This window comes from Dermochelys coriacea, chromosome 11 (assembly GCF_009764565.3).
Source record: "Dermochelys coriacea isolate rDerCor1 chromosome 11, rDerCor1.pri.v4, whole genome shotgun sequence".
Classification (NCBI taxonomy): Eukaryota; Metazoa; Chordata; order Testudines; family Dermochelyidae; genus Dermochelys; species Dermochelys coriacea.
In genome coordinates this window covers 7909548-8053726 of record NC_050078.2, presented here as the reverse complement: position 1 = coordinate 8053726, position 144179 = coordinate 7909548, and the positions used below count along the sequence as shown (strand labels likewise).

The window sequence follows — 144179 nt, the reverse complement described above, 5'->3', positions numbered from 1 at the left end:
GTTTCCATTGGTGTCCTGGTATTCTCCCCCCACACCCATATGGGCTTGTCTACATCAGCAATTGACCAGACCAGAGATCATTGAACAGCTCCCAATGGGGACACACTATTCTGAAATAAAAAATCTCTTTATTCCAGAAGAATCGGTGCATTTACAAAGTAGCAGACACACCCTAATTTGGATGGAAGCAGGATCAGCCATGATGTGGCGTACAACAGCCAAATTAAGGACAATGCATTGCAACATTTACCCTTTTAAAAATGTCATTTAGGTTTTATAGCCTTTAATAGTACTTCACAGTATATTAATAGAAGTGGTATAGCATGTTTAGCCAAGAGTAATGAAACCATAGCAATAGGAGGCCCCCAGGACATCAGCCTGGTATGAAGTCTTTTCTGAGAAACAGAGTAAGGTGATGAAGTTGTACTGACAGATAGTGGGTTTGTGGTGTAGTTTAGGTAAGTGAAATCCTGCTTTGATCGTGCTAACACAAAGGCAAATAGAGATAAGTCATACATCAAGTGTCAAATTTTGACATGAGTGGGCCTCAAGCATACCTTTAAAAATGCACATGCCTTCACAGTCCCTGCAAAGTGCACGAGTCCATAAAGAATGGATGTTTAAGTGCTTATTTGCATATGCACCTACCTGATGTGAATGTGTCTGCGTGTCTTATTTCAGTGCAGCGGATGTGCATACAGTTTAGAGGCATTATTTTGATGCTTATTGTTCAAAGCATGAACCTAAGCATACCATCAGGGTAGTGTTTACTTCTTTCTGCTATGCCAGGGATCTAAACATATGTGGGGGTGGGGGAGTAAGGGGTGTATTATCTAGCTTGGGAACTTTATATGGCCCCCTATTATTGGGGTATCTGAGTACCTCAGAATCTTTAATGCATTTATGTTCACAACACCATTGTGAGGCAGGGCAGTGCTATTTATCCCCATTATACAGATGGGGAACTGAGGCACAGAGAGACTAATCAGATCCTCAAAGGTATTTAGGCTCCTAACTTCCATTGAAATCAAGGCAAATCCATTGCCTGAGGTCAGTCACACAGGAAACCTGTGACAACAGGGATTTGAATCCAGGTCTCCTAAGTACCACACGTGCACCTGAAGTGCTGCATCTGTCTTCCTCTGTGCAGGGTGGGAGGGAGAATTGGACTAGTTACACTGCTACTTTTCTTTTTTTTTTGCTGTGCTGCTACTTGGTTACCAGAAGGCAAAATGAACCCTTGATTGTAGATATGTAGAGAACATAAGCTTTTATCAGCATACTACCAGATGGTGAATGAATGAGCAACTTACACGTTATTTCAAAAGAGTTCCAATGAAGTCTTGATAGCATTCTACTGCCACCTAGAATTCTTGTAGAAGGCCCCCTGTATTTAGCTAGTTACTTATATGGCTCCCATTACCCGAGCTCCTTTAGAGAAAGGCTAGCGGAAAAATGTTTGAGAGCATTTAGGGAATCTTTTAATGGTATTGTTTTTTCATGTCCCTTTGCCTGGTACCTTACTTACCCTGGGCTAACTCCTACCCTCTGTTACATTAGTTAACTCACCACTGAGATCAACGGAGGTGCTCTGGATTTATGACAGGATACCAGAGATCAGAATTTGGCCAGTAGGCTGCCCTTTGTGGGAGAGAAAAGTAACTAATATTTTTAGAAACTGCTAAAAATTGGGTAAAATAGCTTTTCTGTATATGATACGGCAGGACAAGAGGCAACGGTTTCAAACTACAGCATAGCAGATTTAGATTAAATTGCAGGAAAAACTGCCTAAGTGTAACAACAGTAGGACAATGGAACGGACTGCCTAGGGCGAGTATGGAAACTCCTTCACTGGAGGTTTTCAAAAAGAGACTGAATAGCCATCTGTCTTGGATGGTTTAGATACAACAAATCCTGAACCCTGGCAGGAGGTTAGACAAGCTGACTCTTGTGGTCCCTTCTAACCTGCTGATTCTATGACAATATTGTGGCTCTAAAGGCCTAGTATCTCAGGATCTTTTAAAGCCATAAACAACTGATGTGCATCCCTTCAGAAAGCTGGGAATCCCGGGGGTATAGTCCCTATTTCTAACCCATAGGAGTTGCAAGATATTGGAGCTGAACTCAGGGCAGGTCTACACTACTGCTTATGTTGATACAACTTACAGCAGTGTGAAAAAGCCACCCCCTTGAGTGACACAATTTACACCGACCTAAGCACCGATGTGGACAGCCCTGTGTCGACAGGAGCCGCTCGCCTGCCAACATTGCTACTGCCTCTCATGGAGGTGGAGTAATTATACCGATGGGGAAACTAGCCCTTCTAGTTTAGAGTAGCTCTCAGCCACTGTTGGAGAAATGACTTGGAATCCTTCAGAGTCAAGGTAGGTGAAGTAAAATCTTTTATTGGACCAACTTCTGTTGGGGAAAGAGACAGTTAACAGAGCTCTTCTTCAGTTCTGCGACAGGTACTCAGAGTGCCACAGCTACATACAAAGTGGAGCAGATTGCTTAGCCTAAGTACTTAACACAGATTGTAAGAGTCCATTCAAGGTGAAGTGGCCAGTTAGTCACAGGCCAAAAAAAAATGGGGGTTAGTAGGTTACGATTGTTGTAATAAGTCAAATAAATTTGTTAGTCTCTAAGGTGCCACAAGTCCTCCTTTTCTTTTTGCGGATACAGACTCACATTGCTGCTACTCTGAAACCTGTCATAAATCCAGTATCTCTTCAGTCCATGATTTTTAGTTTCTGGGAGAGTAATGAATGTAAACTCCCGGGCTCATTTTTTTTGAAGTTATTGTGCAGGTTTCCTGTGAGAACAAGGACTAAGTATTCCTCAGGGCATTCTGTGCCAAAAAATTAAAAATTCTGCGCACAATATTTTAAAATTTTGCAAGTTTTATTTGTCAATAAATAAATGCAGAGGCTTCAGCATGGCAGTGGGGAGCCCATGCCACTGGGAGATCACCCTCAGCCTCTCCACTCCCCATCCCCAAGACACGGACTCAGTGATGAGTCTGGGCCCGACCCTGACACAGCATAAGGTCTGGGCCTGCCCCAGAAACACCCCGGGGTCCTGCCCCTCTGTGCCAGGGGCACCAGGTGTGGGGCAGGCAAGCTCAGCAAGGCAGGATCCAAGTGTGGAGGAGCTCAGTGTGGGGAGATCGAGGTGTGGGATCAGAGGATTCTATGTGGCACAATCTGGGTGCAGGTAGCTCAGTGGGGGGTCTTGGGGTGGGGGGATCTGGATGCACAGAGGCTCATGGGGTGGCGGTTCCAGGTGCAGGGGCAATGGGACTCTGCAGAGGCTTCCAGGTGAAAGTAGTTGGGGCTCAGCATGGGACTTTGGGTGCTGGGGGAGTGGGGCTTGGTGGGGTGGGGGTCTGGGTGCAGCTTGTTGAGGGTCCAGATGTGGGGGCTCAGGGTGGTGCAGAGGGGTGGGGCTCATCAGGGTGGGGGTTTGAGTGCCAGGAGCTCAGTGGAGGGTGGTCTGGGTGCAGGGGTGGGGGTCCGGAGGCAGGGGATCTGAGTGCAGGCAGGCTCCAGATGCAGGGGTTGAGGTTCAATGGGGTGGGGTTCAGGTAGGGAGGGCTAGGGGGGTTGTGGATGTACCAGATGAGGCTTGGCAGGGGTGTCTGTGTCTGGGAGGTCCAGATGCATGTGGATTGGGCGGATGGGGGAGCAGCTCCCTGTACAGTGACCCCTCCCCCAGCAGCTGAGGAGTGATGGGGACAGGAAGCAGGGGAGCATGCTGAGTTTCCTGCAGCTGGGGGAGGTTTCTGGGGGTGGGTCAGACACAGCCCCAGCCTTCCTTGCAGGGGAAGAGGAAGTCCCATCCTCTCCTGCTTCCAGCCCCGCGGGTACTAGCAGCTGATCCCGGCTCAAGGTAGGAGCCACTGGCTGGGGTGTCCCCAGCCCTGAGATGACTCACCTCTCCGTTGGCTGCTCTGGGTGCCTGAAACGATGTACCTGCACAGCTAGGGAGTAGTGCGTGACTACTCTTGAAGCTTTCCTGTCAGAAAGTCATTTTTCTCTGGGGGAAGCAAAGAAATCTATGGGGGACATGATCTCTGTGCATGTGTAGTGGCGTAGAATTCCCCCAGGAGTAAATAAGAGGTCAGATATGGAGCGATTGCTTTGTGAAAAGTTTCATAGTAGCAGCCGTGTTAGTCTGTATTCGCAAAAAGAAAAGGAGTACTTGTGGCACCTTAGAGACTAACAAATTTATTAGAGCATAAGCTTTCGTGAGCGACTAACAAATTTATTAGAGCATAAGCTTTCGTGAGCTACAGCTCACGAAAGCTTATGCTCTAATAAATTTGTTAGTCTCTAAGGTGCCACAAGTACTCCTTTTCTCTTTGTGAAAAGTGTTCACCCACAGATGATGTGGTGGTTTTGGATTTTATCATTTTTCCGTGTGAGTGCAGTCGAAAGGATACTGAGTGCCTCCTTTCACCCACATAGTTGCTATGGGGGCATTTCGTGCACTGGATGGGTACACTACATGTTATGATAGGCACGTGTAGGACTCCTGGATCTTGAAAGGTGTGTGGAGGTGGGTATTGATCATCATAGCAGTGGAGATATGACTGCAAGTTTTGCATCTGTTGTTCTGACAGGGTCTGGTGCCACTCTGAGTTGGTGTGTCCTGGTCTGGGTGGAGCTTGCTTCCTATGATGAGTTTTGGGGGACTCTCTGAAGAGCAAGAAACAGGATTTGGGAGAGATTTCTTTCAGTATGTGGGTTGTAATTGTTTAATGATGCCCCATAGCATTTGTTTGGCCAGCAATATAGGACATGCTGACATTCAATGGGTTAAAGTGACTGAGGCCGGCCCACTCTGCATTAATGAAGGGAAGCAATTTAGCAAGTAAGAGCAGGGGTGAGATTTGCTGTGAGCATTAGAGTCCATTCAGTATAATCCTGCCCTGGAAATTAAAGCAGGAAATAAATAAAAATATTGGAATGTGAAAGCAAGGAAAAGACAAAAGCTGTAGCAACCAGGACGTGCTAAGAAGCCGGCCATGTGGATACTTGTTGTTAAGCAGCTTACGCTGAGCCTTAATTAATAGCAACATTATTCTACTGAACAAGAGCCGAGCAGCCCTGAGGGATGTTCACACCTGCCTGCAGGGATGGGTTTTGCTTCTCCAGTCTCGCCCCTGCAACAGCCATTTCTGTGTTCACGTGAAAACTGTAGGTGTCCTTTTAGTCTAGGTTAGCAATACAGTGTGCTCCTATCTATTAGGTAGCATCCAAACTGTACTGGGTGCTTTAAAAAGCAGGGGTTGATTCCCCACACCGTTGCACTGCCTACAGTAATTCACACCTCTGCAAAGTGGGTGTGAGTGGAATGGCAGTTGCTTTAATTGTGCTACCAGGATGGAATGGGAGTGTTTTACTGCACAATGAGAAGACAGTGGAGACTCAGGGACAGAGTCCCTGCTCTAAAGAGATTGCATTCTGCTCTTTTAATTACAAACAGGATCAATTTGAACAATAGCCACTCCCCAAAGCCTTGGGCTCTGTGTGTGCATTACTCCACAGATGCAATCTCTTGTAGAGATTATGAAAATGCAATCCAGGAAAGGAGACAGTCCTCGTGGGATTATCAACGGGTGCCATAGGAATGGGTGTGTGTTGAAGAGTGAGACAAGGGTAAGTAAGATTAAATGACAATGCCATTATCTTAATGGGATTGAAGGGCAAAACCAGGCCATGGGATTTCAGTCTTAGCTGAAAGAAAAGGAGTACTTGTGGCACCTTAGAGACTAACAAATTTATTAGAGCATAAGCTTTCGTGAGCTACAGCTCACTTCGTGCTCTTCTCCTGAAAGCAAGATTGTGTCCCTCTGTCTCCATAATATTTTCCTCCCCTGCTCAGGAAATTTTGTTCTAGGCTAATACACTGCTCATTAAAGGGATCTTTAAAAAAACCTTGGCAAGGCTTGTGACAAAGGCCCAGATCTTCAGAGATATTTAGGTTCCTGTCTGCCTTTTAAATCAGTGGAAGTCAGGAGCCTGAATACCTTTGAGGCTCTGAGCCAGGATTTTCATTCACCTGTGCAGAGTGGTTTTACATGTCTTCAATTTTGCTTTTCTCTCTCTAGTTTTAGCAAATATCTGTTTTTTTGCCTAGAAAAACACACTGAGTTTCAAGCATTGAATTTCAGTGCCACCTATGTATGGAACAGGCTGGGCTCTGTCTATGTTTATACTGCCTGAGTGCCGGTCATGTGACCTGGACATAGAGGGCTGAGCAGCTGGACCGAGAGTTCACAAGCGGGTAGCAGGCAACACAATGCACAAGACGCTTGGGATCAGCAAATGGCTGTCTCCCCCTGCATGAGGCAAGCCAATCTTCACTCACAAGTCTGAGCCTAACGAGGCACAACTGCACAGGAGTGACTCCTAGAGGCAACCCCAGCTGGGGCTCTGCAACCTCCTGCTGGGATTTGGCTAAAAACCCCATTCTGCTTGTGGCTCAGAAGAGCTCAGCTGGAGGCCTCTGCTCAGATACAAGAAAGAGGTGGGAGCACCTGCAGGGGGTAGTGCAGAGGAAGGCAAGAACTATTCACAATGCACTGGAAACTGTGCAGTGTTGTATCAAAGGACCTCACAGTCTTTCCTGACATATGGTGTTCAGTTTGCATCCTGAACCATACAGTTTGGACTCCTTTATCTTAAGAATTACTATAAACTATTAATAGTTCACACTTCCATCTCAAGATCTCATACTGAATGCCTTAGTAGTCCCATTTTACAGATGGAGAAACTGAGGCACAGCTATGTAACAACTCACCTGAGTTCACATAGGGAGGTGGCGGTAAATTCAGATAGAGAATAAAGGTCTCCCAACTCCCAGTCCCCTTCTTTAACCACTAAACTATGCTGCCTCCTTGTAGGCAATCATCAGGTGAAGAAAATACATGTAATAGCTCTGCTTTCAGCTGTACATCAGTTCTCAGTGGCTTGTGCTAAAGAAAGCCTTCTCTGCTTTGTATCTTTCATTAGAGCTGCTCCACCTGTAAAATGGAGCAATGACCCAGGGCATTTAGGTGAGAAAGTGGGACTATACATTAGGGATGAGCTCAACCAAACCTTGCACCTGGAGTCCCCATCTCTGCTTTAGCTTGTTCATTTTCTTCTATTTGAGTTCCTCTTTTACCTATGAGTGAGCCACACTTCACTTTACTGTTGCAGGCAATAAAAGAGAGATTCAACTTGCAGTGGGTTTTGGAAGTAGTTCAAACCCACCATCTGTCAGCTCCCAGCCAGTCACAGAGCTGCTCTGAAATCTCACATACACCACATAACCACGCAGCACCATGGTTGCAAATGCAGGGAGTGGAGGTAGAATACAAAATGTGGAAAGAGGGTGTGCAAGGTTTGAGAGCAAAGCTACCCTCCCTCCGCCCAGAGATGTAAGGCAGGGCCGCAGCTGGTGCAAACACTCTTGCTGAAGTGAGAAACCACAGCCCCCATGCACACAGTGAGATAGTTCGCTCTCCACACCATCACTCGAAAGTAGTAAGATTTAGTTTAGTTGATTGTTCCCTTAGAACAGAGGGAGCATGCTGTAGATACCATGGGATGCAGGGATACCAGCCTGAGGCTGTAATAACCCAGCATGCTGTGGGAAAGGGTATTAGTGATGCAAAAGATGCATTGTTCCCTTGGAGTCCATACTGACTCAATGCCCCAGCATGGTAACTGGGGATAGGTATTGTGCTATAGGAGGATTGACATTTTTTTGGTAAGACTTGAACTAGAATTGGACCCATCCCCCTACCAAACCACCATTTCCCATGGTCATTTCCTTAAGTTTTTAAATGAATTCATTTCTGCCATACACCTGTGATTCTTGTGTTCACTTTCTGTGAGCACTGATATGACCATATTTCACTGGCCTGAATGTTCACAGCCAGCACATTGCCAAGGTGAGCACTTGTGTATTTTCAGTAACCACGTTTTCGATTTGCATACATGAGTATTTGTATTGGAAGTGCTGGTACACTCACCCAACCGGAAACCAAAAAAAATACCACATGACTTCTCACCAGTCAGAACCAACCAACACAGCTCAAACATCAGATACCCTTAAAAACTCTCAGTAATAAATGCATGGAGTAAAGAAACACTTTTGAAATAGTTTTATGCAAGGCGAGGCCAAATCTGGCAGATACATTTGTAATACATTTTTTCAGTAAGCTTTACCCAGTACAAACATCCTGATCCCTGGTGCTCATTAAAGATCTCATGAGCTTTAATCAAGATGGGAGTGATTTTTACCCATGTGTTTTGGCCAAATGCCAACTTCAGTTATTACATTTTATCTACTTACATTTCTCACTGCTGTCTTGGCTGCAGTATTCTCTGCTTCCTGCCCTGTATTCAGCACAGAGCATTATATTTGCCACTTTATACTGCATATTTACACTTCATACTGTATATAGCCTTTATACAAAAGGCTAGACTGCGCCTGCTTCTGCGGGGTTGCTCAAATCTCACATCCAGCCTACCAGAATTATGCTAAGACATCCAATCTGCAAAAAAGAAAAGGAGTACTTGTGGCACCTTAGAGACTAACAAATTTATTTGCGCATAAGCTTTCGTGAGCTCAGTTGCATCCGATGAAGTGAGTTGTAGCTTACGAAAGCTTATGCTCAAATAAATTTGTTAGTCTCTAAGGCGCCACAAGTACTCCTTTTCTTTTTTGCGAATACAGACTAACACAGCTGCTACTCTGAAACCAACCTGCAAAGGTCTCCTGTAGCAATTCAAAGAGGGGAGAATCTTAAGAGAATTATGACCCTTTTGTTGACCATCTCAATGGATAAGCTGAGGATAATATCAGGCAAAGACATTAGGCACACATTTTTTCAAACCTGGGAACTTGAATTAGGCTTCTACCTTGATATTCATCAACCTAAGTAAAGGTTGTGATAGATATGGCAATTTCCGGCAATATCTTTGGGAGATCTTATTGATGAAGTTTAAATAGCTTTGGAATCCATTGTATTATAAAGGCAAAATTTATGTATTATTGTGGGATTGTATGAAACTTTTCTTCGGGGGGAGCTGTGGCCAATGTAAACGCTGGGAAGGGTCTGAGCTTCAAAGGACTACTTTAAACAATGTGCCAGACAAGAAGGCACTCTCTGGATGAACATAGTTGTGGGTTTCCTAGGAAATACCTCCTCCACACACAAGATTTTGAAACCAGGCCCTGAGGAGAGAACTACTGTCTGGCTGATTACCTCTCTGTGGTCTCTGCAGATCAAAGACCCAGGCTGTATAAAGTAGTGACTCTCAGATTCCTTTCATAATGACAGGTTTCAGAGTAGCAGCCGTGTTAGTCTGTATCCGTAAAAAGAAAAGGAGTACTTGTGGCACCTTAGAGACTAACAAATTTATTAGAGCATAAGCTTTCATGAGCTACAGCTCACTTCATTGGATGCATACAGTGGAAAATATAGTGGGGAGATTTTATATACATGGAGAACATGAAACAATGGGTGTTACCTTAATTTAGGCTTGAATAAAGACTGGGAGTGGATGTGTCATTACACAAAATAAAACTATTCCCCCTTGTTTATTTCCCCTCCTTCTGTTCTTGTCAACTGCTGGAAATGGCCCACCTTGATTATCACTACAAAAGGTCCCTCCCCCCCCCACTCTGCTCTGCTAGTAATAGCTCACCTTTCCTGATCACTCTTATTACAGTCTGTATGGTAACACCCATTGTTTCATGTTCTCTGTGTATATAAAATCTCCCCGCTATATTTTCCACTGTATGCATCTTTTCTCAGATTCCTGAGTGTTCTTGTTCCAAATCCAAAAGATTTCATGAACTTGTAACCACAGAAAAACTCCTAATGGGGGTTTGAAGGACTTATCGCCTGCCTGAGCCCTTGTTTGAACTGAGGGTGATCTCTGGTAATCCTTTTAGCAGGCATGTAGGTTCTTTTATTGTTTTTAATATGTTTTGTCTATAATGCTTTCACCTTAAGAATAAATATGGTTGCTTAGAAGGAGCCATGTGATAACTTAGAGCTATTGGCAATTACACTGTTTATAGCCTCTGGGGAGAAAGCAAAGCAGGCCTGACTTGTTGGGGACCTCGGGGTAGGCAAGGGAAAGCCTGGGAAAACCCAGTCAGGATGGAGACAGATGCAGGTCTCCGGCCAAGAGTGGTGATGGCTGGGAGTCGGAACCCTAAAAGCAGGTGCTGTTGCAGGACCATAGAGAAGGATACCTGTGCTGTTGTCCTGAACTGTGACATGTGTCCTGTTTTCAAAGGTGCTGTGCACATACAGATCCCAGTGCTTCATGTCAGACAATGACTAGGCAGCGCGTGGAGAGCCTCTGGTCAAAGGATTCCATTTTGTTTCTAAAGACTTGTTTGTAGTGAAGCTTCAATACTGTAGAGATGTGCAGGGAAAGTGAAGACAAAAAATATTCTGAATAGATCAAACAGAAGCCTATTCATGTTTAATTGGGTTATTTGTAGTGTGTTTTGGAACCAGATTCATTTACTTAGGGGCATGATCCTTCCACTGAAGTCAAAGGCAGCAGGATGCCCCGCCCACAAAGGGTTACCCTTTGATCATGCTCACTTCATTTACTGCAGAAGAAACCACTAACACATGCTCAGTGTCTGTTTCCGCACAGCAAGCAATCTATCTGAACCATGATGGCACAGAACCATTTAGGCGGTTATGGATCTTAACCCACTTCTGCTGCCATAAAACTCTTCAAGCTGTGTCTGTCTGTTCGCAACAGGAGTCTATTTTAAGTGTCCAGGCACTTTATGGTAGAGAAAAATTGGGCTTTTGTAAATTTTAATTAGAGTAATGCATTCTTTTAAGAAGAAGCAGGGAAAAAAAAAAGAGTGGGCAACCATTTTTGCTCCTAAGATTGGCAGACTGGCAGCCTCTGAAAGAGGAGAGGTCTTTGTTTAGTTCCATCATGGCACAGTACAGACAGCTGACACGTCAGTTTCTTCCACACTCCCAGGCTAATAATATCCACCTTAATCTAAAAGAATTGCTGCACCCAATCTAACAGGGAAAGTCAGAACAGAGACTCATCAGAAAGCAGGGTCCTTAAGTCAAGGTAACCAACAGACCAGACAGCGTGCCAACCAGCTGGCATACCAGAGAACATAACACCTTGGAAATCTAATGGAGCTTGCATATACTACACATCCCTTCCTCCATCTCAGGTAAAATAATGATGGAAGAGATCTCTGATATCATCTCCCTCCTGCAGAAATGCAGCCTGTGACACTGCTTCCCATATTTTTCATCGTAATATAAGGATATGATTGTATCATAATCATAATGTATTTTACGCAAGACAGGTCATGTGCAGTGTCATTGGAAAGGTTATGATTTACGGAATATGATTATCCTATCTGTATGCATGTATCATTTTTGTATCTAAAGTTAGGAATATTGACTATACGTCTGTACTACAAAAGTGTTTGCATCTGGAGAATGCCCAGCAGACAGAATGCAATCAGTCTAGCTATCTGGGAACAAGTCAATGGACCATTAGGGAAAACAATAGGTCTTTGAAGATGCAAATCTCCCACCTTCCGAGAAGCTTTCCTGGGATGCTACGAACAGCCTCTGACTCATGACTGCTTTGACACTGCAGGATAATGTGATCAAGTCACCTGGTACTGGATTCCATAATAGAATACCAGTATTTTTCTGGTGGGGGGGAGACCATACTGGAAAACAAAGGATTCCTGCCATATGTAAAACCTATTTAAGGCAAGGGAGTCACATAATCAGGGTAATTCTTCACTGAATCCACGCCCAGGATGACTGCTGTGAACGTCTAAGAAACAAAGACAAAGGGGGGTGGGAGAAGGACTGAGCCCATGCTGGAAAAGCTGTCTGGCCTGTGAAAGAAATACCTGGAGTTTTAAGCTGCAAGCAAGAGCAGCTTGCCTTCAAGAATCTTTGCAATCTGCCTAAAATAACATTTAGGGTGAGAAATTACTACTCGTAACCAGTTTCTTAAGCTTGTATTGCGTTTTCGTTTTATTGCTGGGTAATCTGCTTTGATCTGTTTGTTAACCCTTATAATCATTTAAAATCTATCTTTTGTAGTTAATAAACTTTTTTTCTTTTCGAAAACCAGTTTGTGGAATTCATAACTGGGGGGCCAAAAAGCTGTGCATATCTTCCTCCACTTAGAAGGAGGAGGCGAATTTCAATAAGCTTACGCTGTATAGTTCTCTGTGCAGCACAAGACGATACAACACAACACTCCAGAGGAGATGTGCACTTGAGTGCTGGGCAATTCCCTAACTGAAGCCTTCCCATGCAGAGCTGGTTTCAGTGTCTGTGTCTTTCTGTAGCTGCGTGTGTCCCTACCTGTGTTTGTGCTGGAGGAAGCTTGGGAGGGCCTGGCTCAGCAGGACAAGGCAAGGGAGCCCAGGCTGGTGGAACAGGCAGGTTCAGTGGTACTCCAGTGCATCCGGTGACACCCTAGAGGGGGGTAACCTGTCACAGTGGGACAGCACTGAGGATGCCTTTTCTGCAGCCTGTTCTTTAGCGTGAGTTAAGTATCTGCTTCTGAAGTTCAACTATAATTCAACCCTGGCTTCTTTTCACCCTGCCCTGTCCCATCCCTCTAGTGTGGGATGCCAGGAATAGTGACTGTGTGTGGCTGGACAGGAAGAAGGTGGTAAAGTTGCCATACCAACTTCCACCTTTTCATGTTCTCTGTATGGATATATATCTTCTTACTATATGTTCCATTCTATATCTCTGATGAAGTGGGCTGTAGCCCATGAAAGCTTATGCTCAAATAAATTTGTTAGTCTCTAAGGTGCCAGAAGTACTCCTGTTCTTTTAGCACATAGGGCTTGATCATCAGAGGTGCAGAGAACCAGCAATTCTCATTGACTTCAGCTGTGTGGGCTCAACGCTTCCAAACACCAGGCCTGTGTTCTAGCTATCCCGTTGAGGAGAGAATACCTGGAGTCTCTCTTCTTTTACACTGAAATCTGACCACTCGAAAGCCATGCCACTGTACCGATGGATGCAGGTCCCAGGTGTCCTGTACAGAATTGGAAGTTACATCTCACTGCCCCAGGAGCATAGAGAGTCAGAATGACCACAAGCAGCACAAGGATGGACTAGGGAGACAAGGGGCAGAAGAGGATAAGCATGTATTGTTTTACACACCTCTGTTAATGCCTTTAAAATCATCTATGTTAAATCTGAGAGTTTGGAATGAGGGTGTAGAAGGGTGCCTGGAGGGGAGATTCTTGAGAGAAAATGAAGCTATATGGTGGATGGAGTCAGAGAGGGTATTCTAGGAATAGGGGGTGCCTCAGCAGAGATATTAATACCTTAAATTGCATTTAAATACATTGGGCCAAACCCTCAGCTACTATAAACCAGTCACTTCACTGAAGATAAAACTTACCATAGGCACCATAGGCAGTGCCGCCACACAGCTGATAGGGGATGATGCCCCTGCCAAACAGCTGTTTGGTGGCTAGGAGAGGGGTTTGGGGGAGAGTGAAGGGCGGGGGCCTCGGGGAAGGGGCAGAGTGGGAGGAGATAGAGTGAGGACAGGGCCTTGGGGCAGAGTAGGGGCAGAGTGAAGGTGGGGCATTGGGGAAAGGGGCAGAGTGGGGCCGGGGCTGTGGGGCCGAGCACCTCCAGGAAAAGGGAAAGTCGGCACTTGTGAAACTTACAGGTTTTTTTTCTTTATTCTTAAAAGGAAGGCAGTGTTGTCTAGTGGATCGCGCACTGGCCTACGACTCAGGAAATGTGGATTCTCTGCCCAGCTTAGCCAGTGAGCAGAGAACTGGGTGACCTTGGGCAGACACTTTACTCTGCCTATGCCTCAGTTTCCCCAGCGGTAAAATGGGGATAAGGACACTTGCTGCCTTCGTAGAGCACTTTGTGATCTATGGATGAAAAGTACTGTATAAGAGCGAGGCAATGAGCAGTTTCCAGTGTTGCTTCCTACGGCAGCTTTGAATGTCTCTGCTGTTGTTGCCTCCTTTCTCAGCCCCTGGGTCTTTAAGCCTATTCCAAGCATATCTGACCTATCGCTTGACCTCTGAAAAAATTCTTTGTACTTTCAGACAATATCTTACATTCCTTCACAGTCTCTGGCTCCCTTAAAAAACTATCATTCTTTAATTAACTCACAAACAACATGACTGAAGAATCCAGATAACATCTCTGGATGTTTACAGGAACAACAGTTTCCCCCAGTAGCTTATTATTCGTAACCTGCAGAGCCCCAGCACCTCTGTGCAAAGCGTGAGGTGTCCAGAAAGAGGGATGCATATGTGGCTCAGAGCTGAAGTCAGCATGGTCAGGAGAGAGAGAGAGCCTCCCGCCTCCGCCCCAGACCAGACCTGCACAGCCTGTGGGCCAAGCATCAGTTGGCATCACTGGGGCCTGTGCCAACATGCTTTGCTCACAGCTTCTCTCAGCCACATTCAGATTGTAAGTTAAACAAGCAAACAAAGCGAGCCAGGCTCATTTCAGGAAGTAAGCAGGGCGGCTGCCCAGAGCTTCGTTAGACTTTGGCTTAGGTCTGCTCTTAAAGCTGCCTTGCCTTAGTTTCTTCTTAAGTAGGAAGGGGAAGAGGTGGCCCCTTTTAGTCACCCTCTCCAGCCAGCCTCTGCCACTCATGAGCCCAAGCGTGTACAGTATTCTCCCTTCTCAGTGGTAGCTCCAAGTATGTGTGTGTGGACAATTCCTCTTCTCTGTTTCTGTTTCAGGATGTTAACCCATTCTCTGCCTATCATGCTGCTGGGTTATAGTGCACACCTCTACAAGATCCCAGGGCTCCCCACTGTGGGAGCTAGAGAGGGACCTCATGAGTGACCCCAATGCCGTCACCAACATCTGTGAGTTTTGGGGTCACTCTTGTTTGATATCTAGGTCTTACGCCTTGCTGATGATGGCATCTGCCCACCACCAGAGCATCTGAGCATACTGGCGTCTCCCAACACTCCTGTGAGCCAGAGAGCTCCCTTTTACAGCTAGGGAAACTGAGGCACAGGGTGGTAAAGGGACTTCTCTAAGATCAAACCAAAAGCCCATCCCAGAGATTTTAATGGCTGGCTCTAGTTCTGTGCTTGTTTTAAGCATAAATCTTTCTCTCTCTAGAGAGATTTTTTTAAATCCCTCCTCCCACCAGTAACTTGCCCCTATTTCTTCCCTCCAAGACACTGCAGATGGATTTCTAAACCTTAGCCCATCATTCGCAACAGCTGTAAATTTGGGACGATGTACAGTATCAGCTGTGCAGGCCCCATTGATAAAGCTAGAGTTATAGCTTAACTCAGATCTGCAGATAGGCTTCAGTGTGATGAATGCCTTAGTGGCTGGAGCCCATATATAAGAATTACCTGCTGTTGTAGAGGCCTCCATACTTTTTGGCCCTTATCTCCCTTCTGAAAGCAGAGACCACTTAATCACAACGTTATATACACTGAGAGTAAAACCCTCTGATTTACCTATATCCCTGTTCTCAGCTTGATCAGCTTTTGTGATAGGACTAACCCTATGAATTATCTACAGGATATGTAGAATTGCAACTACGTATTAAAAACGGTTCTTCGGTGACTCTTGGTAAATTTTCTCTGCAACTGTTTTAAAGGATCCTAGAGATCTGTTGGGTCATCTAGGCTCAGATTTTTAAAGGTATTTAGCTTCCACCACTATCCTTGGAAGACTAATTCACAGTCTAATAGACCCTGGGTAACCTCAAAAGCACCTCAGTGACTTAGGATCCTAAGTCTCATTTTCAAAAGGGATTTAGGGCCATATTTTAAAAGATGCAGATAGGCACTTAGTGGGATTTTCAGAAGAGCCTAGGTACCTAACTCCCTTTGATTTCAAAAGGACTTGGCTACCTAGATACCTTTTAAAAATCTGGCCCTTGGTGTGGCTTTTGGGCCTTAGACTCATAAGTAACTTAGATGCCTTAACATTTTTTGCCCCTAATCATTAGGGATTTTTTCAGTGCTTGGTTGTATACACTAACTACAACAACATCATTAGGATTACCTAACTTTTGTGAACTCCAGTGAGAGATTCCTTTATTTTTTACATGGCGAAAACCACATAAATGCAATGGTAAGGTTGCACAGTTAAGAACTTGAAAGTCTGGAAATGTGAAAGTTAAGGCTGAACATAAGTCTGCCCCTTCCAGGGTTGTCAACCAGCAAGAAAAGAAATTAACACACATGAATTGTCCCACAGGTGAGCTAAAGCTCTCTTCATTCAAAGGGCTTCTGTTAAGCTGTGGGCCTAACTAAGCTCACAGCATAATTTGGAGAAATAGACCCTGGATCAGCATCAGGCACTCCCTTCTTTCAGGGAGGGGCTGTCAGGCAGCGGTCATCCAAGGCATTTTTGCCTTCAGGCAGCCCTCGCTCTAGGAGCCAAGGACTCTCCTCTTTGGTCTACCACCCACTGTGCTATGTTTTCCTCTTTCACCTCCTCCCTTCAGGTCTGATATCTCTCACAGGTGTGGCTGGGCAGGGGTCACTGAGCCCACAACAGCTCATTAACTGGTGTTGCCTGGTGTGGATTTGTACAACCCATCACACAAACTCACATTGAAGACAACAGAAGGAAGCTAGATGCAATGGGCCTGATTTCCTACTGTCTGGCCCATTGTGTAGTTATATACACCTGTGTGGGGAGAGAGAGGGTATAAGGCCCAGATCCTGGAAGATAAGAGCCTAAATAATGTTATTTGAGGAACTAGGCCTAAAATACTACCAGGTCAAAACACCAGCATTTTACACTTGCTTTTCACAGGTGTAATGGAGTGACAAGGGGCAAAGTGGAAGATCTTACTGTGGTCTTGCAGGCTGTGCCTTTAAGGACTGAGCTTCCCAGACTGAGAATATGGGCAGGATACTGTGAAGCTCTAGTTATGATCAGCCAGTTGGAACCAGACACAGAATAAAGCAGTTCTCTAGCAAGCACTTTAAATACTGTGTGATCAGTGAACTTGCTTCTATTTCGACCTTGATCCTTCCAATTAGCTCTCATAGGCAGACCCTGTACCCACACAGAACAGTGTGGCTTTGAGTGGCTGCAGGGATCTGCTAGTAAGGAGCTAGTTGTGGAATCAGGACCTAAATCTTTACTGAGGCCAGCTCCCTTTGACGATGCTATCTGAGTGTTTTACAACATTACAAAGAGGCAACAGATCATCTTGACCTAGATTCTTAGCAGCTTTGTTAAGGCAAAGCAGGATTTTTTTAAGCAAAGCAAAAGCACTGGTCTCAAATGAGGACTGTGCCCAGGCCAAGTTTCAGTTGCCAGCTGTTCTTACTGTATCTCCGCTCAAAAAAAGTGTGGAAAGAATTTTTTTAAGTTGGAAAATTAGTTTCTTCTCCATCATCTGTAGCTCAAAAAGCAACTGATGGAATTATAAAGAAGATCCACTTTAAAAGCTATAATCTCCCAACACTATACAGGAGTGTCACCCAAGTCTTTCCATTATAGCTCCCGGTTTTCACATGCCCGTAATTTAAAAACAAAAATTCAGCCCCCAAAGATAAATGTCTTGGAAAGGGGGCGGGTGAAGGGAGTGCATGTGTCTGTGTGTCAGAGAGAGAGAGAGAGAGAGAGAGGAAAAAAACAAGGGGTTCCAAAGCAAAGTCTTTTGTAGCCTTTTAGGGGGGGCTTAAAAACATGTATGGCCCTACTTAATCACATGATATTTGTTTCATTGGAAGAGCCTACATGCTAAAGCTGATAAGATTTGGTGGAGGTGTACAGCTGCCCTGGCTTAGAGGCAGGTGTGCATGTTTAATGGGGATAGGGTGGGGGTCTATAGGAGATGCAAAGCAGATAAATACTAAATATATAGAACCTGATTCTCTGTTACTTGGTCTTTGTGCCTGGAGCAGGGACAGAAGTGGTAAGACTTAAGGTGGCTTTGTGAGCTCTGTATTCTGGGGCTGTGCAGGGGCCTGTCTGGTCACCAATGTAAGTTAGAGCAGCCTCTGGGCTGCTCTAACTTATGCTTTGCTTCCCATGTCCTCTTATGCGCCCTGGGAAGCAGAGAACAGCTGTAGAACCCTGCACTCCAGCTATTTCCCTGACACATCTCAATCCCTCCCCTATACCAGATACCAGGATCAGGGCCAGGATAGTGTCCTTATGCCATTTCTACACCAGGTGGGGCCTCTCTCCAGGGGGCATTCTGAAGGGGATTGTTTTCACCCACTTTTTTTTATGCTGCCTTGAAAGAACCTTATTGTCCTTTCAGCTCCACTGAGTGAAAGAGAAAGCAGTGATGCTATCATAGGAAGGGGATGAAACCGGTCATATAATTTAATGCTTTGGATAGTATAGCCAGTAACATAGGTTGTTCAGGGCTTTTAGAATGATGAACTTCTGATTTAAAGACAATAGGTGCAGCTTGCCTTCTGGGTGGGCTGCTCTCCCCCGCTGATCTACGGGTGAATTCCTGCTTCAAGCTTCACAAGCGTCTCCTCAACTAATTGAGTTAATGGGCCTACCATATGTAACCAGGACTTGAAACACACGATAACAACCAGCTGCCAAGTCAAATTTTCTAATGAAAATTGATCCAGTCATACAAAATTTCATGCATAAATCCTCATTGTGAACATGACTTACCCACCACGTCACCAGTAGTTCTGTGCCTATCTTCTGCATGTAACGTTCATTAATATGCAGCTACTATGTAATTAGCATGACAACCCCCTGGTCATTTTAGCCTTGTTAGAAACGGATTTTGAAAAACCAAACATCATCATCATCATCACAGTTTTTAAATTATGCAATGAGGATGATCAGGAATTCTAACCAGCCAGACACCAAATGGAAACTTTATAGTCAAATTAATAGCAAATGACATGCCTTATTAATGGTGGTTGTAGAAATGCTGAAGATGGGTTTTGAAATGTGGCATTGTTCAGATGGCACCCATCATTCTTCCATGGTTTCAAAAGCACCTGCTGAAGAGAAAGGTCCAGCGAAGGAGGAATTAAAGTGAAAATAAATGTACATAGCGAGTGGTCAATATTCTTTTGGTTAATCTAATAGTGCAAAACAATAGAACTAACAAGAGCTTTGAATATTGCTGATTGCCCCCTGCATTCAAATGGTGGCATAATTTTCCACAGGCTTGTCTACATGGTGGTTGCACCAGTTTCGCTTAAGGTGATTTTAAATCAATTCAGTTAAGCTGGCGCAAAAGGCTGTGTGTGGATACACTTGATTTCAGTTTAAACCAGGCTTATAACAGTTTAGTTCAACCTGATTAGGAAGAGGTTTAAGTTAAACCAAAATAAGGCTCTCTCAAATCAAAATAAGAGTAGCAGCCTGACTTGGAGCAGAGACCTGCAGCAACTTGGCTGGGGAGCTGGGCTTTCTTGTCAATTTCACGGCGCCACTGGAAATTGACAAGACACCCAATCTAAGGAATTCAGTGTCTACACAGACACTGCGTTACCCTTACTACACCGACATAAGCCTTATACCTCTTGTGGAGGTGAACTTATTATGTCAGTGTAGTAAGGCACTCACATAGGAGGGACAAGGCTGTAGTGAGTACACTAACATAATTAAGTCAATGTAAGCTGTTTTACCTCGACCTAACTGTGTAGTGTACACCAGGCCTAAATTTCAGTTTAATTTTGCATCTTTCTTCTATTTTTTGCCATGTATCCTCAGATAGCCATTTATTGTGATGTTTCTTCCTGAATCCCAGCACCTCTTCACAAGTTTTAGTGAAAGAATTTAGATGTATACATCAGGAATAATGAAGATGTCAGAACAGACCACACACTAGTGGGTAGCTTAATAGAGAATAAAAATAAGCACAAAGAAGAGATATGAACAACCGAGATATCCAGGTCATAACATCACCAAGTTAAAGCAGAGGGCAACATAACAAGAGTTTAGAATCACAGAGTCATAGGACTGAAAGGGACTTCGAGAGGTCATCTAGTCCAGTCCCCTGCACTCATGGTAGGACTAAGTATTATCTAGACCATTCCTGACAGGTGTTTGTCTAACCTGCTCTTCAAAATCCCCAATGATGGAGATTCCACAACCTCTCTAGGCAATTTATTCCAGTGCTTAAACACCCTGACAGTTAGGAAGTTTTTCCTAATGTCCAATCTAAATCTCCCTTGCTGCAATTTGAGCCAATTGCCTCTTGTCCTATCCTCAGAGGTTAAGAAGAACAATTTTTTCCCTCCTCCTTGTAACAACCTTTCATGTACTTGAAAACTGTTAACATGTCCCCTTTCAGTCTTCTCTTTTCTAGACTAAATAAACCCTTTTTTCCCCCAAATATTCCCTTATAGGTCATGTTTTCTAGACCTTTAATCATTTTTGTTGCTCTTCTCTGGACCTTCTCCAATTTGTCCACATCTTTCCTGAAATGTGATGCTCAAAACTGGACACAATACTCCACCTGAGACCTAACCAGTGCAGAGTAGAGCAGAAAAATTCTTCTCATGTCTTGCTTATAATTCTCCTGCTAATACATCCCAGAATGATGTTTGCTTTTTTTGCATCAGTGTTACACTGTTGACTCATATTTATCTTGTGATCCACTCTGTCCCCCAGATTCCTTTCTGCAGTACTCCTTCCTAGGCAGTCATTTCCCATTTTGCATGTGTGCAACTGGTTGTTCCTTCCTAAATAGAGGACTTTGCATTTGTCCTTATTGAATTTCATGCTATTTACTTCAGACCAACAGATATCAAGTGCTTGAAAATGAAGATGATGGAACAGTAGAAGGCAAATGGAAATGGGTAAAGGAGAACAGCAATCTAGCAATTAATAAATGCCTCATGAGAAACGCTACATTTTAGTTACGGGTATTTTTAGTGAAAGTCATAGGCAGGTCATGGGCAGTAAACAAAAATTCATGGTCTGTGACCTGTCCATGACTTGTACTATATATCCCTGACTATCTCTTGGTGTGAGGGACAACCTGGGGGGTGGGGGCACTGCAAGTGCTCTGTGGGGGGGAGGGCAGCCTAGGAGGGGTGGGAAGCAGCACATGGCCTGGGACCCGTCCTGGTGCTGGGAGGGTGGGGGTTGCTGGGGTTGGCAGTCTCCCTACCCAGCTCTGCACCTCCCTGGAAGCAGTGACATTCCTCAGCTCCTACGCGGAGGTGCGGCCATGCAGCTCTGTGTGCTGCCTCTTCCCCGAGTGCAGGCTCTGCAGCTCCCATTGACTGGGAACTGCGGCCAAAGGGAGTTGTGGGCGCGGTGCCTGCAGGTGAAGGCAGTATGCAGAGCTTCCTGGCCGTGCCTCTCCCTAGGAGCCAAAGAATTTCACCACTTCCAGGGAGCCCCCCTGCGGTAAGCGCTGCTCAGAGGCCTCACCCCCTTCTGTGCCCCAACCCCCTGCCCTAAGCCTTCCACCCAAACTCCTGCTGCTGCTTGGGGAGATGGGGTGGTGGCTCGAGACTGCCCCAGCAGCAGATGGTGCGGCTGGCCCAGGGGCCATCCAAGCTGCTCAGGTGGCCCCCGGGTCAGCCACACTGGCTGCTGCAGAAGTCATGGAGGTCATGGAAAGTCACGGAATCTGTGACCTCCGTGACAAACTCTCAGCCTTACTCATGAGTGCCCTAAAAGGATAATTGTTTTCCATACCACTGACATAGGATTTTCTATCATGTCAGAAATGAGCTTCTCATTCCAATGAAAAATGGCCTCTTGCATAAGGCAGTTGCCTGCCAGTCGCAGTGGGGTTTCCAATTAGATTGAATTGCCTAATTCTAACACTCCCCGCACTGCTGTTTCAGGCCTTCAGCTGAAAGATGGGAAAAAATTGCTTCAGTGTTAAACTTTACATTGTGTACTCGCCACCCAGTGTGTGAACTCCCTTCAATCGCCAATTTTGCTGACCCCTTCTAAAACCCGTATGTACGATAATACCAGATCCAAAGCCTGCTGAAGTCAATGGAAACTTTCCATTTGACCCCAATCAGCTTTGTATAAGGCCCTCAATAGAGTATAACTTTATTTTCCAGAATGTTTTTCATGCAAACACTGTTCCAAAATACTTTAATGTCAAATAATGTTTAAAATGAGATTTGCAGATGATTTCAGATGTTTAAAAGGGAGCTGCAGAGTGGATGAGGTAGAAAAACAAAGGCAGGTGAAGGCTTTCATTTCAACTGTGATGGAGCAACTGGGAATGGCTGAGTGGAGTATATGAGTAGGGGAGAGGGTCGGGAAAGCAGTTACCTATGCGTTCAAAAGAAAAACAATCTTTCCTAGTGACAGGATGTCATGTGCAGTGTAATTCTTGTACCTGTAAGCTCAGATTGTATATGTACAAGATAGTGTGGAATATGTTAGCCTACAGCATTCCTGCACCTGCTGGCAAAGGTTGCTCACCCGAGGTACCTGAGTCCTCTGCAAATAAAAAGATCACCATTAAGAAGAATGAATGCATCTCTGTTTGGTCTTTCATGGGAAAAATGCAACCACAGTTATCAATGACCCACCAGTATAACTCACTACAGCAGGACATTATTGTTGTAATTTATTATTTCTATAGTGTTAGCACTGGGGCACCCCAGTCAAGGGCCAGGATCCCATTATGCTAGTGGCTGTGCAAACACACAACAAAAAGATGGCCCTTGAAGCACATAGTTTAGTAAGATTCAAAAGCGTAGACAAATAGGAATAGCATTTTCATTCAAAATAGGTAAATTCACATTTACGAATTTGATTAATTCACATGTATAAGGGCATACATTTATCACCAGCTGAAGCCAGGAATAAATACTCACTTATGTTTGTTATTGTGCATCAGCTAGATCAGTGGTGGGCAACCTGCGGCCAGCCCATCAGGGTAATCGGATTGCAGGCCGTGAGACATTTTGCTGACATTGACCATCCGCAGGCACCACCCCCTGCAGCTCCCAGTGGCTGCAGTTCTCTGTTCCCTGCCACTGGGAGCTGTGGGGAGCGGTAGCCATCAGGTCCCTGCGGCCCCTTTGCCTGCAGGCACCGCTTCCCACAGCTCCCATTGGCTGGGAATGGCAAACTGCGGCCACTGGGAGCTGCGGGGGGCGGTGCCTGAGGACGGTCAATGTCAGCAAAATGTCTTGCAGCCCGCACGTGGCCCACCACTGAGCTAGATGCTTTAGAAGGGTATTATGCCTTACTCTAAATTGCCAAATACAGGTCATTGTTGGATGAGAGGATCATAGTTATGGTGTACTTTTGGGTTCTTCCTAATATTACGTGTCCTTTTCAGTGAATATATGAGCTCGTCCAAAAAAGTCATCAGTACTATTATTGCCTGGAAAAGTGGGTTACTGATTAAATGAAAATTTTTGTGGAAAGTGTTTTCTTTCGTCAGAAGTTTTTGATTTTTTTGGGTCAGAAAACCCAGCCCTCCCAAACTGAATATTTTCTGCCAAAACTCAAAGTTTATCTTGTTGGGTTTTTTTTTTTTTGGCAGTTTTTGAGCAAAAGTATTGAGTTTGTGTGTTTTGGCTTTTTGATTAAAAGTTAACTTTTTCCTCAGGGAAAAATGTTTCTTTTCTGTCCAGCTCTAGTGAATAAACAAAGAAGAAGTTAGGAATAATGTAAGTGCAAGAATACAGCATCCCAGTTACCCAGAACAGACAATGCCAGTCAGGAGAGACTGAGGCCTCCTTTGAAGTGAACAGGAAAAGCATCTCTTCCGCTAAGGGGCATAAGGCTCTCCGTGGCAAGAGACTTTAATAATACCATTATTATTCAGGCAATTATCACCTGCTGGCATGATCTAACACTAGTGCAGCCCTTATTTGCCATGGAAATGGATTATTGTAACATACATGGTCACAAGATCGTTTTGGGGACTGCAATTTACTAATGTCCCCAGCAGTGCCACTGTAGGTTGCATTTAACCTCAAGCCACTAGCATGTGCAATCGCATAAAAAGCACTCACAAGCACATTTGTTCTTTAAAAAAATATGTACACCCTACTGGAAAGTCCTTCAGTGTACATGATACCATATGTCCTTGTGCATAATTCCAGAGTGCAGAGTAGAATTCATTCTTATGAGGCTTCTAATATGCTATTAAATCAGGTCTGAGCCTGCAAACTCTAGGGTTGTGTGTATAAATTGTGCATTATGGATTATGTTTTTAATGACATATCCTAAGCCTTTTAAGCACAAGCGAGTGTACATTTAACTGTTTGTGTGTGTATGATGGTTTTATGAAGGTAGAACAGCAGTCCCCAAACTTTTGAGGGTTGCGCCCTCCCCTTACCCGTCTGTGACTCCTGCCCCCCACCCAGGGCTGGGAGTGGGGCCGAAGCTCTGGGATGGGTGGGGGGACGTGGACAGCGGTAAGGGGGCCAAGGCTAGGGCTGCAGTTGGGGGTGGGGCTTGGAACGGAGCCGAGGCCAGTGACCGACGCTGGGGCAGAGCCAGGAGTGGAGCCCCGCTGAGGCTGTGGATGGAGCCAGGCATGGGGGCTGGGAGCCCGGGCTGCAGCTGGGGGTGGGACTGGAGCAGAGCTGAGGACAGGGAGAGGCTGAGTGGCCTGTGGGTGGCCCAGGTGCCTCCCCACACCCTGGATGTTCCTCCATGCCCTCCTAGGAGGGTGCACCCCACAGTTTGGGGACCTCTGAGGTAGAGGATAAGTTATCCCCCACATCACTTTGCTGTAGCTGTCCAAGCATTTCAGTGTAGTTTTATAAAGCCTCCCTTAGGCAGCTCTTCTTTATGGAATGTGAGGCTGCATGTGAAAGATTCTCTTGGTGCCAGGGCATGAGAGAGGCTGATATGCAAGCCACGGTCTCTACGGCAAGAAATCCAGGCTGTATCATGTCACACAGAACAGCTCAGATGCAGAGTGTAACTCCCACTGCTGCCCTGCCACAATCCAGGGGGATACATTTCATTAGTCTGTTCAGAGAGGAGCAAGGCTACTTAGGTCACCACTGCATGCTTGGTGCCTCACAAAAAGAAGTCATTATGGAATCTGATTTAATTAACACAGTGCACCAGCTCTTAATGATATTCCATCTGGATATCTGCTAAAAGCACAGCAGCTACAGTTTTAGATTAGCACTTAACTGAATAAAACACTGATTTCAGCTCGACTTTTACAGTACGTCTTACTTAGGGTTCTCCTACTAGCGTCTGATTCAATCAAATATGGGCCATCCCTACACTAGAGTAAGTGAAGGCCTGATCCAAAGTCTATAAGTTCCCACTGACATTACTGGGCTTTGCATCAGGCCACTGAAGAATAAAAAAAAATCTGTACTTTCATTATTTGTACTTGATCTAACCTATATGTCTTGATTTAAGGGAACTTTGTTTTACTTGGAGACTTATGAGGAATGGGTGGTGTTTGGTTAGAACTTTCTTTCCATCTGTATGTGAATGGTCATTATAAACTATTTTCTTTGTGTCTCTCTTTTTTGCATTTTTGCATACTTCCATTTTTATTACTGCATAAAATTCTTTGTTTTAATACTCACCTCTGTTTGTTTGCTTCCCCTCAGAAATTATACATTAAAACAAACATTTTCTAATCAGCCACGCTGTAGATTCAGGTCAGAATGCGAATCTTGGGCATTTTTAAAAGCTACTTTATGCTGCTCTCCTTGAGTATAAATATACAGATCATGCAAAGCTTTATGTTACTAATGAAGAGCCAGACATGAAAAATGGAACATTTTTTGATTCAAATGACAAAAATCAGGCAATTCCATGAAAGTTTCAAATCAACTGAAGCTTATTTAGTTAACATACAATTTTTTTTCTTGGCAGAAAATAGTTGCCATTTGTTGTCTTCAACCAGGACCCTTGCTGTGAACTCACTCAGGTATCAAGGGAGCTTAAAGAGCCCTTCCACTCCCCTGCACTTTATACTGGCATCATGGGTTGCACTGTGTATGAGTGGGAGGGTGTGACAGCAGCTGCTGCTGGGCCCTTCCTCCTATCCTATGCAAGGGCAGATAGGCAATGGGAAGAGCCATGGCTGGAGTAGACCTGCATTCCTGTGATTCTCTACTGCTGCAGGCCCCATAGAGGCTATGGCTGTGACAAGCACAACTTAGGCAGTCCTAAGGCTGCTCTAGCTTGTATTTTATCCAGCAGCAGCAAAATCAGGGAGGTACACATAGCCACTCCCCCCCCCCCCGTCCTTGCACCAACCTTAGAGCTGGCACAGGGATAAATCTGGTACAGGCGGAGGTGCACTTTGAGAGGCAAAGAAAGAGTAAAAATTATTTAAGTGCTGGATCTTGAAAATCCTGTGCCCCCAGCCTTGGAAGTCCTGTTGAAGTTTATAAGAGTTTTGTCTTGCAGGCACAGGCCATATTTTAGCCTATTTGATCATTTGTTTGTGTTGCCCTAGGACAACATTGCCCAAAGATTTGTCATCATTTTAAAAATAATGTTATTCTCTCAGGAATAAGCCCCTTAGAAACTTGAAACAAACCCAGCTGTTTTGTCTTCCAAATTGTTTAGCTTGCATGGGGGGTGCATGCTAATTTGTTATTCTAAGGTTGCTCCTCAAGGCTGGGAATTCTGAGGCTGATATTTTTGAAATGGAAGAAGTATTGTTGAAACATTTGTTCTGGGGGACAAAATAAATAAAATATTTGATCAGCTTTACATTTTTTTAAAAAAGTGGATCAGATTTAGGGTCTTCCAAGCTAGTGTCCCTTTAAGTATTTATTTTATATCCCCACAAGGTACTGAATGGCTGACAAATGAACTAGAAAAGAAAGGTACAGAGCAAAAGAAGAAAAAAAAATCAATTATAAAACTAAGAAATATGCAACTTCTAGGAACAGATGTACTTCCAGGTGTTTAATGTATTTACAGGAGGATTAACAGACCTGAGATAGCTGGTCTCTATCCTGGCTCTCAGTGACTTGCTGTGTGAGTTTAACCAAGTCACTAAACCAAAATTTTCAAACGTGTCTGCTTATTTTAGGTGCCCACCTTGAGACACTTGGGCATGATTTTCAGGGGTGCTGAGTGCACTCAGTTCCATTGACTTCAACTGGTTTTCTCTGGAACATTTTGAATGGATAGCCCAAAACCTTTCTGTGCGTCATTTTCATTTCCCCAGGCTAGAAAATAAGGCTTTCAACACTTACCCACCTTCACAGGGGAGTTGTAAGGATTGGTTGGAAAGTGCTTTGAGATCCTTGGGTTGAAGACTATCAGTGCAAACTATTATCAAAGCTTGGAAAATTTCCCAGACACCAATTGGCTGCAGGACTAAAGATTACAAACCAGGGTGAAAAAAATACTGTGCTGCTGAGATCCAAAGCCACACACCTCCCCCTTGTTGCTTCCATATTTACAGTCAAAGTCGCTAACCAGAGAATCACAGAAGATTAGGGTTGGAAGAGACCTCAGGAGGTCATCTAGTCCAACCCCCTGCTCACAGCAGGACCAACGTCAACTAAATTATTCCATCCAGGGCTTTGTCAAGCCGGGCCTTAAAAACCTCTAAGGATGGAGATTCTACCACCTCCCTAGATAACCCATTCCAGTGCTTCACCCACCCTCCAGTGTTTCCTAATATCGAACCTAGACCTCCCCCACTGCAACTTGAGACCATTGCTTCTTGTTATGTCATCTGCCACCACATCTTGTAAACAACACATCTTTACAACTCACAGGCTTTTGTGAGATCTTCTTTCATTTCCTGGCTTCTCTCCATTTAGCCTCCCTCCCACCATTCCCCAATGAATCATAATATAGATCTTTCCCTGCCTTGGTTTCAGGGTCCATTTTCTCTTTGTCTTCTCTCTTCTTCCTCCCCGTTAGCACGGTCTCCCTAACCTGTGTTCTCTATTTCCCCCTTTGTCAGGGGTTGGCTGGGAGCCCCGGGCCGGCAGTATGGCTAATGGCGATGCCTTTAATGGGCTTAATGCCTACTGGCAAGGGTTCAAAGAGGCTGCTTTGCCTAGTGGTAATATCAGGGGAAGAGTTGCCTAGAGGCCAGAGTGGGGAGGGAAGGAGAAACTGGGCCCGCCCTACTCCACTGGGTTCCAGCCCAGGGCCCTTCAAAAACAAAGTCCCCTAACCCAGGTCCCAATACCCCCCAAGTCTGTTCCCTGGGGCTCTTCATACCCTCATCCCACTCCCTTCTGCAGCTTCTCCAGGTTGGCCATGGACACCCTCTCACATCCCTTCTGCTTCATCTCTGGCAGCTCCTCTGCTGGCAAGAGCAAGTCGTTCCCTTCAGTTCCAGCAGTCAGCTGGTAGGAGACTCGACCCTGGCGGCTTGGAGTCCCAGCTGCTTCCTGGCAGGAGGCTGCTGCACATAGCTGCTCTTCGACTCAGACTGAGCTGAGCTGCTACCTTATGAACGCTCCCTCCACTGGGAGCATGCCCAGCAGGGGTGATGGGGCATGGCCTCTGGGGCCCAAAATTGCTCTTTAACCCTTGTTTTACCAGTGCAGGGTTGATGTACCCTGTCACATCCTCACATTTCCTATCTCCTCCCCCAACATATCTCTTTCCCCATAACACATTTCTCTTTTCTGATTTATCCCATTTCCATCTCTTCTCCCCTCCACCTACCCAACATCCGCCTCATAAATATGCTGGCAGACACTGGGCTTGGAGCTCTTACCAGGCATCTGTGAACCAGAGCACAAAACCTACTGGCCAAAATCTAAGGTGGAAAATGGTAGACCCCAGCACAACACAGCGGGGGCAAAATGTGGGAATAAAATCCTGTAGGACGGTCAATACAAAAACTGGCTTAAGCTCTTATGAGGTTGTGAAACCAATATTCCCAGAAGCAGAAAGCTCACCGAAAAGGGAAGTTCAGTCCCTAACTCACACCATTGTGCTTTGTTCACCTGCCACAATGGTGTAAGCAGAGACTGGTGGATCAGCCTTCACTTTGAATTTCCTGCTTTTCCTTGGTTTGCATGTCAAGCAAAGGAGGTTTTCCTCCTTTCTCCCTCCTGCTGCTGGTGATGGCTTATCTTAAGTGATCACTCTCCTTACAGTGTGTATGATAAACCCATTGTTTCATGTTCTGTGTGTGTGTGTGTATATAAATCTCTCCTCTGTTTTTTCCACCAAATGCATCCGATGAAGTGAGCTGTAACTCACGAAAGCTTATGCTCTAATAAATTTGTTAGTCTCTAAGGTGCCACAAGTACTCCTTTTCTTCATGTCAAGCACTGTTATTCAGACCACAGACTTTACAATGAAGTGCACAGAAAGGAGCATGTTGCACCCTAAGCATGTGCCAAGACTTTTCAGTGGGTTCCCAGAGCTAGGACACCAGCAGTAGTAGAGCAGCGAGCTGTGAAGGCACTCGGGTCACTGAGATGCACCGCTTTGCTTTGGTGTTCCTAGGCAGGCTTCTTGAAGTCAATCGGGAGCTGCACTGGCTGAATATTAATAATCTCTAGGTCCAGCACTGGCTCAAGATCCAGTTTTTAACTGGAGTGGGTTTTCTGAGGCTGTATTTGCAGAAGAGGTGTACCAAAACCAGAACCAGGTAACTATCCCTCAAGTTCAAGCTTTGAGGTCTGGAGAAAGAAGGCTGCAAACCAGCTTTGGATTTGGTTTTGCAGGACAAAATCCCAACTAATAAAAAGCCACCTCCTGCTTTTGCCCATCATTTCTTATTGAAATATACATAGCAATGCCAAACCAGAAGAGTTTTTTCTGAACCCTTCCTCTTTCCAGAGGTGTGGGTTCAAACAGGGTGTTTGACCAGAGAATTCAGGGTAGGTAGTGCCTGCCCAGCTTTTCAGTGGTCTGTACAAACCTCAGAGTGGAAAGCAAGGACAGGACTGGAAGGCACTCAACCGAGAGAAAGGAGTAACACGCGAGTCAAATCAGCCCCTCCATAGCTCAATCAGACCAACAAGAGTTTGCAAAACTAAAACCCAACCTTGGTTTTGCTTGTCTCTGCCTGTCAATTCTGGACATGTGTCATCACCTAAGGCCTCAACAGTCTAGTATAACTCCACGTGTCTATGTGAACAAAGGTATCACTATCGTGTTCATCCAGCTCAAAGCTATTTCATAGTACTGTTGGTGTGAGAGCCTAACCCACTGGTGAACATGGGTTACATGTCTCCCCCTATGCCTGATCCACGCAGGACAGGAGTCTGTTACAGCACCAGCTGGAGAGCCTTGGTTCTTTAGCTCAAACCACAGCAGCTCATGCTTTAGCTCTGCAAGTCCCCAGTTCAATTCCTGGTGCATTGACCAAGATGATGGCAGTCACGTCAGCTCTGGGACCACATGGCCAGGGTGTGCAGGTGTATCCCCCTGCATTCTTTGGAAGCAAGGGTTTTGTAGAGCGAGGGAGTGAATGTAGTCTCCAGATTCAATGGGTGCACTGTGCTAGGGAAGGGATGGGGGCTTAATAAGGGTATGAGAGTTGGAGAGGGTCCAGCCCTGTGGGGTTACTACCCTCCCTGCAGGAAATGGGGGAGGCCCAGCCCTGGATGCAACTGCAGGCCAATCCTAGTCCTGCCTCCCACTGATCTCCAGCCTTGTTGCTGGTTGGAGCAGTATCCTCAACCCTACTCCTCTCTCTGGGCTCTTGGCCTGACAAGTTGCCTCATGTCTGGCAGCGATGGGGGGATTCTGGGCCTTGCTGGGGCAGGCAAGTTGCTTTCTTTGCACTATTGATAGCGGATGCCAAACCTGAGTGGCATTGAGACCCTATGTGTCAGATTGCAACCTCACCCATTGCAGGGCAAAACCTGAGTGGCATGGCGTGTTCTGTAGGTGCAATTCAACCCCCGCTAAAGCTGCCTCTGTGTACAGCTCTCCTTGTGACCCACTGTTCCACCCTGAATATGCATATGAGCGATGAAAAGCAAAATAATCCATAAATTGTACCCATGAAAGTCTAACAAGCTTAGAGCAAGAGGAAAACTACAGGAACCCCGTTCTTCAGAGTCTAATGATTGCTTAGCCATGCAGCATGGAGATAATTCAGTCTCCAAGCAACTGAGCACAGTTTGCCATGACCCAAATATCCACCCTGCTTGAAGCCAATAGCATTCCACAGGATGCAAGGGAGGCAAAAGCCAGACCAACAGCTCTGCAAAGTTTGCAAGGAAATGATTAAGCATGGAGTGGGCAACCTAAAATATTATCTTTGGATATTTCTTTTCCACCAAAAGAGGCTAGTCACATGATGTGTGTCTAAAACGCTCAGTGCCTATGCCTGATTACAAAATGCAAGTACAGCTTGGTTTAATTATTCAGCCAGAATGAATTATGACAGATTAAAGAACAGAGCACATCCTGCCGTGGGCTCGTGTTAAATAAGAAGAGGTGATCCATACTAGCTAGCTTTTAATTTCCCATCTAGCCCTTCGGTCTTTGCCATTGTTGTTCAAAGTTTCCCATCTAGAGGCGTGAACGCTGTACATCCACATGTACCCAAAATGTCATGCAATATAACCGGTGATTGCTTTGAAACTGATATTATTCCGCTGTGGTCATGCCTGCAATGAAAAGGGGCTTGTAACTGACTCACCTTCTGCAGTACCTGACCATCCTGTTTTTCTTGTTCATGGACTCAACTCCGGGGATGCAGTCTGAGGGGTGGTTATAAATCTGCTGCTCACATGATGAGAGGAAACAAATCCAAAGTGGCTACGTTAGAGATGGAGGCAGAGAAGATATTAATTTTGACTTTCTCCTCCCCCTGACACTTGCCTTCTCCTTCTCTTCCTCAAGTGCATGAGGGACAGAAATAAATAATATCTAGTTCTTATATAGCACTTTTCATCTGGAGCTCTAAGGAATTCACTACCATTATCCCCATTTACCGGGGGGGGGGGGGGACTGAGGCACAGAGAGAGGAAATGACTAGAGCCCTGTAAACATGCAGCTGTCCACTTCATATCCACAGACCATGTTTGTGGATCACGAATCGGATGTGGATACAAATTTTGTAGCCGAGAGGGCTCTAGAAATAACTCTCTCAAGGGCACCCAGCATATTACGGAGGTCTCCTAAGTGACCTCCCCCAGACATGCTGCCTCCATGTAGCTGGCCCCTGCACCTTTCTGAGTTTGTTTACTAGGACTGGTTGACAGGTTTTTTTGCTGGATATTTGGGGGGATGAAATATGTTTTTTGGACTAAACAGAAGTTTTTCTTAAGGAGGTTTCTGGTTGTGTCAATTTTTTACCGAAAAACTCCAAAATAGACTCTCTAGTTGTCAAAAAAAGGAAAATTTCTGCAATTTAAAAAAAAAAATGGAATTCCTTCCCCCCCCATGGGAAATAAAATACAAACCCTGACCAGCTTTAGCATTTATATTGGTGTTAACCAGGAGTGGTGATCTATTGGTGTCAAGGGTGTTAAATTGGTGCAAGGTGAGAAGCAGAAACGTGAAGTAGGAATGGTCCGATTTTGAGGGCATTTTATCTAATTTTTTTTCTCACACCTTTTCAGAGAGGAAAAACTACTTACATCCACATCAGGTGCCCAGGCCCAGATCTTTAAAGGCATTTAGGCACCTAACTCCCAGTGAAATAATTTCAATGGGAGTTAGGCACCTTAATACTTTTGAGGCTTTGGGCCCAAGTGCTTACAGTATCCCCACTTAAGAAGCAGCACAATGCTATGAGGCTATTAGTGTCTCCGTGTGTCTCAGTGAATGTTACGACCCTGGTCTTGCCAAGGAGTCTGTGTGGGTCTAGCCCTTTGCAGACATGAGGCCCGGGGGTGTGTAGAGTACATTGCTCACAGAGTTTTTCTTTTAATTCAAAATTACTCATGTGAATTGAGTACCCCGATCAGAGCATGGTGCACTCTATCCCCCAGGGCAGGGACATGACTGCACAAGGAGTGACGCTGCAAGCTTCCATTACGCCGTCTTAGCAACGTGCCTAAACCTGGTCCTAGACTGGCCACTTCTAATATTGAGACAGCAGCTCATCTCCCTTATTCGATCCGTCCTTGGCTTCTCTGCTCATTCTTTCAAGACTCACTGTGAGGATTAGCTTTGAGGTATGAGCATCTGTTGACTACTGCCTAGATAGAGACCAACAAACTCATTTTCACATGAACCACTGAATCCTCAGCAAATGGCAGCTTCTTTCGGCCACTATGAAATGTATAAGCATGAGTGTATGAGTGACACGTTTTCTCCGGAGGGTGGTCCACAGGGAGAATAAGATACTCACTACTACTTGTTCAGGGAGTCCTTTTCAAGTTTATGTGGCAGCAATCTGTGCTTTTACAAGCCATGCTTCCAGACCCAGCTCCCCAGGAGTATTTGTGTGACATGTAGTGGTGGGTGTAGCACATGGATTCATAAAAACAGACCTGAGCTGCATCTGAAGTGATGAACAAAACCCATTAATCCACTCTGAGCAACCCAGTGACTTAAAAAAACAGAACAAAACAAAAACAAACAACCACTTCACAACTCATGGCTTATTAGTTAGGTTAAGATTTTGTCACAGTTATTTTTAATAAAAGTCAGGGTCAGGTTACAAGCTTCCATGAATTTTTGTTTATTACCTGTGACCTATCCCTGACTTTTACTGAAATAACTGTGACAAAATGGGCCTGAGGGGGAGATGAGAGCCCGAGCCCTGCTGTAGGAAGGGAAGCGGGGGCGGGGGCAGCGCCTGCAGTCGCTGTGGCTGATGGCTCCGAGTTTCCACTGTTGTGTCTCGGAGCTCCGGGTCCTCCTGCCAACCGTGTCGACCGAAAGCTGTGGGGGCCTCTGCCAGCTCCAACCCTGCCAGCCTGGGGCTGAAGCAGAAAATGTCATGGAGGTCTTGCCGTCATGGAATCCGTGATCTCTGAGACATAATCTTATCCTTATTTATTAGGCCTGATCTACACTGACACCAATGTCTAGGGTACGTGTAGCTACATGGCAGGCTGCGTCCACACTGTAGTGTGTAGCTACATGTGGCAGTGAAAGGCTCTGTCAGGGAGGAGGCAACGGGGAAAGGCTCCCACTGCCTCCCCTCTACCAGAGAGAGACTTTCCCCACTGCTGGAGCCTTTTCCTGTAGCAGAGAAGGTTCCAGCAGTGACGAGACAATAGGACGCTACACTGCTAAAAACAGGAGTGGAGACAGGGAGGCACTGCTTGGACGTGTAGAGAACTGGGTAGGGTACTTATCCTAAAGTTCTGGAGTATCTTTACTCACCTAACCAGTGTCCCACTGTCTACACTGCTATTTATACCACTGAAAGGGTGTGTGCAGTGTATGTACTGTACACATCGCCGTAATTGTAGACATAGCCTTAGACATGTGACTCCTACTGAGAATCACTTTTATTTAGAAATAATTTGATTAATATAGTTTGTGCTGTGTCCTTCTTCTCCATTTTTTACTACTGTTGTACTTAATTAGGAGTTCATCTGTTCCTGCTTATTTCCCACCTTACAATTTTCCACACTATTAGTTGTTTGCTGAAGAAATGATTAGGACATCTCAAAATCAGTGGACTATAATTTCACATATACAGTGAACAGTGGCACCAGCTGTAATTTAAGATTCAGATATCTTCCAGGAAATATTCCCAGAAGTTTGGATTAAAATAAAATCAATAACAAATTCCCCTAGAAACATTACATAAAAACCAGATTATTTCTAAAGAGGATGGTCCTAAGGATGGTAAATGCTGTACTCTTTGTAGAAGGGACCTCATGTGATCGGATGTTAATATATGTTTGATTTTAAAACTATCTAGTAAAATCACAGTAGAAAGGGATTCCAGCAGGGATGCAACCGAGTCAACTCTAGTCTTTCTACACTTTAGAGTCATCGTGGACTGTGGACTTCATAACTTGCAGATTGATACCGAGCCATTCACTTCTCTATGACCATGGCAGGGCAGGTATAAATTCCAAGGGTGAAAATTCTGATCCCATTGAAGTCAATGGCAAAACTCCTTTTAACATCAAAAAAGGGCCAAGATTTCACCCTTAGGCTACCAGGCCACAACAGCTCAGCCACTGAGAAACCCATGTGACAGAAGAGAGATAATTTTGGGCCAGATTCTCAGATGGAATATACTGCACTAGCTCCATTGAAGTCAGTGGGCCCTTCCTGCTCCACTGTCTAAAATATGGGAGTCCAGGAGAAATATTTCCTCATGTTTTCAGAAATAAACATTTTTTCATGAAAAAGCAATGAAGAAAAATGAGGTCTGCAACCTAGGAGGAAGGAAAACACCAGCTGAGATAGCATTATACTATTCAGCCTGGCAAAACAGCCTTAGAGAATTACCAGCCAAGGAACAAAATCTACTAGCATGACGTAGCAGAATACAATCTGGTTAGGCTTTTTCATTACTTTTACTTACCTGTCCAAAAAGTGAACTCACTCATGGCAAGGAAGATTATGCAAAGATGTGCTATGAAACAGCCTGGCCCAAATAAAAAAAAATAGACAATAATGACAAATGGATACAGGGACAAATGCAGATAGGCAAGTTGGTGGAGCCCCATCATGGGCACATCCTTTATGTTTCGTACCAGTATCTACAGCTTTCAGATACCCAGGGTTTCTGGCTTTCACACTTTGGTAACATTTTTATAGCTTATCATGCCAAATAAGGAATAACTGAATAGAACTCAGTCCAGCCTGGGCTGGTGACAAGTGAACATTGTTACTCTTACAGGTGCTTGGCAGCCCACGCTGAATGAATTGGTGGTCTCAGTCCAGTGGACGACTGTCCATTCTATTTAAAAAACCACCACCACAATTAGCAGTCAGAGATGCCAAGGACTGAATGGATATTTCATTCCTCCCTCAACCTGAAAGATGGTCTCTCAGGACTAAGGTCAACACTTCAGTGAGGTGATGGAAGGCAGCTTGAATACCTGCCCCTGCTCTGAGGGTCCGACATCTTTCATCTCCATGCTGTCAATGGCTCACTAAAGTCATGAAGGGACAAATCCCACTTGAGTCAAGAGCAAAACTCCAAAATGATGTTGAAGGCAGCAGGAACTAACCGAAAGTGTGGGAGAAGGAAAAGAGTAAGGAAATGGAGCCAATCCTCCTGAACTGAGAACTTGGATGGGGAGAACAAACCAAACCAGTTAGCCATCTCCATATTGTGTAGTTATTGGTTTTGCAGGGAAAGGTAAGGGAGTTTCCAGGACCTACTTGGAATCCAAGGGCTGCTTTACACACTTGGAAGGAGAAATGCAGCACCTAATGTCTGTTCCTCTAACTAAATCAGTACAAGTTTGTCTTAAAAAACCCCCGAGTCCGTTCCTTCCATTTGTAAATTACTTTAATTTAAATATTTTGAGGTTAACAAAATACCCTTTGAATCAGACATGCCCCCAAAATACAAAACAGAAACAGAACCTCCTCATAGAGGGTAACCCCCACCCCTTCTTTTCTACACTGGAGTTTATGGACTGTGAGCTGGCTGCCCTCCAGGGTCTGACACAAGGTCTGGAGTGCAGAGAGCAGCTGGAATTCATTTTCTTCCTTCAAATCAATGCACTCTCATATGAAGCTGCATTTTGGCATCTCTGTCTAAGAGAGAGTTCAGTGCAAAAGAAACTAACCCCAGCTGGGTTTCTTTCCAACCCAGTGCTCGCTGAGCAAAAAAAAAAAAAAAAGCCCTTCCCCCTGCCCCCACACATACATCGACTGTACCAAACAAAGGGTCATTCACGGCTGCTAGAAATGGGTCACATGAAGAAATGTTTGCAGATAAAACCAACACTTTAAACCCCCCCGCCCCACACACACTTTTTAAAATAAACACCAAGGAGCCAGGGATTGTTGACCGAGAGTCCTGGTCCTGGATATTCCCTCCTCCTCGCCATGCTTGCAATCCACTCTGCACCACACGCAAACCAGGCCAAGCTCCAGCAGTTTGGCAGCCGCTCAAGTATGTCAGCGAGTCCAACACCCCCCCCCCCCCGGCAAGTTCCTCGGTGTAAGGTCCACTGTTAGAAGTGTTACGGTGCAGTTAGGTGGTACAGTGTGTCTCGCTAGTGCTTTTTTAATTCACATTAGGTCAGGCGGGGGTGCCAAGAGCCCCCGGGTCACAAAATCACACACTGCAGTTTGTGGGAGCCAGTCGCTCTGTCTCCTCGCCATTTGGTCTTCTTCTTCTTCTTCTGGCTTTTCTCTGGGATCTGTTGCCTGTTTGGAGGAAAGAAAGAAGCAAACCCAGTGAACCATCCATACTGTTTAGGCTGGGGCAGATAGACAAGTATCTCTTGAGCCCTAAGAATCAGTCAGAAGAGACTCCTGGGGTGAAATGGCTATCCCCACTCATTGACCCCTACGGCAGGTGAACCTCTCCTCTTCTCTCCTGCACAAAGAGACATGGGACCAAAATAAAGAAAGAACAAAGGGACGTGACTTTGTCGGTGAGAATATAAATAGCCTGGCACAGCTCCTACTCACACTGCCATGGAGTGAGAGAGACACACTAGAGTTCAGGAACAAACTGTTTTTCCTGGGCTCAGACCAGCAGGCGCTGCATTTATCCAGGGCGCTTGTACCGTGTTTCTGGCCAGTTTCTTAGATTGCTAGTTCTCTGAGACGGGGACAGTGTCCTCCTGGGTGCATGAGCAGCTCCGAACCCATCGAAGGCCCTCCTGGTATTCGATAATAGTAATAATTCACCAGATCACTGCCAGCTGCCCCATTAGAGTCAAGGAGCTGAAGTTAATGAAGTTAGGAGTGAAGAATAGCCATCCATCTGGGATGGGGGAAGGGAAGCCTCTGCAGCAGCAGCGGCTGCTAGGAAGAAGGAAGGACAGTATTGTCACTACAGCAAAGGTTACAAAAGGGGGCTAGGGTAATGTTGCCATGGCAAAAAAGAAAAGGAGGACTTGTGGCACCTTAGAGACTAACACATTTATCTGAGCATAAGCTTCCGTGAGCTACAGCTCACTTCATCGGATGCAGAGCCACGTTTCAGAGGAGTATCAGAGGGGTAGCCGTGTTAGTCAGAGGAGATTTGCTATTCTCACCCCTTCTGCTAGAAGGAGTGTGACCTCTCCTCACCCTGCCCCCATCAAATGATCTACCATGGTAAGTGGCTAGCCAGTTTTCAAGGGGTAGGGGAGAGGAGCATGCACAACAAATTAATGCTAATGGGAGTTATAAGGTCTGAAGTGAGAAGGCAATATACTGTGTCCTAGTTAAAATACAACCCTTCCCTCTCTCCCCAATGTCAGGCTGGGCCCCGTCATCTGGTAAATATGGTTACCCTAGTGTTCTGACATGCTGCATTATAGCTTACACAGGCACCGGGGAAACTGAGTTCTGAGCAAGGGACTACAGAGAAACAGAAATCAGGGAAGAACTAAAGCCTGTTAAAACAACGAGGAGTCCGGTGGTACCTTAAAGACTAACTGATTTATATGGGCATAAGCTTTCGTGGATAAAAAAACCACTTCTTCAGATGCATCTTAAGGAGTGTTTTTTTTACCCACGAAAGCTTATGCCCAAATAAATCTTAGTCTTTAAGGTGCCACCAGACTCCTTGTTGTTTTTGTGGATACAGACTAACAGGGCTACCCCTCTGATACTTGAAGCCTGTTAAAGATTTACATCTGGCTGGAATTTCCCCCAGGTCAAATGAATTGATGTGGAATCAATTAGCATTGGGTGTTTTCAAACCTGCTGTTCAAATGGGTTCTGCCCTGCGCTGCTAAATAAAACATTTTCCAATCTAAAGTGCTGAGTGGTTCAGAAGGAGAAAGTGCTCTGGGTCATTGCCAGACACCAGCCTTTAGGAGGACACTCCAGACAGCATGAAATCAAAGCAATCAGAAATGCACAGCTGGGATTCCCTCGCAACTGTCTGCCACTGCAGCCCTCAGTCACTTCATTCAGCAATTTCTGTGGGTGTTAGATGAGCAATATCTTTAATGCTACTGCTGTTCCATTCGATTTATACTTCTGTGTCACTGAGGGCCTCCCAAATGCTCTAGGTTACAAGCTATCTAGAGTCACATCATTTAGAAAGGTTTCAGAGTAGCAACCGTGTTAGTCTGTATTTGCAAAAAGAAAAGGAGTACTTGTGGCACCTTAGAGACTAACAAATTTATTTGAGCATAAGCTTTCATGAGCAAATGCATCCAATGAAATGAGCTGTAGCTCATGAAAGCTTTTGCTCAGATAAATTTGTTAGTCTCTAAGGTGCCACAAGTACTCCTTATCATTTAGAAAGGGGACTGGCTGCTACACACAGGGCCAGATCCTCAGCTACTATAAATGGACATAGCTCCATCAACCACTAGATAGTTTTCCCTTACAATAACTGCAGTGGAGCTACCAGTTTACACCAGCTGAAGATCTGGCCCAGAGTCGCAGAACAAACAGGAGAAAGGAAGGCTGCATAGTTAAACGCAGGACTAGGAGTCAGGAGAATTGGGTTTGATTCCACAGACTGTGTGTCTTCTTGGCAACTCACAAAGGTCCGAACCATAGTCTCAGGAATAAATCAAAATCTGTGTGTTGGGGATCTCCCTTAACCACCTCCTCAGCTTGTTATGCGCTGAGCGCTGAACAGAAAGGATAAGCTAGCCACACCAGATACGGGACACAGCCAGTGTTGTGGGAGCCCAACTCTTGTGATTTGATCATGAGCCTTGAGATATTTGGTGTTTTTTTCAAAGCCCCAGCTCCTGGAGTCCTGTTACTTACATGAGAATCTTAGCTTTGATTTGTTTTTAAAAATGCCACTAGCCCTTATGGTTGCAGAGAAAAGCATAAAAATGAGACCCTGAAGGGCTCAAAGACTAGAAAGCAAAAAACTCCCTCCAAAAACGAACAAACAAAAAAACAAACTACACCCCAAAACAAAATTCATCCTATCTTATGATGTGTGGAGTCTGATTCATGATTTTGGAATGCTTGGTGTTGCCAATACTGCATAGCTAAAGATAACTGATTGGTCCTTGACTTCTTCCCCTCACCCCCAACCACAGTCTATTGAGATAAAATTTTGAAAGACATGTTTAGTGAGTTCTTTCCAGACAGTTAACTCTTCAGAGAACTGACCAGACCCAAATCTATTGTTTAGAAGTATGATTAGGAAGCAAGGTAACATTAGCAGCATTATACAAAGCTGATTTCTGGATCATCCCAGAGACAGAGAATTACCCCCTGCCCTGTGTTACAGTAGAAGAATACTCCATGGCAAATTTACAGCAGAACGGAGGGAAGCTCAGGGAGATCCTGATAGATCTACTGACCAGTTAGATGCTGGTACCACCAACTACATGGACTGCTCCAGGCTCCTTCCAGACAATCCCAGCACTTGTAAGAAAAATTGGGAATCAACTAAATGCAGCTGTACTCAGAAGGAGCACAACTGTTGGCCAACAGTTGCCATGGTATCCATCAGAGTATGGCTCATGCCCCAGGTCCTGTCAAGAGCTTGCCCCTTATATTTGTGAAGCAATTTGGAGATAGATGCAAAGTATTAGGAAGTTTTAAGTGACATTTTCCTGACTAAGAGGTGAGCTAACAATTTGTGACAAAAACGTAACCGATGATTTTATCCTATTTCTGATTGTGGCTAACCCTTGATTGTCTTTCAACAGTCTTCTCAAAACAGTTCAGCAAAATGTAGTTAGTTTCGATTGGCCAGCTAAGTCATGTGGCATCATTTCTGTTCTTTAACTGAATGAATGCACGAGGTTTTTATTTTTGTTTTGTTTTTTTTATACTGAAGGCAACAAGGTGTCTAATTTGGCTGGTGGAACCTTTATAACAGCTACTGATGCACATGAAGGAAAGGACCCAGACATGACTGTAAGGCCCTGAGGTCCATTTGGAGGGGTGGCACATACAGAATATATATTTTTAAATTTAACTTGTTAACTGAGAACATTTGACCTGGAGTCACTGAGAAACAACAAACAGGGAGAGCCACCATACCGATTATAGGTTTCAGAGTAGGAGCTGTGTTAGTGTGTATTCGCAAAAAGAAAAGGAGTACTTGTGGCACCTTAGAGACTAACAAATTTATTTTGTTAGTCTCTAAGGTGCCACAAGTACTCCTTTTCTTCATACCAATTATAGTGCTTTTTCAGAATAGCATTGGATAGTGATAAGAGCTCAATATAATAAATACTAATGACTAGCCTACTAATTACAAGATACAGAATAGTTCAGAAACATCCAGGGACATTGCCAACTTGTATCTGTAACTCTTCAGTAATTTTCCGCCCACACCCTCCTTCTGCCAGCTTGAAATCTTTTTGGAAGAATGGGTAGTACCATCTGCTTTCGATGTATGCTGACTCGAAGCTGTGGTAAGATAGACACTAACAGAGAGGCACCGGTGTACAAATGCCTAACAAGTTTCATTGCTGGGGAAGCCAATTCTTCCACCTCATATGGAAAAACTATAGCTTCACCTGATAGCATTAGTTATTAACCTAATAGCTTTCTTTGACAGGGTAACAAGCCTTGTGGTTATGGACAAGAGGTAGATGTGGTTTATCTTGACTTTAGTAAGGCTTTTGATATTGTCTCGCATGACTTTCTCATAAACAAACTATGGAAATACAATCTAGATGGAGCTACTATAACGTGGGTGCATAACTTGTTGGAAAACTGTGAACCATTGATAGCTACTCACTGGTAACAATCAACCTGGAAGGGCATATCAACTGGGGTCCTACAGGGATCAGTTCTGGGTCCAGCTCTATTCAATACCTTCATCAATGATTTAGATAATGGCATAGAGAGTACACTTATAAAGTTTGTGAACGATACCAAGCTGGGAGAGGTTGTAAGTGCTTTGGAGGATAGGATTAAAATTCAAAATCATCTGGACAAAAACTGTAGAAATGGCCTGAAGTAAATAGGATGAAATTCAATAAGGACAAATGCAAAGTCCTCCACTTAGGAAGGAACAATCAGTTGCATGCATACAAAATGGGAAATGACTGCCTAGGAAGGAGTACTGTGGAAAGGGATCTGGGGGTCAGAGTGGATCACAAGCTAAAAAAAGCAAACACCATTCTGGGATGTATTAGCAGGAGTGTTGTAAGACACAAGAAGGAATTTTTCTGCTCTACTCTGCACTGATTAGGCCTCAGCTGAAGTATTGTGTCCAGTTTTGGGCACCACATGTCAGGAAAGATGTGGACAAATTGGAGACGATCCAGAGAAGAGTAAACTATATGATTAAAGGTCTGGAAAATATGACCTATGAGGGAAAACTGAAAAAACTGGGTTTATTTAATCTGGAGAAGAGAAGATTGAGAAGGGACTTGATAACACTTTTCAAATACATAAAAAGTTGTTACAAGGAGGAGGGAGAAAAATTGTTCTCCTGAATCTCTGAGGATAGGACAAGAAGCAATGGACTTAAAGTGCAGCAAGGGCAGTTGAGGCTGGACATAAGAAAAAACTTTCTAGCTGTCAGGCTGGTTAAGCACTGGAATAAATTGCCTAGGGAAGTTGTGGAATCTCCATCACTGGAGATTTTGAAGAGCAAGTTTGACAAACATCTGTCAGGAAAATGTCTACCCAATACTTCGTTCTTCCTTGAATGCAGGGGACTGGACTAGATGACCTCTTGAGGTCCCTTCCACAAATGCAAAGTCCTCCACTTAGGAAGGAACAATCAGTTGCATGCATACAAAATGGGAAATGACTGCCTAGGAAGGAGTACTGTGGAAAGGGATCTGGGGGTCAGAGTGGATCACAAGCTGAAGAAAGCAAACATCATTCTGGGATGTATTAGCAGGAGTGTTGTAAGACACAAGAAGGAATTTTTCTGCTCTACTCTGCACTGATTAGGCCTCAGCTGAAGTATATTTCAGCTTTATATTACTTCCAACACAGAGAAAGTTTTAATTTTGAAGTCACATCTGCAACTGGGTGAAACATGTAGTGGAGTTATGTAAATCAAAAGTTTCAGAGCCTTAAAACAATAAGGACACCTGGGAAAACCATGAGCAAATTTTCAAAGACAGGTGCGAGCCACACTCAAAAGATTACTGGCATCAAAACAGAGGTCAGAGTTAAGGATATCTGGATGTGACCCATGATGTATGTGGAAAACTGGGTGGGGGAAATGGACAGGATGTCTGTGAGTGTCTGTGGAAGAAGGTTAGATATGTAGATATACGGTTTTACATTTTATTTTCTGATTTTTATGGATTTGAGTTTTACTCTGGTGTTCCATCTGATTTTTAGGAATACAGTATAACACCAGATACAAAGTTAGTGTAAATTGGTATAACTTCATGGACTTCAATGGAGTTATGCTGATTTACATTAAAAGAGGATCTGGCCCACAGTTTTTGTACGCCAATACGGCATATTATTATTGATCACTAATGTAGTGTCTGGATGTATTGCAGGTGAATCCACTATATTTGAATTTTTTCATATGCAGTTAGATCTCAAAATGTTTAGCATCGACAATTAAGATTTTATACCTTAAAAGAGAACTACATTTTGATAGTTTTGTGCAGGTATGGAACAGGCAGCCCTAATAAAGAATAAAAGAGCAGGCTCTTGGTTCCATGTGTTCTAATGATTCATGAGCTTTCTGTCAATGGAGGTTAATAGATGGCTGAGTAAAGTGTTTTATGGCTCACCTGATTACTCTAACAAGATCATGGAAGGCTTTATCAACATTCAGAGGTGGGTCCTTGGCACTAGTTTCTATGTATGGGATCTGAAAGACAAAAGCCCAGCATAATAAATACTAGTAACATCTTACATGTGGACAATGAACCTATCTCAAGTGACAACCCAAGGGACTAGAGAAAAATGGATGTAAAACAGAGGGTTGTCCTATAATGACTAATGCAAAAGGACTGTACTGAATATATTTGGGGACACTTTCAGGTAGTCTCTTAGAGCAATAGACTGTTTAAAAAGAGTGTTCTCAACCATGGAATTAATAGTACAGCATTGTTCATCTTGAGATATCTCAAAGCCCCTTGCTAACAAAGTGGTCTAAACCACTATGGGTGAAATCCTTGCCCCATTGAAGTCAATGGGAGTTTTGCCGTTGGTTTTAATGGAACCAAGATTTCACCTTACAACAACGTACAGCTGGAGTTTGGGGCACAAAGTGAAGGTTATATCCAAATGAAACTGCCAGGAGAAAGGCAGGTAAGTGAAATGTTGCCATGACATCAAGGTTAATTCGCAGAAAGGACAAAAAAAAACACTTACCAAAGATCACCCCATCCTGTAAAATGTGCAACATACAAAACAGCTGGAACATAAAGTTCCAGATTTGGGGGGGAGTAATTGCAGAGTTATTAGGAGAGATGTTCTTTTTTCCTGAGATGTACTTGAGGACATGAAGACCATACAAACAAAACCAAACTATTTACCATGCCTGCCAGAAGTTTGTTGGAGATTGCTGAAAAACTAACACCTGCCAAAAATTCCTTCCTTGCTACACTGCATTTTAAGGTTCTTAAATGGTGATTTTCACAGGTACCTTTCCGACTTTGAAAAACTTCTGTTCGGGTGACAGAGAAGGTCATTTCCTATTGGCAGCCAAAAGGACTTTTGTGGTCACTTGTAGCATACATACCCAGCAAAGAGCCATATTTGTAACCCTGGCTTCTGATAGCACATGTGAAAATTCTGCATTTGCACATACAGTACCTTCCACACCCCTGAAACTGAGCACAACTCAGGAGCTATGTGTTGTGTTCTTGTTTAGGTTGACTGGCTCTCTGCTCTTCCACAAAAGCTTCTTTACAGGGGTGGGAATAAATATACACAGAATGATTCACATTTTGTTATCTTTAAAAGTCCAGTGGGATGCGGCAAGTTCCATTAAGTCTTTTCCATGACTGTGGGCATTTAGAAGCGCTTAACCTAATATAACGATGATTATAATCTTACTTGGGAGCCATTTCTGGAGCCAAACTGCCATATGGATAACAGGGAACTGAGATATTGGGTCTGATTTATATGGTTTTTACACTCATGTAATTCCATCATCATGATTAACGGACTTACTCTTGATTGACAACAGTCTGAGATCAGAATCAGGCCTGGTGTATCTACTAAATACCTTTTCTGCATTTTCATTTGAAGAGTGCATTTTGTCCATCTTACACGCACATTCCACCCACCTGCAAATAACTTGCATTACATGACTTTATGATCATGTGTGCAGTGTAGCTGCAGCCATGCAGGTCCCAAGATATTAGAGAGGTTAGGTGGGTGGGTGAGGTAATATCTTTTATTGTACCAACTTCTGCTGGTGTGAGACCAGCTTTTGAGAAGCTGGGAGGAGGGAGGGGTTCCTTTTCCAGACGTGAAGAGCTCATCTCTCTCACCAACAGTAATTGGTCCAATAAAAGATATTACCTCACCCACCTTATCTCTCTAATGATTACGATCATCATAGCTTGGCTATAGTATGCTTCAAAGAACTGGCCCCACTGGAAGTAACCTCTCTATATACTACTTTCTTTGCCTTTTATTTTAAAATGTAATTGCAAGTGTTTAATTATAAGAGAAGTGATCCAATTAAACTCCAAATGCGGAATGAATCCCATTCTGAATGCCTGTAATGGAACTTAAAAGCAGTGCAACTGCCAAAACAACATGCAAACAAAGAAACACCCACAAACTTACATTATGTTTAGTTGCCATTTCTCTTCCTTGTTCCCGAGTGATTTTCCGCAAATGCATTAGATCAACTTTGTTGGCCACCAATATCATTGGAAAAGACTCTCTGCAAGAAAGCAGTATTAGGAGACTTTCAGTGTAAAGTGTTCAGTGAAAGCTTCCTTTTCAAAGACTACCACTGTCTAGCATTTTCAGCTAGAAAGACGCAGCGTGTAGACATTTAGCACCATAGTTATAATCAGGCTCAGAAGGATTAGATTTTTATTGGTAAATGTTGGTAAACATCGATTTCACGGCACACACACAAACTGATGAAAAACACGTTCTTTCTCTCTATGTTTTGATTATTATCAATGAAAGATGCTGCCTCAGAATTTATTAGAGCCAAAATCCAGAGATTTAGACTTTTGGATTATGCTTGTTACAAATGGACTAGTGAATGAACAGTGAAAACCAGTATGATTTGTTGATTTAAAGAATATTTACTTTGTATATTTTGACATGTGATATTGACAATTTGTGTTAACAGTTTAGAAAGCTTTAACTTTTTGAATCTCAAGGTCTACGGTCATTTAATAATTATCAGCCCCCTCCCCTAATTTCCTGCAACTGTGAAAACTGAAAATCAATTAAAAATGGTGAAAAAATGCTTAAAAACCCAGAATTTCATGGAATTGATAAAAATCTAAAAAAAGCTTAACAATAAACATCAATATTATCTTTTGAAATTATAAAAAATAAAAATCAAATTCTTCCAAGCCTAGTTATAATTACAAGCAGGATCAAGCAATCACACATCATCACAGAAGAAGGACTCAGATCTATTTATACATTACCTAGGCAAGATATTTGCCTTAGTAGTTGGCACATTAAAGTTGTACACAAACAGTTGATGTGCCTGCAAGTGATCAAAGCTGCTATTTCTTATAGTTTAAGAATAAGCACCACCATGGATCCAATATTCCTATCAGCTACACAACTTCAGTACTTAACTAATATTGGTCCATATGCATAGAAGAAAATTAGTGTAGGCATCCAAAGACATTGTGATCAAGAGAAAATGGGCAGATTTCCAACATTTCTGGTTGTGGCTTCTGATAAGTTTCATTCAAGCCATGTCTCAGAACTATGCTCATAAATGAGAACTGAGGGAAATGATGCAGTGTCCATATGGTAACATTATTTTTTTTGGGGGGGGGGGAAACAGAGGAATATACTGGGAATATTTTCATGGCTGACAACAAGTTGGTTTCGATACACACTTATTGCGAGGTACCAAAAATATGCTGAAGGCCTATTTGGAATATTCCCTATTCAGGAGCTGGTGGACTAAAAGAACAATACTATTACCTAGTGCCTCCTGCCTCTAAAAATACAAGGGAATGAACTACTATCCTTAAGTATCAAAAAGTGCCTAACTTTACAATAATTGCTCTAAGTAACAGTCTACAGATACTTAACTGTAGAGCGGTAGGTTTGTCACGTCCATGCCTTTATGACAAAAACTGGGCTAAATCCTGACCTAGTGTAAATCAGCATAGATCCACTGAGGTCAATGGAACTATGCCAGCTTACACCAACTGAGGATCTGGCCATAAGTCTTTTAGGTCCCACCCCCCAAAACAATCATGATTTGTCATTAAGGGTAGTATTCTACTGAGCAAGACTGTCCCATGAATTTTTAATCACCAGGCCCTATGTACGTCCAACGGATTGGAGTATTGAATGGAGTTTAACTAGTTTTGAAACTGCTAAATAAGATTAAATGGTTTTTACTATTTTATTGTAAAACCATTGATTTCCCCAACTCTATTTCTTCTAGGGAAAAAAAATACAAAAAAAAAAAATCATCATGGGCCAGCATTTTTTCCTTTACTTTCTAAAATTATTATTTCTATATTTTTTGCAATGACAGAGCCATAATAAAAAAAAAAACTTGCCATGACAACTAGGAAGCCTTACTTATTTGTGTAAAACTTTTGACTGGAGTTACTTTAAGTTCAAATGATTTTTCAGCATCTGTCTCCATGTCTTTTTTTCCACTGAGACACAGAAGGACTCGGTCTTTTCTCTGACATACTGCTTCATAACTGTGGCTGGAGATGAAATGAACACAGGTTTTTGAATTTTCATTTACTCTTACAGTTAATTATGATAATATGGATTTAATTTAAATGTCTAAGCAATAATGTATCTTGATTCTACGTCTATTCTGGGGTAAATGCTTTGCTCTCTTCAGTGATCCATTCTTCTCTGGTTGGCAGCACAGTGGTAGAAACAGACTAAATTTGGACAGTATGTAATTTGCCTTGTTTACGTCAGAAATAAAACTCTGGACATTGTTCCCTGTAGTGAGTTGTATGATTGCTAGTTGAACAGGATAAATGAAGCTATTGACTTTACAACGGTTAAATGTACTGAAAAAAGCACGGTCTTTTAAACAACTCTTCCAAAGAAGGAAACCTCTTGGATTTCAAATATCCAGAAATAAATGCTTAAGGGGGACATATGACTGTTAAGATGAAAACACAGCCAAATTCTGGTCTCAGTTACACTGGTATGAATCTGGAGTAACTACTGAACTCAGTTCAGAATTCAGTGCCATGTAGTATGAAAAACTCTTTACCCAGGCTGCTAATAGAGCATTGGCTAATTAAAATGATTCCAGTTTTTAAATAAGCTAAATTTACTTTTTATCATTTGAACTGTTTGTTTACTGTATGCACTTCATGCAGGCTGAGCTGGAAAAGGAGAACATTTTTCTTTCTAGTCAATTTCACTTCCCAGTTCTCATATACAAGCTGTTGTGTTTGGGTTAACAACACCGCTGAAGGTGGGGTGGGGGGAGAGGAAAGTTTCATATCAAAACCAAAAGGGCAACCCATTTTCATTGAATTTAATTAGATAAAACACATGTCTATTCATAATAGGTTATAGAACACTGTTTTGTTCTCTCTCAACTTACAAAGACTTCATTGTCGACCTAGCTTAGGCTCAGGATTGCAAGGATGCATGATTTAGATTCACACTCCACCCAGTGAAAATGGAAAACACTTATGTCATAGGATGGAGAAGAGTGAATTATTAACAAGATAAAAAGACCCTGCGAGTTTCCTCTTTGATCTTTCTGGAGTATTGGCTTACCACTGGTTTAGAGCTCTAGAGCTTGAATTTGTGTCTAACAATTCACAAATGTTAGACAACTGAACTATCCACCCCATGTAAATCTTCCATTAACCATTCATTCCCAGACACCTAAATGCAAGTACACAGAGATGCTGTTCACTGAACAATAATAATAAATAAAATAAATAATAATAATACCACCTAGCTCTCAGCTCTTTCCATCTGTAGATCTCAAAGCACTTGGCAAAGAAGGGTAAGTGACTTTACCCTATTTTATGGAAACTGAGGCACAGAGTGGGGAAGTGACTTGCCCATGGTCACTCAGCAGGCCAGTGGCAGAGCTAATACTAGAACCCAGATCTCGTGGGTCCCAGTGCAGTGCTCTACTTGCTGGATCATAATGCCTCCCAAGCAGCAGGGATTCGTGTTAAGGGAGCTCTTCCCTCCAGTGCACTCACCGGTCTTTGACTCGGAGGATCAGTTGGTGGAACCTGTCCACGTGTTCAAAGCTGGCTTTGTCTGTCACTGAATAGACTATAAGGAACCCGTCCCCCGTCCGCATGTATTGCTCCCGCATAGCGCTGAACTCCTCTTGTCCTGCGGTGTCTAGAACTAGTACAGGGGAGGAGATTGTTAGTCATTCTATTGGCATTGCCATCACTACATTACATCTTTCTTCATGTTCCTACCTTAACTGAGATGACTGTCGGGATCCGACAGGTGCCATTCAAGGCTACTGGTTTGCTTCCTTGGTCAAATCAGGTAGCAGGTTTGGTTGGTGATCACAGAACATTAATAGCCACATAAGCTATTCGAGTGAGAAGTGCTGTCAAGCCCTACCCCCCGCATTGTGCCATTGCTATCCAACCTTCATTTTACCCTCTCCTTCGCTACACCTACCGCCCCTGCACAGGATTAGATGGCTTCCACCTTCCTCCAAAGCAACAAGCATTGGCTGCTGCCAAAAGCAGGATACTGAATTAGGTGCATCAGCCCTCTGACTGGTCATGGCTAACATCCTCAATTTCTGCCTTGCCAATCTCGCTGTTCCCTACACAGGAGACTAGGAGGGTAAGTAGATACCAGTTCAGATCACTCGGCTACTCCATTACCAGCTGACCACGTGGAGCTGGGCCACACATTGCAATAATTTCTTTTTGTTTACAGTCCTTGTCCAAGAGATTGGAGATTTATTAAGAATGTCCAGAGTTATAGGTAATAAACATTTCAGAAGGGATATTAAAACTTAGCGATGGGCTTGGGCCCTGAAGCACAAACTCTTAGAGATCAGGATGAGGTAGGTGGGTTAGCTCATGTTGGTCGACTGCGGGATTCTTACAGCTGTCCTCTGATGCATCCTGTGCTGACCGCTCTCAGGGGCAGCCCACTGGACCTCAGGTCTGACGCATTCCTATGGGTTCAGCCAGCCAAATCTGCATGCATAGGTTCACTTCTGTAGGCAGCGGGAATGCCCCAAAATGGTGACCTTTGAAGTCATGGAGCATTGGATGAAGCAAAGGGGTAGCAGCTAACATGGGATCCTCCAAGCAGAAATGAGAACACTATTCAGAATGGGATATTGGCTATTCAAATGAGTAGGGAAGGTACTGAGTTAGAAAAGTAAAGCTGAGAGCTGTGGCAACTGGACACGTTGCCTATCAGCGTTTGCTGTCCACATATGCACCAGGAAAGGAGGCATCAGGACCTAAGCAATCTACCGACTAGGCTGAGGGTGCTTGACACAGGGTTCTCTTGTTGTAAAGGTTTGTGACCCTAATGAGCACTCCTTGTTTGCGTCAGATGTTGAGGCTGCTTTGGTTTCTAGAGGATAAGCACCCTGGAGCTGCTTCAGTCTTGGTGGTACCTGCAGAGTCAGCATCAGTAGCCAGTCATCCCAACCTGCCAAACATAGTACCTGTAGAAATGTACTCTGCTATCTGCCCCTGTGCATTAGGCCTTCATATTAAGGAAAAGTGATTGGTCATAGCACAAGCTTTTGGAGATCATAGGTATTGTGTTGAGAGAACTTCTAAAACCTCACATCACGGGGCCTACCTGCCCCGAGCCCCAGCATGCAGGCCCTTTGCTACTCCAAAATTATCTTTCTAATACAGGGGTGGCCAACCTGAGGCTCCGGAGCCACACACGGCTCTTCAGAAGTTAGTATGCGGCTCCTTGTATAGGCACCAACTCCGGGGCTGGAGCTACAAGCACCAACTTTCTAATGTGCTGGGGGGTGCTCACTGCTCAACCCCTGGCTCTGCCATAGGCCCTGCCCCCATTCCACCCCTTCCTGCCCCCTCCCCTGAACTTCCCATGCCCTCGCTCCCCCCTAATTCTCCCCCCCAGAGACTCCTGCATGCCATGAAACAGCTGATTGGGAGGTGCGGGGGGGGGAGGCACTGATCAGCAGAGCTGCTGGTGGGTGGGAGGCGCTGGGAACCAGGGAGGTGGAGTTGATTGTGTGGGGGGCTGCTGATGTATTACTGTGGCTCTTTGGCAATGTACATTGGTACATTCTGGCTCCTTCTCTGGCTCAGGTTGGCCACCCCTGGTCTAATACAGCTGCCCCTGAAACCGAGGGACTCATTCCTGAGCCACATAAGGAATGCAAACCTGGAACTAGAAAAGGGGCAGCAAATGCTAGCAGCACTGAGCATGGAACAGTTATACAACATCTTGTCCCACTCCTCGAAGACCTGGGAAGCAAAGGGAACCTCGGAAGGGTGCAGGCTTGTCTTTTAATGCAAATTACAGTGTGACACAACCAGGGCTGCTTTATGTCTCATCAATTTACATGCCTTGGGCTGAAGTACATGGAGCCAAGAAAATGGGTATGGGGAGGAAGAGGATGGGAGAAACTTCATCCCTCCCCACATTCCTTATACCCAGAAACAAAGACCAGCTACAATTGGATGGGAGCATGGGGGCAGACACATTCACAGAGAATGTGATGCCACAGTCTCAACCCCACACCAGCCAGTATCTCTGGTGGGGCAGGGACAAGCCGTACCCTGGAGCCATCCTCCACTGCACTCCCTCCCCTAGAGTCCTTGGGAGAATTCTGGCTGCGTCAGCTAGAATCCCTTCCCCAGGGCTCTCCCTGCAGCATGGCCTTCCATCCAAAATGGGCTGCCACTTCAATCTGTAATCTCAGAGCCAAGGCTTGCCACATCCTATGGTTGTTTCATGCAGAATTCCTCAGCCCTTCTGGTGTTTGCTGGGCCCTATGTCTTGTGCATGACTGACGGAGTACGCCGTTCAGGCAGGGATGTCTTGTGTCTCGCTCTCTATTGCGGCACACCGTACTGTGGACTAGTCTTGTTAGAGAAATATTTTCCTCGCGCTCCAAGGTCTCAAGCCTTCCATGAGACACGTAAACTTTCCTACAACCTTCCCTCTGGAGCTCTCTCCCCTCCCTCCTTAGTTATGGAATCAGCGAGCATTACAGTCTCCAGTTACTACTCCCTTGGGGCAACATGGAACACCAGACTCTGACATCACGGGTGTGGGCTCCTGCCTCACTTGGACCTTTGCCACCGTCGACAGAGTTGCCGGGTCAGCAGCTTCTATTTAAAGGGCTTTTGGTCACGGTGTTCATAGAAAGGCGAGTGAGCATTCCACTTGTAAAACAGCATCTGGCGCAACTGGCACCAGATTAAAGCATTTCGGGGCCCTGCACACCATGGCATTGGAGGCCTCCTCCATCTTTACTCAATTTGGCCCAGCCAATGCCCCTGTCATGACAGAGGGGCAGCCGGGCCAAACCTGACCAGTACTGTAACCCCATGCACCAGATTGCAACACCACTGACTTAAATTTCGTCCACCCACCCCTCAGGCCAAATTTGAGTGAGTGGTGTTATGACTTAATTCACGGGGTCACAGCGCTGCTCAGGTGTGGCCTGTTGTAGTGCCATCCTCCCAAATCTGATGGGTGGGGCCCCCGCTGAAAGTGCACATCGGTTAACCCAGGCCAGGACACAATTAAACTTTATAAAACAAAGTGGTGAAGGTTCAGTACATCTTAGATTGGGTGAATAGTTAAGGGTCATGTAATTGACTGGCAAGAGCTGCAGTTTAATTTCTAGCAGACTCCTTTAGAATCCTGTAAATGTTCAGTGCTACGTAAACTGAGCGAGAGGATATAGCAGGTACCCATATGTTCTAGATAGAAAAACACCTGACAAGGGGTGTAAATTATGACATTGATGGGTCCAGTAATAGGAACAGCTGAAGTACCAAAAATCTTAATAGCAGGTAGCAATTATAAAACACTTTTTTTGAAGATCAGAAAGTCTTGTACAATCAGGATGCTCTCTCTCACTGGGGTATTAAGTATAGTTTATTCCCAGTGGGATCTGTCCTTATGGCCATGACAATGCCCCTTACTCTTGCAAGAGGCCTCAGGCAGTGACTCTTTAGGCTTAGCGTGCTTCAGAGCGTATTATCGTACAGAGGGGTCTCCCCAGCCTGGATCGGACACGGCATTTTCCATGAAGTGTTTCCACAGGCGAAATTCTTGTCCCTCATAGGTTTGGGGAGAGAAGGAGTAATAAATGCTGCACTTGGCAGTAATGGGCATCTCCGCAAGGCAGTGCTGGCATTAGTTGCTGATGGAAAAGGAGCATGGGCAGGACAGACAGTCCTTGAACTCCAGGATTCTGGGCATAGTCCTTCTCCATGGGGAGAAGCTCCCTAAGGCGGGGGAAGACTCAAACGAACTAGACTATAAAAACACTGAAACTACCCAAACATGAAGAATGGTAAAACTACATAGAAATATATTTGCCGATTCTGAAGATTGAAGAAGAAAGTTGTTTCCTCCCATTTACCTATGGCTAAAGTGAGGCACAGAGTGGTTAAAAACCTCAATCCTTCAAGGCCCAGGTTGCTCACCATCTCCCTGGCAATGCTTGGTATGTTGCAGGATTAGTGCCTTAGTGAATCGGTAATAGAACTTGGAAACGGAAACCCAGGAACAGTCTTGTTGCCAAGACCTTGCTCTGACCAATAGACATGGCTTTCAACAGATCATTGAAAGCCAACTTTTTGAAGAGCTGTCTACTGGGCTACCATCTATCTTTTAAAAAGGCAGAAGGCATTGCCAGACTGGGCCTCAGATCCCTATATATAAAACAAGGCTAACAGCACTTCCCTATCTCCTATTTTTTTGAACATTCATTTTGTTTTAGATTTAAACATTTCCTTGCAGCACTGTGTTATGCTGGAGAACCTGAAGGTAAAATAGACAAAAAGCAAATACCTACTCTGTTTTAAAAGGACACTGTCAGGTTAAAAAAAAAAAAAGCTTACCAATGTTACAAAAATCCTTCGATTACTGAAAACAAAATAACGTTTAAAATCCAACTTACTTTCCCACAATTTATGCTTTCCCCAGCACCCTGCATTCCCCTTAGTTCAGGCAATAAACATATTGACTTGTCAGTTTCATTCACTTCTTGTCTATTTCTCCTTCAGGGTTTTCCCATGCTAACAATTTCCCCTGCAGCATTGTGTTGTGTTAAGTTTAAATCTAAACCAAAATGACTATTAGAAAAATAAAAGCACTTTTAGTAATAGATTTTGTACAACTTTTTGGTGTAGTTTAAGTGTTATGGGGTTTTTTGCACGTAAAGTTTTGGGCACAAAATACTAAAAAGACCCACTTTTTTTCCAGCTGATTAACAACATACTTTGTTCAGAGGCAAAGGACTCAAACCTACAACTCATTGACATCAATGGTCCTTAATGATTCAAGAATCCCCATTGAAGTTAATGGGGCTTATCTGGAGGCACAGGGGTGAATAGTACTATTCTTCGGAGTAAGAGTTTGCTTAGGGTGGGGTTTTCAGATGAGCCTAAGGGATTTATGATTTCAATGGATTCAATATGATTTCAAAGTCTTGAGTACTTAACTCCCTAAGGTTCTTCTCAAATTCCCAGGCTCAGTGTTACAGGAAGCCAGTCTGGACAGAAATAATAAGTAGAGATACATACATTACATGTTTCAGAGTAGCAGCCGGGTTAGTCTGTATTCGCAAAAAGAAAAGGAGGACTTGTGGCACCTTAGAGACTAACAAATTTATTTGAGCATAAGCTTTCGTGAGCTACAGCTCATGAAGTGAGTTATACATTACAGGGTTTATTCTCCTCTTTTAAATCTGCAGTTAAGATTCCCTCTCATTTGGCAACACATATTGCTGCCACGGATGTCACAATATTGACCTGGACTGCAGGGGGCAGTGATTTTCCCCCACCCCATCCAGTGAGAAATGAAATTTGACTCAACATACTCAAAGAAGAACTTCCTGCTGAGTAACTCAGTCCAGTTCTAACAGGCTCGGAGAATGGGGAAGCAAGGGGGTATATCAAGTAAAGAAAGCTTTTGGGTGAATAGTGAGAAGAGAGATTACTCAATGGCAACACCCAGTAGGCAGGGGAGCAGTTACTCAGTGGCAGTGGTGGAATCCCTACTTGATGGAGCAATCACACATGGGCTGTGGAATAGACGAGAGCCCTGATCCTGGCCTGCAAAGACTGATGCACGTGCTTACCTTAATTTACCTCAGTAACGCCACTGACTTCAATACAGCTACTCTGCATGAGTGAAGCTATGCACAGGCATCAGTCTTTGCAGGCTTTGGGTCAAGCAAATGGGTGGTTTCCATCCCTAAGCTTGAATGGCTCCATTTTATGAGCTCAGCTGGTAGATATCCCTCTGACAGAGCCTTCTGAATTGTAGGGGGTGCTGGGTTTAACACTTGGCTGCAGACACTGCAAGATACACACACACACACACACACACACACGTTCATCCCTAGACCAGTTCAGGGACTTCAGTGGAGTTACACTAGGGATGAATCTAGCCCAGTGAATCTAGACTCAGACCAGAGTTGAGCTGGTTGAGCTTTTTGGAGCATATACCCAAGTGCATAACTCCCATTAATATTTCTCGGGGGAGGATGCAGTAAACACATGCAGAGTTGACTGGAAGCAACACTTATATTATTATTGAATGTTCCTTCTTTGGTGTAAACTAAAGTTTGATCTGACCCAGACCTGAACCCTCTGGAGAGGTGTGTGTGTGTGTGTGTGTGTGTGTGTGCGCGTGCGTGTGTATGTGTTGGGGACAAGAGCTCAGGTCTGGATCCGATCTCCACATCTTGGGCCCATCTCTAGTGAAAGCTAGCTCACTATACCAGTTTTCACTATGGATTCGCCTTTGGCCTAGTCAGCTTTCTGTTGCTCCCATCGTGCTCTTATCATGTGATGGTCTTCTGCAGGGGAAAGCCATACAATGAGGAAACACTTCGGTCTTTATGAGCCTCTACATTGTGCTCTAACTAAACACACAGATGTTGTAACATGGAAAAACAGAAGTACTTGAATTCTTGCCCTTTCTTTAGGGGAAAGAAAAGGGCCTTTACAAAGAAGACGGAGAAGCCCTCTAAAGAACAGCTTCCATTTCAACAAACAGAGTAAAGATCCGATTAGTTAAAAAGGGCCTTTTCTCTGACAAATAGGCAAGAATTCAAAGCCTTGAGTTTTCCATGTTGCAGCATTGACATTTTCCTGGCAGAAAGACAAAAATATAAAATAAGCCTCTTAGAAGGTCACAAACCCCCAAGTAATAAAAGAAGCAGCTTAAGCTAAAATTTCGCTCATTCAGTGAAACTACTTGATTAAAAAACCACCACTACCACTAGACAAGACTGAAGGAGCGTAAGACACCCCTAACCCTTCACCTTCTCGTCAGATAATTTCCAGGCTTCTTTAGTGGAAAAGCAGACAGTCAAATGCTAGTGGTCTTAGGACCAGCAGCAACATCCTGCCTCACAGTGAGAAATGCAAAGCAGGACACAGAGAGATCATGAGCAAGCACACACACGTATGGGGTCAGGATAACTGTCTGCAATTATTTCAAGGGTTTAAACACACAGGATGGAGAACGATTATGTAGGGTCTGATCCACGTCTACTGGAGTCTTTCCATTGACTTGATGGGTTTGGATCAGGCTCTTAGGGTAGTATGCACAAAGATAATAACTAGGAGCAAAGGCATGAGAGCTAAAAAGAAAAACAAACTGAATATTAGGAAAAATCTTCCCTCCAGTAAGCGCTGCTAGGGAGATTGGAATAACCTCATAACTGGGAGTTCCCAAAAGACGAGGCACTTAAAACTAGACTGCACAAACCACCAGAGAATGCAGGGATCACCACGCACTGGCCCCCAGGGAACAGGTCACTTTCACTAAGCAATCAGGAGACCGAGCACTGAACTGGAGTTTACATGGGTCTTTAGAAACAAACACACACGTGTGTAACAGTAATACCCAGGAAAAAAAGGTATACAGTAGTTTCTGCACCCAAACTCATAGGCAATAGTTACCAGATTCCCCTCCCAACCCTAATCTGAAATTTACAGAGGATCGGATCCTCAGCTGTTGGAATTCAGTGTAGATCCAAAGTCAATGCAGTTACACCACATTACGCCAGCTGAGAATCTAGCCCAGGGAGCCTACAAAAGGTGCAGACAAGTCAATCATGACAAGTTAGGTCCAGCAATGTGCCAACCAAACCTTCATTTTGTCAGCGAAACAAGGCTGTTTTGGACTGCCCCATTGCCCTGGGTGAGACTTGAGCCCCTAGAAATTTTAGCGTTGTGAAAGCAATCCCTTGTGGCTCTATGTACAGAATACTAATTCCAAATTGGCATTTAACAGTCACATAAAAATAAACCCTCTGCTGGTTACTAATTCAGCCTGTGTACAGAGAGAAGGGTAAGAAAATTGGTGATTGAAACTCACTTAAAGATACAGCTAACCAAATTAGATTAACTCTGGGAGCTATTTAATTCAAACCTGCAACATGTGCCTGTACACTGTGTGTGTGTGTGTGTGACTGCATCTAACCGAGTATGATAAGGCCACTTTGACTTCACAGGACAGCAGGAAATAATGAAAATAGCTGAGTGCAGAGACAACGGAGCCTGCTCTCATAAAACATCCCTAAGGAGACAGCATCCCATAATTCACAGTTAGCACGTGCTTTTAGGTGCATGCCCCTTATTTAATAAAGCACTCTATAGTATTCACCAGCAATGTGCCCCAAATGCTGCAGGGACAGTCCTGCAAGCTGGACCATTAATAATTATCTTTGCACTTTTGTAGTAGTATTTTGCATACAATCCTCTTAAGGTGTTTCCCTTACCAATAAGGTCTCACAATACTGCCATGAGGTATGCAAATACTAGTGTCCCCTTTTTATAATTTGGAAAACAGACACTGAGAGTAAGTGACCTGAACAAGCTCAGAGAGCAACCCCCCCCGTAGATGGGTTAGAACCCTTGTTTGACTCCAAGGCCTGAAAAATAAAATAAAAGTAAAATCGCATTTAAACCTAGTTCAAGTGAGAAAGAGAGAGCAGAGTAAAGAAATTATATAGCCCAATTAAAATTTTTCCATCATATTGCCAGCTTCTGTTACACAAGAAGGGCAAGTGTAGGTTTTGTTTAGGAGAGGAAAAATCTGAGCTGGTTAGCACAAAGCATTTTACAGCACAATGTTGGGACATCATAACATCTCATGGACAGTAGAGAGGCTTGGAGGGGAACTCCAAAGAAGGTGGACTGTGTTTTTGGAACAAAGTTGTCAAATGCCTACCCATTCCAGCGTGTGTGTTCTATTTACTTCTGTATCACTAGATGCTTATAAAGCCCCCTCATCGTATGTCTTCACTTGGCAAATCACATCCTCCGGTCCTCATCTTTTTTTTTTTTTTTTTTTTTTTTTAAACACAATCACTGGATGAAAAAAAATCACCCAGTGAAGGATTTAATTGCAAATGAAGTATAATTAAAAGGAAGACAGAGGAGTCTGAAGGGTAGCATGATGCATCTTTACACTTCTGTCATGCTTCTCCCTGACTGTATTGCTTTAACCACTCATGCTACAGTATGTTTTTCAGTTTCAGCTGCTTTTATGCAACGTCTCAGCTTGTCAGCAAAGATAGTTGTTATTCGAGCTCCTTTTCATGTTTCTCTGCTTCTCCAACAAGCTTTTCGTTTCATTTGAGATTCTTCCCTTCGCCTTCTTCAGCTTTTCAATTTCAGCTAAGAAGGCGGTGGCGAAGGGAAGACTCTCGAATGAAATGAGAAGCTTGTTGGAGAAGCGGAGAAACATGAAAAGGAGCTTGGATAACAACCTGGAGTACTCCATTCTGTGCAAGTTTATATGGCTAAAACTGAAGGACAACTTTGAGAACTTTCGGAAAGAAAAGCTCCTCAAAACAGCTGAATCACTCAAAAGCCTCAGAACATGCAAGCGGGAATTAACGCAATATAGATCGAGCATAAACAGCATTGAAGAACAAGGATGGAGAGACAGTAATCAACAGAGCAGGGATGGAGGAGGTCTGCAAGGACTTCTATACAGAATTGTTAAAATCAAGAATCAACATCCCTCTTCCAACACTCCAAGAGTCAGAAGAACGCATCCCCCCAATTATAGTCAGCGAAGTCCAAAGCGCACTACATCAGATGAAGAAGGGAATAGCTCCAGGCAAAGATGAAATAACGTCAGAAATGATTTCTGCAGGAGGTGAAAAAACTTTGGAAGGCCCTCGCTTTAAGATTTAGTTGATATCTTGAAGAAGGAAAAATACCATCAAGCTGGAAGGAGTCAAATACCATCTTGATGAACAACAAGGGCAATCTAGAAAATCTTAAGAACTACCGCCCAATATGCTTGCTCTCTCACATCTACAAGCTCTTTACAAAAGGTGATAATGAACCAACTCTCACTGAGTCTGGATGAACAACAGCTGAGAGAGCAGGAAGGTTTTCAAAGAAATTTCAGCATGATCGACCATATATTTACCCTTAGCCAGCTCCTAGAAAGAGCAAGGGAATACAAACTCCCACTGTGCATTGCTTTCGTTGACTATGAAAAGGCCTTTGATAGTGTCGAGTTTAACGCAATATTAAAGGCGCTCGCAGAGCAGGGCATTAACATGCAGTACATCAGTTTGTTGAAGGAAGCAAATACTGGATGTACAACAGACATTACTCTCCTTGAAGCTCTCCTCCGCATCCCAGTCGAGAAAGGTGTAAAGCAAGGAAATATGATTTCACTGAAACTATTTACCACCTGCCTTGAAATAGTTATGAACAAGATCAATTGGAGGAATGTTGTCAACATAAACGGAGAATGATTATCCCATCTCAGATTCACGGACCACATCGTACTAATTGCCGAAAGCACCAACCAATGGCAGAGCATGCTACGAAGACTCGACAAGAAAAGCAGTCAGGTCGGCCTGAAAATGAACCGCTGCAAAACAAAATACATGCGATCAGACGTCTTACGAAAAGCCCAAATAACGGTAACAGGAGAAGAAATTGAAGAAGAGGAACAGTACATATATTTGGGCCAAGAATTTAATATGCACCAAGACCTGAACGGAGAACTCTCACGAAGGATTCAGGCAGATGGTGTGCGTTTAATTCCAACATGGATGTTCTCAAAGGAAAAATCGACAAGACCACACATACAAATATCTTCAAATCAACAGTGCTGCCAGCCATGCTGTATGGCAGTGAAACATGGGCACTGATGAAGAGAGAAGAACAGTGGCTGTTGGGTAGCTGAAAGGGCAATGGAACAAGCTATGTTGGGAATTTCCCTTCTGGATCGCATCCCAAATGAAATGATCAGAGAACTCAGCGGTGTGAAAGATATTGTCATGGAAAGCAGACATAACAAGATGTGATGGACGGGCCACACAGCACGGCTCATGGACAATAGGTGGACTGCAATCATTGCTGAGTGATACCTGCGAGAACAGAAAAGACCACCCGGTTGGCCTCCAAGAAGATGGGAAGATGACATTGTTAAACGTTCTGGATGAACGTGGAGAAGAAAGGCAAGAGTGCGAGAAGAATGGTGGACGTGTTGTGGTCAGTGCGGTCTTAATGACAGCTGAAGACCGATCAATCCAGGTGATCCAGGTGCTACAGTATGTACCTAGCATGTGAGCAGCTGTCTAAGGATTTGTGTTGTTCTGTGATACTAGAACCTGATCAAAAGCCCAGAAAATTCAATGAAAAAGACACCTTTTGACCTTAATGGGCTTTGCAGCAGGCCCTTAATGAACCGTGTCAAAGGAAGCAGGTAAGAGAGACCCTTTGTTCTCTCAAGGAGGATGGCGAGGGTCACATGCAGTTTCAAACAAGAATGTTCTTTTCTTCCCAACTAGCTGGCCTCATGGGTGAATGGTGAGTTTTCCAACGCTGGATGAATAGAGGGAAAGATATAGAGGCTGCTGCAGTTTAACCTTTGAGGCAGTAGGACAGCAGTGGCACGAGGATTCTAAAGCCAAGTGGGATTCCCAGAATGCAGTTCCAGGGTATGGCTGAAATAAATTCCAGATGTGATAAGATGTGTGGAGAAGAGCTAGTCAAAATTGCTTATTCAAAGCCTTTTTTCGGGGGGTGAAAAATGGCTTTTTGATTAAGCAGAATGTCCTGTGAGAAAAACTTCCACTTGTTGACAACAGAAAAAAAAGTTGATTCTTTGGAACTTTTCGGTGCTTTTGATGAAAACCCAAATAAATTACATGAAAGTGTAAAAAAAAAAAAAAAAAAAAAAAAGAAAGATTTGTTTTCAGCAGAAAAAAATTCCAAGAAAACAAATACATGTTTTGACCAGCCCTAGTGTGGAGCAGCTGTTATTGTGATGTCAGAATGCAGGGCATGGCTGCAGAGAGCAAAGGTCACTTGTCACTTTAATAGGCAGGGTTCTGGACAAAGGAGGCAAATCAGACAGTGGCAGGCTACAGTTAACAGCAGGATCTGGTTTTTATCTGATGTAATACTGGAGTAAAAATAATTAATTAGTTAAATAAAAGCTCACATTTTTTGCAGGTTCAGGGCATAGATATGTATTGTGGTGTTTTTTTCAATAGAGCACTCACACATGCTTAAAGTTAAGCATGAGTGATTGACTACTAATATGCTTAAAAAGTTAAGCACATACATGTTTTCAGGATTAAGGCCTTGAAGCAAAATTTATAGCCTTCCTTTAAACACTTTAGGCACTGCTTTTCTTCACTAAAAGGTAACCATAACTCCTTCGCATGCAACTGAATTCTCAGTAAAATAATTTTGATCCCAAAAAATTACGAATTTTTGAAGATTTAAAAAAGTCCATTTTAAAGATACTGGTGGCTTCCATTCCCCTCCCTCTTATTTTTTTGCCTGGCTGTAGTTAAAAAATGACAGTTGCCACAAATGCCAAACTTCACATACCCAAAGCCCCAGAACATCTGGAGCACTACCATAAAAAAAAATTAGCATCCTAGGCTGAAGTTAAGGTTTTGGGTTGACTGTGCACTTATGAGGAATTGGACGTGTGCTTTGGAACTGGTTCATGATAGTGGAACTCGGGAGTCTGCGGGGGTGTTTATACATGTGATTTGTGGTTGGTCTGGATGATTATGCCTTAATGGTTCATAGATTTAGATTCCAAGGTCAGAAGGGACCACTGTGATGATCTAATCTGGTCTTCTTTATAACACAGGACATAGAATGACCCCAAAATAATTCCTAAAGCAGATCTTTTAGAAAAACATCCAATCTTGTTTTAAAAATTGCCAGTGATGGAGAATCCACCACGACTCTTGGTGAAGTGTCCAGTGGTTAATTACCCTCACTCTTAAAAACATTACACCTTATTTCCAGTCTGAATTTGTCTAGCTTCAACTTTCAGACAATGCCTCATTTTATATCTTTCTCTGCTAGATTGAAGAGACCATTATTAAAATTTGTTCCCCATGTTGGTACTTACAAGTCACCTTTTAACCTTCTCTTTGTTAAACTAGATTGAGCTCCTTGAGTCTATCGCCGTAAGGCAGGTTTTCTAATCCTTTAATCATTCTTGTGGTTCTTCTTTGAACCCTCTCCAATTTAGCAACAATCTTCTTGAACTGTGGACAGCAAAAATATTCCAGCAGAGGTTGCACCAGTGCTAAATATGGAGGTGAAAGAATCTCTCTATTTCTACTCAAAATTTTCCCTGTTTATGCATCCCAGGATTGCATTACCCCTTTTGGCCACACTGTTGCACTTAGACCTCATGTTCAGGGGATTATTCCACCATGACTCCCAAGTCTTTTTCACAGTCCCAGGATAAGTATGGCCTGAATTTTCTGTTCCTAGAGATGTACTCTTACATTTAGCTGTACTTTGATTGCTCACACCCAGCTAACCAAGAGATCCAGATTGCTCTGTATCAGTGATCTGTCCACTTCATTACTTACCATTCCCCAATTTTTGTGTTATCTGCAAATGTTATCAGTGATGATTTTATGTTCTCTTTCAAGTCACTGATAAGTATGTTAAATAGTATAGGGCCAAGAATTAGTCCCTGTGGAATCCCACTAGTAACAGACCTGCTCTATGTTGGTTTTATATTGCTCTAGTTTTTTTTTTAAATCAAAATATCATGCAATACCAAGTAAAACACCTTATAGAAGTCTAAGTATATTACATCAACACTATTATCTTTATCAACCCAACTTGTAATCTCATTAAAAAAAAAAGATATCAAGTTAGTTTGACAGGATCTATTTTCCAGAACCCATGTTGACTGGCTTTAATTATATTATCTTCCTTTAATTCTTCATTAATCGAGTTCCATATCAGCCACTCCATTATCTTGCCCGGGACCAATGTTGGACTGATAGGCCTATAATTATCTGGGTCATCCCGTTTACCCTTTCTAAAAATTGGCACAGTGCTAGCTTTCTTTCAGTCTTCTGGAACTTCCCTAGTGTGCCAAGACTTATTGAAAATCAACATTAACAGTTCAATGAGCTCTTCAGCCAGCTCTTTTCAAACTCTTGGATGCAAGTTATCTGGACCTGCTGATTTAAAAATGTCTGTCTTTAATAGCCGCTATTTAATATCACCTAAAATATTAGTGAACTGGAAAGAATGTTATTCTCACCATATCAAATGACTACATCGTCTCCCTCCCCCCAAATACATACAGAAATATTTATTGAAGGCTTCACACTTTTCTGCATTACTATTGATAATTCCACCATTTCCATCTATTAATTGACCAATACTATTTTCAGGCTGATTTTGTTGCTTTTTAGTGATTTCACTGAAATACTGGAGGGGTGGCAAGAGTGAATTTCCTTAACATGTGCTTCACTATGGTTTGTGTGACACAATTTATATCATCCAAGTACAAGTATACACGCATTCATATGCATTAATATTGGATATTGTACGTTGAAAATAAAACTATCTGAAGAGTTTGATTTCTGACAGTGAACACTTTCCCTTAGAGCTTCTAGTCAACCTATTTTCCCTTTTAAAAAACAACTATGTTGCAATTTTAGCAAATTCAGTTTATTTTTCTTGCATGAACAAAAACAGAAGCACAAGTGATCTATCCTCAGTTACAAGCACCACCACACAGGCATCTGACTGGTTAGTTAAAAGGTGGACTTAAATGTAACCCATCACAGAAACAATTCCCTCACATGATAGGATGCAATTGGTACCACAGTTCTTTAATTATTGGAGGATAAAGTCTTCTGCAGTGGATATTTATTTTAAATTTCAGTCCTCACTCAGGTATCCATTTACTATTATTACAGCATACATGTCTTAGGCAGAAGATCACGTTAGGGAATCAATTTAACCCCAATGATATTTCATAGTAATGACTGCTTAACAACGGGCACTATCATTCTGCTTAATGTGGATGCCTTCAGATGACTTGGATGCATCTCCGTCTATGTTCACATTTCAGGTCCCGTCACTTGCCAGGGCAAGTTTCACACTCACATACACCTGAGGCAAGAGGCTTTTCCAAGCACTGCTTATAGCAGGTGATCAGGAATTACTGGGGGCCATGGAAAGGGAAAGATTGTCCACCAGGGCATCGCAATGAAGAGAATTTATTATTTGCAAAATGATTTGTACAACAATTGATGTGGCACAAAAATAGGGCAATTAAACATAGTGCATTCCCCCATATAAACTTCCCTGGTAATGCATAGGTTTTTATGAACCTGCATGAAATGATACAGCAGAGTACTGTAGCTTTACAAGAAGCCAGTTGCCTAGTGTGAACAGATAGCTCACAAGGTGGTTTGCAGTATATTTACAAATCGCCTAAACTGGAGTAAAAGATGCTTGTAAACCCAACAAGATATGGAAAATATCAGTACACAGATGTGCTTGAGTACTGTCAGAATGGACAGATCCGAGTGGAAGTAGGTTACTCACCATCAAGAATTGCCCACTGGCCATCTATTTCTGTGTGTTTCAGGTAGGAATCTTCAATGGTTGGGTCATAGTCTGGCACAAAAATCTTCTGGAAGAACTGAATGGTGAGAGCGCTCTTCCCCACACCACCATCCCCAACCACCACCAGTTTATATGTGGGCAGGTTTTCACTTGGAACAGCACTCGTAGCCATGTTTCCAGTGGGTCAGACCTGGAGGAGAAAGAGAGACTGATTCATACCGTGCATTAGCAACAACAAGATGGCTACCTGGATACCGGTTTCCATGAGTCACCATGGCTGGGATTCCTTCCATTAACTTCATTCTGAGCTGGTTGAGGGAGAAGGGGGACCATGACCTTGCATCTTCCCTGCTCCCTTTCCAGCATCTTGGAGAAGAGCAGGAGTGAGCAGTTTCTGTACTTCATAGGGACTGCTATTGCAAGCAGCCGCTCCGAAGGGCTGTGAGAAGCAGGAGGGGGGATGCTTGTTCATCCCCATTGGTTTCCAAGAAGCCACTCACAATCTGGCTCTTATTAGGATTTTAGTGCTGGCTGGACAGCGCTGAAGGACAAAGTCATTTCAGTGATAGGACCGGTAGAGTACAGTGGCACTGCAAACTCTTCCTCCCTTCCCCCATATACCAGAACGTCTTGATCTAGATGGACCACTGCTATGGGAGGGAAGGTGGCCACGTTTCCATGGCTTATCTGGGCTTTTCCCCTTTCTACAGGGTCTGCCACTTTGTGACAAAATGTATCACAAAGCTCCCACCCACAGCTCCCTCTCCGTTAGGAACTAGCCTGAGACAATGAAATCATCTGCACATAAGGTCAAAACAGCTGCTAAGTTACAAATGATTCTTCAGTTCCTATCAACTCTTGTTACACTTGAACCAGTGACCGTAATTCATTAGGAATCCCGAGCCAGCACATCCTTGAGTGTGTCATATTACATACATCATACATCTAAGAGGCAGTCATAGTTTTGGCCTTGCCTGCTAAACACCAGGCAAACACCCATAATAGGGTGCGAAGGATGATGCAGCAGGTTAGAGTTCAAATTCTGGTTCAGCGACCATATGAAAAGGCACTTAGCAGGCTTGTCCTCTTTCATTATAAAGTTTAGAATAGCTTGCACAGAAGAATCCAGGGCAGCAATGCTAGGATTCAAGTTCACTGTCAGGAAGGCCATCACCTTCAATTCTAAAGGATTTCCTGGTCCTTCTTGTAGGCTAGGGGGCTCTGAAGGAATGGGCCTCAGCAGTCTGTCAGCAAAAGAGCCAATCTGGTGCAATGCAGGTTAGGGATTGTGGCTCTTCGGTAGCAGCCTGCTATGAGTCTCTCTGTATTTGGTGGTGGTTGTGTTAGATTTCTTCCAGATTCTAAGAAATAAACAGTGTTATGTTGCAACCTTCCAGGAAGGGTATTTATGTTTTGCTTTTAACACTCTGTGTGTATGCACATAGGAGCATTGCTACCACTACACAAGGCAGCAGCCTGCCATGAGGAAAGAACCAGCAGCTTTCTAGAGACTTCATAGACTTTGTCAATCCCACTTCTAGCTAGTGCTAGTTCTAGCTGGGTTGTCTGGCAGTAGACGAGAGCACATATGCCTGGGTGGAACAGCTGCTGCATTCCCCTGGAGCTGTGGGGGGCAAACACCCATTAGGGGTACAGGCTTCCTCAGAGCTCTCTACTGGGAAGGAGAGATTTTTGCACTGGTCACCACTCAGGCAAGTGCTTTGTAGCATATTCCAGCTTTTAGTTACTCAGGGCCAAATCCCAGAAACCTTGCTCAGTTTTCATTCAGTACTTATGTATACAAAAAAAACCCTCCCACTGCCTTCTGTTGAAGATTTAGCTGAGCGAGTTAACATGGAGCTAGGACCACAGGGATTGACCCTCACTGCATATTTGATCTGAGCAGGAGGAAATGTTTTGCATGGTGAACAATGAATAAGAGGCAGCCCCAGAATCCTTTGCTGATTACACAATAGCTCACCTTAAGTGACCACTCTGGTTACAGTGTATATGGTAACACCCATTGTTTCATGTTCTCTATGTATATAAATCTCCCCACTGTATTTTCCACTGAATGCATCCGATGAAGTGAGCTGTAGCTCACGAAAGCTTATGCTCAAATACATTTGTTAGTCTCTAAGGTGCCACAAGTACTCCTTTTCTTTTTCTCAAAAGGAAAGTGTGTGCAAATGATTGGCATGTCCGAACACACAGCATGCTCAGCAGTCCAATACAGGATATGGCACAGAAAGCATCTTGCTCCATTGGTTCCTATGAAATGCCAGTGGTGGCTTCCACTTGAGACAAGTTCAGCGCAGCTTCTGTCGGACAGCCTTTGAACCATGAATAAGGGACACAGCAAGGAATGAGACTCTGGAGTCACTGCTCTCCATCCTTTGCTAGAAGCACTAGATCCTACTCTTTCCCACTCACTCACCCTCTTCCTCTCCCAGCTAGAGATAAATTTTGTCTAATTTTTCAGTGGCACATTTCCCTGCTCCTGGTGCTCCACGGGTTCTAGAACAGCGTTTTTTAAATTTCGGGTTGCGACCCAGTACTGGGTTGTGGCATGTCAGGCACTGGATCGCTCTGGTCAGCGCCACCGACCAGGACGTTAAAAGTCCCATCGGCGGTGCTGCCCAGCTAAGGCAGGCTAGTGCCTAACTGTTTTGACACTGCACTGTGCCCCAGAAGCGGGCAGCAGTGGGTCCAGTTTCTAGACAGGGGGGCCATGCGGCTTTGCGCACTGTCTCACCCCGAGCACTGGCTCCGCATGGGGGGGTGGGAGGAGAGTGGGGCAGCGTGGTCTACAATGCCAGGACAGGTGGGAAGCCAGCCTTGCACACCAGCTGCACCACTGACCGGGAGCCACTGGAGGTAAGTCCGCTCACCAATCCCCTGCCCTGAGCCCCCCCCAAACCCACAACCTCTTCCTGCACCCCAAGTCCCTCATCCCTGGCCCTACCCCAGAGCTCTCATCCCCCCCACCTCAGCCCTGAGGCCCCCCAAATGCAGAGCCCCTCCTGCACCCCAAACCCCCATCCCCAGCCCCACCCCACAGCCTGCACCCCCATCCCAGAGTCCTGACCACCTTCTGCACCCCAACCCCCTGCCCCATCCCAGAGCCTCCTCCCACAGCCTGAACCCCTCATTCCCAGCCCCACCTCGCAGCCCTCATCCCAGCCCTGAGCCCCTCCCACACCCCAAACCGCTCACCCCCAGCTCTGTTGAGTCATGGGCATCAACAATTTTCTTCAACTGGGTCCCCAGAAAAAAAGTTTGAAAACCACTGTTCTAGAATGTAGGATACTGACCTCAGAGTTGTAATCAAAATGTAGCAGCAATTACATGCCTAGAAAGCATAACAACAATGCAACCAAAAAGATCCACTGTGCTGTGACATGTGTGGCGTGGTTTTGTTTTTTTTTTTTTTGGACATGAGGGAACATAAACCTATGCTTTCCAGAATCCAGTTCTCATTACTCTTCTCTGATCATCACACAACGACTGAACTGATGAGAAGTAGAACACAAGTTTGGATATTTCATTCCCAATTACAGTCACTGCTAAATGCTGAGATGAGATTTTCCAAATGGGGATTTTTTTCATACAATATACACTGTAGAGAATGACTTGAGCCTGTAGTACTTCTGCAAATGAGGTAATAAATTCAGGTTACACAAATTCAGATCCAGGTTTTGTAAAGAGCTGAATTCCTTGAACTTCCACCAGAATCACACACTAGAAATCTCTCATACTCCTAGAATTGGGTTCACTGTTTTCTTTCAAGAGAAAGCCATCAAGTATAAGAGGAGGAGAAATATTACGGTGTTGTTGCCATAGGAATGAGACATTGAGACTACCATGGATTGCAAGATAAAAAGAGAAGTGGTTCTGTCTCACCTGAGCTGAGACAAGAAATACTGGGGACACCTGCCAGTATTAATGAAAAGTCATAGGTAATTAGATGTTTAGAGAAACATCCCTACTTTCAGAATGTCATTGGAGAAACTCCTCCATAATAACTGGGACAGTGCATTATAACAAGCAGCAACATCTGAATTGGGGGGAAAAGGGAGTAATATAGGTATTTGTATGGTATCCATCACAAAGTTTGCGTGACATGCTCAGATAACTTAGTGAATTTATCCTCACAACATTCCTGCAAGGTAGGGCAGTGTTATCCCCAATTTACAGATGGGAACCTGAGGTTTAAAAAGATTAAGTGACTTGCCTAAGGAGCATATGCGCGTGTGCACGCACACACACACACACACACACACACACACACAGTCTTTGTCAGAGTCAGCAAATGAACCCTTATCTCCTGGATCTCGGTCCAGTGCCTTAACCACAAGCTCAACACATACATGAATGATGTGACTGGCTGAAGGTTTTCAGGCAACTAAGCATGTCAATGTAGCTGCTTGCTTTTGCATATTGCAGGTCAAATCCTCCTTTCCTTTGAACCTAGTGCAATCCCATAAAAGTCATATAAACCCTTTCCTTGTATACCCCAATGAACAAAGACCTTGGGTGAAAATCAGGCCCCACTCAAGTAAATGGCAAAACTCCCATTGACTTCAACGGGCCAGGATTTCACCTCTTTTCCAGGTGCTTCACAGTACATGCAGATATTAATCCTCTTAAATGTTTCTGGACAAGCTGTTTGAAAGCCAAGCCGTCACTCATCTGGTAGCAGACAGGCCACAAGTGAGAATGAACAAATGCAACTTGCTGACCTCACCATAAACCACAAGCTATTTCTCGGTAGACATAAGAGTTATATTTTCAGTGGCTTTTCAGTAATAAGCCCTTCAACTTTTTCTCAGAAATCCCAACCTTAACACCCATGAAATATTTTCAAAAATACGATAATAAATAGTCCAGTGTGTAAATTTCAACTATAGCCCTTGTGCACCTTAGAAGAACTAGTGAGAAACTGGCAACATTGAATAGTGTAATCCCCCAGTTGGAGTTGGCCAACTCCTGGAATTGTGGACTGAGCCTCAAAAGGGTCCTACCCAAAGGACTACAGCAATAATGGCTACCAGAGCCCTCAGACACCATTTCCCAGCATGCACTGAGTCAGCGTCAGGCACAGAATAGATTAGAAACTCCTGCTGAGGCCAACAGGGAGGCTTCTGCATGAGGTGAGATGAACAAGAGTTTGCTTGGTCAGTGATGAGCCAGGGCTGCCCAGCTGCTCAATGACAGGGAATGGCCTGACTTGGAGGCAGAGGTTAGTTTTGAGCTTTGAGTTTGGGAGCTCAGACAGAAGCAGAACAGCTCAGGAAGTCTCTGATTAACTCTGTCGCCTGTCAAAGAGAGTCTTTGCACTACAATAGGATCCAGTGCATGGGTCAGGCAATTCCAGCCCTGTACAGACGGGCATCCGGAATAGCAAAGCTCCAACCAGCACTAGCTACTGAGAGCCAGCTGAGACCTTCACAGGACCGCAGACTAGGGAGCCAGGAGAGGACCCGGCTCCATTCAGGGATGAAGATACTGTGTAGAGACTTAAGCTGGCCAATGTTCACAGCACTGCAGCCCTCATCCCCATAATGTCATTTGCCAGGGAAGAAGCTGGGGGTTGGAAAGAGTTGAGAGTGCTAGGAGGTGGAAAATAGTTGATGTTTATAATATATATATATAAAAAGTTACCCTTAACCCTTTCCCTCCCCAGGTCCTATTTTCCTACACCCAATAAAGTCCCCCCCTCCTTGTTATATTGGGGTGTGTAATTTCTTTTGCAGGTGTTTGTGCTGTGTACTTTATTGTTTTGCATGTTCTGGATTTTATCCTCCTTGCCAGTTAGCAGCATTATTCACTTTTCCATGAGAAAACACTCCTTGTGCATAGGCACAGGGAGGAGTCACCAGGCATCACAAAAAACAACCCAGGATTGGGGAGAAGCCACTACAAACAGCAAGCAAGATGGAGAAGGCTTGAGCCACACCTCGTGGGAGGGGCAACACCATCTTGTAAGTTATACTACCTCCATCCCCGTTACAGAGAAGTGGCAGAAAATTGAATTGAAAATTCAGACATTAAATTAGTTTGTTCAGAGCGCACAAACAACAACAGAAATCTTTTAAATCATATCAGCCCAGTGTGGATGAAAATGGACCTAAAAGGCCGCAGAATTACTTAAATATTTCTATTGATTTTCCTACAGTGTACACAGACATGCAATAGAAAAGCCCACCTTCCAAATAAGCACGCCTTCTGTTAAAGTCTGAGCTCAAGCTTTATATGTCACTTGCACAGAATGTTCCTCATGGCACAAGGGTGGACAAACTATGGCCCAGGGGCCGCATCGGGCCCTTCAGACATTTTAATCTAGACCTCAAGTTCCTGCTGGTGAGCAGGGCCCAGGGCTTGCCCTGCTTCAGTGCTCTAGCCAGGGAGCAGGATCCGGGGCTTGCCCCGCTGTGGCTGTGGCTCCGCATGGCTCCCGGAAGCAGCAGCATGTCCCCCCTTTGGCTCCTACATGTTGGGGCAGCCAGGGGGCTCCGCGCACTGCCTCTACAGCTCCCATTGGCCGGGAACTGTGGCTAATGGGAGCTGCAGGGGTGGCGCCTGTGGACGGGGCAGCATGCAGACCTGCCTGGCCGCACCTCTGCGTAGGAGCCGGAGGGGGGACATGCCACTGCTTCTGGGAGCTGCTTGAGGTAAGCGCCACCTGGAGCCTGCACCCCCAATATCCTGCCCTGATTCCCCTCCCACCTCCAAACCCCTCGGTCCCAGCCCGGAGTAACCTCCTGCACCCCCAACCCCTCATCCTGCACCCCTACCCAGAGCCCGCACCCCCAGCCAGAGCTCCCCCTCCCCCACACCCCAAACTCCTGCCTTAGCCTGGAGCCTCCTCCTGCACCCTGAACTCCACATTTCTGGCCCCACCCCAGAGCCCGCACCCCTCCCAGACAGAGCCCTTACTCTCTCCCACACTCCAATCCCCAATTTCATGAGCATTCATGGCCTGACATACAATTTCCATACCCAAATGTGGCCCTCAGGTCAAAAAATTTGCCCGCTCCTGTCATAGCACACCCCTTCCACTAAGATCACAACCATCATGGCTAACAAAACTCTTTGTGGGTCGTTTCAGAGCAAAGGTCTACATGTGGTCACTTAAACAAGGGCTTTGCAGATGTCACAGCTGCATGGAAGCACCTTGATTCTTCGCTCAGCTGCAGAATGAGCAGCAACTGCAGTGCTTAAAACTGCCCCAACTCCCAAGCTGCCTGCCTGAGAGAATTAAATATACACTCTGTACTCAACAGTGCTCAAGACTATTATTAATTTGTAAGGTGGTAGCACCTATGAGCATCAAGCCAGGATCAGGGCTCACTGTGCTAAGCAATTTACAAATACAACAAAAATTACAGTGCCGTCCTGAAGAGTTTACCATCTACAAAGTCAAATAGGTCAAATCCTAAACCAGAAAGCTTGATGCTTATTGGAAAGTGCACCAGGGTGCACAGAAGTTGAACATTAGCAGATCATGTTACTACAGTCAAATACACGAAATTCAGGCCGACTTACTCGTGTTTGGTAAAGTGCGCAGTCTGGGAAGGAAGGGGGAGATATGAGGTACTGCAAGGAAGAAAGAATCTGCAGTTGGTGTGACAGAGAAGTATGAAGCATGGACAATTCTTTTCTTTACTGTCTGAATTCAAAGCAGCATGTGATAGTAAACTGAGTGGTGATAATCTTATAATACAGTCATTTATTCTAAAGGATCCAAAAGCACTTTACAAATGATGAGTCAGATCCCCAGCTGGTGTGAATCAGCCTACCTCTGTTTAAGTCAATGGAGGAATGTTGATCTATATTGCCTTCTATGAATATGCCACCTCAGAAAGGCAGCCACTACCAGCATGAAGAACAGAAAGAATTGGTTTATAAACAGTGCCATGGAGTCTTTGAGGTCCACACACATCAAGGACCTCAGGTTAAGGACTTATTTGAGACATATGTGCAAAAGGAATTGCATGGAACTCAGTTTATCTACCATAGTTTATCTTTGTCTGTTGGGGAGATGGATTAACTATGCCAAGGGGAGAAGCTCTCCCACTGGTGTAGTAGCATCTTCACTAAAGCTGCACCGCTGCATGTGAAGACAAGCCCTAAGAACAGAAGAAAATCTGTCATACATAAGCTGAAAGAAGAAAAAAAAACAAACAAAAGGAGAGAGACGATTAAATCGACATGCTCCGACAGCTTGTCACCAAACCCTCAAGGGACAGTGCTACAAGTCAGACACATGTACAACTACTGTTATTATTGTGAAACCTGCTGCTCGGCACAAGTGGCTCAGAACCTGAGCTGGTTTAACTCATAGTGCTACAGAGTTCAACAGAGCTACTGCTGTTTACACTAACTGAGAATTTGGCCCAGATACTTGCTGTGTTAACTTCAATAACACTTGTATACCTCAGCTCGGATTCTGGTTTCACAGAGTTGGCATCTAAAGTCAAGATCAAAACCAAGCCCCTTGTCTTGCTGTTAAAGTTACTGCAATTAAAGATCCAGACTTCAACAGAAAAGCTCTGCATGTCAATGAATTTACAGTATCCATGGCAACATGCAATGTCGGAATTGCTTAATCCAGTTATGAAACCTTGAGAAAACTGCAGCTGGTCTCCATGGTGTCCAACCAGCTCACTTCCTTCCTTCAGCTTCTCGCTGAAACGACACCCACGGCAAGGAACTCATTGCTTGAGCAGTGCAGCAGCAGGGTGTTTGAGTTGGGTTTATTTATAGCTGGAAACTATATGTAAATCTCAATGTGTTTTTATAGGAATTGAGATTGAGCTGCCTGTGGCCAAGGAATTTATTTACTATTTACTTACTTTGATTTGTAGAAAGCTGCTGTCACATGCTCTTGGTGCACAATTTCAATAAAGAGACATTCCTCCCCAGCTCCAAATTGGACCAATATCAATAGCAAAGCCCTGCCAACTCCTCCAGACTTCATGACTAATAACTCTTCCCCTGCCCACAGTTCACCCACACCAACTCCTTAACGTAACACTTCACAGAACTCCAATGGGCAAGCTTCACAGCACGTCCCAAAGGCCAGAACTCTGGCTGTATTGGATCAAGGAGAAAGTAAATTCCAAAATTTGGGATGCCTTTGCACCGGCACATCACCTCATGTTGTATGCTGTTAGCTGAAGCACTTGGGATTATTTTCACCAGATGTAGCAGTCACTGCCTGACACACCAGGAGAGGACAACCAGGGACTCAACTATTTGGGTCTTTATAGATCGCAACCAACACTTTGAATCATACCCAAAAAGGAACTGGGAGCTAGTGCAGACTACTGAGCACAGGAGAAGCTACGTTGTGAGAGTTAGGCCAGTCAAGATTAGGCAGACTCCAAGAACTAACTTTTTGTCAGTTTAAATCTTGTGGGTCTGTTTGCCTCTTCAGATACATGTGAAATAACTACCAACAGGTAGTTACAAAACTAGGGCAATTAACAGATGGCTCCGAGAACTGGGTTTCATTTTTACTTTGGGTTTGCTGCTCAACCAGTGCCCCCACAGAGTCAGACACAGATATAGAGGAAAAGGTGAACCCATTCAATGCTAAAAATGTTGAAAGAAGTGTTAGAAGTGATTACTGATGCAGGCAGCTCATATCAAACCTCCTCCAGAAGTAGAGCTGCTGAAGGCCTTCTGCATCAGAGTGAAGATTAAGGCTTGTAGATTTCTTATTGAGAATATCCTGTCAGGTGCTGAATGCTCTTAACTCCCATTGACTTCCATAGGACTTGATGGAGCTCAGTTCCTGACAAGATCAGGCAGGTGAACTGCAGGCATTTCCTTCTGGAGCAGGGACCAAAGCAGAATTTGGATGTGCCTCTCATGGCTTTTATTAATTTAAAGGTCTCCCTCAACAGGAACCAATCAGGCTTTAAAAGTAAAATTATCTCCCATCAATAAAGGTCTTCAGTGGAACAGATTTAAAATCTTGAGCTGAATTCAAACACAATTGTTGGGATGGAACCGTAGCTCCTAGGCCTATCGCTCCCTGAGGAAGTGGCCTGCCCTTTCATGTCCTCATACAGGGCTGAGAGTTTTATGCCCTGGCTCTGGGAGACAGAACCCCACTCACTTTCTGTGCCAGTGAGACCTTTCTACCTTACGTTGAACAAAAGATCAAAACACCTCTCAGATTTACTGTAAGAGAAGACTCACCGGGGGTGTAATGCACTTGAGAGTCACACAAAAGGCAGCTGCTGCCTGATGAGCACTTAGTAGTTATTTCAAGAAACACAAAATTATAGCCTGAATAACCCCCCCCCTCCCCACGTCACTGAAAATTACTCAAGTAGGCGTTTCTCTCTCTGTCTCCCCTCTTTCCACTGCAAATTCTTAAGTGACAACAGGCAGCTGGAGCCCCTCCTGCAGCACTGAGCTGTAACAAATGACTGCATCTCTCTTGGCCAAACTGGATCTGAATGCTCAGAAATATTTACTTAAAAGAGGGTGTCTTCTGGCACATGTCCAATGCAGGGCAGCAAGTATCAGTCACCTTACTGACAAGTGTCAACTGATATTACTCTTCCCTCAAGCACAGTGTCTTTCATCTTTAGCACTTTTCTCTTTAAGCTGTAGTTCTCAAAATGCAAAAGGAAATCTGAGTCTAGGCAGACCTTTCCAGACATTGGGGACAAAACAGGCCCACATTTTTAATACGTGGGTGCCTGCATTTTTAGGCAACTAAGTCACAACTTAGCTCATCTCTATAATTAAAAAAAAAAGCCAGCAACTTTCTAGGAATGTAGCTGGTGGCACTGGAGGGCTAAACCAAAAGCTAAACACGCACTGTCTCGGCATAAACTTGGTCTTTGTTATAACTAAATGATTTCTTATTTGGGATTGTTTCTACTGGAAGTTGTTCTGAACTCTGCATCAGAGATGAAAGGAAAAATTCCTTGCACGTTACAGCAGACAAGGGTTTGAGGAAAATGGATCTCTCTCTCTTACTCTTAATTCCCCTCACTCCTTGTGCATTTAGCTAAAACATGGAAAATCCCTTCCCTCACTAATTTATTTCTGATCAAAAACCCTATTAGAGCTGTAAAGGGATGACAGAAAGCCCTGTTTTGCTCTTAAATTCTTTACCACTGAAGCCAGAGATGCCTGTATTATGTTATCATGGAAATACTGAAGCTGAACTAAACATGCTGTAGAAAGAAATCAGATATCTGAGATGTTCGCTGACCCTGCCCATACAGAGATAATAGAAAGAACAAATCTGCAAAGGCGGAAATGCCTCGGAATTCCAATGACTGCCCTTCCTGTTAAGTACAATCCCTGGAAATGGGCAACTTCCCGCTTACACATCGGAGCTCACTGACACGCCAATAAACCCCCTGAAATCCACCATTGTTGGTTACTTAGTCTAGTCTTCTAAATAAATCCAGGAGTCTCTAAAGCAGGGGTTCCCAAACTGGTTCACGGCTTGTTCAGGATGAACCCCTGGTGAGCTGCAAGATGCTTTGTTTACCTGAGCGTTCGCAGGTACGGCCGCTCACAGTGGCCGCGGTTCGCTGTTCCTGGCCCATGGGAGCTGCGGGAAGCAGTGGCCCGGACCATGCTGGCTCTAGGATAGCGGACCCCTATGCAGACAGATGTGGATCTGAGGCAGACCTCAATAACCTGCACACCTGGAAGATGAGGTGAAAGGGTTTAATAGCTGGGGGGAGAGTGGGTATCTTAGATGGAGAAGAGGGGATGAGAAGGTCTTGCAAGGAATACTATAGGTGCTGGAGTTCTAATTTCCCATGGAAGGGGTGGAGAAGGAAGGAGATGGAGCAGGGAGTGGTGTTTCAGATGGGTCCCAGTGACAGACTGTGCCCATATGCATCCGACAGGTGTTTCTTTGCATAAATATGCTTTTCCTTGCCAGAAGTGCAGGTACCGTATAGTACCCCATATCCCTGGTCTCCACTTCAGCTCCCCCTTCCCCCACCTAAGGTGTACGTGAAGAGACAAGAGTCCATTCACCTCACAAGACAGCAGACCTTGACAAAATGCAGAGGTATTTGCTCCTTTAGGCCCTGATCGAAAACTAAATTTTAAGTCAATGGGAGTCTTTCCAAAATCAGGCCCTCCGGTTGCATGAAGCGATAAGCATCATTAGGGCTAGCAAAACGAGCCCTTTTCTTGTCAGAAATTGAATGACTCAACACAGATCTCAAAAACTGAGCAAAACCCCAAACCAGGATCATTTTAGCCCTTCTGAGGTTTCATTGCGAGCGAAAGGCCAAAAGTGCCAGGTCAGTACTGAAAATGGCACCCATGCCATTCTGAATAACAGTGGCTAGCAACTGTGCATGCCAACTGCCTGCGTTAGAGTCTCCCCCATTTTACATTTATATAATCCCCAAATACCATAGAGACTTTGTTATACGTAAGTGTATCCTAAAGGCTGTGGATTAAATCCTAGCCCAGTCACATCAACGGCAATTTTGCCATTAACATCAATGGAGCCAGGATTTAACCCTCAGTCTTTTGCAGTGCCATGCAGAACATCAAAGCTTTTGCCTCCATTGGCCTTTCCTCTGCAGCTGTCCCGCGACCAAGGTGTGAATCTGGGGGAGACTGGTCGAATTATAGCCACGGAGGGTGTAAATCCAAACCAGCTTTTTGCAGTCAACAGGGTGCAACCAGCAGCGACAGAAGCAAGCCAGTGACTGACTCGTAAGAGGGCAACAGCCAAGGTTGCCTTCTCATGGCAAAGGATGTGTGTGGAAGAACCTAACTGGTGTTAGTCAGCTCTGCAGGGAGTGGAAGAGCGGAGACTGAGGTGACTGAGCTGTTGGGGGTGCAGAATTCACAGATGCCAGTGAGGAGTGGGTAAACGCACCTTGTTTTACAAAAAATTTTAAATTGCATGTTTATTATCCAGAACAATAGATACCTTCCCAGGATGGGCTGTCAACACCCCCCAACCCGGCCTTCCTTTTCCCCTGGCTACATACTACATACCAGCTGGAGAGGTGTTCCTAGTACAGTGACCTGTGGCAGGACCTGCTGGATTTGACTTGGACTGCACTGTTTACCTACCATCGTTCAGCTCCTCAGTGGCCCTCTGTTGTGTGGTGTCACAGATATTGTGCAGTCCTCAGGAGGGATTTGACTGGGACCTGTGTCCACTTTGGGCAGGTTTCACACCACAGGATAAACAGTCACAGTAAGGACACAAGCCTGTTTTACCCCGAATGCCCTCCCCTTGCATCTTAATGGTGGATTTGACTTTGCACCCTGCTCTACATGCTCAAAGTATCTAACTGAACTGAACTGCCTTTTACACCTCTGCAGAATCACTGCTCTACAGCTTAGGGAGTGACATGAGCCATTTTCACACCGATTTTGCACTCTCTTTCACAGGCGCAAAGAGTTAACGGCAGTTGCACAGCACAGTGCTCACTTCCCCCTTGGATGAGGGATTCATATTAGAGATGGTTGAACAATGTGGAGTCTAAGCTTTTGTAAGGCAGTTGGATTTTTTGAGTGGTGGGGGAGGGGGACTGTGAAATTAGTTCCAAAACCTTCAACCTGTTGGTACACCTCTTCTCTAAGGCTGATTCAACACCACACACTTTCTAGCCACAGTGAATGCTGCTGTCTATATTAAAGGGAGATTGTGGGTATAAGCACTTATACACACACACAAAGAATTTTTCACCCTATCCCTTTTTGTACAATCCCACTGACTTGTTCTGCATTCTCCTCACTCTCTACTTTGTTTAAACTTCCCAGGGATGCCTACCGGCTACAGAGCTGCCTAGACTTCCTGTAGCACTATGTGCAATGCTGCTCTCTTCCCTCCCCCTACACCAGGGGCTACAAGGAAGGGCTGCATAAGGCCGCTTATGTCAACCATACAAAGCTCCTGAACCAAGGTGATCATCGCATCATAGAATATTAGGGTTGGAAGAGACCTCAGGAGGACATCTAGTCCAATCCCCTGCTCAAAGCAGGACCACACCCACTAAAACATCCCAACCAGGGCTTTGTCAAGCCGGGCCTTAAAACCATTAAGGATGGAGATTCCACCACCTCCTTAGGTAACCCATTCCAGTGCTTAACCATCCTCCTAGTGAAATACTGTTTCCTAATATCCAACCTAGACCTCCCCCACTGCAACTTGAGACCATTGCTCCTTGTTCTGTCATCTGCCACCACTGAGAACAGCCGAGCTCCATCCTCTTTGGAACCTCCCTTCATGTAGTTGAAGGCTGCTATCAAATCCCCCCTCACTCTTCCCTGAAGGGGGTTGGGGAAGGAGGGTTGGAATGGGGGAGGGACATGAATTGAATGGCTTAACTCTTCAAAATAATCTCCAGGATCCATCTGTCAGAGGTGATATTCTAACTTTTATGAAAGAAGGCCAGTTGACTGCTGAAGGGGCATGACAGGTGTGTAGATGGCAGCTGATGTTGCAAGGTGTAATTGTTCAGGCCCTCGATCAACCCGTCAAGAGTGCTTAGAAGAGGCGGTCTGATAGGTTGCGGATTCAGGTGTGGACTGCTTCCGCTTTTGAGCCCTGCTGCTGCTCGTAAGAGCACTGAGATGGTATTGAGGAGGTTGTGACCTGTGGTGTGGCTGAGAGGTATATCTTCTCTTCTGTCCCACAGTGTAGATTCCTAGGCTGTGATCCTCTCAGTTCTTTTAAAGCCCTCCTCCCCCATACCTTGGACTGCTGGGCAGTGGGAGAGTTTGAACAGGGGACAGAATTGTCCCTAAATTTTGTAAAGCACACAACTGGTGAATGGCTTTGAAGTTAGGAAGAATCCATCTATCTATCTATAATTCAAATATTGACTTTAAGACATGGTGGTTTCCCCATATTCTGGGATTAGGGTTATCATATTTGAACTTTCAGAAAAACAGGACACTCCACAGGGGGGTAGGGAGGGAGAGGTAGCCCCACCCCCTAGCCACTCCCTCCCACTTCCTGCCCCCGACTGCTCCACACAGAATCCCCAACCCTTCCAACCCCCCCTGCACCTTGTCCCCTGATCACCCCCTCCCAGGACCCCTGCCCCTAACTGCCCCCTGGAACCCCACCCCTTATCTAAGCCTCCCTTCTTCTTGTCCCTGACTGCCCCCTCCTAAGAATCCCCCACCCTAACTCTCCCCCTAGGACCCTACCCCCTACCTGTCCCCTGACCCCTATTCACACCCCGCTACCTGACAGTCCCTGGGACTCCCATGCCTATCCAACTGCTCCCTGTCCCCTGGCTGCCCCCCCAGAACCCCTGACCCATCTAATCCCCCTGCTCCTTGACTGCCCTGACCCCTCTCCACACCCCCACCACCTGAGAGCCCCCCCAACCCCTGACCCATCCAACCCCCCTGTTCTCTGTCCCCTGACTGCTCCCCGGGATCCCATGCCCCTTCTCCAGCTCCCCGGCCCCCTCACCGTGCCGCTTAGAGCAACGTGTCTGGCTCCACGCGGAGCCGCTGCCAGACATGCTGCTGCGCCCCCCCAGAGCGCTGAGGCTGCAGGGGAGGGGGGAGCAGGGGAGGGGCTCTGGCTGCTGGAGGCCCCGATGCGAGTGGCTCAATCTGGCCCGGCTGCCCTGTCAGCCACGTCACGCTCTGCATTGGGAGGGAAATCTTAGACTTTTACAAATTCCTCCTGGACGGCTATTTAAAGACCAAAAAGCTGGACATGTCCGGGAAAATCCGGATGTATGGTAACCCTATTCTGGGTCTACACATGGCTGTTTTCATGGCATTTGTCTGCTGTGGTCTTCCGTACAGTTCCAAGTTCTATTTTCTAGGCATTTGCTCAACTCCTGTACCATACGTCATGTCAGTGTAGATGTTCCCCTATAGAATCCCTGCATGTAATCCTGGTAGATATCTGGGACCTCTGCAGTCACTCTTTCCTGACTCCGGATAAGTCCTGCAAACAGCAGGTGGCCTCTGCTATGTGCATTATAGCTACCATCCAGCTTCCATCCTTGTGCTCCGTTCCAGACTAAGCAGGACCTCCTGATGGGGTAGCCATGCCTTGATGCTCAACCATTTAAGAGGTGCTATTGCAACTGCAGGTTAACTGCCAAAATCACTTTAAGTAGCAGTTTAAAATACATGGCTCAGGTCTTCCCTCTTGCCTTATGCACTAACCTCACTGGCACCTGCAAGAAGAGACCTATAAATGCAGGAGTCAGTGTAGCAGAGTGGACAGTTTTTCTTTAGTTTGTTAAGAACAGTCATTCAAACAAGGTCAATAATTGGGAATTGCAATATGTTTGTAATTATTTTATTATTTCTCACTGTCTATGCTTTGCTAATGCATATTCTGACTTTTCTATTTAAATGACTTATAGAACTGGGGAGACAAGGTGGGTGACCCAATATCTTTTATTGGACTAACTTCTATTGGCCAAAGAGACAACCTTTTTTGCTCCACAGAGTTTGAAAGCTTGTCTTTTTCACAAACAGAAATTGATCCAATAAAAGATAATGCCTCATCTAAGTTGTCTCTCTAATATCCTGGGACAAACATGCCTACAAACAACAACAGTGAAAAGAATTATGAAACTGGGGTGTCATGGCAAGAGACGACAGAAGTCCAAGATTAATACACTTTAGAAATATGTATGATAGGTCTGATTTGTAGGGGCTACAGTTTTAGTAAAGAGATACACTATGAAAAAAAAAGAAAAGAAAAAACTAAGAGTAGAAACCCTAAGTCACCTCCGCTCCTCTTAAATCCATGCTGTGTGCTTCAAGCAGGGTTGCTCAAATAATTTGCCACATCTCACCGATTTTGATATGTATCTGTCAACACTTTCATTATAATCTGTGGTTTGGCAGATATTATGGTTTTGACAGTCAGCGAGTGAGTTTAGACCATTCCACTCCATGAATTACTTTGTGCATAAATTATTCCTAATGCAATAAAGTCTCTTGTGCTCACCTAAAGCACTTGACACTCCAGATTCAACCCAGAACATGTGGGAGTCTAGAAAACAGCAGCACAGCTCCAAACAGCATCACTGACATCATCATTTCACAGGGATTGTTTTACAGCTGTAAGCAAAAAATAAATCAATCTCATCTGAAGAACCCCTCTGTTCTCACAGCCATGAAGCATCTTTCACACTGAATAATCCAATTCTTCTGCTTTTGCCCCATGAATCCAAGTTGTGGTTGTCCAATTAGCTTACTGCACTTCAAAAATAACTTCTCCAGCATCAGATGCTTGTCTCAGAGGTGCTCAGCCCACCCCAGATGCTGCACATCAGAGAGGAAGCCTCATGTTTAATCGTCTGATAAGGTTCAACAAGGACAAGTGCAGAATCCTGCACTTAGGAAGGAAGAATCCCATGCACTGCTACAGACAAGGGACCGAATGGCTAAGCCGCAGTTCTGCAGAAAAGGACCTAGGGGTTACAGTGGACGAGAAGCTAGATATGAGTCAACAATGTGCCCTTGTTGCCAAGAAGGCCAATGGCATATTGGGCTGTATTAGTAGGAACATTGCCAGCAGATTGAGGGAAGCGATTATTCCCCTCTATTCGGCACTGGTGAGGCCACACCTGGAGTATTGGGTCCAGTTTTGGTCCCCCCACTACAGAAGGGATGTGGACAAATTGGACCACAGTCCAGCAGAGGGCAGCGAAAACGATTAGGGGGCTGAGGCACGTGACTTATGAGGAGAGGCTGAGGGAACTGGGGTTATTTAGTCTGCAGAAGAGAAGAGCGAGGGGGGATTTGATAGAAGCCTTCAACTATCTGATGGGGGGTTCCAAAGACGATGGAGCTAGGCTGTTCTCAGTGGTGGCAGATGACAGGACAAGGAGCAATGGTCTCAAGTTGCAGTGGGGGAGGTCTAGGTTGGATATTAGGAAACACTAATTCCACTAGGAGGGTGGTGAAGCACTGGAATGGGTTACCTTGGGAGGTGGTGGAATCTCCTTCCTTAGAGGTTTTTAAGGCCCCGCTTGACAAAACCTTGGCTGGGATGATTCAGTGGGTGTTGGTCCTGCTTTGAGCAGGGGGTTGGACTAGATGACCTCCTGAGGTGTCTTCCAACCCTGATATTCTATGATCAGGTTGGCATAAGTAGATTTCACAAACACACAAGTTCAGTTTCCAGAAGGCTGACCCCATTTTTCCTTCCTTCTAGCCTTGCAACATAGCTAACTGCATGTAACCATGGAAGCAGCTCTCTCATGCAAGATCTGAAAAACCCAAAGTCCTGACTATTTTGCATGGACAGTAAAGATGCCGTTTGACACAGGAAAAAAATGGGACTTCATTAGCTGAGACAGAGACCTTTCTAGAAAGGTCAGAAGATTAGTAGTTACAGCACCAATATAAGCACTGTTTAAAAGGACACAGTCATCCTGATTTGGCCCTCACCATTTACTTGCCTTAGAAGGCAGTGGCATCATTGGAGGATTCTATACATAGTTTATTATCCATATATACAACTAACAGACATACTGCATGGGATTCACCTTCATTTAATCAAAAGGTATGAGACACTTCCTAAGTAACTGGCAGCATCACTTCGATCAATGTATCAATTGAAAAGTAGAACTGGACACAACAAAAATAGGAATTCTGCATTAAAAAATAAATCCCATTGGCTTCCTCCTGACATTCACAAAACTTACAGGAGGACTTCTGGCACCTTAGAGATGAACAAATTTATTGGAGCATAAGCTTTTGTGAGCTACAGCTCACTTCATCGGATGACATTCAGTGGCCTTATCCAAGGAGTTAAAGGTGGATGGGTATCCCAGAATACTAAAGTCTTTCAAATGCACCCAGATCCTTGCCTTCTGCCAAGGCATCATTCTTAAGAACATAAGAACGGCCACACTGGGTCAGACCAAAAGCCCATATAGCTCAGTATCCTGTCTTCCGGCAGTGGCCAATGCCAGGTGCCCCAGAGGGAATGAACAGAACAGGTAATCATCAAATGATCCATCCCCTGTGTCCAATTCCCAGCTTCTGGCAAACAGAGGCTAGGGACACCATCACTGCCCATCCTGGCTAATAAGTTCATGGAGGATAGCCATCGATGGACCTATCTAGTTCTTTTTATAGTCTTGGCCTTCTCAACATCCTCTGGCAAGGAGTTCCAGAGACTGACTGCATTGTGTAAAAAAATACTTCCTTTTGTTTGTTTTAAACTTGCTTCCTATCAGTTTCATCTGGTGACCCCTGGTTTTTGTGTTATGAATACTTGCTGAACAAGCTGGTATTCCTCTTCTGAATAAGCTTCATTGCTTTGCGTCTCATGAGTTTTAAGTAATTGTGGTGAACTCAGTGGACTATTTTACTGAACCATATTTAGACTTTGTCTTCACACACTTTTATTTTTTATGTAGTTTTTTCACAGGATAACGAACACATTAGCTATCCCACTGTAAAATCCTAGTGGAGAAAAAGCATCTGCAGTTTTGTTATGAGGTAGATTAGGCAAGGACAACCATGTGCCAGTGTTTAATGTGTCCTAGCTATCCCCTGCCCAAAAAGTAAAAGTCCCTTGTCTCCACTAGGATTTTACTGTGGGATAGCTAGTATGGTAATATCTCACTGGGAAAGAAAAATCAAACACTTTTTTGCAGTGAAGTGTCTTGGTTTCCATCATTTGGCCTGAGGTGTCTCTCCAGGTAAGGATCTTACTTGTGCTTTGTATTCTTTCTGAGCTAAATCCCGAAGTCATCAAGAGTTTTGACATTGAATTCAATGAAACGCCGAATTTTCTCTCACAGAAGGACTCCCACTGCACCCACAGACTTTGTGTGCGTGTGCGCGTGTGCGTGCACACGCTTTGACAAGGTCTCAAGGACACAGCCAAGTCTGCCTCAGTCTAGATCTTATCAGTCGAAAGAACTATAAACAGTGCTATATTTTACCTTGACCATGTGAGCTGTAATACAACGTAAGCTGGTTGACAACGTCTTGACAAGTTTCTGGATATACAATTCTCTCTATGAAAAAGCACAGAAGCATAATAGAGATGGTACAGATTCCAGCTGCCTTTTTTTTTGGTTTATAAAATCAGGGCTGCTAAGGGACAGGATTATTTCCTGCCACAGCACGTTTCAGTTTAACCACTGCAACCCTCAACATTTTTGGGTCCATGTCCTTTTTCCACATGTAAGCAATGCCTGAATTCCCCCAGTCTTAAGGAAGGGGGAAATGACAGTTCAGTCAGTTCCGCCCACTGTGCCAATTTCATCATATTTTAAATTAAAAATAAAAACAAATTTTTTTTGGTGTATTGGCTTCTAAACAGTGTTTAGTGCACAGTAACCCTGGGATAATTTGCTGTAGTTCATAATCATCTCATTAACCAGCTTCCTGTAGTCTCAGTCACAGCTATCAGAAAGTCTTTTTTTAATTGTATCAAAAGGTGACTTTCACATCAGATGTGTTATAAACGTATATGTGCTCTGGTCATAGATTGAGGCTCAAGTCAGCCTCTCTGTGCCTCAGTTTCCCCATTTGTAAACTGAGGATAATGATCCTGACCTCCTTCGTAAAATGCTTTGAGACCTACTAGTGAGAAGCATTATATAATATTATAGTCACATTTCATAGCCCCAACCCTCAAACAACTCCAGTGGCTCCCCATTAATTTCAAGATCCTGGTCAACATTAGCAATTATTTTTTGGAAATTTGATTGTTTCATATTAAGTGCATATGTACAACCCCCTCCCTCCAAACCTTGGTTTTAAAAGCCCTTTCCAAGATTGCTTACTGTGACTACCTCATCTTTTCTCCACTCCCCACTATTCACCTGGGCTCTTCATCTGTCTTTGTAAGTCTCCCCAAGCTCATGTCATCTGGCACAGTCATGCTTCATCTCTCTGCCTCATAGATTTTAAAGGCCAGAAGGGATATGGTCATCTTGTCTGACCTCCTGCCTGACACATGCCAGAGAATTCCACCCAGTGACTTCTGCAGTGGGAGGAATTATTCTTCCCAAATTGTAAGGGAACAGACCCTTCATCCAGTCTAAATCCAAAACATTTTCTCCTTTGCTTTTACATCCTAATGTTTCTCTCCCTTTGTTATTTGTCTCCAAGTCTGCAGAGCATATTGGGATACAGACACCCTATAAAATAGGGTGTCTATATTGCTTTTCTGATCCAGGGTATGTCTACACAGCAGCTGGGAGGTGGAATTCCCAGCTCAGACACACACGCACATATGCGTGCTAGCTTTGTTCATGCTAGTGCACTAAAAATAGCAATGTAGCAGCAGTGGCTCCAGCTAGCTGCCCGAGTGTGTATTTAGGATGGGGTGGCCAACCTACGGCTCCGGAGCCACATGCAGCTCTTCAGAAGTTAATATGCGGCTCCTTGGATAGGCACCAACTCCGGGGCTGGAGCTACAGGCGCCAACTTTCCAGTGTGCTGGGGGGTGCTCACTGTTCAACCCCTGGCTCTGCCACAGGCCCTGCCCCCACTCCACCCCTTCCCGCCCCCTTCCCTGAGCCTGCCGTGCCCTCACTCCTCCCCCTCCCTCCCAGAGCCTCCTGCATGCCACGAAACAGCTGATCGGGAGGTGCGGGGGGGGCGGGGGGAGTGGAGGGAGGCACTGATCGGTGGGGCTGCCAGTGGGTGGGAGGAGCTGGGAATGGCGGGTGGGGGGAGAGCTGATGGGGGTCTGCTGACCTATTACTGTGGCTCTTTGGAAATGTCCATTGGTAAATTCTGGCTCCTTCTCAGGCTCAGGTTAGCCACCCCTGATCTAGGACTTTCGATGAGGTTATACTGGGGCAGCTAGCCTGAGATACCTTGTCTGCCACTGTGGCCATGCTGCTATTTTTAGTGTGCTTGCTTGGTGGTACATCTACCTGAGCTGGCAATTATCCCCTTCCCCTCACAATCTGCTACAAAGCCATAACCTCAAGAGTTTCGTCTTGTGGGTCTAAATTATCTTAAGGTCGAAATCACGTCATGTTATTTTACTTCCACCATTTTAAAATATAGGGAAAATGGGCTGGCAGGTACATTAATGAATGAGAGACTAGGCAGAAAGTGCTCTGCTATTTAATCATTCAAATCCCCAACACTTAAACAGTTTTGCAAGACTGCAAAAAGAATAAGCAGCTACACAGTCTCATAGACTTAAGGCCAGAAGGGATCATTGTGATCATCTAGTCCGACCTCCCACACGTTGCAGGCCACAGAACCTCCCCTGTCCTGGGGTCTCAGAGACTGGGCTCCAGCCAGAGCCTGAACGTCGACATTGCTAATTTATAGCCCTGCAGTCCAAGCCAGCTGACCTAGCCTTGGAGACTTCGTGCCACAGGTTTTTTTAATCGTAGTGTCTCTGTCTCAGTTCCCTAGCTATAAAAATTCGGATAGTAGCACTTTCCTATTTCACAGGGGTGTCGTGGGTATAAATCCATTAAAGATTGTGAAGTGCTCAGCAGTTATGGCAATGGACGCCAAGTAAGTATGAATCTAGGTCAAGTACCTGAGATCAGTATTAAAGAAATAAAACATTGTAAGAAAATTGAAGTCTTACCTATGCAAACGTGATTACTGAACCATTTGGGACTGTTGCAAGTATATTGATTTCCACTGATAACTGCATTTGGACTGATGATTTGAGAATTAAATACTACTAAAACATAGATCTATTTTCAAACTATGGGAAGCCACAACACTGGTTTTCTTTGGAGAAACGCTTGATTTAGCTCTGTCTGCAATGCTGGCCGAGATATCAATCATCATGATAATTGTCTTTTCTAAGTAGCTTAAGAATGTTTCCATACATCTTCCAGTCGGGGTTATGGACAATTAACAATGAACCAGTTCCACTGCAGCTGTTTCAGCAAGTTAAAGAATGGGCATTGCCTGCTTCTCAGACCTGTCTAGCAAGATTATCTATGGTAGTCGTGTTTTTAAAAAGTCTGCTATTTTCAACCCTTTCAGCCAGTATCTGGAAAGAGAGGCACCCAGGTTTATCTTGGAATAGAGAATTTAAAGAAACTAAGTGATAATAACCTTCTGGTAAATGTTTTCAGAAGTACATAAAGCCCAGCTCCTCAAAAGGACTTAAGTCAATGGGAAACTGAAATCAGTGCATCACTGACCACCAACAGGAGTTAGGCACCTAAATACCTTTGAGGATCTGCGTCCAAGTAACTTTGAAGCCTGATTTCCCATTGCAAAATGGACTTAGGGTTTTAGGGCTCAAATCCCAAAGAAACATAGGCATATGTTTTTGAACATGTTATCTTTTACAATAATTAAGCAATCAAGGTTTTTTTTTTTTTTTTTTTAAAAAAAACTAAGAGATAGTTGTGATAATACAAATAATAAACGACAACAAGCAGCTGATAAATGAGTTTTTAACTGAGGAACCTATTCTCTTCTTACTTACATTGGAGTAAATCAGAAGTTATACTACTGAAGTTTGTTACACCAAGGTAACTCTGAGATTGGAACTGGACCCTAGAAATATAAAAAGTCATTGGACCCATACAACAGGTCAGATCCTCAGTGTAGCTGAATTTGATTTCCCCCTCATTCAGTGTAAATTAGTACAACTCCTTTTACTTCAATGGAATTACACCAGTTTACACCAGCTGAGGATCTGGTCCATCATGCTTTATCAGAGAGATTCCAATTGCCAGTTAATCTGATAAAGAGACAAAGGATCCATAAACACCCCAGCCGTGCTCTTGTCTAGTCTCAGAAACTAAGCAGAGTCTAGTCTGTATTTGGCAAGGAGAACCTCAGTTTACATTTGGCTGCTGCAGTAAGAGCTATCAGTGATCCAGCAGGAGACATTTTTCTATGGTTGTGAAAATCCTGGGCCCCCTCCATCCCAGGGATAAAATCCCCCAACCAGTGAGCTTTTCAGGTTCCCACCTCCTTGTTAACCTGAAGTACCAACATGAACATATTTGGAAGTGAGCAGCTGCATTACAGACTCTTCGTGTGCAGAGTCTGTAGCAATAAAAAGGCTTCTGTGATGAAAAATCATATTCATTGTATTAAGTTACACCTCAACTATTTGGAAAGAATTTAAAACAGACCTTTCAGGGTTTCGATGGTCACCAGCATTCTTATTTACAGAGCAAAAGCTGAACTTGCAGGCCAGTTAAAGTCAGACCATTAGTATCCCCAAAACCAGAGCTGTGGCTTGGAGCTGGAGTGAGCAGGCTACGCAGGGCATTGCATTACCTGGGAAGCCAGCACAGTGCAGAGCTACATCACAGGGAGCTACTTAGAAAACTTCCATTCGAAGTCAACGAGCTAAGCTCCGTGGTTTGTAATCAAGCAGTGGAGACAACGGCAAATGAAAATTAAGGATGGCAGATTTTGGCCACAAGTTACCAAGGGACTAGTTTTCAGAAGTGTGGAGCAGCCACATTACAAGGGGAATTCTCTCCTGGCCATTTCTGTCTGGTGCAAAGTGTACACAGACTAGAGAAACCAGCCCCAAGAGTTTTGCAGCGGCAGCTGCAGAGCGTGGAGGCTGAACACCATCTTGAAGGAAATGATATAGTAAAAAGCTATCCCATGATTGATCTACCTTGGGTACGTATATGGCCCCATTTACTGTAGTATCCAAGCACCTCACAATCTAATGTATTTATCTTCACAACACCCCTGTGAGGTAGGAAGTGCTGTTAGTCCCATTATACAGATGGAGCAATGAGGCATAGTGAAGCTAAAGCCCAGATTTTTAAAAGGTATTTAGGTGTTGCTCCACTCAGAGTTGCAATGCCTAACTGATTTATGAGCCTACGTTTCCTGTTCAAGAAGGATTTCGATTGCCAGGTGTCTAAACCTCTTTTGAAAATGAGAGTTGGGTGTTGCCATACTGAGGGCGGCAATGCTTAAGTACCTTTAAAAATCTGGGCCTAAGTAAGTTGTCCCAGGTCACCCAGGAAGTCTGTGATGGAGTTGGGATTTGAGCACACGTCTCTCACCTAGTAGGCTAGTCCTTAACCCTGGACTATCTTTCCTCAAATGAAACTGCTGCCAGCTCAATACAGGTGAATGGCTCGCCATCACGTACTGAAAAAATAAATTACACACACACACAGCCAATGTGAAACCGGATTACCCAAAAAAAGACAAAAAGAAAAGGAGTACTTGTGGCACCTTAGAGACTAACAAATTTATTAGAGCATAAGCTTTCGTGAGCTACAGCTCACTTCATCGGATGCATTTGGTGGAAAATTTTTCTAAATGCATCCGATGAAGTGAGCTGTAGCTCACTAAAGCTTATGCTCTAATAAATTTGTTCGTTTCTAAGGTGCCACAAGTACTCCTTTTCTTTTTGCGAATACAGACTAACACGGCTGCTACTCTGAAACCTGTCATCAAAAAAAGACAGTAAACTATTTAAAAAAAATAATAATCAAGCTTTCCCCCAGCTGTCTCAATAGTTATCTCACTGGATCTCCTCATTCTATCATAGTTATTTCATCACCACCTGGCAGCGGACATCTAGTCAGTCGTATCCCCATGCAGATTTTCCCTCCGCATCACTCCCTCACCAATATTTGCCCATATGTAGTGACCACTTCATTTGATTCTAAAACAGCTAATCAGAGAGCCATAAATCTTAAAACCAAACAGGAATTATTTGGGGGCAGTTCTCTGGCCTGTGTTATGCAGGAGTCAAACTAGATGATCACAACGGTCCTTTCTGGCCTTGATATCTATCAGTCTATTGCTCCCTTCTGTTTGGAAAGATCTGTACAGCCAAGCTTGTTGTAAAAGCTGCGGAAGCCAATGTAGTTACTCTGGATTTACATTGACGTACCCAAGCAGAATCGACCCACTGAGATGTTGGCTGCTTCTTTCTCAATCTTGGATTTTCCCCTTAGCTGTGTTTTTCCTTTAGCTAGTCTTTAGGGCTGATATTCGAGGATGGCAGCACGGTTGTGTTGTCTCCTCCCAAGGATCTTCTCTGTTCTCAACTGCAGTAGCAGCAAGACGTGCCATCGCCCCTAAGCTGAGTAGCGTACGTTCCTCCCATCTGCCGATTTCATGCCAGTTCTGTTTTCAGTTAGTCTGAATTCTCCAGATCCCCCGTGCTCTATATTTCATTAACTTGTCAGTGCCTTAGACAATGAGAACAACAACTTGGATTTCTAAAAGGCCACTTTCAAGGTTTGTTTCCATAACTTTTAAGATCATTTCTCTTTCTCGGCCCTGTTTATAATACCCTTCTGGAGATCTGAATTCCTTATCAGAGTCTTTTTCCCACTGCTCCCTATATACTTTGTCATTACAGAGTGGCTTCTGAAGACACTCGTCTCATGTCATGGTTATTGTGGCCTCATTAATATTATTTGTATTACAGTTGCGTCAAGAGGCCCCACTGTATTAGGGGCTGCATGTATACATAGGAAAAGATAATCCCTTCCTCCCTGCAATCAAAATAGACAAGACAGAGAAAAATGTACCATGCAAGCGGAAGCTGGGGAAATAAGGCACAGAGAAATCAAATGAGTTAGCTAAGGTCACACTGAAAGTCTGTGGCAGAGGAAGGAAGTGGACCCACGTCTCCTGAGCCATAATTCAGTGCACAGCCTTCCTCCCAAGACCCACCCTTCTTTCCTCAGGATGCCAGAGTTCTTGGGTGCAAGAAAGCAGGCTAGATTGGAGAGAAGGTCCAACTGTTGGAGAGTTTCTCCTTGTGTCCCAATGGCAGGAACCAGTTAGATAAAATCCACGGAACATCACATCCTGAGGAAAGATGAGCAGTTTTAGGAGGACGGCTGGGCCTGTGGTTAAAGCACTGAATTATGATTCAGGAGACTTGGTTTCACTTCTTGCCTTATTTAGCAAGAAATTCATCCCTATGCACTGAGCCACTGCAAAGGCACTATTTTGAGAGTTTAGGTGATGCCTTGGACTTTGTGTTGACCCTCATCACAGGGATGCAGGAAAAAAGAAAAGAAAAGGACAGACACAGCAAACACCACAAGTTCCCTCACCACCCTCACAATGACCTCCAAATGGACCGAGCAAACAGAATTATCAGCAGAGCAGAGCGTAAGCCCTGCTAGGCATGACAAGGACTCCTCAGATCACCCCAGAGTACTCTGTGGTTTGAAATAGATGTGAAAGCTATTCCTGGTGTATAAAATCATCTCTGTATTTTATGCCAGAAAGTGCAAGGGAATCTAGGGCAAGATGCCAGTTATGATGATTCATTACACTCATTTGCACTACATTCATTTGGACTTACATCAATTGCTTCAGCGCCAGTTAAACACCAGTGCAGGTATGGGGCAGCAGTCCTGCCAGTTTGGAAGAATAAAACATCTTCTTCAGGTTTTATTTTAAAAACCTTTCATCTCTCTCTCTCCCCCAGCTCTCTCCATCCCCAAAATGTCAACGCATCTTTTTCAGTACCAAGAGGAAAAAATATCTTTTGGTTGCACTGCCAGATGATCCATCTTTTCTCCCCACTTTTGCTAGGTTCAGTCCCTGTTTGAAAAACCTGTGAAAAAGGAAAGCTTTGGGTTTTTTCAACTACTTCTGTCAAAATCTTGAGCTTGTAGAAATCCCCACCAAATGCTCCAATAAATACAAACTGCCTGTCACATCATTCCAGAGAAGTGGGCACCGTTGACTTCAGTGCAGTCATGCCCGAGATGAATTTAGCCTACTTTGCATCGTCAGGCTACACATGGTATTTTGTGGGATTCACTGGAGTGAAGGAAGAAGAAATTCAAACAATTAAAGGAAGAGTTATGAATAATAGCTGGTGCTGAACAAGCCTCTGTCTCCCATTTTTGAACCGTTATTTAGATGGACACTGTCAGCATTAGGTTTTGGGAACTGAGTAATGGAGAAAGAAATCCAGCTTTTTGTAGAGACCATTAAACAGCATGGGTTAGATTATATATATATATATATATATATATATTATTTATTTATTTTAATTTGTTAATTTTTTATTTCCTCTGCAAAGGGTCTTTTCATCCAAGGAGTCATTGCATCAAGGGACAAATTGATTGAGGCCTGACTTTGCAATGGTGTCTCCTGTGCAAAATGTGATTCAGGTTCGAGGCAACAGAGGGGGAGAGTGCTTCCAAATGCAGGTAAAAAAAAAATAAATAGAGAAAAAACTGATTATTGCAATCCCAGGCCCCAATCCTGCAATCAGATTGGTGTGGATAGCTCCTTGCTCCTTTGCAGGGTCCCACTGACTTCAGTGGCGCACTCTGCAAATACAAATATTCAGCTGCACAGATCTGACTGCAAGGTTGGTGCTTTAGTTGTCACTTGCAGCTATTGTATCAACAATATTTTCCAGATCAGACAAATATGATTTTCCAGTTGATGGTGCCCCTTAAAAGTTGCCATAAGCTTGGTATTAAAACTGTAACCTTAAATGAGACCCAGTATAGCAAATGGCCAAGATACTTAACGTTAGGTAACCAAAGTTGAAAATTTTGGCCAACTGACTTTACATAGAGCAATGCTCCAGGGTTAATATTATTTATTTGCATTGAATACTTCCTTGAGGCCTCAGCCAGGGTCTCATTGTGCTACAGACTGTATATACAAAAGTGTACAGTCTAAAGTTTCCATCTTTCACCCTGGAAAGGTTAGAAATTGATATGTAACATGATTAGAGTAACACTGTCTGTTAATAAATCAGACTTATTCTGCTGCACCGCATGACCTTTTGTTCAATATCTTCATAAATGATCTGGAGGATGGTGTGGATTGCACTCTCAGCAAATTTGCGGATGATACTAAACTGGGAGGAGTGGTAGATACGCTGGAGGGGAGGGATAGGATACAGAAGGACCTAGACAAATTGGAGGATTGGGCCAAAAGAAATCTAATGAGGTTCAATAAGGATAAGTGCAGGGTCCTGCACTTAGGATGGAAGAATCCAATGCACCGCTACAGACTAGGGACCGAATGGCTCGACAGCAGTTCTGCGGAAAAGGACCTAGGGGTGACAGTGGACGAGAAGCTGGATATGAGTCAGCAGTGTGCCCTTGTTGCCAAGAAGGCCAATGGCATTTTGGGATGTATAAGTAGGGGCATAGCGAGCAGATCGAGGGACGTGATCGTTCCCCTCTATTCGACACTGGTGAGGCCTCATCTGGAGTACTGTGTCCAGTTTTGGGCCCCACACTACAAGAAGGATGTGGATAAATTGGAAAGAGTACAGCGAAGGGCAACAAAAATGATTAGGGGTCTAGAGCACATGACTTATGAGGAGAGGCTGAGGGAGCTGGGATTGTTTAGTCTGCAGAAGAGAAGAATGAGGGGGGATTTGATAGCTGCTTTCAACTACCTGAAAGGGGGTTTCAAAGAGGATGGCTCTAGACTGTTCTCAATGGTAGCAGATGACAGAACGAGGAGTAATGGTCTCAAGTTGCAATGGGGGAGGTTTAGATTGGATATTAGGAAAAACTTTTTCACTAAGAGGGTGGTGAAACACTGGAATGCGTTACCTAGGGAGGTGGTAGAATCTCCTTCCTTAGAGGTTTTTAAGGTCAGGCTTGACAAAGCCCTGGCTAGGATGATTTAACTGGGACTTGGTCCTGCTTTGAGCAGGGGGTTGGACTAGATGACCTTCTGGGGTCCCTTCCAACCCTGATATTCTATGATTCTATGACCTGGTGATTAGAGCACAGGATGGGGAGTCAGCCTGGGTTCTAATTCCAGCACTAACCTTTCCTGCCTCATCTGGAGATGGCCAGTTAACTTCTCTGTGCCTCAGTTTCTCAGTCTGTAAAATGGGGATTTACTACTTTTGCAAAGTAGAGCTCTTGATGGAAAGTAGTACAAAGCATCATTACTAATTCACATCACCAGTGGTCACAGATACAAATTGAAGTAGCTGGGGAGTTTTCAGCTTCATCACAAATTTCTAGTACTTTGTCTCAAGGCAAATAAGAGGTAAAGCTAATTAGTTGTCTTATTAAATATGTTTGGCATTGTCTTTGATAACAAAATGTTTCCATTACCTCTAAGACAGAAGCTTCTGTATCTACAGATCCCATTTAGAAGTCTGGCAAACTACTCTGGGCTCTAGAACCAAAGTACAAAATGAAAGGCCCCACTTCCCAGGCAGTTCTCAAATATATGCAGTAGTCCAAAACCAGCTTATGACAAGACAATGAAGTGGGGAATTTCAGAGATCTAGACGTCTACATCCCATTAAAGTTAGTGATACATAGGCATCCAAATCTTCTAGGCAGCTTTGAAAAATGTAAGCCTGAACTTACTGGTTCACTCTTGTGAGATACAGACACTTAATACAAGAAGGTATTTAATTTACACATTATCACTAAGAATCACCCTCGCCCTGCCCCTCTAACTTTAGATAATCAAACCCACTAGGCACATACCTTCTTAAAAAAAAAAAAAAAAGGTGATCATGTCAATGGAAAAAAGAAAGTAGCACATGTTCTGTGGTGTTGAAACAATTTTTATAGTGGGGGTGTTGAGAGCCATTGAACCAAACTGTAAACCCTGTATCTGATGGAAACCACTGAAAGCCAGAGGGTGCTGCCACACCCCAGCAGCCCTGGTTCCAGCACCCCTGAAATATTTTTCAGAAGGTGACCCTTGAAGCGGTTGCCTCCAAAATCACTATTGCGGATAAGTCATTTCTTTCTGACTCTGACTATAGAAAAAGAGAAAGTGATATGGTCCAGGAATCTCTCTCCATGGAGCAGTCTGTGAAACGTGGCTCAGACCGAATCAAGGGGAAAGTGTCCAGAGTAACCATGTCTTGCTATGAGTAACAGAAAGTAAAGCACAGTGCCACACGCTACAGCAAAGTTTGAGCTGGAAAGTACCGGGTGTTTTAGAAAGAAAAGCATCTTTAAGGGTTTGCAGGATCAGGCTCGGATACTACCCTTAATACTGTAGTATCTTGGGCCACAAATCAGAAAGATACTTAACCATCTTTAGACAGCGAAGAAACATTTCACGTTTTGTCTCCCAACAGAGCTGTAATGCTTCACTGTCCTATGAAACCTCAGCTCACTTCTCTTTTTTCAAAAAGAAAGTGTTTTAACCCCCACCCACAGAACTGGAAGGAGAGCTTCAACTTTCGTTTGGGCTTCTAAACAGCAGATTTGTTCAGGACACGTTTCAAACCCAACCACACGCCGCCCCCGTCCCTTCAGACTCAATACAGGAATGGATCACAAGAAGTCCCACAATCCTACCTGGAGAAGTGTTAAAAGACAGCGACACACGCCAGCCCCCCTGCCTTCCAGCACGAGGTAAAGCAGCAGCTGGCAGCTCAGCCTGCACAAGCCCAGCTGATAACCCAAGCGATCTCTAAGAATGAAAGTGCTCCCAGGACTCAGATACAACCCTCGATGCTCCCAGTTCATTTCACTCACCAGGCAGTGCCAAGTCTTGTCCTGTCCCAGGGAAAGCGCCCTGGCTGGATCCAGCTGCCCCCTTTCTCTCCTACACCATCCCCATGCCTTTGGTAGACCCAGCAGGACCTGAGCAGCGATGATCATTAAACCCCCGCCACCCTGCCCTTAAAGCTGCAGCAACCTCTCTGCAGGCAGATTTACACCCCAACCATTCTTTATATTGCAATATCTGCGGCTAAAAATAGAACGGCTCTCAAGGGGGAGGCTGGGTGGGTTAGCGTCTAATTAGGCGGGCGAAATATCAGCTGTTTGGGGTCTTTTGGAAACAAGCTGGGCGCTTCCGAACCGCCAACCCTTCCCCGCGGGGGCCAGTCCAGTCCCGAGGGGCAAAGCTGCTCTTTAGATCTGGATCAGAAAAAGCAGCGAACCCGCCCTTTGACAAATGGACTAGTCCGCCTAGGGCACTCCAATGAGTTGGCTTTAAGGTGGACTGAGGGGTGGGGAATTTGGCAGTGGGACCTTAAGGCGTTTCTGGAGCCTGAGCCCATTTCATTAGTCTCCCAGAATCCAGACAGAGCTATTTACACACGGGCTTGTTCACTGGTTTTGTCACATAAATGAAGCGAATGGATTTTGTTAGCCCTCAGCATTTTCTACCTCCTCCAGCACAAAAGAAAGGATTATTTATTGAGCACAGTCTGAAACACCACCCTGAATGCACAGCAGGTGCTCTGCAATTCCAGGATGGAACAGTGGCTGGTTCATCAGAGCAAGATCTTGTTGAGTTAATTTTTTTTTAAACTTACCAGGTTGATCACAAACACTGAAGTTTTATTTAATACAGCAGGACCCCTCCTGACAGGAGTGGCAGGGATATTAACCTTTGGTAACCCCGACCCACCTATTTGTCTGGGGCTGAGAAATCAAATCAACCGGTTGGTTGTGTCACATCCTCATTATACCCATAGTGCTGAATCCTTCCAACCTCAGCCAACTACTGCATTCCTGGGAAGTGGAGATCCGGGTCCTGTAAACCCCATCACACCCAAGTAGTCCTTTTCACTTGCCTGGTCCCATTAAAGATGCTGAGATTTTTTGCATCAGAGAAGATGACTTGTGTGAATAAGGGTTTGCAGGATCAGGCTCTGATATTGCCCTTAATACCGTAGTATCTTGGGCCACAAATCAGCAAGATACTTAACCATGCACCTAACTTTAAGCAGCTGATTAGTGTCCTTGACTTGAGGTTAGATATTTCAGTATCTTGCTGAGTCAGGGCCTGTCACTGAGTTACAAGGGTCTGGTCTATGCCCAGCCTTTAACCAGTCTTCTGGGAGTGACACCTTTAATATGACATGCCCCAAGGACCCACAGTTCCACAGGGGCAAGCTCATGGCTTCCAAGACTCTGAGACTGGAGCTTTGGCACCAGCAAACTCTATTTCTCTCCATGTCTCCTTGCAGCAAATCCAGCCAAGTCAGACTCTTGTGGGAGGCTGTTACTGTAGCCTTCGTCTCCCCCATTCTTCCCCATCCTTCTCTCTCCCCGCCCCGACCTCCTTTGTCTCCTGCTCAGTTCCCAAGTTCCACCTGCTGGGGTTTCCTGCCGGTAGATATTGATGTGGATCCTCTGTTGATGAAGGGTTGGTTTCAGTCAGTTCTCTAACGGCCCTATTCCTTCCAAGCAGAGAGCTAGGTGACACACAACCTCATGCCTACTGGGCTGTTTTAGCAGGAGACTTAAAACTTTTTTACAATGAAAGGTGCAGAGGGAAATTGAGGCATGCATAGGATTTAAAAAAATATTTCAGAAAATTCTCACTTTGTCATAGGGCCTACCTGCCATATGTTTTATTAAGCAGATGTGTAATTCTTGGGTTCAGACACAGAGTTACTTAGGAAAATGAATGCTCCCAGCTTGCCCTCCCCACACAGATTACTTGTGTGTATAAACCTAGAGAACCTACCTAGTATGGGGTTTCATTGTGCTATGTCTGCACGTACACATAGCAACAGATAGCCCCTGTCACAAAATGCTTACAATCTCAGCAGATAAAGAGTTGGAGAAATGAAGTATTATTATTCTCATTTTACAGATGGGGAAAGATATAGTGAGATTAATTGACTTATCCAAAGTCACAAAGGAAGTCTGAGACAGAGCGAGGAGATGAACCCAGCTCTCCAGAGTCCCAATTCAGTGCTTTAACCACAAATCTTGGACCCAGATCTGAGCCCTGATCCTGCAAATCACGTGCTCACAAATATAGCCCATGCTGTCAATGGTACTAAGTGAAGATCTCAAAGCACACTGCAAACATCTAGTCCCACAAAGCCTCTGTGTGGTAAGGAAGTATTATTATCTCCAGTCAGATGGGGAAAGTATGGTACAGAGTGAGTAAGGCCGACATTTTCAAACTTGGATGCCTAAATCCAGGCACGCAAATACATGTTTAGGCCCCTAAAATGGTCTGATGGTCAGAGTTGCTGAGTACTCACTGCTCCCATTGACCTCAGACATCTCTTTGAAAACCAGGCCACTCTGATTTAGGCACCCTCATAAAGATTTAGGTGCCTAACCTTAGGCCACCCAAGTATGAAAATGTTGGCTTAATTTGTCACACAACAAAGTCAAGAGGAGAACTCACATTTCCTGACTCCTGGGCTTTAGCTGTGATTGTTCCAATCAGGATAGATGCCTCTCTTGATTTGCATCACCCACACAAAATAAAAAATAAATGTAAACAGGTAAAATGAGAAGTGACAATCCAGCTTTTATCTAAATTCTGGCTGCTATCTGGGGCAGCAGCAGACTATTCCTGGGACATATTAGCTAAACAATGGGATGTAAATTTCTCCCAGGGTTGAGTCCTTACATAATGTGATGCCTATTTCAGCACATTTCAGTATGTTGCAGAATCAGACTGTCACACTCAAATAAAGCTGAAGACGTTCTATTCAACTTAACCGACAAAGGACACTTTATCAGTGAAGAGATCCCCACTGCTGGTCTTCTCTATAGCTAGGTTATGTAGTGGAACACTGAATAGAGCTAGTCAAAACTTATCAAAATTTGCAATTTTTGGATTACATTTTCACGAAATTTTTTCTTTTTCCCAGCCTGCTCTAAAACTGGATTTTGGTTTCCTGGCAGAATTTGACTTTGGATAAAAGTGGTATAAACCCTCTGAATTGTCTAGGGGCAGGATGAGGGGCTAGCAGATTTTGTTTACCAATGGTGTATATTATTTGTACAGCATATTATTCCACAATTAGGGCCATAGCTATCTGTGGCCATATAGATGCAATCAGAACAGTCACTAGCAAACTGCATATATGTAGTATCAGTAAATTGCTTGAAGTGTGAACAGATGACTCAGGGCAGTTGGAAATGGCTTTCAGAATGCTCAATGGCTTGGTCACCATTTAGCCTAGACTGAGAGTGACTTAAAGTCACATTTAGTCAGTGGTCTATGTGAGTTAGTGGTCAAAGTCTAGCTCTTATGGAACTGGTGTCTGCATAACTGCTGGCAATCACAAGCAACCCTACACTCACAAAGTGGTGAGCATTTCATTAAGAAAACAGAATTCAGGTACTGAGGGACTGCATGAATCAAAGTTAAAAGAAAATCACTTTAAAACAAGTGAGCCAAACCCTGACATCCTCACTCCTATGCAAACCTCCATTTGACCTCACTGATTAATCAAGCATGAGCGGCGTTCCATTGACTTTGTTATGTTTGCTTTTGGTGGAAATATTTTCTAATTGTAGGTGAGATTCCTATTGCCTGAAGGGTGTTAGTTGCATGTTAAATTGGAATCATCTCTGCAGTGCGTGCACGCATGTGTGTGGACAGACACAAACATTTGTGATTATCTCCAAAGTGTAATGCGGGGGGTATGTGGCGGAGCTAGGTGGGCTGCTTATATACAGTATGTGGTGTTCTCTTTCCATTAAGGAAGCTCTCCTCTTAATTTGCGTTCTCTTTCCACAAAGGAGTGGATTCTGGCTGCAAATAGTCTTATGGAGGGATGCTCCCTAAAAGCATGGAACTGGCTCCCATGCCAGCCCCCCCAGCATAGGGTATGTTCTAGGGGAGGGTGAGGGAGTGGCAGGGGTGGTGAGGGCAATCTTCCACTGGCCTACAGTCCCGTGAGGCCATGCAGAAGCAGCGATCTGTAACTGACCCCCGATGCTCCCATCCCTGCCCATACACACGCTGCCTTGTGCTGATGGGAGCTTTGCCACAGAGAGGAATCAAGCCCGCTATTACTTACATGTGTTCTATAACAAAGTCTGGAGAGTAGTACCAGGAAGCCAAGCCCAAAGACTGATCTGCTTTCCTTGCGTGACTGGTGTTTTGTAAATAACCTTTTTAAACGGAGAGGAAAAAAAAAAGAGAGAGAGTCAGAGTGAGCTAGAGACACTCAAATCAACCACACTTGGAGCTCCTGACTGCTTGGGATCTGAACCAAGCCAGTGCTGAGATTATAAATGTTACCACTGTGAAAATAGTTCAAGTCTCAGCTAATAACGGTCCCTTGTTCATAGCCCCAAAGGACAATCATTGTTTAGATGGCATGGGAACTGTGCAGCCAGGCTATACAAGTAACATCTTAAACAGCCCAGGATTTACCCTGATAAACTGGGGTTTAATGCCTGGCACTGAGTGCTAGTTAGTAATAGAGGACACCTAGTGGTATTGAGATGTAGCCTCATGGCCTATGGAAGTTTACATGTGACTGCTAAAGAAATCGGACAGGATTTGTTGATCACGATGGGGTGTGGGCTGATTGTGACATTTCCAAGAGCTTTATGACACGTTGATCAAAGAGGATCCTTTTAAGCAGATCAAGATGAAAAGAAGAAACAACCTATGTGACTGTTTATGCAATGGTTATAGAGAAGCAGTTAATAAATACCCTTTTGGTCTATATTTCTTCATGCCCTGCAAGGAGAGATGGCACATCATACTCTCTATAAGCGAGATACTAATAGGAAGCACAGTGCTCTCATTATAACAGAAAGCAATCTATAAGTAGGGACTCGAAGGTTAAATCAAAGGATTTCTTTTGGGCATTTTTACTCTGATCCTGATTTAGGCTGATTTGCCCCTCCATTGCCTCTTCCACATGACACTCCCCATGTGCGTCACAAACAGTAAGCTAAGGCTCTCCCACAGCATTTTTATAAAGTAGCTATTTTAACCCCCATTTTACAGATGGGGAAAGCGGGGCACAGAGAGATTATATGATTTACCAAGGTCGCATAGATCCAGGAATGGACTTAATTCCTGACCACCAGTGCTGGCAACTTCACCATCTTCCATTTCAGTTGAACTGCTATGGAAATGGGATGAGCTGAATTCTGGGCCAGAACATCAGCTGGTGTAAATTGGCACACCTATTCACTTCAGGGCCTGGCTGTGTCGTGTATGCAAAAAAAGTGTCCATGTTTCCTTTCACGGAATACCCCTTTCTTCTTATTTTACAAGAAAGAGCAATAGGATACCTCCCTTTCAAATTTACCTTCTCTATGCTTGCCCATTATTTTACATACCTAAGTATATACACCAAGGCCTGAATGAGAAGAATAGCTGTAGACAAGGACCAGAAGGGATTCTGAGGTGCGCTGTGTTCTCTGGGGATGTAGCCACTCCCCTTACCTTGCATTAGAACTCAATGGGACTGTGACAGATATTGCCACCCCATGCATTACTTCTGGGGATCACTGTATTACATCTATGCATGGTTTATATATGATTGTGTTCTACTCCAGGAGGGAAGGTTGAGCTATTGAGCCCTCCACTTGGAACCCTGCAATGTAATGTTTACAGACTCAATTCATAGGGTAGAATCATACTTGGAAGGCCTGATCCCAGAAACCCTTTTGTGTAGAATTTCTTGTTGAAATAATGAATTCCATGCACAGAGGGCTTTCAGGATTCAGTCCTCCCCGTATTCATTCAAACTGCCTGTGTACCTTGGGATGCTCCAAAGTGTAGGCTTTGGAATAACCTTAACTCCATGGTGGGTTCAAGCACCTTAAAGTGGATGGGAGATGGTGGCCAATATAGGATAGTACAGCTTAGCTGTAACCTTGTAAGCTGCTACAGTTGTACATAATGATCTGAAGCCATTTCTCGGGTGTACTGAGGCATTGTAGGAAGGAGATTGAATCTTGCCTAATTTCCAAAACCAGAACAGCTCTCACCTCTTTTCTCATGATGAAACAAAAGCTGGCCAAGTGAATGCTGCTATTTAGTGGGCTGAGGCAATAAAAACACTTGAGATGCATCCAGGTGGTCTTGATGCGAGCAGCAATAAAGGCCACTTGGGTCGTTGAAAGCTTCCAGTGTTAAGCACCAAAGGCAAATACTTCAGCTCTGCATGTAGCATGGCGTGTTACCACGTGGGTTTTAAGGAAAAAGAGATGAGGAAATCAATGACCCAGAGCGAGAGGGAGATAATGCCAGATGAAGCCTATTGAGGACATTTCCAGGCAGTTTGTTCATACTCTGTTCAATGAGCTGCATGTGAAGAGATGGAACAGATTAGAGATGGCTTGCATATACTTCGCCCAAGAGCAAGATTGTGCGATATATAGTTGTAAGAGTCACTGTGATTTTGCTGCTTCCTTGCTGAAATCTTAATGACTGATTCACTTAACTATTGAGGAATTAGCTCCAGCTGAATTTACCATTTCTGAGCGTAAAAGGCAATTAGTTTTCCTCTTAGGAACTTAGAACAATCACCAGGGACTCTGCAATCAGTGAAGTGTTCATTCACAGATATTCATGGGTAAAAACACATGGATTTAAACTTGAAGGGACACTGCTAAGTAGAGTAGACCCAAAATTTAACTTCTGCTAAAATAGGATTTACATCATCTCAAGAGAAATATTTAAAGTTACTGAAAAGGTTTCCTTAAATGCAAACATTTCCTGGTTGCAAGGGAAACCAACTAGAAACAGGAAGTGAAACAGACTAGTAGGGGCAGTGCCAGCCTCTGCTTAGTGTGTGTGTGTGGGGGCGCCTGAAGTGGGCTAGACAGAAAATTGGAGGGGGAGCTGCACCCCCTTCACCATGAGGTCCTGCCCCCTGGCCAGGTCTCAGGCCAGAAGCCAGAACTGGGTAATGTGGGGCGCTGGCTGCTCACAGCCGGTAAGAGCTGCCTGGGTGGGGGGACCCGACTCCAGGGCTGGCAGAGCCCTCGGGGAGCAGCAACCATCTGGGGCATGGCCCAAGAGCCTGGGCTGGTGCGGGTCAGTTTGGGCTGCTGTGGGGACCCTGGGCCCTACACCTGCCTTGGGCAGCATGCCCCGGTGGGCAGGGACACGGGCCAGGGACTGCTCTCAGGCCCCCTGGCCCCATCTGATGAAGTGAGCTGTAGCTCACGAAAGCTTATACTCAAATAAATTTGTTCTTCCCTGCTGTTGGAGCTGGGTGACTGGCCAGCAGCTGCCACTCTCTCCATTCTGCCTTCAGAGCTCGGTGGCTAGAGAGCAGCAGCTGCTATGGGAGGGCAAGGCAAATTTTGGGGTGGCTATAGACCCCACACACCTCTCCTCACACCGCCGGCTCTGCAAACTAGTCTAGTTACAACATGCTGGGTTCTGACCTGAAACTGCTGCATATCAGGAGTGATATCAATGAGGTCATGCTTACTAGGGTTGCCAACTTTCCAATTGCAGAAAACCAAACACCCTTGCCCCGCATCTTACCCCTCCCCTTCCCCGAGGCCCTGCCCCTGCTCACTCCATCAGCCCTCCCTCTGTCACCCACTCTCGCTCATTTTCACCGGGCTGGGGTAGGGGGTTGGGGTGTGGGATGGGGTGAGGGCTCTGGCTGGGGCTGTGGGCTCTGGGGTGGGGCAGGGGATGAAGAGTTTGGAGTGCAGGAGGGGGCTCCAGGCTGGGGCCAAGGAGTTCGGAGTGTGGGCGGGGGCTCTGGGCTGAGGCAGGGGATTGGGATCTGGGAGGGGTACGGACTCTGGGCTGGGGGTGTGTCCTCCGGGGGGGGGCCAGAAATGAGGGGTTCAGGATGCAGGAGGGCACTTCGGGCTGGGGCAGGGGGTGGGGTGCGGGAGGGGGTGAGGGGTGAGGTGCTGGCTCCAGGTGTTGCTTACCTTAGGCAGCTCCCGGGAAGTGGCTGGCATGTCTCTCCGGTTCCTAGGTGAAGGGGCATGCACTGGGCTCTGTGCACTGCCCTTGGCCACAGGCACTGACCCGCAGCTCCCATTGGCCATGGTTCCTGACTAATGGGAGTTGCGGAGCTGGTGCTCAGGGTGGGGGCAGCGTGTGGAGCCCCGTGGCCATCCCTCTGCCTAGGAACAGGAGGGACATGCCGTCTGCTTCTGGGGGCCACACACAGCTGGGCAGGGAGCCTGCCAGTCCCGCTGTGCTGCCAACCAGACTTTTAATGGCCTGGTCAGCAGCTGCCTTTTGACCAGGTATTCCGGTCAAAAACTGGACACCTTGCAACCCTAATGCTTACATGGGAGAAAGGAGAATTAAGCCCAAGCAGAATGAAATACAGAAAATAAAACAGAGATGGGAAGCAGTAAATGGGACTTTTGTTACAATTATTTCAGTCTTAATGATCTAAAGAAATACCTACGACAGATTTTATATTCTTGAGAGACTTGCTCTGAAAAGGCCAGTTAAAGTAGCCTACTTTTAATGCAGTTCCCAGGTACTAGTGGTGGAACAGTTTATTTTGCATAAAAATTCCAAAAGAAGCACATTTTAAGGCAGTAACCAAATGTGGAAAATATTATATGGGGGAGAGCTGTAATAACTGCAGTAGAAAGGGGCTTCCACTTCAGGCCAGATCAACAGTGATCTGTTGATCTGGGGGCAGTACCTTAATAGATCTCTTGAGCCTGTAATGCACATCAAGCTCCTTCCTTCTTTGGGGCAGGGACTCTGGTATCTGCTTGGCACCGTCTGGCTATTGCGTTCTGCGGTGCACAGTGACAGAGCTATAAATAATCACTGGATGAAATTCCATGGCCCATGTTATGGAGGTCACAATGGTCCCCTCTGGCCTTAAAATATATATGAATCTGTGCTTAAAATATAGTCACCTGAAAGTTAGATCTTCTAAAGTAGAACAGCTCCTTTAGAGCCCCTGCAGCTGGGACGAGGGCATGCTAAATGCTGCCAGATTTTACAGGGCACAGATAAAAGTAGAAGCAAAGAAGAGGAGACAGATCAGATGGCTCCCCACAGCCATCCCCTGGCTAGAAGTGATTCAACAAAGTCTGTTGGATCCAGAGCCTGGAAATGCCTGTTGGAGAAGGGCAGGCAGGCATAATTAAGAGGCATGTATATTTCCCTTCAAGGGCAGAGGCTGTCAAGTTGCATCTGGAAGCATTTCTTTGCACAACAGCATCAGAGCTGATTCTTTCCACATCAAATTCATTTTACCTGCTCCAATGTCAAGCAAGCAGGCTGTGTGTAGGAGAAAGGTGGGTGGAATGGAGGGGGGAAACCCAACCCCCCGACTATGGGCTACCTCCCCATGCCCAGTAGAACAGCCTCCCTGTGAGCCTATGGGATGGAATAAGCCATTGCAACTGTTTCATGGTTTCCATTGATCCTTACAATATCCAGCCCCCAGCTTGTCCCCATCACTGCTCTTTGCCCAAGCCTTTACTCTTTAAGCACATTTAGGACAGTTGTAATAATTGGGCCTACAAATTTATCTTAAGGGTGAGCTCAGCTGTAAAAAAATAAAATATAAGTTCGAATATATAAAAGAAAGAATATAAGTTCATAAGATGTCATAGTAACCTATAACAAGAAATGATGGGAAAAAGTGCAAAAGTGAGACAGAAAGCCTGACTTAATGGACTACAGTTCTGACATAACTCAAGGATTGTGTTAAGATCATGCTTGGTAAACAAGAAAAGTGTGGAAACAAAAATCAATGAGCCAAAATTGGTGTGTTGGAGACTAGGCCTAATTAATGGACGAAATAATGAGGGACTGGGCTATTCCACCCACCGCTCCCTTTTTGGGTCCTTAAAGAAAGAGACTTTGGGAGAAAAATTGGCTACTGGAGCAAGCTTCACCATCATGGCTGCCACTCCTACTGTCTCCTGGGACCTGGATCCTCTTCATCCTAATCCTAAGAGATGTCCTGACCAGATCAGATTGGGCCGAAGAAAGGGAGCAAGGTGACATAGTCGCCTCTACCGGCTCCAGCTAAATCCCAACCACGACCTGGGATGTGAGATTTTGTCTCTCTCTCCTCACTTCCACATGTCCTTTTCCTTCCCTACCTTATTTCTTCTATTGCTTACCTCGCTCCTTTTTCCTTCTGTCTAATAGGAGTCTGGCTTAGCCAGCCAAGACTGCATATTTTGCAAAACCACTCTAAGCTTGTGACCAGAGAGGCAGCCAAAAGCAATGCTCTAAGCAGCCTGATGCTGGTACAAGTTTGCCAGGTCTCAGAGTGACTGATAAGACTGCATGCCATGCTTGTGTTTTTCCACCACTGAGGTTGCAAGTAAAGGTCAACACCAGACAGAAGCTGTTTCTGTCTTTGCTGGCTTTTTCCTCTCCCCTTTTGTGAGCATTTGTCTTGTTTTGTCTTTTAGGAAATGGGATCAGACTTTAACAACAGCAGCTCCAGCCCATCAACTACCTTCTTGTCTTCCCCCCATCTAGATTATACAACAGGATCCAAATCCTTAGACAGACAAAATTCCCTTTGCCATCATTAGTATGGCAACATCTCGCCTTAGACTCCCTTCAGCTATGTGTAAACTAGTATCCTGTTCTTCCCATGTCCCCCTTATGGGAAAGTCCTATAGAAATGAAGGGAAGTGTTGCTATCAGATTTTTAAATCAACCTGCAGTGCAGGGAGATGTTTGTCTCAGGTGTATCAAGGGTAGTTTTATGTAGAAAGAACACCATTCTCTAGTAAATTCTGAAGGTTTCTAGGTTAACTTCTATAGAACCTCTATAATTTCTGTAAAAAAACTATTCATTTTGATAGGACTTTTCCCTAAAAAAATCCTCTTTGGAGTCACAAGGATCCCTCATGCCCCATCTATATAGATTACTTCTGTTGCCATACAATAGGCCTGATCCAGTGCCCAGTACAGTGAATGAAAAGCCATCCATTGACCTCCATGGGTATGAACTGAGCCACAAGTGAACCACAGAAGTGTTAGCTTCCCTCCATGTTTCTGGTGCTCTATGTGTAGGTGGCATCATTTTATCCCCCCCGCCCACAGCACTTATGAAGACAGCATGCAAAGGAAGCCTTTCCAGCCCCTAGTGACTGACAGTTCCTCCAGGGGTTTCTAATTCCCATTTCCCTGCAGACAGTCCAGCATCAAAGACTTTGTCACGCAGCGTATTAGTGGATCAGAAAACATGACCTGAAGTTTTCTGGCTAGTACTTAACGGATCTAGCTTCTTGTGATGAAAAGGACATTTTGCATTGGCTACCAATAGTAGGTTCAGACAAGTGAGCACTTAGCTCTCAGCTTTCTCCAGAGAGCTAAGGCATATTTAACTCGCAGGAAGGGAAGACGGGGAGTTACCTCTCCCTCTTCCCAGCACTCCCAATCCCAGAACTGTGCAGGGGAGAGCGTTATGATAGTGCTTTATGTCTGTTAATAGACAAGAGAAGATGGAAAAAACCTCCAGCTGGGGACACCAAACAACATATAGCTATCCCCTCCCACCAGCCACAAGAGCTTGGAAAGAAGAAAACTACTGGGGAGAACCACCCAGAAACTTGGTCAGCAGGAACAAAGAGAAGCAGTTGCCACAGGGACCTGCAGACACTTTTTATTCTCAAGTAGAGCCAGCAGAAAAACTTTTTTCTTGACTATTTTCTTTGAAGGAAAATTGGGTTTTCAACTAAAAGATTTTCACTCAGAGTGTCTGCATTCCATGAGAACGTTCAATTTTGAGTTTGAAAACTAACTACCTGAGAACCAAAAAAGATATGGGTTTTGAGTTTTTGGTCTTTTGATGAAACAAGTCAATGTTTTCCACGGGAAAAAACATTTCCTTTTCTGAGTAGCTGTATGCTAGACATTCACTCTCTTTTGCTGATTGAGTGTTTGCTTGAACACCCCCTGCTCTTCCCCTGCTTCTTCATAGTCTTTTAACTCAGCCTCCCATGACCTGCTGTCCATGTTCCCTACGTCCCTTCTCTCTGATATTGCTTCTCCTTCCATTTGTCTTTCAGTAGGGCTCCCTATGAGTAGGGCTCCACACCTTAGAGTAAGGGTTCCTATGTGCAGCATATCTGGAGCAAAGGTTGGGTTCCTAAGGGTAGGGTACTTGGAGTTAGGGTACTTATAGGTAGGGTACTTGGAGCTAGGGCTAGGATTCTCATGGGCAGGGTACTTGGAGTTAGGGTTAGTATTCCCATGGGTAGGGCTTCCACACCCTAAGGTTAGGGTTCCTATAGGTAGGGTACTTGGAGCTAAGGTTAGGATTCCCATAAGTAGAGCTCCCCAACCCAGGGTTAGGGCTCCTATGGGTAGGGCTCCCTGAACTAGGATTAGGGTTCTTATGGACAGGGTACTTGGAGCTAGGGTTAGGATTCCTATGGGTACAGTTCCCCATGCTAGGGTTAGGGTTCCTATGGGTAGGGTTCTTGAGCTAGGGTTAGGGTTCTAAAGGGTAGGGTACTTGGAGCTAATTTTAAGGTTCCTATGGATAAGGCTGCTCAACCTAGGTTTACTGTTCCTATGGGCAGGGTACTTAGAATTAGGGTTCCCATGGATAGGGCTTAGGGCTCCTATGGGTAGGCCTTCCTGCCCTAGGGATTCCAGGGGTAGGGTACTTGGAGCTAGGGTTAGGATTCCCATGAGTAGGGCTCCCCACCCCAGGGTTAGGGATCCTATGGGTAGGGCTCCCTGTACTAGGATTAGGGTTCCTATGTGCAGGGCATTTGGAACTATGGTTAGGGTTCCTATGGGTAGGGTACTTGGAGCTAGGATTAGGGTTCCAATGGGTAGGGTACTTGGAGCTGGGGTTAAGGTTCTTCTGGATAAGGCTGCCCAGCCTAGGTTTAGTGTTCCTATGGACAGGATACTTGGGACTAGGGTTAGAGTTCCCCTTGGTAGAGCTCCCCACCCCAGGGTTAGGGTTTCCATGGGTAGGGCTCCCCACCCCTGCATTAGGGCTCCTATGTGTAAAGCACTTGGAGCTAGGTTTAGGGTTTCTATAGGTAAGGCTGCCCAGCCTAGGGTTCCTATAGATATGGGACTTGGAGCTAGGATTAGGTTTTCTATGGGTAGGGAAAGGCTGCGAGGGGACATAAGATGGGGAGGTCTTGGAGTTACTCGAAAGAATTCTTTCCCAGGGGTCTGGCTAGTGGGTCTTGCCCACCTGTTCAGGGTCTAACTGATTACGTATTTGGGGTCAGGAAGGAATTTTCTTCCGGATCAGATTGGCAGATATCCAGTGGTTTTTTCTCCTTCCTCTGCAATCTGGGGTATGGATCACTTACAGGTTTAAACTACTGTCAACGGGGGATTTTCTGTAACTTGAAGTATTTAAATAATGATTTGAAGACTTCAGTAACTCAGCCAGAGGTTAGAGGTGTTTTACAGCAGTTGATGGGTGAGGTTCCTTGGCCTGCATTGGGCAGGAGGTCAGATGAGATGATCGTGATAGTTCCTTCTGACCTTAAAGTCTATGAATCTTTCTGTTTAGCCAACACCCTGTCAACAAAACCCCCACCCAAAAGATTGAAATAGAAAAAGAACAACCGCTCGCCCACTAAAAAGGCAGTACAGCCATTTCATTTGCAGTCCATTGTTCACTCTTCTTGTATGTTACTTCCCTTCCCTCCATCGTTTTATCTGTCATGTCTCGATTGTCATGTCTTCATGGCATGAACTATCCCACACTCTGTGTTTGTATAGTGCTCAGCACAATGGGGCCCTGCTCTTGGTTGAGATCTCTAGGCACTGCTGTGAGACAAATAAATTATGAACTGAGTTATCAGTTCTGTCATTTGCTAAATTCAATAGGGAACAAAGTTTAGGAAGACTCACAAAATGTGGCATTTTTATTATTCCAATAATCCTTTCTATCCCCATAACACTGTTCTTATTGTGACTCACAGAAGGCATGCCACTCCGCAAGGTAAATATATATGTGAGCTGTTATTATTTGTATTCATTAGTCCCTCTGCTCCCGCACAAGATCAGAGCCTCATTGAATTAAGTGTTCAAAACCAGTCAAATCTTGATATCCTCACTCACACTGTATTGGATCTTACTCCATAATTACATCACTGTTGGAACTATTGTTGAGCAAGGTACTAGTTAGCAAGGGTAGCAGAACTTGGCCCACAGTAAGAGAAAGTCCCTGCCCTCAAAAGTTTGCGGTCTCAATAAACAGAGTGTGGGAGGTGAGGGACTGAGAAATTGGGAGTGGGATCCTGCATGGAATGAGCTGTTTTCAACATCTGACCCTAAAATGACTGGCCCAAGAGCACAGGTCTGTGGCAGATCTGGAACCTGAAACCAGGACTCCCAACTCCAGTCACTGCAGTGCCTGAACTGCAAGACCCTCCCCTCTCTCTCAACCCACCTTCCCAAGAGGAGTTGTGTGCATCTAACCCTGATAAAACAGCACAGAAGCATCTCATTTACCTTATCTTGACCCATCCCAAGCCTAGATCCCTTCCTTCTTCCTCAAATGGCTCAGTTCTTTATTTATTTCCTGCAATTTGTAATCAAATTTATAAAAGGCATCTATCCTAGGTGTTTACTGAAGGATTCCCATAAGCAGCCCAAAATGCTTGCTTTATAATTCTCCTGCACTTAGGGACTGATCCAATGCCCATTGAAGCCAATGAGATTCTCACCATGGTCTTCAATGGGCCTTGGGTGAGACCCTGACATAGCAAATTTCTCTTGAGTATCTCAAAGCATGCTACAAACAATTAGTGAAACAACCTCCTCGTGACAAAGTAACTATTACTACAACCTGTGTATTGACAGAACAGCGAAGACATTGAAGGCATGTCTACACTATAATAAAAACCTGCATCACTGATGCTCAGAGGCTGGGTGGATTGACTCAGGTTTATGTGGATTGAGCTGTGGGGCTAAAAATTGCAGTTTAGGTGTTTGGGCTTAGGCTGGAGCCTGGATTCTGAAATCCTCCAAGGTGGGTGGTCTCAGACCCTGGGCACCAGCCTGAGCCTAAACATCTCCACTACAATTTTTAGCCCCTTATCCCAAGCCCTGCAAGCCAGAGTCATCTGACCTGTGAAAGCTGCAGCCAAGCCGCTGGTCTGTTATTGCAGGGTAGACATATCAGAGAAGTCCAGTGGCTTACCAAAAGGTCCGTGACAGTCAGGAGTAGAAACAGGGAGTCCTGAATATTGATCCCATGCTCTCAAGTCTAGACCACACAGGCTCTCACACTTCATTGTTCCTTTGTATTTATAAAGCACCAATCACTGTGTCAGCTGGGAAGACATGCTTGGTGTCTTGCACACAAGATATGGAATGGCCAGACACACTCAGCTAATAGCTTAAACCATTGGTACACATCTATATTCATCAGAGCAGGATTATTACATTATCTACTATTATCATTGAGGGACATTTAATAAAGCAAAGGAAAGATTTAATAGGGAACAACAGCGATCATGACTCGGCTGCTGCTGCTAAATCACATTTAAATTTTAAAATAAAAACTCAGGGACAGTTAAAATGAAGGGCTAGGGAATAATGTTCTGGCATCAGTAAAGAGGCAATCGTTCCAAAAAGAAAAGAAAAAATTATGGGGCTCTGAGAATGGGGACAGCGTGGCTCACAAAATTAAATATAGGACAGGAAGCCTTTCAAGCATGAAGTCACTGATTTAAATCTGGCCCTGGTGGCCTTTGTGAAATGAGTTAATTATAGTGCCAGTAGCTGCAAAGTACATCCGGCGCAAATCAATACAGCTTCATTGAAGTCAATGGAATCATATCAGCTAAGAATCTGGCCCTTAGAACTTTCCGTCAAATGATCGCATAGTGCATGAGAAACATTGAGCAATCAAGCCTCACAATAGGTCTTTTGTAAGGATTGCTGTCTCAGATTTACATATGGGGAAACTGAGGCAAGTCTTTTCTGCGAGCGCTAAAAAAAAAGGAGTGGATTACTGCAGTATAGCCCATCACTTCTCCACTGCTACTGTTACCTGTGGTAGTTAGATTAAAGCCAGCATGGGCATGCCTATCCATGCCACAGTCATGTCTCCACTTGAAGTGTAGCTGTACCCTTGAAATGGTCATAAAGGTGGTGCAACATGCTTACCCTGAAAGTAAAAACGAAAAGGAGTATTTGTGGCACTTTGGGCCTAACAAATTTATTTGAGCATAAGCTTTCGTGAGCTACAGCTCAAGCTTATGCTCAAATAAATTTGTTAGTCTCTAAGGTGCCACAAGTACTCCTTTTCTGTTTTGCGAAAACAGACTAACATGGCTGCTACTCTGAACCCTGAAAGTAGTCACTGCAATACAGGGTCGGGGCACAGTGTGGGGATTTTGCACTACCGCTGCTTGGGCTTTAACTGCTCTACAGATATTTTTGCCCTTCTGCCAAGTTGTAGCAGATGTTGTGGATCCAATTTCCCATTGGAGGAGACATCAGTGACACAGGGTCTGGGTATATTCTTAGTGCAACTTGTTTATTTACACTATATGTACCAGTCCTTGAACAAAGGTAGTCACAAACATGCAGGCAATCACAACCCATACACCAGTGCCCAGTTGCCAGGAAGCAACTCTGCCTCAAAAATTGATCTTGTTAGAGAGATTAAGGTAGAGCACAAACTTTCTTGCTTTTTGCAACAGCTCCCCAGAAAATTCACAGCACAAAAGACAGAATTTCTTCAAAGACTGTAGTCTCCTGGCACGTGAAGTAAGGGAACATGTAAGACTATGTATAACAGAGGCACCTGGTGACTCCTGCCATAACAATAAAGGTCTGCGGTCCGCAGTGCTGTCAGCTTTCACCAGCTTTTAATTCACTAAAGAAACTAAAGTGCCAACAAAAGTGAAACTGGTGTGTCTTTTTTAAAACTAGTCAGAAACCTGCATTTTCCCAGAAATGTCACAAAAAAAGAAAAAAGAAAAAAAAAATCACATGCCGACTTCCAGTGGCAGCTCGTGACTTTGACAGGTGAGGCACAAATCACAAGAGAGTCATTGCCACCTCTGTTGAGTGTATAATTTAATAGCTATTTAAAGCTTACCTTATTTATATTAAAGCAGCAGCAGGCGGCCCCGTGAGCTGGAGCTTGCATAAGGGCCAGAGCACAAGGCAGGCCTGGCTCAGCGGTTGCTCCTTGTGAACACGGATAGGCCCTGATCCGTGGGGGAGGATGACAAGGAGGCAGTCCCTCTCCTGCTTCCCTAAGCGCTGCAAACCCCCTGAAGTCTGGGCTTAAGTGTTACAATCCTACCCTGGCCTCACCAAGCTGGGGTACCACAGCAACACCCATAAAGGTGACTCCTGGGTGTGGCAAATTGCCATGGTAACAAGGCAGCTTCTTGAGGCACTATTAGCTACCCAAGATTTGAACCTCGCGCAGTGCTACAGTCTTCGAACTTTCTGGCATTTTTCTCCTGGAGAGAGCGAGTTGTGACATTTAAATCAAGTCACAATGTGTCCTTCAATCTGTACAAAGGCATCACTTAAAGAAGAATATGCAAAATGTATTTTGAAAGTTTTGGGGAATTCTTGGTTAGCCTATGCCTCGCTTGCTGGGCCTGACAAGCCCCTCCTGCCTCTTTCCAACTTTTTGTTGCTTATCGGAAGACTAATGTTTGATTTTCACAGTTCAGGGGAAAACACTGATCCTGTCACACCAGCTTGACTCATCTCTCCCAGGATCTGTAGAAGTCCAGAGTATAACACCATATTGTCTCAAGAAGTGTTTTTTGTCATTGTTTCAGAACACATGTTACAGCTGGAGTGATGGAAAAATTAACTGCTTTTTAAAGACAGGTTTCTCAGTGACCTATGCTGACAAGGGGCTGCCCCATTTCTTTCACAAATCCCTCCCCTGGATGGCTGCAACACATGTGTGCAGTAAGGATCTCACTGAGCTTTCCATAAGACTGCAGGTGCTAATCCTAAAGCCCTGGCTATCCTCCAGTTTGCTCAATGACCGTCTGCCTAGCTAAAATCCCCCTCACTAACCACCCAATTCTGCCAGATGTGAAGTCAATGGGGCACCATGTAGATACAGGGGTATGATCACCCAGAGCTCATTGCAGGATCAGGGGTATAATTTGGCTCACAGTCTACAAAATGCTTTGAAATCCATTTGGTGGAGGATTCTGTTTGCATATGAAATAACATTCTGATGGTTAAATCTCTTGTAGAGAGTGTCCACACTAGCTTTTACAAACATATTAACTACCTCAAGTTAACTGGCAATCAAGTAACTCTAGGTAAAATAGTGTATTACAGACAAGCCCTAAGAGAGGAGACAATAATTCAGGCTCCATGCCCACTCAGTCCTTGGCTTCCTTTATGGTGAGCCTGCGTCCAAAATTTCCAATATCAACTGTAGCAGCACTGGTCCACTAGGAAGTGATGTATGGCCAGCAGCTCATTTGCTGGTGGCAGCTTTCCCTCAGATACTATCCTAGATTGGATTCCGTTAGTCTATCTATCTATCTATCTATGTATATAAAAATAGACTATAGCCTACAACTAATCCCCTGAGCCATTCAGAGCCCTATAACTTAGGAGGATCAAAAACAGTCGAGATATTTTCTGAGCACAAACAGCATTTGCCAGATGCATGAGCCATGTAAAAAAAAAAAAAGATGGAAGGGAAATCAAGCATCATGCTTCAGGATTGAGGATAAATTGAGGACCAATGGGGTCAGGTTGGAGTGTCTTATCTTTCCCCCTCTTGACGCAACATTGCAGAACTGACCAAGTGCATGATGGGATTGTCTGCAGGTAGAGGTCCATTGACCAAGGAGATGGAAGAATCAGGACCTCAAAAGACCAGTGATCTCTCCTGATGTGACAACTCCCGTGTTTAGCATTGTAAATATTGACTCCGAAGTAAGAGAAAACAAAACTGGAAGGAAGTAGTGCTATAACTAAGTGAAAAATTAGGTTTGAAAAGTATGGCGATTCAAACATAGAATAAAGAGGAGGTTCAAGAAGTTTAAATGTTACACACCTAATTCTATGATTGTAAAGAAGGCTACATTTGGAAATAAATGCCATCTTATAATGGAGGTCACAAGTGAAACAGCGAAACTGAGATTGGAAAACTGCTTAGAATCTCATTCTGGCAGTTATATGAAAAGAAAAACAGATTTTGTTCCCTCTCCAGAAATTAAACTAACAAGGGATTTGGATTTGAGGGCAAGGAGGACATGCTTCTTTGCTTTTAGATTAAATACCTAAAAACTCCACTTCTACATGCAGAAATCTATGGAAGTGCTCACACACGCACAGTGTAAATCCACAGGAGTCACTGCTCAAAGGCTGAAATTGTAAAGGCCTGGATGAAAGCCAGCTCTGGTAGCCTAGAAAAGCATTGTTCTCAAATTTCTCTCTCTCTCTGCTTTTGAACTCTGATGTAGCACTCTGAAAAGTTTCACATTCAGGAAAGGTTCTTGGAAACCCAGCAGCTGATTGCTGAGAAAATCCTCATTCCAGATAAACTAAGTTTCCAAGGGAATTATATTTTTTAGCATCATCTTTGTATTGGGAGTTTCCACAGAGGATTTATAGATCCAATTGGACACCATTAAAAAGGGGAAGGGAAATATAACCATATTAAATATGTCAATTTCACTTTCTTTGTGCAGAAAATATGGGGTAGTGAAAGTGGATCATGCCATACAGAGTTGGGCAACTCTACAAAGCAAAATGTTTTACCTTAATAGAAAATTATTTTGCATTTACTAATCTGTTTGTGTTTGTCAGGATCAGTTTTGAATGTCTTTTTGTCTGCCAGACCCTAGCAATGTTTCATAGGATTGTCCTCCATTGGGCAACAGAAGATACTAATCATGACTGTGTATCTATGTTAAGAATAAACCAATGAAATAGCTAGTAATGACAGCCTGAAATAGTGATTTTTTCATTGGCTTTTGTTGCAGTAACAATAATGGGCCATAGTCCTTAGTCAGGCAAAACTCCCACTGAAGTTAACAAGAGTTTACGAGGAAAAAAATAAGTCACACCTTTGTAAATCCAGCGTAACTCCACTGAAGTCCAGGGAAATGTGGTGTGATCCAAATCCAAATGAACTCACTGGGATTTACAATAGTCACTAGATTCACATTAATGTAAAGTGAGAGCAGAGTTCAGCAGGATTTCAGAGCTTGGCTCATCTGTTATAGATACTTGGCCTTAAATTTAAAGCCTTGATAATTCTGACCAATGGATACATCTCAGAGTCATTACAAAAAAAATCTCTTTGGTCTTGATTCTGGTTGGCCTTTCTGAGAGCACCCAATACAGTGAGGGAATAAAGCACCCTCAAAACCTGCATGGTCTGAGAAAGGGCCAGCTAGAATTTTGCAGCCTCTGAGAAACACATTTTCTCCTTTGCTCTCCTTAAGGCAGCATGGCTTTTTTTACTGTCCCAAGGAAGGGCTGTGCTTATGCAGCATAATCTAGTCCTTTAAGGCTAAAGAAATTTGTTTTTGGCTTAAATTGTTTAGCCACATACTTACTCTAACACTGGCAACTTTTCAGCTGTGAAATGGCCTTCAAGGAATTAGTGATTCAAGTCCTGATACTTGTGTCATGTATAACTGGACAGCCAGGTGTTAACATGTGATATTAGAAATTATGATTCAAATGCTTTAATAAAATAGAGGGGACAAAGAACTGGAAAATACGTTGCATGGAATACAGCTGGTTGAAAATTTTCTGGAAAAAGCCTTTTTTTAATAGAAAATGGCATTTTAAAACAATTTAAATGTCAGTTTCTTCAAAACTAGCTGAATATTCATTAAAAACAAACAATCCCCCATGCTTTTCAGTGGTTTTAATTGCAAAAAATTGAAAACAAAATTGGTTTTGACAACCTCCCCAGAAAACTGGAAGAAATGATTCCATGAATACACATTTTCATTTTTGTTGATAAATGTCTTGCGACCAGCTGCAGTGGGGGTAACCTACCATGGAAGTGGCAACTGGGCAAGGTAATCAATAAGTCGTTTCCATATCTAGCATCTCCCACTTTCTCCCTATGGGAGAAGTTGACATGGTATGGGGCCAGATGTGAAGCTGCTTGCTTTGCTTTCTGTTTACGTCTAACCTAGACTGCGAGTAGATACTCCACACTCGTGAAAGTGTAAGGAGTCCATGAGAACCTCCCTTATACCCCAGGTCAATCAGACTTTGGATTCAGGCACACAAGAGTAAGCAGGCACTGCATGCCCTAGAGGTGAGTGCAAAGTGGGTGGGTAGAGGGGAATTGCCTTCAGCTTCTCTATATCCTGGCTGGTGTGGTGATTGGATCATAAATTGCTACTGGTTTAGGTCATCAGTAGCTTTTCCCCCTCCCATGCACAAGCAGAGCAAGGAAGAAGCAGGGGCTGAATTAAGTACCTACAAGGGGAAAAGAAATTGAATGAGAGGGCTCCTTAGTCTAGCAGACAAAGGTCTATCCAGATCCAATGGGTGGAAGCTGAAGCTTGGTAAATTCAAACTAGAAATAAGATGCAGATTATTCAGACAGGGAGGGTAATTAAAAAACTGGAACAATTTACCAAGGGCAGTGGTGGACATTTTTAAATCAAGAGTGGATATTTTTCTAACAGAATTAATTCAGGGAAGTCCTATGGCCTGTGTTATGCAGAAAGTCAGACTAGAGGATCACAGTGGTCCCTTCTGGCATTATATCTATGAATTAATTGTTCCTTACAGGGCATCTGCATTCCAGTGCCTCCCAAGGCTACTTCTGGGATGGTGCAACACAAGCGCCACCTTTTGCTTCGGGGCTGGGCTCAAAGTCACAGTCTACCCCTTTTTCTTCATTTTTCAAAATACTTTTGGCCCTTCCTCTGAGAGGCCCATTTCTCCTTCCTTGGCCTGCATCAACATTTTGTTCCAAAATATTCCTTTTTCAAATTAAGTTCACAGAATGAACCTCTTACTGTTTTTCCTAAGGAGCAAAATCTCTACCCACTGTTTTCTTGATTAAAAAATTATTGCAATCAGCAATGAAAGAGCAACATTTAGTAAGTGGAAAGAGAAAAGGAGTACTTGTGGCACCTTAGAGACTAACATATTTATTTGAGCATAAGCTTTTGTGAGCTACAGCTCACTTCATTGGAATGCATCCGATGAGGTGAGCTGTAGCTCATGAAAGCTTATGCTCAAATAAATTTGTTAGTCTCTAAGTTGCCACAAGTACTCCTTTTCTTTTTGCGAATACAGACAAACACGGCTGCTACTCTGAAACCTGTCATTTCGTAAGTGAAAAATTATAATGTTCCCTGAAGTGAGTGCATTATCTGTTACAAATCTTTCCTTGCTGGGCTTTCACAGTAATTACACTAACTGGTGCATAATTCCGACTTGCAATTCGTTGTATTTCAGATCAAATTAAAAGCAAATCACAGTTTATAAAATAGCAATATTCCTATAACGTGAAACACCGAAATAGGATCAGTTTTCTTGCTAGGTCTTTTTGGCTACAGAGGAGCGTGGTGAGACTTTAGAGATGTATAATCAGTTTGTACTTCAGCACAAATCCTGCTCTTGGTACCCAGCTTGAGTAACTTGACTTGATGCTAGGGAACTCTTCAGGAGAGACTGGAATAGCCCACCCTGTATAACAAGCCTTGAAGCGTAATAGAACTGCTTTGTGGCCACTCCAGCCTACTGAACGGAATAGCTTCTATGGCCTTTTCACCTTCCTCCACAGTCCTGTCTTTGTCCCCAGCCCAAGGACTCAGTCTTCATGACTGTACCAGGAATTTCTGCTCGGTACAGCCAGGCACCCTGCTAGCATTTATCAAATTAAAAAAAAAAAAGAAAAAAAGAAAAAAAATGCCTATAGCAGCTCTCACTCATTGCAAGAGCACCTCTTCCTGGCCAGGCATGGCAGAGCAGCTTCCAACCTGCATGGTGACCCATGACAATGGTCACTCAGTCACTGTGGTGGCCTCTCTTTCTATAATTCAGTGTGTTCCCTCTTCACGTCCCAGCCCTGTGGCTAGGTCACTACATGGTCCCCCCTTCCAGGGTATCAAAGTCTCACTGAACCAGCTGTCCAGATTGCACCTCTCAACAGTCCTGCACCACTTCCCAGCAGCTAATAGGGGAACCCACGACCTCCCTTCAGACTGGATTCCAGGCAGGGACCCTATAACTGGCAGCCAAGGTCTACATAATTCCCCTCCTTGGTTGCTGTTTTCCTGGGCTTTTTTTCTACCCTGTCTTCTCAGGCTCTCTTTTGTCACAGCTCATCTGGAGTTGACTCCTCTTCCAGGTCTTGGTCTTTGGTCTCTCCCCTCTGCTCCTAGCAAGTGACTGCAGATTCACCCAGTACACCACAACCTTCCTCTCTTTATAGTTCTTACCCAGCTTCTTCCCAGTTGGGCTTTATCAGCAATTTGTGATAAATTAATAAATATCAATAAATAGCAATAAATCCCTGAGCTTCTGTTCAGCTGCAACTGTGAAGCTTAAGGGCCCCCCCTCTAGGCCACCTTAAGCCCTTCTGGGCTGCTCTGGGGGTGGACACCCCATCACAGTATCATATCACTAAGATTCAGAAGTCTGTAACTTCAGTAGAGTAGACAAAAAACACTAAGAGTATTTAACAAATGATCAAGATCCAATTAAGATGGATTTAAATAGCCTTAAAATGTTATCAAATACATGTGTACAAGATAATGCTCTTTTGGACAAAGGCTAGAAATAAATCAAGGGCCTTGATTTCCACAAGGAATAAGCTTGAGAAAAAGGCATGGAGGGAGATAATCCTCTGATTACACTGTCAAAATTGGTGGGGAATTGATGGGTGAAAAATCTGACTGGAGTCGTACATACAAAAAAGCTTTTCATTTATCTTACCCTTGAGCCCTTTGAAGAAAGGAAAGTGTTGAGGGGAGGGAAATTTGTACTTAGCTGTTGAGTTCTGGTTGTTTTTTTAATTTTCAGTGTTTGTGAAAATGTTTTAAAAATAAATTAGAAAGATAAAAAAAATTGTATAATGAGCATGTGATGTCCGGAACAGAAAGGTACATCTCTCAAATGGCCTAAGTGTTTTGCAGAATCAGGGCCTACAGTATACGCTCAACAAAGTTTGTCCAGCAAAATTTTGCGTTACATTGGATACTTAAAGATATTTATTTAGATGATGAGGCTCATAATTTCTTGTTATCTAAGGACTTGATCCAACACCCTCTGAAGTCACTGGGAGTCTTTCCATTGATTTTATTGGGCTTTGGATCAGATTCTTATTGTTTGATCTGGCTATTGTTGAAGTCAAGTTAAGGTTCCCATTGATTTTGGAAGGAGTTGGTTTGAGCCTTTTGGCCTCAGCTGTGCCATTTACAAAGCATGGGTGGACCAATGTGTCCATGCAAACCCCTACTGACTTCAATGGCACTCCATGCATGTTCTGGGTGCTGCTGACAGAGTAAATCACATGATCAGACTCTAAGTTTAAGAAGCTTAAGCTCCTAAAACACTTAGACCCTGTATCCTCAACAGAGAGTTAAACTGATGGATTGGAAGAATACATATTTATGTTCCTTAGTGACCAGAACAGAAGTTGAGATTATACATATGGGTGAAAAGAAAAGGAGTACTTGTGGCACCTTAGAGACTAACAAATTTATTTGAGCATAAGCTTTTGTGAGCTACAGCTCACTTCATTGGATGCATACATAATACAGATTTTTTTCAACTCATTCAAAAGCAAGCAAATGAGGACACTAAGTGGATAGTCATGTAAATAACACCCAAGTGCTTGCCAAGGTATTTCAGTTGCTTCCGTGAATCATAGAGGATAAGGGAGTTTGTCTTTTACCTTGAGGGGTTGGTATCAAAAACAATGAATTGAGTGGTCTCTGGAGCCACAGAATAAACAACAGTCTAATGGATGGAGTAAGGTCCTGGGGTTAGACGTTGGCCCCACCACTGCATATGTAGTAAATCTTGGGTAGGTCACTTAACCTTTCTCTGCCTTAGTTTTCTTGTAAAATGAGCAGTTTCTTTTCCTTCTCTCTCTCTATATGAGCTGATAGAAAATTGTTGATATTCTGAAGTTGTTTTCATTTTGCAGACTTTGAAATAAGCTCATTATTAATTTAAAAAGTTTTGATGTATTTCTTGCTATTTTTCATTTTTCCTTTGTTTCCCCCTCTTTGCTTTCCCCACGCCCCTGTTCCTTTCCTTCTTTTCCACAGGCACTTTAAAAATATTTTTGAAATTGACTAGGGAATTAAAGAAAGGAAGAAAATAGGGGAACTGGAAAAGAGAAAAGAAAAAATGGAAACATAAATGATAAAAGACAAATAGCAAAACACGATATTGACAACAACACATTTAAAATGAAAAATGGACAATTTTCACTAAATTTTGATTTAGGAAAAAAGGCCATTGTTGATTAACAATGGGATTCAAAAATTACAACCAGCTCTTTCTTTATATTTTATATATATATATATATAATCACCATGTGGTTCATATGTATAAACAGGCTAAGCACATCATATAGTTATAATTAATTATTATTATAGAAGTATTCCAGAAGACATGGGCCAGGACCCGATTGTGCTAGGCATTGTACAAACACAGAACAGAAAGACAGTCCCTGTGCCAAAGAAATTACAGTCTAAATAATATGTATTATGCATATTATAACCCTTGTCTTTCTGCACTCCAAACCTATTTGTATTGTTGCATCTTAATTTTAGATTATAAACTATTTTGGGCTCAGAGTCTTTGAGTGGTTTCTGTAAGGCATCTAGTACACTTTTGGGTATGATATTATAATTCATGATAACAATAACTTTTCTGTTCCAAGGAGCATTGTGAGGCTTATTATACAGTGAGTAAATGTTTCTTTCAGCTACAGGGTTAAACGATGCGATAAAAGGGCTCGATCCACTGGAAATCACTGGAAAGGCTCCCATTGGATTCAGTTTTAAGGGCCAGATTTCCAAAGAGCTGAGCATACTGGATGCTGAAAATCTGGCCCTAGTTGTAGGTTCCAAGCACTTGAAAAACGGGATCCTGTTCCCTGTTGAAACCCTAGCCCTAAGTACACAGTATTCGAATAATCCTTACTGCTATCCAATTCGATAGCCCCTTCCATCAACCCAGAAATAAATTAACATTCTTCCTCTTCACCTGAACAGTTTGCACTGATTGCTGCCAGCTCCATTGTAAGCCAGCAGAATGACAAGAGCATTCCCACTGATGTGATCCACCTCAGGAGGTTTGATAAGTGTCTTTTGTTCTGCTGTGCTACATATCCAAGACTTCAGCTGAAAGAATGCTTTGTATTTGATCTTTATCCTACCTGTAACACTAAAGTGAAGGCCCTTCCCCTTTTCCCCATGCAAACCAAACCGCCCATGTCCGTTATCTTGTTTGCAAACTGTACTAACGGCCCTTTAGATCTGGATGAAAAACAAAGTGTTGAGAACTCTCAGAAGTGATCACCACTGTCCATAAGGCACATGTATTTGCAATGAAGCTACTGAAGCCTGCCTCTACAGTACCTTAAATAATTCATGTGCTTGCAACTATGGGATATCTCTAATCTACATGCCTGCCTGATAATCATTCAGATCTGCCACTGAACTGGTTTGTTAATGTCACAGAAATGAAATTTACAATGCGAGTTATAGGCCTGGTCTACTCTAAACAGTTAGGTCAATCCTGCTACATTACTCAGGGGGTGTGAAAAATCCACACCCCCTGAATGATGTAGTTAAGCTGACCCAATCCCTGGTGTAGACAGCACTAGGTCACTGGAAGAATTCTTCCGTCGACCTAGCCTACTGTCACTTGGGGAGGTGGATTACCTATGCTGATGGGAGAACCCCTCCCATCGCCGTAACAAGCGTCTACACTGAAGCCCTGCAGCTATGCCCGTGTAACATTTCAAGGGTAGACAAGCCCACAGCCTATCCATCAATGTAGTATGCCCATCAATGCAATATATACAGGTTGAATTTCACTGAAGAGTTTTGGTATGAGAAGGATATTACCATTCTGCAGGACAGGTGATAGTTGGAGATTCCAGGACTATGTTTGAGCCATAGGGAACGTCCTGCATGATAATTCTTCTCCTAAAAGTAATATTCTGATTTTTGCTTGGAAGGCCAGATGCAGGCAGAGTTTTATTTAAAAGAACCCTGCTAACTCTTGAAGGCTACCTCAGCTGTCAGGAAGGTACCATGGCCCAATCTTCAAGCCATTGAACCATCACGAGCACTACAGCATTTGCTTAGCAGGAATAAATCCCACTGGGACCTCAGCTCATGAAACATTTACTCAGTGTTAATGTCACACAGCGTGCACTTTGTGCTCCCAAAATATAAAACATGCAGTGTGTTTCTTCACCGTAAAATAAAATGTATAGTTTTGTATTTTTCTGGTTAACCCCATCTCCCCCAGCCTCTGGCTGAGCTCAGACAAAGAGGCAGAATGTCACACTCTACTGAACCAAACACATGCATTCGTTAGAAACAAATAATTGTTGAAGGTGACTTGTAGGAGCAATGCCCCTCTGGCACGGTGCACATACATCTCAAGAAACAGCACTGAAATGGGTGTGAATAGTTCTTCCTGGACAAGTGAACAACGATTGAACTGTGCCCCAGGGATATTAAAATGTAAGCACCATACTGGGCCTAGCTTCAGGTCGAACACAATTGGGAGTGGTCGAGGGGAAGCAGGCAGAAGGAGTCCCTCTTGCACCCCTTTGTAAAAGGACTGTTCCATACTACTTGGGTCAACGGTGCTAACCACTGCACAGGGGTAGAGGAGCAGGTGCAGGGAGGAGCTGGGTTGGTGTGTTAGAAGTGCATGCTGCACCCTTTCGAAGACTAAATGAAAGACTGCTGGGGAAAGATTTGAAGGAGGAGAATGCAAGTTCAGGGAGGATGGGTTGGTAGTTAACAGATAGGAGCTTGGAAAACATGGCTTCAATTTATGCCTCAATTCCCCATCTGTAAAATGGGGATAATAATTATTATTTGTATTACTATAGATTGTAGGAGCCCTGGTCATGGACCAGGACCCCACATCGCTAGCTGCTGTAAAAACACAGAACATAAAGATGGTGTCTACCCCAAAGAGATAATACTATTACGTTTGTCTCATTTAGTTAGATTGAAAGCTCTTTCTGGGAAAGGACCGTCTCTTACTCCATGACTGTACAGTACCCAGCACAATAGGTTCACTGATGTTGGTTGGGGCCTCTAGCAGCACTGGGATACGAACAGTGACAACAACCCAACAGAAGGTTTGCGTGAAGCTCTCAGCATGGAAAGACGCGAGAGATGAGTGGGGTGGGCTGATCCAGTTGTAGTGCAGTTACACTAACTCCTTCAATGGAGATATACTAGGGTTAAAAAAGAAAAGGAGTACTTGTGGCACCTTAGAGACTAACAAATTTATTTGAACATAAGCTTTCTTGAGCTACAGCTCACTTCATCGGATGCATCGGATGCTGTAGCTCATGAAAGCTTATGTTCAAATAAATTTGTTAGTCTCTAAGGTGCCACAAGTACTCCTTTTCTTTTTTACGAATACAGACTAACATGGCTGCTACTCTGAAACCTGATACTAGGGATAATTTGGCTGGGGGCGGGGTGGGTGTTGAAGCTTAAAAGACATTTCCCACGGTGAACCGAATGAATTTCATGTTTTATTGTAACAGTGCTAAGGAATAGGCACTTCAAACATCATCAGAATTCTCTTTCATTGACGAGCTTCAAAGTGTTTTCCAGAGGCCCCAGTGAGTGATTTTTCTTTTGTTCTGGAAGAAAAAAAAATGAAGCCCTTCTAATTGCACAAACACAGTTTGTCTGAAGAAATAGCAAAAGGTAACACAGTGCTGTTCTCCTTCTCAGCTGAACAACCTGTGATTGTTCATTACTTAACAGCTTGCTCTAAGGCCTACCCTTAGCCATCTGCTGCAGGCTGCCATTCCACTGAGCCATTTCTAATGTTCCCTTCATGACCAGAACACTTCAGTCAGCATCCATGATGGATCAGAAACCACCTCCCCTCCAAACACATCTTTGACCATGTCAAAAACTGAGCTCAAATAGGATCTTCATTAAAGTTCTTTAATGACAGATGTATAGGGGCTAGACTGGTCACACTAGTGAACAATTGCTCAGTGGCTCTATTCCTGTGAGCAAGCATTCACCAGTGAAAGGGTTGCTAAACCAGCCCACAGATTTTAACAACAGAAAGGGCCATTATGGTCACCTAGCCTGACCTAAATGACACAGTCCATATCATTTCACCCAGTAATTCCTGCACTGGAGTGAATTACTCTTTCCTGCCATGTAAGTGATGTTAAATTGGGATAACCTTTCTTTTCACTATTGGTTTCTCCTCAGCTGTTACAAAAACTGAATTATGCAACAACACATGCATGGACGAACTTTCTTCTATCCCCAGACAATTAATGTGTTTTTGGCTTGCAGGACAAAAGCTGTTATCCCTTATAAATAGCTATCTTGACTAGTCATAGATCTTTGCCTAGATAATATCTTCTGGCAATGAGTTCCACAGGTTAATTATATATGCATGCTTAAAATGTATTCTTATATTATTTCCTGCAGAGCCCAGAAACAGAAATGGCAGGAAGATCATGTGAAGATTTATTTTCATTAGGTTTTCAGCTCAGCTTTGCAGAGTAAAGAAATTTCAGGTACTCATCTAAATAAGTGGGTACTTTTCTGAATGAAACCATGGATCTAATTTTTTTATGCTTAGTCATTAAAACTGGCATATGGAATCCAAATAAAGCCAAACTACAGCAAGTATGGATATTGCAGTGAAAAATACACACAGAACTTTACATTCTCAGAAATGCATCTCTAGGTGTCTTTTCGCAAAAAAGAAAAGGAGTACTTGTGGCACCTTAGAGACAAACAAATTTATTTGAGCATAAGCTTTTTGGATGCATCTGATGAAGTGAGCTGTAGCTCACGAAAGCTTATGCTCAAATAAATTTGTTAGTCTCTAAGGTGCCATAAGTACTCCTTTTCTTTTTGCGAATATAGACTAACACGGCTGCTACTCTGATAGGTGTCTTTTGTAGCTTACCCAGGTTCTTTGCCCTATTACTCAGATATGCACAGTTGAGTTAGGGCATCAGTCAGGATTTTCAAATGTAACTGACCGAAGCTAGGCACCTAAATTTCATATCAGCTTATCCCAATGCTTTTGGGAGTTGGACGTGCTGTTAAAAAAATCAGGGCACTTATTCCAGTTCCCTAAAGCTCTATTTAGGGGGCAGATTTGCAAAAGTGCTCTTCACCTACAGCTGGATTTTCCAAAGAGCTCAACTCCCGTTTACACACTTTGGGTAGTGAAATGACCAAATGGCAGGGGCTGAGTGCTAAGCACTGCTGACAATCTCACTCACGGGCCAAGATTTCTAGTAATTTTTGAGGGGTCCAACTTCAGACACTTTTAAAAGGCCTGATTTTCTGAAGTGCTGAGCACTCATCCACTGAAAATCAGCTGCCCTTTGAATGTGTCTCAAGGTGAGTACCCCAGAATTGGGGCACTCAGACCCACTGGTCACTTCAGATTAGAACATTTTGGCCCAGATGCCTAATTTCAGGTTCTCAAGTTTGGTAATGCTGGCCATAATTTTCAGAAAAATAAATAGGCTGGAAGTTTTTTATCCGCTTAATGTGTCTAAATTTATTTTACAGTGTGTTAAACATAGACTGGCAAGCCTCTGAGCGGTTTAAGTGACCTTTAGTGAGGGCTGCAAGCACCACAGGGATACATTCATTGCATTAAGATGAGCTGCCAGCACTGCCAAGTAAGGCAAACAATATAGAGAAGCAAACTTCGTTAATCGCTTGGTTTGCATCTACAGGAGTTTAGCACCACCTAACGTGGACATGCCTCAACTTCAAGCACATTCCAGTTGTGGGCAGGATAGGAGCAGTCTGGTTTAAATGAGATGGAATCTGCGTTAAAAAAAAAATCACCTCTCCCTTTAGGGACTGAGCCCTGAGCTCTCCAGGCAAACTTTAGCAGGGGGTAGGAATGTTACAGAAGGAGGATGAAGTAATGAAGGAGTATTGCATCCCGTTTTGGTCCCCCCACTACAAAAGGGATGTGGACAAATTGGACAGAGTCCAGCAGAGGCCAACGAAAATGATTAGGGGGCTGGGGCACGTGACTTACGAAGAGAGGCTGAAGGAACTGGGGTTATTTAGTCTGCAGAAGAGAAGAGTGAGGGGCAATTTGATAGAAGCCTTCAACTACCTGAAGGGGGGTTCCAAAGAGTATAGAGCTAGTCTGTTCTCAGTGGTGGCAGATGACAGAACAAGAAGCGATGGTCTCAAGTTGCAGTGCGGGAGGTCTAGGTTGGCATTAGGAAACACTATTCACAAGGGGGGTGGTGAAGCACTGGAATGGGTTACCTAGGGAGGTGGTAGAATCTCCATCCTTAGAGGTTTTTAAGGCCCGGCTTGACAGAGACCTGGCTGGGATGATTTTGTTGGGGTTGGTCCTGCTTTGAGCAGGGGATTGGACTAGATGACCTCCTGAGGTCTCTTCCAATCCTAATATTCTATGATTCTAAGTGGGAGCAGAATAGATGGACAGGAGTTTTGGGAAAGGATCTGAGAGAGCCAGGGGACAAGATAAAAGAAAAGTTAAGCAATGTATGGTAGCCTAAGAGCAATCATGGAGACAAAACATGCTATAGGCTGGAATGGTATTAATCTTTCAGGGACTGGCTAACCTATACACTAGCTATCCATTTATCCAATATCAACAGTTTCTACAGGACTACATGCACACACATCCTTCTAAGCATTATCATTCTGGATATTGACAGCGCTTGCAAGGTGAAGCTGACACAAGTTTACTTCTGAGATAGCTGGGATATTATTCTGAGATAGCAGGCAGGGACCAGGAAAGCTTTCCAAGTGAGTTCACAGTCTGGGATCAAAGGTGAATCCAAAGATTCATGAAACAAAGACAAACCCTGAAACAAAAGAGTTGTTTGCAGCACACTGCATTGTAGCCTAAACCGACTAGCAAGTCTAAATTACAGCTGTAGGGAATTTCTTCACTCCTTGGTGGAGGGCTCACTATTGTGGAAACACCCTAGTTCTTGGACATATTGATCATGGATAGGCTACCAGTTGTGTCTTCCTCTGTACTTTCCGTTCATCTGTTTTATGTGTAGTCCAGCGTAAACTCTTTTGTATGATATGGCCAGCTTTTTGCCACTCTTAGGATGATCTTCAGCAGGATGTATATGCATAATTGCACTGACTTCAGTTGACTTGTGTTGATGTATCTGGTCCTTTAGCTTTCTCAGGGTGCATCTACACTGCAACTTGAAGATGTAATTCCCACTTTGCGGCAGAGCTAGCATGCTAAAAGTAGAAATGCAGTCACAACAGCACGCGGGTCTTCAAAATGCCCTTCTCCTCTCTCACTCCCCATTTGTTTAGTCTCTCCGTGCACTGTAATTCCAATTGTCTTTGTTGGCCACTTTCAGCTTTTTCCTCCACCTTGGTGTGTACACATGTGACTGCTTCACTGATGTATCTGGGAGAGAATGGGGCCAGAAATATTTTCTCAAGCCAAGAGAAGTACCAAGGGAAATACTAGCCTGGTTTGTAGAACAAGCCACAAAATAATCATTTGGATACAGTAGTGTTACTATGTTTAGCTGACAAATCCGAGAAAGAAAGGACTTAGGTTCCTAAATCATTAAGGAACTTTTGAAAATGTGGCCTTAAGTCCCATTTTCAAGTGATTTGGGCTCCTGAAGGCCAGAGTTTCAAAGGTATTTGCCTTAGACTAGGTGCCTTTGAAAATTGCATTAGGCGTCTAGCTGCATCTTTAGCCTTAAAAATCTACCCCTTAGGAGCTTAAATATCACTGAAGGTCAATGGCTTCTAAGCACCTATGTCACTTTTGAAAATAACAAGGGACTTAGGCACTTTTGAAAATGTCACCCTTAATTAATAATTAGACAAGTTGATTAACCCCCAGGCCTAGCACTCGGAACATGGAAAGGGCACGGTTGGGGAGCACACAGAGGAGGGGAGTTTTCTATTCTTTTTGTGTACCCAGTGCTGCACTCTCCTCCCTGTGCTTGTTGACTTCACAAAGCTCCTCCCGAACCCTTTCTGGAGCCATGAGCAGCACAGCCAGCACACTCTTTGCTCTCCCCAGTGCCTGTAGCCAATTTATGGCTTCTTTTTGTGTGTGGGCACTGCAGGAGGGAGAGGGGAAGAAAGGAAACTCAGGGCTCAAGTGAGATTTAAATGGATACAAAGGCTTTGTGGTTGCCCTCTCTACAGCAGTGAATTTCACCCCAGAGGTCTAGCTTAACCTCAAATGTCCAGTCAAGAGACACTGCTTTCCAAAGACACAAACAACAAGCTTGTATCTCTGCTCTCTCCTTCCTCTCTTGCTGCAATATCCGCTTACCCAGGATCCTCCAATCTTGGCACTCAGCAATGCATTGCAGAACCCCTCTTGGAAAGAGAAGTCATCAGGAGATTAGAAAGGGACAGAATGACCAGTGCTGGTCCAGCCTGTGATGTTTATTTTAATAGGATCCACTATTACTATGAATAATCATCAATAATTAATAGCTTCTTACATTTTTCTATCACATTTCATCCCACAATAGATCCCCATTAATGGATATTTTCAGGTTTTTAATCTTGCAAGTGGTACAATATGTGCAAATGTAGTGGGGATCATACGTCCCTCAACACTCTACGTTGGATTGTGCACATTATTAAAACTGCAGAGGATTCCTGCTCTCTAAGTCAAGGAACTGTGTAGGGGATATGGCAAAGCTCATCCAGTGCAGTGCACTTCTCTTCTCAACTCACTGGGCATCTCTCCATCACTGGCACATTAGGTCCTGTTTTCAGCCCAACCAACACATTCATTAGAGCATCAGGATCCTGTTTCCAACATTATAAAGTGCATGATGCAAATGCACAAAAATCTATTGATTCTCAACAGGGATATGTTAAAACCAGGCTCTAAGAAGAAAGGCAAGATAATTTCAATCATAAGAATCAAGCAATTTGGTTGCTTAATGTTCAGGCATTCATTGCCTGTAAATAACAAGTGAAACCCCACCATGCATATGCTTAGATGTTTTCTCATTTTTCCATTCTTATTTCAATGATGAACCTTCCCAGAGTAGTAATTACAGAGGGGAACCTCTCAGCAGTTGATTATATACCTATGTGATCTGCTAGAATCACTTTCATACCACTGAGACAACCTATGTAGATTGCTAGAATACGTTCATCCCAATTGAAAAAAAACTTGCACAAGAATGTTTTCCCAAACGGTGGGACAGATTCAGAAAATTGAACATGCATTATACTATATATATAAATAAATAAATAAATAAATAAATAAAAATACTTGTCAACTGTCTAAATGGGCCATCTTGATTATCACTACAAAATTTTTTTTCTGCTGCTGATAATAGCTCATCTTAACTAAATAGCCTCTCACAGTTTGTATGGTATCTTCCAACTTATCTATATCTATTGTGATGGGGCAAGGCCAGATAGATTCATAGATACTAAGGTCAGAAGGGACCATTCTGATCAGCTAGTCCAACCTCCTGCACAGCGCAGGCCACAGAATCTCACCCACCCACTCCTATGAAAACCTCACCCATGTCTGAGCTATTGAAGTCCTTAAATCATGGTTCAAAGACTTCAAGGAGCAGAGAAGCCTCCCTCAAGTCAACCATGCCCCATGCTACAGAGGAAGGCGAAAAACCTCCAGGGCCTCTCCAATCTGCCCTGGAGGAAAATTCCTTCCCGACCCCAAATATGGCAATCAGCTAAACCCTGAGCATATGGGCAAGATTCACCAGCCAGATACTACAGAAAATTCTTTCCTGGGTAACTCAGATCCCATCCATCTAATATCTCATCTCAGGGGATTTGGCCCATTTACCCTGAATATTTAAAGATCAATTACTTACCAAAATCACATTATCCCATCATACCATCTCCTCCATAAAATTATCAAGTAGATTCTTAAAACCAGATAGATCTTTTGCCCCCACTGCTTCCCTTGGAAGGCTATTCCAAAACTTCACTCCTCTGATGGTTAAAAACCTTCGTCTGATTTCAAGTCTAAACTTCCTGGTGGCCAGTTTATACCCATTTGTTCTTGTGTCCACATTGGTGCTGAGTTTAAATAATTCCTCTCCCTCTCCTGTATTTATCCCTCTGATATATTTAGAGAGAGCAATCATATCTCCCCTCAACCTTCTTTTAGTTAGGCTAAACAAGCCAAGCTCCTTAAGTCTCCTTTCATAAGACAAGTTTTCCATTCCTCGGATCATCCTAGTAGCCCTTCTCTGTACCTGCTCCAGCTTGAATTCATCCTTTTTAAACATGGGAGACCAGAACTGCACACAGTATTCCAGGTGAGGTCTCACCAGTGCCTTGTATAACGGTACTAAAACCTCCTTATCCCTACTGGAAATACCTCTCCTGATGCATCCCAAAACCGCATTAGCTTTTTTCACAGCCATATCACATTGGCAGCTCATAGTCATCCTATGATCAACCAATACTCCAAGGTCCTTCTCCTCTTCCGTTACTTCTAATTGATGCGTCCCCAACTTATAACTAAAATTCTTGTTATTAATCCCTAAATGCATAACCTTACACTTCTCACTATTAAATTTCATCCTATTACTATTACTCCAGTTTACAAGGTCATCCAGATCCTCCTGTATAATATCCCGATCCTTCTCCGAATTGGCAATACCTCCCAGCTTTGTATCATCTGCAAACTTTATTAGCACCCTCCCACTTTTTGTGCCAAGGTCAGTAATAAAAAGATTAAATAAGATTGGTCCCAAAACTGATCCCTGAGGAACTCCACTGGTAACCTCCCTCCAACCTGACAGTTCGCCTTTCAGTAGGACCCGTTGCAGTCTCCCCTTTAACCAATTCCTTATCCACCTTTTGATGTTCATATTGATCCCCATCTTTTTCAATTTAATTAATAATTCCCCATGTGGCACGGTATCAAATGCCTTACTGAAATCTAGGTAAATTGGATCCACTGCATTTCCTTTATCTAAAAAATCTGTTACCTTTTCAAAAAAGGAGATTAGGTTGGTTTGGCACGATCTACCTTTTGTAAAACCATGTTGTATTTTGTCCCATTTACCATTAACTTCAATGTCCTTAACTAATTTCTCCTTCAAAATTTTTTCCATGGCTATAGAAAAGTAGTCTGGGACAAAAGGGAGGGCAAAGCTAAATGGGGCAGGTAGTAAAGGGCAAAGCTGGGGGGTAGGCAGTCCGGGGGGGGCACATGCGCCCACGTGCACTTGCACAAGTCTTTTTAAGCTGGCTGCTGCTTCTGGCCCAAAGGGTGGAAATAGGGCATGGCAAGCCAAGCAAGCAGCTGAGTCCAGAGGCAGGAGCTGAGGCAGATGGTATAGAGCCAGTGGGGGTGGTGGAGGGGGCAGCGGTGGTGGTAGTAGTGGTGGGGGTTGGAGGGGACACACAGATGGATCGGGGGGCAGCTCCATGCCACACCCCCTGTGTCCCTGGCAACACAGTCAAGACTCCCACCACAAGAGCACAGTTTGAAAATTACTCAGTCTGAGGCCCCCTCCACAGTGGTCTGCAGAGTCTCTAGGTGCTCCCCCACTGGTAGATGATCCTCTTCTTCTCCTCCTCGGGCTTCAGCAGCTCCAGGCAGTGGCCTCTGCAGCAGCAGCAGCTCCAGGAACTCCAGGTGGTAGTCCAGGCAGGCAGAAAGGACCTTCTCAGGTGGTGGTGATGGTGGTGGTGTCCACAACAGCAGTGGCTGGGGTCCCCACTCCTCCTCTCTGGGGAGTGGGCTAGCAGCCCCCCCACTCCGGGGCTGCAGTTGGAGCAGTAGTAGCACCCAAGAGTGGGGGGTCCAGCAGCCAAGTAGCAGAGAATGGGGGGTGTCTGGCCCAGCCAGGGGAGCAGCTGGAGCAGCAGGGAGAGCTTAGGGCCTAGCAGCAGCAGGAGTAGCAGCTTCCCACCTCCCTCCAAGAAGGCTATGGGAGAGCAGTCTTATTGGGATCCGGGAAGTGGGCGGGCGAAGCCTGTCCACTGCTAAAGGATCCCCCCCAGCCTAAAAGGGGGATCTACAGGACCTAGATGCCCAAAAAATTCCGGGGGACAACTAATAAAGTAACAGGGAGAGGAGTGAGGTCAAAGGGTCAAACGAAGGGAACCGGACGAGGACACCGAGCAGAGAACCCCGGACAGTGCCCACTGCTCCTCAAAGGTGTCAAGGGAGTCAGAGGACGCCGCCCAGAGGAACTCTGCCCGGATACGTGAACGGACCGAGGATCGGAAATAGGCCCTACAGTCACAGGAGACTCCATCGGCCAACCTCCTCACTCTGGTTTTGTAGATGGCCATTTTAGCTAGGGCCAGGAGGAGGTTGACCAGGAGATCCCGTGACTTTGTGGGGCCACGGATAGGGAGTGCATAAATGAGAAGGTGAGGGGAGAAGTGCAACCAAAAACGTAATAAAATATTGGTGAGGAGCCGGAATAGGGACTGCAGCCTGGCACACTCCAGGTATACATGTGCCAGGGTATCCCTCACGCCGCAAAAGGGGCAGGTGTCTGGGATTGAAGTGAACCGCGCCAAGTACACGCCCGTGCTCACGGCTCCGTGAAGGAGCCGCCAACTGACATCCCCAGCGGGCCTTGGGACTAAGGTGGAATATAGGCTGGCCCACCGGGGCTCCTCATCCTCCAAAGGTGGCAGGAGGTCCCGCCATTTTGTATCGGGGCGGGACACGAGGGTGCGGGCGTGAAGGGTGTGGAGCACGAGCGTGTAGAGATGTTTTCTTGGCGCGGTTTGAAAGCAGACCGGCTGCATCTCGTGCAGCCGGCTTCTAGTGAAGGGGTGAAGGGGTCGGTTGGGTCCACGGGGCAGGGGTCCAATTAAAAGGTCCAGCGGGCCTGGGGTAATGGGTGGGCGGGGCGTGCCCTCGTGCAGGATCCGGTCGAGATGAACCCGAGCAGTGGGCGCAAAGCGACCTTCACCTCCTGAAGTATGCGCCGGGGAGTACAAGGTCTGGAAAGCCCCATGCGCTGAGCGAGCGTCAGGGGATCCAGCCAGTCTCCCCGGTCATAGTCCAGGAGGTCTCCTACTCTTGTGACCTCTGCCAGGACCAAACTCTGGCGCACTGAGCGGGACTCCGCCACCTGCACACGGAGCTGGGGGTTGTGTAGCAGGGGCTCTGCAAGGAGATCTGCCCCCTCGGTGGCCGCCACGGACCTGGTCGTTGTAAAGAGTTTCCAGGTCCAGAGGAGGTCCTGGTAGAAGACCGGCAACCTGGAGAGGTCTCGCGGAAGACCTCTCGGATGGAGATAAAGGAGCTGCCGGTCGTATCGGAGCCCTCGGAAGCGGCGCAGGAAAGCGTGCGCCAGTATGCTCCACGCCGGACTACCTGCACCATAAAGGAGCCTCTGCAGGGTCTGTAGGCGGAAGACATGGACCTGGGTAAGCAGACATTTTAGGCCCTGCCCTCCCTCCTCCAGAGGTAGATGGAGAACCCCTGCAGGGACCCAGTGCAGTCCTGACCAAAAGAACTCCAGAATCGATGTCCGGAGGTTGGTCAGGAAAGCCGGGGCCGGGACCAGGGTGTTGAGCCGGTACCAGAGCATGGACAGGACTAGTTGATTAAGCACTAGCGCTCTCCCTCGAAGGGAGAGGCACCGGAGTAGTCCTATCCATTTCCGGAGCCGCTCTATCACCCCGCCCTCGAAATTTTGCCAGTTCTCCGGCGGAGAGGGATGCGTGGCAGAAAGGTAAACGCCCAGATAGAGCAGCGGACCCATGCTCCACCGGATGGCCTGAAGCGCGGGTGGGAGGGAGCTCGCCTGCCGCCAGTCCCCTACCACCAAGCCAGAGCTCTTGACCCAGTTGACCCGCCCAGAGGAGGCTGCTGAATAGATGGCCTGGCAAGCCTCCACCTGCACCAAGTCGCCCGGGTCCTGGACCACGAGGAGCACGTCATCAGCGTACGCCGACAGAACCAGCCACAGCTCTGGCTCCCGCAGCACCAACCCTGTCAACCTCCTTCGGAGGAGACAGAGGAAGGGCTCGATCGCCAGAGCGTACAGCTGGCCTGAGAGGGGGCACCCCTGCTGTACTCCTCTCCCGAAGCTGACCGGTTTGGTCAGGGTCCAGTTGAGCCTGACCAGACACTCTGCGGAAGCGTACAGCACGCGGAGAAAATTCACAAACCTGGGTCCGAATCCAAACGCCTGCAGAGTGCTCAGGAGATACCTGTGATCCACCCTGTCAAACACCTTCTCCTGATTTAAGGACAGGAGGGCGAACGACAGACCATCCCTACACCCAAGTTCCAATAGGTCCCGGACCAGATATAGGTTGTCGAAGATGCTGTGGCCCGGGACGGCGTAGGTCTGGTCTGGGTGGACCACGTCCGCCAGCACGGACCCTAGCTGCAGCGAGATGGCTTTTGCCACGACTTTGTAGTCCGTGCTGAGGAGTGAGACGGGACGCCAATTTCGTAAATCGCGGAGGTCCCCCTTCTTCGGCAATAAGGCCAGCACGGCTCGCCTGCACGAAAGAGGGAGGACCCCGCTCTGCAAAGACTCGGCCCAGACGGTGTCTAGGTCTGGGCCCAGGACGTCCCAGAACACGCGGTAGAACTCCACGGTCAGCCCGTCCATGCCCGGAGATTTATTGGTGGGCATGCGACGGAGGGCTTCCGAGAACTCGGCCAGAGTGAAAGGCAGCTCTAGCTGGTCTCGGTCGCCCACGCTGACCGTCAGGAGCTCCTCCCAAAGCACTCTGCAAGCGTTAGGATTGGTCGGATCCGGGGAGAATAGGCTTGCGTAGAAGGCTCTCGCCCTCCCGCACATCTCCACTGGATCCGTGAGGGGGTGCCATCTTCTGCCAGTAGGCAGATGATATGTTTCTTAGCCCCCCTCTTTTTCTCCAGGGCGTAGAAGAAGCGGGAGCCGCAATCCATTTCCCGAAGGAGACGGATGCGGGATCGAACAAAGGCACCCCGGGCCCGATGGTCCTCGAGGGCCCGGAGCTCCTCCTGCTTCTCCCGGCACGCTCCGCAGAGGGGTGGATCCTCGGGGCTGGCGGCCAGACGCCTCTCCAGCTCTAAGACCTCCCATTCCAACTGCTCTATCGCCGCATCCCTCTGTCGGCTGGCGCCCCGGGTGTAGTCACGGCAGAAGAGCCGGGCGCGCACCTTCCCTAAGTCCCACCACCGCCGCGCCGAGGGAAAGGCACACTGCTGCCCTCGCCAAGCCAGCCAGAACTCCTGGAAGGACGCCACGAAGCCCGCATCCTCCAGCAAGCTGTTGTTAAAATGCCAATAGGCCGGCCCTGGCCTCTCCGCGCAGAGGGAGGCTGTCACGGTGGCTATATGATGGTCAGAAAATGGGGCCGGCTGGATGCTGGAGGAGTGGGCTCGTGAAAGATGAAAGCGTGATAAATAAATGCAGTCCAACCGGGAGTGGCGCGACCGATGGGCCTCCACCCGGACAAAGGTGAACGTGGAAGTGTCATCCGGGTGGTGGTGGCGCCAGACGTCCACCAGGGAGTGGTGTTCGACTATCTCCTGGAGGACGACGACAGCGGCCGGGCTCTGCTCGGTCCCTGAGCGGTCCCGCTCCACAAGGGTGATGTTAAAGTCCCCTCCCAGGACCAGGCACTCCTGAGGATCCAAGGTGCCGAGGAAGGCGGACGCCTGCTGATAGAATTGCAGCCGCTCCGGGCTCGCTGCTGGGGCATGGATGTTGACTACGAGCCCCTCCATGCGGACCCGGAGGTGCAGCAGGCGACCGGCACAGCCTCGGCGACCCCCAGCACCTCGGGCCGTAGGTCGGGGGAGAACAGGGTCGCCACTCCAGCTGTACGAACTGTGAGGTGGCTAAAGTAGACCCTGTCCCCCCAATCCAGCTGCCAGCTGTCTTCGGCGGTCAGATCCGTATGGGTCTCCTGCAGGAAAACCACAGAGTACCTCCCCTCTCGAAGGAAGGCGAGCACCTGGGACCTGCGGAGACCCATCCTACAGCCACGGGTGTTCAATGTTGCGATGGTGAAGGGTGCCATGAGGAGGGCTGGGGGGGATCCTCGCCGGCAGGGATGCTCGTGGCTCCCGGCGGGCCGCGCAGCAGTCCGTGACCCACCCCGTAGGTGAGTAAGGAGTCACGGAAGTGGCGGACCTGCTGGTAGGCCGCGGCGCCCTGCCTCCCGGTCCTTTTCCCCTCCCCCATGAGGGCCCTTGCGGCCCGGAGGATTTGATTAAAGTCCCCCATCACTGGAGGGCAAGCTGGACTTTGTTGAGGGAGCCACGGACATCTTCTAGGAACTCCCGCAACTCCTCTCGCAGCGCATGGAGGGCTGGGGTTATGGTCTGGTTACTCCCCGACGGGGCCCTTGGTACAGCCCCGTGGCCCAGCGAGACGGGCAGACAGGGTGCGGACCCCCGACGGGGCTCCTGATGGGTTGACCTGAATGCTGGGGTGATAGGGGGCGGCGGAGGGAGGATAGCAGCCCCTGGTGGGTCAGGACGGGTAAACACAAAGGCCATTCCCTGGGAGTCATCTGTTGGAAAGGGGAAGGAGACAGTCCCAGGGGTGGCAATAATATCTCGGGAGGTGGGCGGGATAAGGGCAGGGGCAGGGGTAGAGGTGAGAGTCTGGGTCAGGAGAGGGCTCTCACTGATGCCGGGCGCAAGCTCTCTGGTGGATTTGGCAGCCACGGCATCAGGAGGTGGACTTTCTTCTGTAGGGTCCTCTCCCGGAAAGGAGGTCGAATGCTCCTCACCAGCGAGGGATGCCCCTGGTGGCTCAGGTTCCAGCCGCGTGGCACTGGCCGTCGCCTCAACTGGCTCGGCGGCTCTCAGTGGGGTGCCCTCTGCAGCTGGGTTGATGGAGGAGTCCAGGGGCTCCTCGGAGGTGGGAGCAGAAGCAACGGTTAGGGGGAGAGAACATGGGGAAAGGGGGGCCGGAGTGAAGTCGCCCAGATCGAGGCCCACTGGCATAGGATCGTCCTCCCCCTGGGTGCCCGGGGTCAGACCCAGGGCCTCGATCTCCTCATATATAGACGGGAAATTGTTTTCCGCTACCCCGGGATTCTCCCCGCCGGCACCTGATGCGACGGTTACTTCGGGGCACACTGGGGTTTCAGATGGTGCCTTGGGGGTCTTGGAGGAGAGGGATTCCCGTGGAGGGGAGAAACTGCCTTCCAGTGCTGCCATGTCTTCCCCAGCTGGCTCTGGTGGATGGAGCACACCCGTGGGTAGCGCAGAAGGCTCGGCATCGGTGCCCCCCTTCCTGGTCTTCCGGGGGGTCTCTGCGTCAGATGGGAGGAGCGGAGCTCGAGCCTTCCGCTTGCCCCGCTTCCCCTGCACTAGGGCCCAACCCTCCATGGCATCATCCAGGGGCTGGCTAGCAGGGGTTGTGTCAGGGGGCAGAGGCGATGGCTCAGGGACTCGAGGGGGTAATGGTGGGGCAGCACAAGGGAGGGAAGATTCCCCTTGGGGCGGGCCCTCTCCCATGCTTGGTGGTGTCCCTGCCACACCCTCCTCCACAGGCCCCGCCAGATTTGTAAGCAGCGGGGGCGGGGTTCTCCCGCTCGTCTGGGCATAGTTGGGGAGGTGCCCCTTGGGCCCGAGCGGGAGCAATGGTGGACTGGGAAGGAGGAGGGGTGGTTTTGGGCACTGGGCAGCCATGGGCGCCGGCGATGACGGGGCCGGTGCCCTGCCGGGGCTCGGAGGTCCCGGATGCCCCTCCTTCCCGGGCCAGGGGGCAGTCCCTCCGGATGTGCCCCATCGCCCGGCAGAGGTAGCACCGGGCCTCCCCCGTGGAGTAATGCACCCGGTAACGGGCCCCCTGGTAGGGGACTAGGAAGGACCCCTCCAGGGCCTCTCCGTCACGCTCCGCCGGCGGCAGTTGAAGCTGCACTTGCCGGCGGAAGGAGAGGACGTGACGGAGGGCGGTGTCTTTGCAGCCCAACGGGAGAGGGCTGATGACAGAGATGGGCTTCCCCAAGGTAGAAAGGGCGGGTAACAGGGCGGCATTAGGGAGAAAGGGAGGGACGGAGGTCAGGACCAGGCAGACGCCCAGGTCCTCTAGCGGCTCTAGGGGGACAAAAACGCCCCCCACCGCCAGGCCCTTCTCCACCGCCTCCTGGGCGGCGGCCTCCGATGTTAAGAAGAAGACGACCTTGCCATACATTTTGGAGGCCGCCACAATGGCCGTGGGCCCCATCACCCTCGCCAACGCCCGCACATAGGTCTCCACGTGGGGCGAGGCGGGCACCAGAAGGCAACGGACGCCGTGCTTCCTGGTCATGGTGGGAAAGGGGCCCCGGCCGCTATAGATGGTAGCGGAGGCGGTGGGCTGGAAAAATGATGTAGCGGCAGGCGGGGGGGCTGCCGCCACCTGGGCGTACGCTCTGGGGGCCGGGGGAGGGACACCTGCAGAGCTGGTGGAGGGAACAGTGGGGAGGGGTGCCCCAGCTGGAGATGGGGCCGGGGCATTGGGGGAAGCCCCTGCCATCGAGGGCCTGGTCTTTTTAGCGGGGCCCTTCCCCTTCTTCTTCCCCTGGCCTTTCTCGCCAGCTGGGGGGGCTCCCCCTGAATCTGAGGGGGGGAGAGATGTGGTAGCAGTGGAGGTCACCCCAATGCCCGTCGCTGCTGGTGCCCCAGCGGAGGTGATGGCAGATGGTTCGGCAGCGGAGGTAAAAGCTTGGGGGGGTGACGGAGGGGTAGGCGGGGGAGGGGGAGCTCGGGCTGCTGCAGGGGTCCCACCCGTCTCATCCCCCGCCATCATGAGCAAGGAGGGAAGGGGGGACACCAGAAGGAGGAGGGGAGTGGGGAAGCAGGTCGACCACTCCTCCCCGCTAGGCTGCAGGCAGGGGAGGAGGGCGCCAAAAGGGGTGGGCTGGACGGGGGGCAATCAGGGGTTAGGGGTCAGTCACCGACACAAGGTGGAATTCCAGCTCCCCTTGGTGCACTACGGGAGGGGGGGATACAACAACATTGAGGGTGCAGTGAAGAGGGTTGCAACTAAAATGGGGAATTGCACAAGCGCATGGGAGGGGGCATGGGCACATGGAGCGAGGGGCTAAGCGGTCTGGAGGTACAACAGGGAAACCAAGGGGCTAGCTTCAGAGGCTGGGGCGGGGCAAACAAACAAAGGCTGCAGAAAGAAATGGGCGGGGCAGGCAAACAAACTGAAGCTAGTTAGGGGGTCTGGGACAAAAGGGAGGGCAAAGCTACAAGTGGCAAATGGGGCAGGTAGTAAAGGGCAAAGCTGGGGGGTAGGCAGTCCGGGGGGGGCACATGCGCCCACGTGCACTTGCACAAGTCTTTTTTTAAGCTGGCTGCTGCTTCTGGCCCAAAGGGTGGAAATAGGGCATGGCAAGCCAAGCAAGCAGCTGAGTCCAGAGGCAGGAGCTGAGGCAGATGGTATAGAGCCAGTGGGGGTGGTGGAGGGGGCAGCGGTGGTGGTAGCAGTGGTAGGGGTTGGAGGGGACACACAGATGGATCGGGGGGCAGCTCCATGCCACACCCCCTGTGTCCCTGGAAACACAGTCAAGACCCCCACCACAAGAGCACAGTTTGAAAATTACTCAGTCTGAGGCCCCCTCCACAGTGGTCTGCAAAGTCTCTAGGTGTTCCCCCACTGGTAGATGGTCCTCTTCTTCTCCTCCTCGGGCTTCAGCAGCTCCAGGTAGCAGACTCCACAGCAGCAGCAGCAGCTCCAGGAACTCCAGGTGGTGGTCCAGGCAGGCAGAAAGGACCCCTCTCAGGTGGTGGTGGTGGTGGTGGTATCCACAACAGCAGTGGCTGGGGTCCCTCACTCCTCCTCTCTGGGGAGTGGGCTAGCAGCCCCCCCCGGGACTGCAGTTGCAGCAGTAGCAGCTCCCAAGAGTGGGGGGCCCAGCAACCAGGTAGCAGAGAACCGGGGGGGTAGTGTCTGGCCCAGCCAGGGGAGCAGCTGGAGCAGCAGGGATAGCTTAGGGCCCAGCAGCAGGAGTAGCAGCTTCCCATCTCCCTCCAAGCTAGAAGGCTATGGGAGAGCAATGGGAGGGAGAGAGAGATTCGCTCCAGGCTAAACAAATCCCTGGTACCAGGTTAAGTGAAATGGAAGCTGCTCCAGGTCAATTAAGACACCTGGGGCCAATTAAGAACTTTCCAGAAGGCAGGGAGAATGCTAGGTTGATTGGGACACCTGAAGCCAATCAGGGGCTGGCTGAAACTAGTTAAAAGCCTCCCAGTCAGTCAGGTGGGTGTGCATGTCAGGAACTATGGGAAGAAGTTGTGCGGTTGGAGAGGCTGAGTAGTACACACCATAACAGGCACAAGGAAGGAGGCCCTGAGGTAAGGGTGAAGTGGAGCTTGAGGAAGTGAGGGCTGCTATGGGGGAAGTAGCCCAGGGAATTGTACATGTCATGTTTCTAAAAGGTCAGTTACCATAGCTGATACTATTAGGGTCCCTGGGCTGGAGCCTGGAGTAGAGGGTGGGCCTGGGCTCCCCCCCAACCTTTGCCCCCTGATAATCACTGAGAGTGGGAGACAACAGAGACTGTACAAGGAAGGATAACTTCTCCTCACCTCCCTCGCTGGCTTATGATGAAAATGGCTCAGTAGACTGTGACCTTTGTCTCTAGAGAAAGAAGGGTTACATGGAGGGTCACAGTGAGCCTCTGAGGCTAGCGAAATCCGCTAGGAAACGTGGAACCCACGGACAAGGACAGAGCTTTGTCACACTATATATCTTACTATATGTTCCATTCTTTGCATCCAATGAAGTGAGCTGTCGCTCACGAGAGGTTATGCTCTAATAAATTTGTTAGTCTCTAAGGTGCTACAAGTACTCCTTTTCTTTTTGCGGATACAGACTAACACGGCTGCTAATCTGAAACCTGTCATTGCACAGTGTTATACGATAATACAACAAAGAACCATATACTGTGTATATGAAAGAGAGACATATTAGACCTAAGGATGTCAGCGAAGGGAGAGGTATAAATATGTTAGGGCTGGGGTGTGGGTGGCCTGTCCCAGGGGTTACCACTGGGCATGGGCTGAGGGTCCAGGGACCAATTACCAGGAATCAGGCCAAGCTGGAATTCCAGGAGATGGGAATCTAGAGACAAAGTGGAAGGCAGGGATCAATAGTCAGTTACCAAGAGTCAGGATATCAGAAGGTCAGGATCAGAAGGCAGAAACAGGCAAACAGCCGACCAGCAGTCAACAGCAGTATGAAGCCCAGTTGTACAGACAATTTCCTGTTGCTTCCTCTGGCTTAAATAGGGGCTATGGCCCAAGCAGGAGCCTTGGATCTCTCAATGAGAGGGTAGGGGGTAAGGCTTATGTCCCAGCTGGGCTTCATTGACCATGGTCCCAGCCGCTGTCTGTGAGCTGCTAGGTGGAACATTGGAGTGTGATGACTCCCAGGGTCCCCACAAAGCTGGGCTCGAGACCCACAGGGCGTGACACAATATTAGATTTGGAGGGAACAGAATAACACAATCAGATCTTTAAATGAATTGGGCATTTGGTTGTAAATCTCATCCTTAACATTCCATTGAGTGGGTTTTTGGACTGAGGTTGTTTGTTCATTGCTCTCTGTTATCTTAGTGTTGCAATTTTATTAGAACAATGCAGTTTGCAAATGTAGTTCAGGCTGTTCTCTATTTTATGTGCTTTTTCTAATTGAACCAGTTGAAAAGCAACTCATTTAAAAGGTTTTTATAAATGCATATTCAGTGCTGACTGAGAGTCATGGGTGTCTCTACTCCCAGCCCAGAGTGACCTTGGGCAAGTCAAATACCCTCTTTGCCCTTCTGTTTCCCCTCCGAGCACTCATCTGTCTTATCAATTTAGACTGTGAATTGTTTGGGGGTAGAGACTTTCTCTCACTGTGTATATATATGTGCTAGAGCAGAATGGGCACCCTAGTTTGACTATATCTCCCACGATGCACTGTAGTCTCCCCTTTGACAAAGCTACCACAATACATCATGGGAGATGGCGTCTGGGCAAGGAGTCTGGCCTATCAGTAAGAATGGGGATGAGAGGCACCTGAACTATAATTCCCATGAGGCACCGCAGTAGCTGAGGAGGACACAATTAACGTTGAACTGACCGGAAATGAAACATTTTGACATTTCCAATTTGTAATTTTTTTGAACTTCTCATCCTGAGAAAAGTTGCAAGTTTTTCACTTTTTGTCCCAAATTGGGATGAATACAAATGTAGAAATATCAGAATTTCCTGTGGGGGCAGAAATCTTGTTTTTCAATCAGCTCTATCCAGTGCCTGGCACCTGGGGATCCCAATCTTGGCTGAGACCTCAGGTGCCACCGTAGTACAAATTATCAGACAACGACAAACTAGGCCAATGCCCAAATAAACATTTTCAGGAAAAGAACTGAATTCCTTACATAATCTACTAAGAAACAGACTTCCTGGGACATCTTTGACCAGCAAGGATTTGTCCTGCCTCCCCTCCCCTCACTAATGCTCAGTCTATATACTTA

The 144179-nt window shown here is 45.2% G+C and overlaps 1 protein-coding gene across 3 annotated transcripts; it reads right to left on the bottom strand.

Annotated features, from left to right (window-relative positions):
- Nucleotides 1-36248: 36248 nt before the first annotated feature.
- On the bottom strand, nt 36249-96596 carry MRAS (muscle RAS oncogene homolog). Of its 3 annotated transcripts, none has more exons than XM_043504904.1 (7): nt 96414-96578; nt 68349-68684; nt 65014-65224; nt 49168-49321; nt 45590-45689; nt 43576-43655; nt 36249-37135 (listed from the first exon to the last, which is right to left on the bottom strand). In XM_043504904.1, the coding sequence occupies exons 3-7, from the start codon at nt 65204-65206 to the stop codon at nt 37036-37038; spliced, it is 627 nt and encodes a 208-aa protein (XP_043360839.1). In that variant the 5' UTR covers nt 65207-65224; nt 68349-68684; nt 96414-96578; the 3' UTR covers nt 36249-37035. The 3 variants fall into 3 exon arrangements, with proteins under 3 accessions (XP_043360839.1, XP_038278644.1, XP_038278643.1); XM_038422716.2 differs by lacking the exon at nt 68349-68684 and adding an exon at nt 84951-85025 and having other exon boundaries at nt 96414-96566; XM_038422715.2 differs by lacking the exon at nt 68349-68684 and having other exon boundaries at nt 96414-96596.
- Between the last annotated feature and the right edge of the window lie 47583 nt (nt 96597-144179).

What these genes read in the sequence shown, in the direction of transcription:
- MRAS (XM_038422715.2), bottom strand. Translation starts at nt 65,206, where the DNA reads ATGGCTACGAGTGCTGTTCCAAGTGAAAACCTGCCCACATATAAACTG. An exon ending in CCAGTGGGCAATTCTTGATG is followed by an intron (nt 49,322 to 65,013) that starts GTGAGTAACCTA and finishes CCCCTGTACTAG; the next exon opens with TTCTAGACACCGCAGGACAA. An exon ending in GATCTTGTTAGAGTAATCAG is followed by an intron (nt 37,136 to 43,575) that starts GTGAGCCATAAA and finishes TCCTCCAAACAG; the next exon opens with GCAACAGATCCCAGAGAAAA.